Source organism: Scyliorhinus canicula, chromosome 12, assembly GCF_902713615.1.
Source record: "Scyliorhinus canicula chromosome 12, sScyCan1.1, whole genome shotgun sequence".
NCBI classification, from domain to species: domain Eukaryota; kingdom Metazoa; phylum Chordata; class Chondrichthyes; order Carcharhiniformes; family Scyliorhinidae; genus Scyliorhinus; species Scyliorhinus canicula.
Window position 1 is genome coordinate 7,706,205 of NC_052157.1, and position 144,179 is coordinate 7,850,383.

A 144,179-nucleotide genomic window follows, 5' to 3' on the forward strand; every position below is an offset into this window, starting at 1 on the left:
AGGTTGCCCCCTTGTGGTAGTGTCACCTCTGGGTGTCTTGACTGCCCATTGGTCGTGTCCTATTCTATGTGTTCATTAGCTGTATGTCTGCATGTCATGATGTCTCTGGTGCTCCCTCTAGTGTTTACTTAGTTGTAGTGTATTTGCATTAACCCCTTGTGTATTTACAGTGATGTATATCACCATACCCAGTGTCCAGGTTTTTGTATTTGTTGAAGCACTCACATTTTATTCCATAAAAGGTGAAGTACTCTTGCTTTGGATAGTAAATTAACACCACTTCAGGGGCTGGATTCTCCGACCCCCCGCCGGGTCGGAGAATCGGCGGGGGCCGGCGTCAATCCCGCCCCCGCCGTGTCCCAAATACTCCGCCAACAGAGATTCAGCGGGGGCGGGAAACGTGCCGCGCCGGTCGGCGGGCACCCCCCCTCCCCCCCCCCAGCGATTTTACGGCCCGCGATGGGCCGAAGTCCCACCGCTGTTAACCCTCTCCCGCCGGCATGGATCAAACCACCTACCGGGAAGGGGCCTTACTGGACCTGGTGTTGGGGAATGATCCCGGCCAGGTGGTTGAAGTTTCAGTCGGTGATTGCTTTGGGAATAGCGATCACAATTCCGTAAATTTTAGAATAGTCATGGACAAAGACGAGAGTGGTCCTAAAGGAAGAGTACTAAATTGGGGAAAGGCAGAGTATAACAAAATTCGGCAGGAGCTAGGGAATGTGGATCGGGAGCAGCTGTTTAAGAGTAAATCCATATTTGAAATGTGGAAGTCTTTTAGGGAAAGGTTGAATAGAGTGCCGGACAGACATGTTCCTGTGAAAATGAGAGATTGAAATGGCAAGATTAGGGAACCATGGATGACGGGTGGAATTGTGAGACTAGCTAAGATGAAAAAGGAAACATACATAAGATCAAGCCGACTCAAAACTGATGAAGCTTTGGAGGAATATCGGGAAAGTAGGACGAATCTCAAACGCGCAATAAAGAGGCTAAAAGGGGTCATGAAATATCTTTGGCTAACAGGGTTAAGGAAAATCCCAAAGCCTTTTATTCATACATAAAGTGCAAGAGGGTAACTAGAGAAAGGATTGGCCCACTCAAAGACAAAAGAGGGAATTTATGTGGAGTCACAGGAAATGAGTGAGATTTTTAATGAGTACTTTGCATCGGTATTCACCAAGGAGAGGGACATGACGGATGTTGAGGCTGGGGATGGATGTTTAAATACTCTAGATCAAGTCGGCATAAGGAAGGGGGAAGTTTTGGGGATGCTAAAAGGCATTAAGGTGGACAAGTCCCCAGGTCCGGATGGGATCTATCCCAGGTTACTGAGGGAAGCGAGGGACGAAATAGCTGGGGCCTTAACAGATATCTTTGCAGCATCCTTGAGCACGGGTGAGGTCCCGGAGGACTGGAGAATTGCTAATGTTGTCCCTTTGTTTAAGAAGGGTAGCAGGGATAATCCAGGGAATTATAGATCTGTGAGCTTGATGTCAGTGGTAGAAAAACTTTTGGAGAAGATACTGAGAGATAGGATCTATTCACATTTGGAAGAAAATAGACTTATCAGTGATAGGCAGCATGGTTTTGTGCAGGGAAGGTCATGTCTCACAAACCTAATAGAATTCTTTGAGGAAGTGACAAAGTTAATTGATGAAGGAAGGGCTGTAGATGTCATATACATGGACTTCAGTAAGGCGTTTGATAAAGTTTCCCTTGGCAAGTTGATGGGGTTCAGGGTGTACTAGCTAGATGGATAAAGAACTGGTTGGGCAACAGGAGAGAGAGAGTAGTGGTGGAAGGAAGTGTCTCAAAATGGAGAAAGGTGACTAGTGGTGTTCAACAGGGATCCGTGCTCGGACCACTGTTGTTTGTGATATACATAAATGATCTGGACGAAGGTATAGGTGGTCTGAGGAGCAAGTTTGCAGATGATACTAAGATTGGTGGAGTTGCAGATAGCGAGAAGGACTGTCAGAGAATACAGCAAAATATAGATAGATTGGAGAGTTGGGCAGAGAAATGGCAGATGGAGTTCAATCCAGGCAAATGCGAAGTGATGCATTTTGGAAGATCTAATTCAAGAGCGGACTATATGGTAAATTGAAGAGTCCTGGGGAAATTTGATGTACAGAGAGATCTGGGAGTTCAGGTCCATTGTACCCTGAAGGTGGCAACGCAGGTCGATAGAGTGGTCAAGAAGGCATACAGCGACTTCCGGTGGCTGTGATGGATCAGTAAGCCACACATTTGGGAGCTCCCGTTTTAAAGAGATTTTTCGGCTCTTTTGAGAGCCCAAAACGGAAATTTTTTCACGTCTCCCGGTGGGGGAAGGTGTGCTGAACGACTTTCCCTGCAGTCCATGACTCGAACTCGGAGTGGAAAGGGGGAAAAAACAGCAGCAGCTCCTCAGAAAAAACGGGGGAAGGGATCCAAGATGGCCGCCGACAGAGCTCCAGAGGAATGGAGACTCTGGGCCCAGGAACAACAAACTGATCTCCTGCGCTGCTTTAAAGAATTCAAGGATGAAGTACTGAGCTCTCTGCAGGAAACGAACAGAAGGCTGTCAGAGATTCAGTCCACCCAGGGTGCTGCCATCAAGAAGTTGCAGACGCAGGCCATTGAACGAGAGGAGGAGGCCGTGGTCCTCGTGAGTAAGGTGGAGGGGCACGAAGCACTCCACAAGAAGTGGCAGGAACGCTTTGAGGAGCTGGATCACCGCATGAGGCGGAAAAACCTGCGGATCTTGGGCCTTGCAGAGGGGCTGGAGGGATCGGACCTGACAGCCTATGTGGCTGTAATGCTGAATTCGCTAGTGGGGGCCGGATCTCTCCATCTGCCCTTGGAGCTGGAGGGAGCGCACAGGGTGCTGGCCAGGAGGCCCAAGGAAGATGAACCCCCGCGTGCGGTGCTGGTGAGGTTCCACCGGTTCAGTGATCGGGAGTGCGTGCTGCGCTGGGCCAAGAAGGTGAAGAGCAGCAATTGGGAGAATGGGGTAGTGCGGATCTACCAGGACTGGAGTGCGGAGGTGGCTAAGCGGCGGTCCGGATTTAATCGGACGAAAGAGGTGCTTTTTAGAAAAAAGATAAAGTTCGGAATGTTGCCGCCCGCGCGCCTGTGGGTAACTTATTTGGACCGGCACCATTATTTTGATTCCTCGGAGGAGGCGTGGGCCTTCGTGCGGACGGAGAAACTGGACTTGAACTAGGGGTTGGGGGTTGCGAGGTCGGCTGTAAGATATTAGTGCTGGATTCTGCTGTTGCTGTGTTCTCTTTTTCTTCTGTTGTTTTCTTCTTGTTTTAGTAGTTTTGCAATTTTGATATGGTTATTTTCGGAGGGGTTGTTCTGCTATGTTTTTGTTTTTGTGCTGTGGGACATTGTCTGGGCTGTGTATCTTGAGGGGAGGGTCGGGGGGGTATGTTGTATTCTATGCCGGAGTGGGGGTATGGAGTGGGGCTGACATTTGGGAGCTGCGTCAGAAGGGTGTGGTGGGGCAGTGCAAAAGCGCGGGCTTTCCTCTGGTTTCCCGTGCTGCGGGGCTGGGGGGTGGAGATGGTGACGGGGGAGGCGGGGCCTTAACTGGTTCTTCCCCGCGCTGGAGCGGTGCCAGGAGGAGGGATAGATTGGGGGATGATCCCACTTCGGGAGGGGTCGGGCTATTGGCGGGAGTTTCCGGGGTCAGCAGAAGTTAGCTGACCCACGGAAGTACAATGGAGGACGGTTCGCGGCTGGGAGGGTTCCTAGCCTGGGGGGGAAGGGAGGGGGGGAAAGGGGAATACCGGGTTGCTGCTGGTAGGGTCAAGAAGGAGCTGGTGGGGGCTGGGGGGACAGAGGTGAGGGGTTGTCGCTATGGGGACGGGGTCGAGCAGGGGGTGCTGGCCTGGGGCGGGCAGTCAACGGGCTATGGCTAGCCGACGGGGGAGGGGGGCGGGACGCCCTCTGATCCGGTTGGTCACCTGGAATGTGAGAGGGTTGAATGGGCCGGTGAAGCGGTCGAGGGTACTGGCTCACCTGAAGGGGCTAAAGGCGGATGTGGCAATGCTTCAGGAGACCCACCTGAGGGTGGCGGACCAGTTCCGCCTGAGGAAGGGATGGGTGGGGCAGGTTTTCCACTCGGGGTTGGATGTGAGGAACCGGGGAGTGGCGATTCTGGTGGGGAAAAATGTGTTGTTTGAGGCATTGGAGGTGGTGCCGGATAAGGGGGGTAGGTATGTGATGGTTAGGGGCAGGCTACAAGGAGAGAAGGTGGTACTGGCTAGTGTGTATGCCCTAAATTGGGACGATGCGGGCTTTATGAGGCGTATGTTGGGACGGATCCCGGATCTGGAGGCGGGAGGTCTGATCATAGGGGGGGACTTTAATACGGTGTTGGATCCTTCACTGGATCGGTCCAGCTCTAGGACGGTAGGAGGCCGGCGGCGGCCAAGGTAGAACATAGAACATAGAACGATACAGCGCAGTACAGGCCCTTCGGCCCTCGATGTTGCACCGACATGGAAAAAAAAAACTAAAGGCCATCTAACCTACACTATGCCCTTATCATCCATATGCTTATCCAATAAGTTTTTAAATGCCCTCAATGTTGGCGAGTTCACTACTGTTGCAGGTAGGGCATTCCACGGCCTCACCACTCTTTGCGTAAAAAACCCACCTCTGACCTCTGTCCTATATCTATTACCCCTCAATTTAAGGCTATGTCCCCTCGTGCTAGCCACCTCCATCCGCGGGAGAAGGCTCTCGCTGTCCACCCTATCTAACCCTCTGATCATTTTGTATGCCTCTATTAAGTCACCTCTTAACCTTCTTCTCTCTAACGAAAACAACCTCAAGTCCATCAGCCTTTCCTCATAAGATTTTCCCTCCATACCAGGCAACATCCTGGTAAATCTCCTCTGCACCCGTTCCAAAGCTTCCACGTCCTTCCTATAATGAGGCGACCAGAACTGTACGCAATACTCCAAATGCGGCCGTACCAGAGTTTGGTACAGCTGCATCATGACCTCATGGCTCCGGAACTCAATCCCTCTACCAATAAAGGCCAACACACCATAGGCCTTCTTCACAACCCTATCAACCTGGGTGGCAACTTTCAGGGATCTATGTACATGGACACCGAGATCCCTCTGCTCATCCACACTACCAAGAATTTTACCATTAGCCAAATATTCCGCATTCCTGTTATTCTTTCCAAAGTGAATCACCTCACACTTCTCCACATTAAACTCCATTTGCCACCTATCAGCCCAGCTCTGCAGCTTATCTATGTCCCTCTGTAACCTGCAACATCCTTCCGCACTGTCTACAACTCCACCGACTTTAGTGTCGTCTGCAAATTTACTCACCCATCCTTCTGCGCCCTCCTCTAGGTCATTTATAAAAATGACAAACAGCAACGGCCCCAGAACAGATCCTTGTGGTACGCCACTCGTAACTGAACTCCATTCTGAACATTTCCCATCAACTACCACTCTCTGTCTTCTTTCAACTAGCCAATTTCTGATCCACATCTCTAAATCACCCTCAATCCCCAGCCTCCGTATTTTCTGCAATAGCCGACCGTGGGGAACCTTATCAAACGCTTTACTGAAATCCATATACACCACATCAACTGCTCTACCCTCGTCTACCTGTTCAGTCACCTTCTCAAAGAACTCGATAAGGTTTGTGAGGCATGACCTACCCTTCACAAAACCATGCTGACTATCCCTAATCATATTATTCCTATCTAGATGATTATAAATCGTATCTTTTATAATCCTCTCCAAGACTTTACCCACCACAGACGTTAGGCTCACCGGCCTATAGTTACCGGGGTTATCTCTACTCCCCTTCTTGAACAAAGGGACCACATTTGCTATCCTCCAGTCCTCTGGCACTATTCCTGTAGCCAATGATGACCTAAAAATCAAAGCCAAAGGCTCAGCAATCTCTTCCCTGGCTTCCCAGAGAATCCTAGGATAAATCCCATCCGGCCCCGGGGACTTATCTATTTTCACCTTGTCCAGAATTGCCAACACTTCTTCCCTACACACCTCAATGCCATCTATTCTAATAGCCTGGGTCTCAGCATTCTCCTCCTCAATATTATCTTTTTCTTGAGTGAATACTGACGAAAAGTATTCATTTAGTATCTCGCTTATCTCCTCAGCCTCCACACACAACTTCCCACCACTGTCCTTGACTGGCCCTACTCTTACCCTAGTCATTCTTTTATTCCTGACATACCTATAGAAAGCTTTTGGGTTTTCCTTGATCCTACCTGCCAAAGACTTCTCATGTCCCCTCCTTGCTCGTCTCAGCTCTCTCTTTAGATCCTTCCTCGCTTCCTTGTAACTATCAAGCGCCCCAACTGAAACTTCACGCCTCATCTTCACATAGGCCTCCTTCTTCCTCTTAACAAGAGATTCCACTTCTTTGGTAAACCACGGTTCCCTCGCTCGACCCCTTCCTCCCTGCCTGACTGGTACGTACTTATCAAGAACATGCAATAGCTGTTCCTTGAACAAGCTCCACATATCCAGTGTGCCCAACCCTTGCAGCCTACTTCTCCAACCAACACATCCTAAGTCATGTCTAATGGCATCATAATTGCCCTTCCCCCAGCTATAACTCTTGCTCTGCGGGGTATACTTATCCCTTTCCATCACTAACGTAAAGGTCACCGAATTGTGGTCACTGTCTCCAAAGTGTTCACCTACCTCCAGATCTAACACCTGGCCTGGTTCATTACCCAAAACCAAATCCAAAGTGGCCTCACCTCTTGTTGGCCTGTCAACATATTGTGTCAGAAAACCCTCCTGCACACATTGTACAAAGAACGACCCATCCAATGTACTCGAACTATATCTTTTCCAGTCAATATTAGGAAAGTTAAAGTCTCCCATAACAACTACCCTGTTACTTTCGCTCTTTTCCAGAATCATCTTCGCCATCCTTTCCTCTACATCTCTAGAACTATTAGGTGGCCTATAGAAAACTCCCAACAGGGTGACCTCTCCTTTCCTGTTTCTAACCTCAGCCCATACTACCTCGGAAGAAGAGTCCCCATCTTGCATCCTTTCTACCACCGTAATACTGTCCTTGACTAGCAGCGCCACACCTCCCCCTCTTTTGCCCCCTTCTCTGACCGTACTAAAGCACCTAAACCCCGGAACCTGCAACAACCATTCCTGTCCCTGCTCTATCCATGTCTCTGAAATGGCCACAACATCGAAGTCCCAGGTACCAACCCATGCTGCCAGTTCCCCTACCTTATTTCGTATACTCCTGGCATTGAAATAGACACACTTCAAACCACAGACCTGAACACTGCCGCCCTCCTGCGAAGTCAAAACTGTGCTCCTGACCTCTCTACTCTCAATCTCTCGCACCCCAAAACTACAATCCAGGTTCCCATGCCCCTGCTGAATTAGTTTAAACCCCCCCAAAGAGTACTAACAAATCTCCCCCCCAGGATATTGGTGCCCCTCAGGTTCAGATGTAGACCATCCTGTCTATAGAGGTCCCACCTTCCCCAGAAAGAGCCCCAGTTATCCAGAAATCTGAATCCCTCCCGCCTGCACCATCCCTGTAGCCACGTGTTTAATTGCTCTCTCTCCCTATTCCTCATCTCACTATCACGTGGCACGGGCAACAACCCAGAGATAACAACTCTGTTTGTTCTCGCTCTGAGCTTCCATCCTAGCTCCCTAAAGGCCTGCCTGACATCCTTGTCCCCTTTCCTACCTATGTCGTTAGTGCCAATGTGGACTACGACTTGGGGCTGCTCCCCCTCCCCCTTAAGGACCCGGAAAACACGATCCGAGACATCACGTACCCTTGCACCTGGGAGGCAACATACCAAACGTGAGTCTCTCTCGCTCCCACAAAATCTCCTATCTGTGCCCCTGACTATTGAGTCCCCAATTACTAATGTTCTACTCCTTTCCCCCCTTCCCTTCTGAGCAACAGGGACAGACTCCGTGCCAGAGGCCCGTACCCCATGGCTTACCCCTGGTAAGTCGTACCCCCCACAAGTATCCAAAACGGTATACTTGTTACTCAGGGGAACGACCGCAGGGGGTCCCTGCACTGACTGCTTCTTCCCAGTCCCTCTTACAGTTACCCATCTATCTCCAGTCTTTGGTGTAACTACTTCCCTGAAGCTCCTATCTATGACCCCCTCTGCCTCCCGAATGATCCGAAGTTCATCCAGCTCAAGCTCCAGGTCCCTAACACGGTTTTTGAGGAGCTGGAGTTGGGTGCACTTCCCACAGATGAAATCAGCAGGGACACTGACGGCGTCCCTCACCTCAAACATTCTGCAGGAGGAGCATTGTACTGCCTTCCCTGACATCCCCTCTAGATTAAAAAAAAAACAAGAAAAAGAAAAAGAAAGGAAGAGCTTACCTGATATTACCTCAAACCCTGATCCCGCTGAAAGGTAAGCAAATTTAAAGGCACTCACGCACCTTCACGACAGGCCCCTGCTCCCGCTTCCCAACCACCGTGGGGTGGGGGGGTTGGTTAGAGGAGGAGGTAGGGTGGGAAACACTCACAAAGTGTTTCGGGTTTAACTGTCACTTGCCGACAGCCCCTCCACAAACCACCTTCAACTTAGGCTGACCGCACTGCACGTATGCAAATTTCCCCAGAACAGCTGATCAGTAGCTCTGCTCTGCTGCCCTCTGCTGGTTGCTTGCCTTTACTCAAACTCCTTGGGTCTTCTTCGCAGGTTCACCTTCAACTTAGGCTGACCGCACTGCACGTATGCAAATTTCCCCAGAACAGCTGATCAGTAGCTCTGCTCTGCTGCCCTCTGCTGGTTGCTTGCCTTTACTCAAACTCCTTGGGTCTTCTTCGCAGGTTCACCTTCAACTTAGGCTGACCGCACTGCACGTATGCAAATTTCCCCAGAACAGCTGATCAGTAGCTCTGCTCTGCTGCCCTCTGCTGGTTGCTTGCCTTTACTCAAATTCCTTGGGTCTTCTTCGCAGGTTCACCTTCAACTTAGGCTGACCGCACTGCACGTATGCAAATTTCCCCAGAACAGCTGATCAGTAGCTCTGCTCTGCTGCCCTCTGCTGGTTCTGAGAGGGTTTATGGACCAGATGGGTGGGGTGGATCCATGGAGGTTTGTAAGGCCGAGGGCACGCGAGTACTCTTTCTTCTCCCACGTACATAGGGTCTACTCTCGGATAGATTTCTTTGTGGTGAGTAGGGGACTGATTCCGAGAGTGGAGGAGGCCGAGTATTCGGCCATTGCAATCTCCGACCACGCTCCGCATTGGATAGAGTTGGAGATGGGAGAGGTGCGAGACCAACGTCCGTTGTGGCGGTTGGATGTGGGGTTGTTGGCGGAGGAGGAGGTGTGTAGGAGGGTCCGGGCAAGTATTGAGGGGGACCTCGAGGTGAATGATACGGGGGAGGTTCAGGTGGGGATGGTCTGGGAAGCCCTGAAGGCAGTAATTCGTGGGGAGCTGATATCCATCCGGGCACACAGGGAGAGGAGCGAGAGGAGTGAGAGGGATAGACTGGTGGGAAAGATGCTGGAGGTGGACAGGAGGTATGCAGAGGCACCAGAGGAGGGACTGTTGGGGGAGAGGCGCAGCCTGCAGGCTAAATTTGATTTGCTGACCACTAGAAAGGCGGAGGCACAGTGGAGGAAGGCACAAGGGGCAGTGTACGAACATGGTGAAAAGGCGAGTAGGATGCTGGCTCATCAGCTGCGTAAGCGGGATGCGGCTAAGGAGATTGTTGGAGTGAGAGATAAGAGTGGGAATGTGGTGTGGAAGGGGGTAGAGGTGAATGAGGTCTTCAAGGATTTTTACGGGGAACTGTACCAGTCGGAGCCAACGGGGGAGAGGAGGGGAATGGAGAGGTTCCTTGACGGGCTTTCTTTCCCGAAGGTGCAGGAGGAGAAGGTGGAGGGGTTGGGTGCGCCGATTGAGCTGGAGGAGCTAGTTAAGGGGATCGGGCAGATGCAGTCAGGGAAGGCACCGGGGCCGGATGGGTTCCCGGTGGAATTTTATAAAAAGTTTGTGGATCTAGTGGGCCCCTTGCTGGTGCGAACACTCAATGAAGCGTGGGAGGGGGGGACTTTGCCCCCGACGATGTCACGGGCGCTGATCTCGTTAATTTTAAAGAAGGACAAGGACCCCCAGCAGTGTGGTTCATACAGGCCCATATCTCTCCTCAACGTGGACGCTAAGGTGCTGGCAAAAATCCTGGCCACCAGGATAGAGGACTGTGTGCCAGGGGTTGTGCACGAGGACCAGACAGGTTTTGTGAAGGGAAGGCAGCTGAACACGAATGTGCGGAGATTGCTGAATGTCATTATGATGCCGGCGATTGAGGGGGAGGCAGAGATAGTGGTGGCGCTGGATGCGGAGAAGGCCTTCGATAGAGTGGAGTGGGGGTACCTATGGGAGGTGTTGGGGAGGTTTGGATTTGGTGAAGGGTTCATTAGATGGGTAAGGCTGTTATATGAGGCCCCGATGGCGTGCGTGGCTACGAATAGGAGGAGGTCGGAGTACTTCCGGCTTTACCGAGGGACCAGGCAGGGTTGCCCCTTGTCCCCCTTGTTGTTTGCACTGGCAATCGAGCCGCTGGCGATGGCATTGAGAGATTCAGAGAGGTGGAGAGGCTTGGTGCGAGGTGGAGAGGAACATAGGGTGTCGTTGTATGCCGACGACCTGTTACTGTATGTGGCGGACCCAGTGGGAGGGATGCCGGGAGTGATGGAGTTACTAGCCGAGTTTGGGACCTTCTCAGGTTATAAATTAAACTTAGGCAAGAGCGAGGTGTTTGTGGTGCACCCTGGAGACCAGGAGGAAGGAATTGGTAGGCTCCCGCTTAGGCGGGCAGGGGAGAGCTTTAGGTACCTGGGGGTGCAAGTGGCCAGGGACTGGGGGACTCTCCACAAGCATAACTTTACCAGGCTGGTAGATCAGATGGAGGAGGAGTTCAGGAGGTGGGACATGCTGCCATTGTCGTTGGCGGGGAGGGTGCAGTCCGTCAAAATGACAGTGCTTCCGAGGTTCTTGTTCCTTTTTCAGTGCCTGCCCATATTTATCCCCAGGGCCTTCTTTAGGAGAGTGACTAGCAGTATTCTGAGTTTTGTGTGGGCACATGGGACTCCGAGTGTGAGGAGGGTGTTCCTGGAGTGAGGGAGGGATAGAGGCGGGCTGGCACTGCCCAACCTTCTGGGGTACTATTGGGCAGCCAATGTGTCAATGGTGCGTAAATGGGTGATGGAGGGGGCAGGGGCGGCGTGGAAAAGAATGGAGATGGCGTCATGTAGAGGTACGAGCCTGGGTGCCATGGTAACGGCACCGTTGCCGCTCTCCCCTAAGAGGTTTACCACGAGCCCGGTGGTGGCGGCGACCCTAAGAATCTGGGAACAATGGAGACGGCATCGGGGGGAAACAGGGGGCTCGATGGAGGCTCCATTGGGTGGCAACCATCGGTTCATCCCGGGGAACACGGATGGGGGATTCAGGGGGTGGCAAAGGGCGGGCATCAGCAAATTGAGGGACCTGTTTATTGGCGGGAGGTTTGCGGGCCTGGGGGAACTGGAAGATAAATTTGGCCTTCCCCAGGGGAACATGTTCAGATACCTGCAGGTAAAGGCGTTTGCTAGGCGACAGGTAGAGGGATTCCCTTTGCTGCCCTTGAAGGGGGCGATGGACAGAGTGCTTTCGTGGGTGTGGGTAGGAGAGGGGAAGGTGTCTGACATCTATAAGGTAATGCAGGAGGTGGAGGAGTCGTCAGTGGAGGAGCTGAAGGCTAAATGGGAGGAGGAACTTGGGGAGCAGATAGAGAACGGGACTTGGGCGGATGCCTTGGAGAGAGTCAACTCTTCCTCCTCATGTGCGAGGCTTAGTCTCATCCAATTTAAGGTGCTGCACCGGGCCCATATGTCCGGGACTAGGATGAGTAGGTTCTTCGGGGGTGAGGACAGGTGCACCAGATGTTCGGGGAGTCCTGCGAACCATGCCCATATGTTCTGGGCATTCCCAGCACTGGAAGAATTCTGGAAGGGGGTGGCGGGGACGGTGTCGAGGGTGGTTGGATCCAGGGTCAAACCAGGGTGGGGACTCGCGATTTTTGGAGTTGCGGTAGAGCCGGGAGTGCAGGAGGCGAAAGAGGCCGGTGTCCTGGCCTTTGCGTCCCTAGTAGCCCGTCGAAGGATTCTGTTACAATGGAAGGATGCAAGGCCCCCAAGCGTGGAGACCTGGATCAGTGACATGGCGGGATTTATAAAATTGGAAAAGGTCAAATTTGCCCTGAGAGGATCAATACAAGGGTTCTATAAACGGTGGCAGCCTTTTCTGGACTTCCTGGCTCAGAGATAGGTAACTTGGTCAATAGCAGCAGCAACCCGGGGGGGGGGGGGGGGGGGGGGGTGCATTATTGTAGTGTTTATTCTGTAACTTTATAGTGTGTTAATATGCGTTGTTAAAATGCTGGGTTGTTCATGGGGATGGGGCGAATGTATATGATTGTTAATATTATTGTTATTTTCGGTATTTTACTAAGGTGCATTAATGTTGTATAAAATCAAAATTTCTCAATAAAAATGATTTAAAAAAAAAAAGAAGGCATACAGCATGCTTGCCTTCATCGGACGGGGTATTGAGTACAAGAGTCGGCAGGTCATGTTCCAGTTGTTTCGGACTTTGGTTAGGCCACATTTGGAATACTGCGTGCAGTTCTGGTCGCCACATTACCAGAAGGATGTGGATGCTTTAGAGAGGGTGCAGAGGAGGTTCACCAGGATGTTGCCTGGTATGGGGGGTGCTAGCTATGAAGAAAGGTTGAGTAGATTAGGATTGTTTTCGTTGGAAAGACGGAGGTTGAGGGGGGACCTGATTGAAGTCTCCAAAATTATGAGAGGTATGGACAGGGTGGATAGCAACAAGCCTTTTCCAAGAGTGGGGGTGTCAATCACAAGGGGTCACGATTTCAAGGTGAGAGGGGGAAAGTTTAAGGGAGATGTGCGTGGAAAGTTTCTTTTACGCAGAGGGTGGTGGGTGCCTGGAACGCTTTGCCAGCGGAGGTGGTAAAGGCGGGCACGATAGCATCATTTAAGATGCATCTGGACAGATATATGAACGGACGGGGAACAGAGGGAAGTAGATCCTTGGAAAATAGGAGACAGGTTTAGATAAAGGATCTGGATCGGCTCAAGCTGGGAGGGCCGAAGGGCCTGTTCCTGTGCTGTAATTTTCTTTGTTCTTTCTTTGTTCTACCTTACCGGCGGGAGCAGGCAGCACGGGTTGGCTCCGGGGTCCTGGGGGGGGCGCGCGGGGCGATCTGGCCCCGGGGGGGTGCCCCCACAGTGGCCTGGCCCGCGATCGGGGCCCACCGATCGGCGGGCGGGCCTGTGCCGTGGGGGCACTCCTTTCCTTCTGCCTTCTCCATGGTCTTCACCATGGCGGAGGCAGAAGTGACCCCCTCCCCTGCGCATGCACGGGTATGACGTCAGCAGCCGCTGCGCTCCGGCGCATACGCGGACTTCCGCCGGCCGGCGAAGTCCTTTCGGCCCCGGCTGGCGTGGCACCAAAGGCTGTCCAAGCCAGCCGGTGGGGCGCCAACCACTCCGGCGCGGGCCTAGCCCCTCAAGGTGAGAGACTTCCGCACCTTTGGGGCGGCCCGACGCCGGAGTGGTTCACGCCACTCCATCACGCCGGGACCCCTCGCCCCGCCGGGTAGGGGAGAATCCCGGCCCTGATGTTAGAACAGGGACCTCATGTGTCAGGTTTTGCAAAGCCCTGTCCCCACAAACCCCAAAGTTGTAAAGCCACAGCTGTAGTTGTGACGGTGGCTCATATGGTCCAATAAGCAGCAGTTTAGAGAATGCGTTTTTGCTGCATTGGTAGAATGCAGTGTGTCGGACTAGCTGCTCTAATGGGCGGCACGGTAGCACAGTGGTTAGCACCGTTGCTTCACAGCTCCCGGTGCCCAGGTTCAATTCCCGGCTTGGGTCACTGTCTGTGCGGAGTCTGCACGTTCTCCCCGTGTCTGCGTGGGTTTCCTCCGGGTGCTCCGGTTTCCTCCCACAGTCCAATGATGTGCAGGTTAGGTGGATTGGTGATACTAAATTGCCCTTTTGTGTCCAGAAAAGGTTAGGTGGGGTTACTGGATTATGGCGATGGGTGGCGATGTGGGCTTAATTAGGGTGCCCTTTCCAAGGACCGGTGCAGACTCGATGGGCTGAATGGCCTCTTTCTGCACTGTAAATTCTATGATAATGACTCTCCTGCTCATTTCCTCTCCTCCTCCCTCCAGTAAAGGACTTGAGTGAAGCTTCACAAGTGCTGCTGGGCATGGTGGTCACATTCACCACAGCGGGTAGCCTGCCTTGCCCATTCTTTGTGTTGACCCTCGAGCAGCAGCAGACTCATTCTGGGTCAACTTGATCCAGAGATCAATAACCAGAGATCAATAAGCATAGTGGCCTTGCCCTACTTAAAGGCATAATAACAATTGGAGCCATCTGGAGCCTCACCTGAGTGGTCTCTAATCAGTTGAAAATAGAGAGGGCCAAGGAGAACTCAGCAAAAGTGACAGATGTAATACGTAGAGAGAGAGGAGAGAAAAGGGGATCAACATTATTAAATATAATGGAGTCAGAGCGCTGATAAAGCCCTCCGGCCCATCACACCTGCGCCAGTCAAAAGCAACCACCTAAATATTCTAATCCCATTTTCCAACACTTGCCCCATAGCTATGTGGGGTTTGGCAGGGCAAGCGCACATCTAAATACTTTGTCAATATTACGAGGGTCTCAGCCTCCACCATTCTTTCAGGCAGCGAGTTCCAAACTCCCACCACCCTCCGGGTAAAACGGCTTTTCCTCACATCCCCTCTAACCCTCCTGCCCCTCACCTTAAATCTCTGCCCCCTGGTCATTGATCCCTCCACCAAGGGGAACGGTTTCTTCCTGTCCTTTCTGTCTATGCCCCTCATAATTTTATACATCTCAATCTTCCCTGCACCAAGAAAACAGCCCCAGTCTGTCTAAATAAAACTCTCCGGCCCAGGAAACATCCCGGTAAATCTCCTCTGCTCCCTTTCCAATGCTATCACATCCCTCCGATAATGTGGATTCCAGAACTCACACAATACTCTAGCAGTGGCCTAACCAATGTTTTATACAGTTCCAGCATTACATCCCGGCCCTTAAACTCTTTGCTGCAGCTACAAAAGGCAAGTATACCATATGTAGGGGCAGCACGGTAGCATAGTGGTTGGCACAATTGTTTCACAGCTCCAGGGTCCCAGGTTCGATTCCCGGCTTGGGTCACTGTCTGTGCGGAGTCTGCACATCCTCCCCGTGTGTGCGTGGGTTTCCTCCGGGTGCTCCGGTTTCCTCCCACAGTCCAAAGATGTGCAGGTTAGGTGGATTGGCCATGCTAAATTGCCCTTAGTGTCCAAAATTGCCCTTAGTGTTGGGTGGGGTTACTGGGTTATGGGGATAGGGTGGAGGTGTTGACCTTGGGTAGGGTGCTCTTTCCAAGAGCCGGTGCAGACTCGATGGGCTGAATGGCCTCCTTCTGCACTGTAAATTCTATGAAACTATGTCTTCCTAACCACTGTATCCAACTGCTGTTTCCTTAAGGGACGGGTGTACATGGACACCAAGGTCCCTCTGATCCTCGGGGCTTCCCAGGGTCCTGCCGTTTATCACACATTCCTTGCCTTGTTTGTCCTGCCCAAATGCATCACCTCACACTTATCCGGATTGAATTCCTTTTGCTACTGATCAGCCCGTCTATATCCTCCTGTAATTGAAGACTAATAATAATAGAACATTGAACATAGAACAGTACAGCACAGAACAGGTCCTTCGGCCCTCGATGTTGTGCGAAACCAAGATCAAGCTATCCCACTCCCTGTCATTCTGGTGTGCTCCATGTGCCTATCCAATAACCGCTTGAAAGTTCCTAAAGTGTCCGACTCCACTATCACCGCAGGCAGTCCATTCCACACCCTAACCACTCTGTGAGTAAAGAACCTACCTCGGATACCCCTCCAATCTTTATTAGTGTCACAAGTAGGCTTACAGTAACACTGCATGACGTTACTGTGAAAAGCCCCTAGTCGCCACACTCCGGCTCCTGTTCGGGTATACAGAGGGAGAATTCAGAATGCCCAATTCACCTAACAAGCACGTCTTTCGGGACTTGTGGGAGGAAACCGGAGCACCCGGAGGAAACGCACGCAGACACGGGGAGAATGTGCAAACTCTGCACAGTGACCTAAGCCAGGAATCAAACCTGGGTCCCTTGCACTGTGAAGCAACAGTACAAACCACTGTGCTACCGCGCCACCTACGATCCTCCTATTTACCACCCCACCCATCTTCGTATCATACGCAAACTTATTGATCAACCCTCCAACATTCATGTCTAAATCATTTATATAAACCGTAAACAGCAAGGGCCCCAACACTGCTCCCCGCGGGACCCCACTGGACACAGGCTTCCAGTCAGAGAAACACCCCTCACCCATCACCCTCTGCTTCCTGCCACTCAGCCAATTCTGGATCCAAATGACTAATTTCCTTGATTCCTATGAGCTCTTACCTTCGCTATCAATCTCCCATGTGGGACCTCATCAAAAGTCTTGCTGAAGTCCAAGTCGACTACGTCAAATGCCTCATCCACACACCTGGTCACCTCTGAAAAGTTCAATCAATTTGGTCATACATGACCTCCCCTTAACCAAACCATGCTGACTGTTGCAGATTAATCCCGGCCTCTCCAAATGCAGATTAAATCTGTCTCTCAGAATTGCTTCCAATAGTTTCCCACCACTGAGGTTAGACTGACTGGCCGGTAGTTTCCTGGTTTATCCCTTCCTCCCTGCTTGAATAATGGAACCACATTGACTATCCTCCAGGCATCCGGCACCTCTCCTGTGGCCAGAGAGGAATGGAAAATTATTGCTGGGGCCCATCTGATTTCCTCCCTCGCCCCACTCGGCAGCCTGGGATACATTTAATCTGGCCCTGGAGATATGTCCATTTTTAAACCTGCCAGAACCTCCTCTCTGTCTATGTTAATATATTTAATTTTAATTACAGTTCTATCCCTGATTTCTATATGCACACCATCCCTCTCACCAACACAAAGTATTCATTTAGAACCCAAGCTACATCCTTTGGCCCCATACATTAATTACCACTGTGGTCCTTAATGGGCCCTACTTTTTTCCTAGATTTCCCTAGTTATCCTTTTGCCCTTAATGTACTTGTAAAATAAAGGAAAATCCGAAATTGTTTTACCTCCCAGTATCCTTTCATGACCCCTTATTGCTCTCCTAATTTCAAGTTCACTCTTGCACATTCTATACGCCTCTAGGGCTTCTGTTGTTTTGTGCTTGAAGGCTCCCTTTTTCTCCTGGTCCGATGCTGTATATCCCTCGATATCCAGGATTCACTGGAGTTTTTGGTCCTGTATTTTCCCTATTTCTTTCTTGAATGCGGCCCACTGTTCAGTCACAGATTTAACTAAAAGTGTCTACTCCCAGTCCACTCTGGCCAAATATCTGATCTTATTAAAACCAGCCTTCCCCCAGTTTCGAACTTTGATCTCAGGCCCATCCTTGTCCTTTTCCATAAGTCCTTTTCCATAAGTCTTGAATCTAATGGAGTTATGATCACTATCTGCAAAATGCTCCCCCACTGATTCTTCAACCACTTGCCCAGCTTAGTTACCAAAAATTAAGTCTCGGACAGCAGCCTCTCTTGTCGAGCCTTCTATGTACTGACTTAAAAAAATCTCCTGAATGCATTTCACAAATTCCGCTCCCTGCAAACCTTTCACACTATGGCTACCCCAGTTAATATTGGTGAAATTGAAATCCCCCACTATCACTACCCTATTACTTTTACACTTCTCTGAAATTTGCCAACATACCTGCTCTTCTATTTCTCTCGGACTATTGGGGGACTACAGAACACTTCGAACAATGTGAGTGCTCCTTTTTGGTTTCTAAGTTCTACCCATATGGCTTAATTTGAAGAGCATTCTAAGATGTCATCCCTCCTTACTGTTGTAATTCATTCCCTGATCAAAATTGCGACACCCCCTCCTCTTTTACCTCCTTCTGTATCTCGCTTGAAGATCCTGTATCCTGGAATATTGAGCTGCCAATTCTGCCCCTCTCTCAACCATGTCTCAGTGACAGCATTGTCATGGGAATGTCCCTTTAAGAACTGTTTGTCTTCTCAAATGGCTGCAGTGATGTCATTGTGTAGGTGGAGCTGGGCGGTGACTCTGGTTTTTACTTCCGTTGTGAGCTGGAAGCCGTTTTTTACTTTTGGTTTAGACAGTTGGAAGCTGTATTCAGATGACAAGGATCTTGGAATCTCTCTCTCTCTCTCTGCATGTTAAAGGGGCTGGTTTAGCTCACCGAGCTAAATCGCTGGCTTTTAAAGCAGACCAAGCAGGCCAGCAGCACGGTTCGATTCCTGTACCAGCCTCCCCGGACAGGCGCCGGAATGTGGCGACTAGGGGCTTTTCACAGTAACTTCATTGAAGCCTACTCGTGACAATAAGCGATTTTCATTCATTCATAAAGAGGTGTCTCCGAAGTACTTCCGGTGGTGGCTATGAAGGAGTAAGTCGCACATTTGGTGGCTCCCACTCGGGTCCGACTTTTGGACCTTTTCCCCCGATTTTCTACCGGACTTGAACTGTAAAACTGATGACGAATTTCCACATTGGTGCATGCAGAGAAGGACTAGAAGTGCTGGTAAATGCAGAAACAGAAAGACAGAGAAGGTTTGGGGTGAAGCTGCAGCAGGAGACAGCATGGCGGAGGTCCTGACCTCTGGTTTGTCGACCCAGCGGTCAACGGAGCAGCTGATGCAAGTTATTCAGGAAGGCTTTGCTGAGCAGAAACGGGACTGCTTGGACCCGATAAAAGCCGATTGAGTGGCTGGAGGTTAGATTGGACGCCCAAGATCGGGCGAACCAGAAGGTGGAGAAGGCGCTGGCTGAGCAGGAGGAACATCAAACTACGGTGGAGTTGGAGGTGGAGATGCTGAGAGACCAGAAGAAGAAGCTCCTGGAGAAGGTGGAGGACCTAGAGAATAGGTCCCGTCGGCAGAACTTGAGAATCGTTGGGCTTCCGGAGGGATCCGAAGGAACAGACGCTGGGGCATACATCGCAGGCATGTTTGAGAAGCTGCTGGGGGATGGGGCATTCCCCTGACCCTTGGAGGTGGACAGGGCTCACAGACCACTCGCGAGGAAGCCGCGAATGGGAGAGCCCCCCACCCCGCCCCCGCCGAGGGCAATGGTGGTGAGATTCCACAGGTACTTGGATAAGGAGCGCATTCTACAGTGGGCCAAGCCGACACGGAGCTGTAAGTGGGACAAGAGTATCCTGCGGGTCTACCAAGACCTGAGTGTGGAGGGGGCCAGGAGGAGGCAGGCTTCAACCAGATTAGGTCAATCCTTTTAAGAAATAGATGAAGTTCGGACTGTTGTATCCGGCCCGTCTCTGGGTGACGTACGAGGAACAGCACGTTAGTTTGAGCCGCCTGAGGACACGCTGGACTTCGTGGAAAGAAAAGGACTGGTGGTGGACTGAGAACTTTTAAACTTTGCTGCAATGTTCCTGTTTTTTTTTTTGTTTTTCTGTTCTTTAAAAAACAGTTTCCCGTTTTTCATTTTGTGGAAGCTGTTTGTAATGCCTTCTGTATTGATTTGGGACCAGCGGTAGAGCTGAGTGAGTTAAGGTTTCCGTTTGCACTGTTGGGGGACGGAGGTGTGCTTGTTTAGAGCATGGGCTGGAGGCGGGCCCAAAAAAGGGGATGGCTGATCGGCGAGGGGGGGGGGGGGGGGGCAAATGAGCCCCCCAACTAGGCTGGAATGTTCGAGGTTAAATGGGTCAGTCAAGAGGGCACGTGTGTTCGCGCATCTTAGGGGACTGAAGGAGGACGTGGTAATGTTGCAGGAGACACACCTTAGAGTAGGTGACCAGGTTAGACTGAGGAAAGGCTGGGTCAGTCAGGTCTTTCACTCGGGACTAGATTCAAAGACTAGAGGGGTCGCGATCCTGATCAATCAGCGGCTGGTGTTTGAGGCAGGTAGAATAATCTCGGATGTGGGAGGTTGGAAACTGGAGGGGGTACTAGTAAATGTGTATGCGCCAAATTGGGATGATGTCAAGTTTATAAAGAGGATGCTGGGGAAGATACTGTACCTGGACTCGCACAGGTTGGTCATGGGAGGGGACTTCAACACAGTTATTGACCCTGGCTTGGACTGGCGATCTATGAGCATGGAGAGAAGGCCAGCAGAATGCTTGCACAGCAGCTTAGAAAGAGGGAGGCAGCCAGTGAGAGAGGGAAAGTAAACGACGGAGATGGGAACCTGGTTGAAGATTCAGCATGGGTGAATAAGGTGTTGAGGGATTTCTAGAGTAGGGTGTACAGGTCGGTATCCCTTACGGGGACAGAGGGGATGAGGCACCTTTTGGGAGGGCTGAATTTCCCAAAGGTGGACGGGGAGCTGGTAGAAGGGTTGGGGGCCCCGATCGGGTTGGAAGAGATAGTGGAGGGTCTGAAGGCTATGCTGTCGGGTAAAGCCCCGGGGCCGGACGGGTACCCAGTGGAATTTTATAATAAGTTCTCTGGGATGTTGGGGGCGCTGATGAGGATGTTCAATGAGGCAAGGGAAAGAGGGGTGCTGCCCCCGACCATGTCAGAAGCCACAATTTTGCTGATTCTGAAGCAGGACAAGAACCCGGAGCTGTGTGGGTCCTACAGGCCGATATCCCTGGACGCCAAACTGCAGGCCAAAATCTTGTCCTCCAGGATTGAGTATTGTGTTCCGGACATTATTGGGGAGGACTAGACGGGGTTTGTCAAGGGTAGGCAGTTGGTGGCCAATGTAAGAAGGTTGTTAAATGTCATCATGATGCCCCCGGAGGGTAGGGAGGTGGAGGTAGTGATCGCAATGGATGCAGAAATGCTTTTGATCGGGTAGAATGGGATTATCTGTGGGAGGTGCTGGGACGGTTCGGATTCGGGCAGGGCTTTATTGACTGGGTCAAGTTGCTGTATCAGGCTCCTGTGGCAAAGTGTACAGGCGAATAGGACAACATCGGACTATTTTAGACTGCACCGGGGGACGAGACAGGGATGCCCCCTCTCCCCACTGTTGTTCGCGCTAGCTATAGAGCCGCTGGCAATTGCTCTGAGAGCCTCAAGGGGCTGGAAGGGGCTGGTCCGGCAGGAGGTGGAAGGTGGAGCACAGAGTCTCACTCTATGCAGACGACCCGCTTCTGCACATATCGGACCCAATAGAGGGGATGGAAGAACTCATGAGGATTCTAGGGGAATTTGTTTTCGGGGTATGAGCTGAATATGGGGAAAAGTGAGACGTTTGCAATTCAGGCGAGGGGACAGGAGAGGCGATAGGGGGAGCTGCCGTTTAGATTAGTAGGGTGAAGCTTTAGAATGAATGAAATGAAATCGCTTGTCACAAGTAGGCTTCAAATGAAGTTATTGTGAAAAGCCCCTAGTCACCACATCTGGCACCTGGGAGGCTGTTACGGGAATCGAACCGTGCTGCTGGCCTGCTTTCAAAGACAGTGATTTAGCCCCGTGCTAAACCAGCCCCAGTTGGGTACCTAGGCATTCAAGTGGCGCGGGAATGGGACCGGCTGCATAAATTAAATTTGGCTTGACAAGTAGACGAAATGAAGGATGATTTTCAGAGATGGGATGCGTTCCGTTGTCATTAGCTGGGAGGGTGCAGACGGTGAAGATGACGGTCCTCCCGAGATTCCTGTTTGTTTCCATGTCTCCACATCTTTATTCCGCAGTCCTTTTTTAAACGGGTCAACAAAGTGATCACTGGCTTCGTTTGGGCAGGCAAGGTAATGCTTGAGCAGAGTCGGGGAGAGGACGGGCTGGCGCTGCCAAATTTTAATGACTATTACTGGGTGGCGAATATAGTCACGATCAGTAAGTTGGTGGTGGGGGAGGGTCGGCCTGGGAGTGTATGGAAGCGGCTTCATGCAAGGTCACCAATTTGGGACGTTGGTAACTGTGCCTCTGCCGTTCCCGCCAGCACGGTACTCCACCAGCCCCGTGGTGGTGGCGGCCCTGAGAGTCTGGGGGCAATGGAGGAGACATGTGGGAGCAGAGGGAACATCGGTCTGGTCCCCAATCTGTAATAATCACCGGTTTGCCCGGGAAGTATGGATGGAGGGTTCCGTACCAGCCTCCCCGAACAGGTGCCGGGATGTGGCGACTAGGGGCTTTTCACAGTAACTTCATTGAAGCCTACTCGTGACAATAAGCGATTTTCATTTTATATGGCGGAGAACAGGGATTGAGAGGATGGGGGATATGTTTATAGAGGGGAGCTTTTTGAGTATGAGGGCGCTGGAGGAAAAGTTTGGGTTGGCGAAGGAAAACAAATTCAGATATCTGGAGGTGCGGGGCGTCCTACGTAAACAGGTGTCAACCTTCCCGCTCCTACCACTAAGGGGGATTCAGGACAGGATAGTTTTCAGAGGGCAGGAAAGAGAAGGGAGCTTCTCTGACATTTACAAGGAACTTATAGGGTCAAAGGAGATGCAGATCGAGGAACTGAAGAGCAAGTGGGAGGAGAAATAGAGGATGGTCTATGGGCGGACGCATTGAGTAGAGTCAACACATCCGCAACATGTGCCAGGCTCAGCCTGATACAATTCAAAGTCGTTCACTGGACTCATATGACAGCAGCCCGGATAAGCAAAGAGGCAGACGTTCTGGCCTTTCCTTCCCTGGTAGCCTGGAGACAGATACTATCAGCTTGGAGGGACTCAAAGACCACAAAGTCAGAGACCTGGCTATCGGACATGGCTAGCTTTATCTGTTTGGAGAAAATCAAGTTTGCCTTGTGAGGGTCGCTGTTAGGCATCGCCCGGAGGTGGCAACCATTCGACAACTTCTATGCGGAAAATTGTCAGAAGAGGGGGGTGGGGGGGGTTAATTTAGGTTAGAGTAGGGGGTTAATAAAGGTGGGACCTGTAAGGGAGGGTGACAGCTTTTGCATCATGTTTATAGTTTCATGTACAATGTTTATTTTGTTGTTGCTATAATACCAAAAATACCTCAATAAAATGTTTATTGAACAAAAAAGGTGTCTCCAGATCACTTGATAACTTCAGAGTAATAACTGTTCTGGAAGTTCAAACCTACTATTTTGCGGTAAAAGGGATTGTCTGATTTATGGATGTTGTTACTTGAGTGAAACAGTAAAGATAAGGGTTAAATATAGAATACTGTAGCTGTGTGGGGTAATTATGTTTGAAGATAATAAAATGCTTACTGTGTGTTTATAAAATGTTAGCTGAATTTGTAAGTGCTTCAGGTCTCTGTTGGATAACAGCTGAAAAGTAGGCCCTTGTGCTCCGCATAACCAAAATCGAAAAACAGTTGTAGGTCAGGTGAACTCCATGATATACTTTGGGGTTCTCTGAACCCTGGCCCATAACAAATTGGGGGCTCGTGGAATAAAAGTCTATCTTTCGTGATTGGGTTGACGCAGTGAACTTTAAAGACAGTGAGAGGTGAGCATATTTGCGTTTGCTTTTAAGGTGTAGTATTCCAGTTGAAGTAGGGAGCGTGTTGTGGACAATGGCTCTTTCAGAGGCTCTGAAGTTCCTGGGGGTGGAGAAGGTCACATGCAGTACCTTACGAAGAGAGACTAAAAAATGCTTTTAGATTTGGCAAGAACATTGCAGTTAACATTACCGGACAACATACGAAAAGAGATAATTGTGGCGGTAGCTCAGCATATAAAATTGCTTGAGACAGTCAGACTCATTGGAAATGGCAAAAATTCAGTTACAGATCAAGCAACGTGAACGTGAAGAAGAATTAAAGCAGCTTGAATAAGTAATGAGGGAGAAAGAATAGACCCAGCTGAACAAAAAGAGAGAAAGGGAGATAAAGATCAGGGAAAAAGGGGAGAGAAATAGAGAGGAAAAAAAGACGACGTGAAAAAGAGAGATTTTGAACTTCAGAAAATGGCCATGAAACATGAGTGTGTTAAAATTGGCGAATATAAAGAGAAACGTACAGTTTGAGGATAGTGATGAGGATAATGAGAAAGAGCGGCATAGTCGAAGGCTTGGTGGGGATCTATTTGTGGAGATAAGTTGGGAAGTACTAAAATGGCTAAACATGATGTTCCACACGGGCTAGCACTGTAGCACAGTGGTTGGCACAATTGCTTCACAGCTCCAGGGTCCCAGGTTAGATTCGCAGCTTGGATCACGGTCTGTGTGGAGTCTGCATGTTCTCCCAGTGTGTGGGGGTTTCCTCCAGGTGCTCCGTTTCCTCCCACAATCCAAAGATGTGCAGGTTAGGTGGATTGGCTATGCTTAATTGCCTTTAGTGTTGCGTAGGGTTACTGGGTGTAGCCACCTAAGATGGACACTGGGCTACCAAAATGGAGAACTGCTAAGGCTGTAGGGAGAAAACAGTTTTAGCCAGGACAAGCAGTTTGCAAAAGGCTAATTAGCATTCTGCACGTATCGAAACCAGTTTATGGCCAGGTGAAAGATCTCAACCAAAGGTGTAAATAGCAAAACGCTTTGCATAGTAATGAGGCGATCCAGATCTAGGCCCATACAATAGCAACATTTGGGTTTGAATAGATACTTTGAGTGGACGCCCAGACAAAACGGCACCAGAAGTATCCATCACAAAAGACCCTAGAGACCGCCCCACCCATCGAGAAGAGACCCTCAGATTGGGGGATTTGTAAGACATCGATTGGGAAATGACCCAATCGATACATGGCAGGTAAAGGCCCGCCCCGAAAAGGCACGGACATTGGGGGACCTATAAAGGTAGACCCCGCACATGGTTCTGTCTGTTTTGCTCCGGCTCCGCTGTTTTTGTGCTCCGGCTTGGACTGCTGCTTTGACTCCGGCCCAGATCTGCTGTTGTATCCTGACTCCGACTCCAGCCGTTGATCCTGTCTCCCATCACCAGCCGTTGAGCACCAGCCATCGTTCAGTAAGTGCCAAAACGACGCTCGCTACGTGAACACAGCATTACTTATACAGTATTCGACTATTAGTGAACAGAAGGTGCAGCCCAGAAAGGAACAAAGGCCTTGTCCCCTGACCTTGCTGGTTCCTACTTAGATAAGTATTTAGTCGTTTAATTGTAGTAATAAGTATTAGTCTTTAGCGTATGCATGCGTATTTATTATATTTGTATAATAAATATTAATCGTTTGAACTTACTAATCGGTGTATAGTTTTATTACTTTGAACCTGACCTTGAAATACTTGAGGTATCTAGATACGGCACCTGGCGACTCTGAGCTGAAAATACACACACAGAGCTGTAGTAGTGTTAAGCACACGGCCTTTAAACGGAGGCGTGTTAATACACTCCAATAAACGCGTAATACACTCAAGTAAAACGTGCAACATGGGTTATGGGGATAGGGTGGAAGTGAGGGCTTAAGTGGGTCGGTGCAGACTCGATGGGCCGAATGGTCACCTTCTGCACTGTATGTTCTATGTTCACTTTGTTTTTGATTACAAGTGCTTACGGCCTCTGTTGAATAACACCCGAAGAGTAGGCCCTTGTGCTCCTCATAACCAAAATCTATAAACAATTGTAGGTCAGGTGAACTCCATGATATAATTTGGTGTTCTCTACACCCTGGCCCATAACATCATACCCCCATGTTTTAATTTGTGCCCTCAACTCATCTGCTTTGTTAGTCAGACTCCTGGCATTAAAATATACCGTCCAATCTTGCCAAACTGGACACTGAAGATGGTCTGAAAAACATTCAGTAAGCTGTTGCTATTGGACAATATGAGCCAACGGCACAACTACAGCAGTGGCTTTGCAACTTTTTGGTTTGTGGACACAGGCCGTTTAAAAATTTGACACGAGGTCCCTGTTCTAACATCTGACGCTGCATAAATTTACCATATGAAGCAACAGATGCATATCATATGTAGCATATATAAATCAACTATTTCAATATGCACTGCTGAGTTAACAGATTGCAAAATTAGGGTTCCATATAACTAGAGGTTGGATGTATTCAGTTGGCATTGGAACAACAATCTGTAAAATTTAAAAAATGCTTCTTGTAATGCAAGATTTTGGTTATTACCAACTGTAATTCCATACACCAAGAGTAGGAGGGTGTGAAGCACGTGTAACTTTTCACCCATTCACAGAGCAAACGACACATCCAAACTGCTGTAATCCCCTTTAAAAATAAATGCTTGAAACAGCAGACATCTTCTTGATATGGAAGAGATACACGCAAACACGACATATTATTTACGAACAATTTAATCAAAATGAATTGACCATTCATTTTAAATACTAGAAAATACAAATCACTCACAAATGGGTTATTTCAGATGAAAACATGTTAAACAAATATCTATTATGTCGACTGTTTAGGTTTAGTCAAAATAATTTTAATGAAATTATTATGTCATGAAAAGCATATAGTACAAGAGTACAGAAGGTGTTGCCGTGATGTATGACATGCGTATACACATACAAAAAACACATTTGTTCTAAAGTGCATTGTGTCAACTGAATAGTAGCAGCAGCTCAAAACACACGGGATGCCAGGGTTTATACAGGGCTTGGCGATCAATGTCCTTTAAAAAAAAATTACGTATGGAAGGCATTATCCGATTTTCTTTTCTTTAAAAAGACAACGAGCAAAAGGGTCACAAATAGGATGCTGCAGTTTAAAAGTGGGATTTCCTAAATGCTCTTATGAAAACCACAGCCAATCCATGAACGCAAGTTCTTTCCAGCAGTGATACTGACCATTTGTTCAACAAAAATCGCAAAACAAAAGATCATGATTAAACTCCATGGGAAAGGTATAAATTTGTATCCATGTAAAAGGAGCACCATGCCCATACTCTAAAACACATAATTTGTCAGGTGCAATGAAAAGGCACCCAAATATCAAATATATACATAATAAGCCAGCTAAGTACTATTTCATAAATTTACAGCATTGCTGAATATCATGTTCTCCCTAATTTTGCATAGCATCAGCTACCCTGGGGTTTTAACAATGGTTCAATATTGCTGGACATTATTCCTTTGAAGGACGTTTGAGCACTGTATTTGGCATTTATGGTTTTCTGCGCCTGGAAATAAGGAGAAAAATGAATTAAGATGTCATCCGAGTCCATCAATCAAGAGCAAAGCAGAGTCATTATGGCACAGGAAGAGGCCATCAAGGTCATGCTGACACACTGTAGAGCAACCCGCTCAGTCCCACTTCCACAGCCTATCCCTGCAAGTTTATTTCTCCCAAATCATATAATTCCTACAGTACAGAAGACCATTTAGCCCATCAAGTCTGCACCAACCCTCTGAAAGAGCACGCCAGCCAAGCCCACTTTCCCACCCTATTCCTATAACCCCATAACCTAACCTACACATCCCTGAACACTCGGGGGCAATTTAGAATGGCCAATCCACCTATCAGTACATCTTTGGAGTGTGGGAGGAAACCCACGCAAACATGGGGAGAATGTGCAAATGCCACACAGTCACCAGATTGCTGTGCCGCCCTAATACCATCCAATTTCCTTTCGAAATCATTAATTATCTCCACTTCCCTCACCTTCTTGGGGAAGATACGAACCAGGAGTAGGCCTCTCTGCCCCCCGAGAGTACTCCGCAATTCAATATCATAACTAATCCAATTGTAACCTTAACCCCACATTCCCGCCGACTCCCAATAATCTTTCACCCCCCTGTTAATCAAGAATTTATCGAGCTCAACCTTAAAAATGTTCAAAGATTCTCTTATTCTCTTTGCACTGCCTTTTGAGAACGAGAGTTCAGAGTTCTAGATCATCATCACTTGCGGCATTAAAAAGTCTCCCCCCCCCCCCCCCCCCCCCCCCCCCCCTTTCCTGGTACCATTGGTAGTCATAAGCTACCTCAGGGGACCATTTTGCAGAATTCATTTTTCTGCCTGTGCAAGGTGCCTGTAATGAACATTAGCAAAATAAATTGAATCCTCTGCATATTGGGAGGATTGAACTCCCGAGTTGAGCACATCGTGGGCCATTTTGCAGGCGAGTGCAGAATCAGAGCTCCAGCCACTGGGGTAATTTTCTGACCATCTCAAACTGGACTTGCAACACACAATTTGGGATTGCTGACTGTCAAGTTCTGAGAAAATCTAAATAAAAATCATGGGAACTGAAACCTAAAGCAGACCAGAAGACATACTTTGGTTGAGCATGATGCTGATATCCAGGTCCAAGGTTGCTTCCTGCTCTCATTTCTACAGCAACAGAACACTGAAAAACAAGAGTATCACAAGCTGAAAGACCAGTGTTAGGGGTTATACATATAAGCATTGATAACAAGCCATCAACAATTAACAGAGGAATGGAGAGGAAAAAGTTAGGAAATTTAATCTTTAAAACACTGAAAAATATAGGTCTTTACCCTCGTTTCCACATCTGTCCATTCAGATTCTGTAGTCTCCACTTGTTGTGGGGGTGCTGCTGAGTGCGATGATCTACGTTTTCTGGAGATTAATTTTAATGGAGATTTAAATTATTAAGGGAAACACATCAATCTTATATTCTCAAAAGCCTATGCCTCCCTGTGCAACAGAACTAGAAATGTGCTGCGCGATGGAAGTTTTTTTTAAATTATAAATTTAGAGTACATTAAATCGTTTTTTTTCCAATTTAAGGGGCAATTAAGCGTGGCCGATCCACCTAACCTGCACATCGTTGGGTTGTGGGGACAAAACCCATGCAGACATGGGGAGAATGTGCAAACTCCACACGGACAGTGGCCCAAAGCCAGGATCGAACCTGGGACCTCGGCGCCATGAGGCAGCAGTGCTAACCACTGCAGTGCCCACATCTACCAAGTTGATTAGATGCATTACCTCATGCACCCAGATAATCTAAATCCTTATATCGACTGACTGAAAGGGGAGGTTCTGAAGACTGATTGATAATGGATAATATCTCGATGTACCAAAATCCAAGTAGAAATTTGAAAAAGAAAAGACAACAGAATGGACTTTGTTTTAAAAAAGGCAGAAAAGAATTGACTGATTCAGCCAATTATTCGTGGAAATTTTACAGGCTGCAGAAGACAGTCACATGGGTTTTGAAAGTATTGTCTAGTGGTTTCAAAAGGACCATCACCGAGCTTAACAACCGTTTAAGAAGCCAATTTAATCTATAACCGTGTTAAATTATTCACCAAGTGTCTCTACTCTTCCAGTGGTTTCTCACTCAAAATCAACCACTGTTATTTTCATTTATATATATTAAAAAATCAAAAATATTGAGTAACAAATTGGCTTCAATGCTTAAAAGTACTAAAATTTAAATAATTTATAAAGAAAAATCAAGTCATCTACAATGTGTAAAGGACAAGTGTACACTGCTCATTGTATATCTCACTGTAGACAAATACACACATGCAGTTTTTAAGTTAGAAATGGGTATGAATCTGCCTGGAACTTCTCAAGCATATTGAAGTTAAAACATCGCACTCCATTAAAAGTTTTTAGCCGGATATATTTTAATAAGACGGTTATTGGACATTAAACAAATGGGCTTCTCCGATTCTTCCCACCATTAAACCGGTGATTGCAAATGCAAGCTAACCTCACAAAATTAATTTTAAACAGGAAGTTAAATACTGCTCCATAATAAGTACCTTGTACCAGTGGGTGCCTCTTGTTTTAGTTTCTCAATATCCGTGAACTGGACAGCTTGCCCACCACCCCGGGTCTTGTATACTTCGCCCTTGAAATGGAAAAAAAAATTCATAGCACGAATCACCATATTAGAATTTCAAATATTTAAAAAGTAAATATCACACACCTTACCATTAACAAGACAATGAATTTTTTTAAATTGCCAATCTCAACACCAAAATCATTTTTACCTTCAAACATATGTGAAGATGTTATTTGAAGCAAAAACTAGAAACATGGCATTTTAGTAAAGTAAGCATTCTTAAACCAAGAATTTTTGGTATATTAAAGCTTTATTGGTTTACTTGGATTTTACTGCAACACTGTTTATTACCTTGATGAGCTTGGTCTCAATCTCCCCATCCGATGCAAGCTCCTGGTGTGTCAAAATGTACTTGTCACACTTAGCCAGAGCTTTTTCATTTGGCACTGCCACTGTGATGGCATTGGGAATGTGTGGCTGTAGGACAGTGTCTGTTTCCACGCTACCAACTGGCTTATGGTCTACCCATCGTTCCCCACCCGCTGAGCGTGACCGTCTGTGGCGTAGGCGAACAGGTGGTGCATTCTAAGCAGATTGAAAGAGTAATCAACAGAAATTGTAATCAGAGATTCCTAATTAGAGGATCCCTTAAAAAACAGATTTGACTGAGCAAAAAAAAAGAAATTTAAAAAAAAATCAAAAGGAAAACAGCTTATCAGCAGTATTCTTTTCTGCCAAGTTATATTGTTCTTGTTAATCACAAGAACAAATTCAACATTTATATTTAAAACCTATGCTTTGCTAGGATAACCTGGCAAGAACCAGAACTGCAAAGCTCCATTATAATAGATTTGGAGAGACAGAATGATTTTTTTAAAAAAGCAAATACCACAGTAAAAAAGTTCAACATATTTTTAAAAAAAAATATACCTTTATCCCAAATTGATTTAGCTAGCCAGCTTGAAAAGACTTCAGCTGACTATGTTAATAGCGAACTATAAATTAGGAAAACAATCCTTGGCGGTTATGCAAGCAGGCCACCATGCACCAAAAGCAGAACAAGGCTCTCAAGCACAGTAATGCTACCACATTCAAGAGCATTTCACAGAATACAGGCAAAGGAACCATGCTACAAGACCTTAAGGCATTTAGTAGCTTTATATACAGACAGTATCCATTACCCAACTTTACATCTCCAATTGTTATTTGTGCCAGAGTACATATTTAGGAAAAAACAAAACCAATGCACATCTCCAATGGTTAGAAGAGCACAATTTATAGTTAAACTGTGAGCAAGATGGAAGCAGGTTAGGTTGTCAGTGCATGCCAAGAATCACACTCAATGCACTATGAAACTTCCAAATCCCCATTTGTGTTTTGTCTGGGCTTCAAGCGTTTACTTGTGTGTGAAGCAATATATAAAAGGAACAGCAGGCACAGAAACTGATTTTACTCCTTTTGGATTCAGCCATCACATAACCAAGTGCATAGACATGCACTGGAGAGCTGAGAAATAAGATCTTTAGCTCAAATGGATTAAGTCACAAAAGAGTGTCATCCAAGGAGGAAAAAAAGTGTTCCATTGGCTTTTGTTTTCATTTATACATGCTCTTGATTGTAACATGCACACAAATTAGTTAAGCTTTGTTGACGATCAAAAGTCTAGTCCTGAAAAGCGACTGGTTATCAGCATGGAAGCTTATCCAAGGTACTACATATAAATTCACTAGTTTATTTGTTTAGCCCATTGGCCAAAAATTAGTAAAATTGAAAAGTCAAACAGCAAATTAAACAGGACAATGATGCCAAAATATCACTTGCAGGCAGGTTACGGTTTTTGAAAGCAAACATTTAACAGATTCCTCTATATTGGCCGATCAATAATTCTACCATGGGTGAAATCACAAGAGTTCAGAATCTTGCACTTACTTTTCCAACTGGGATCACTAGATTTTCCCCACCCCCCCCACCGATGATTTTCCTCATCATCGTGCTCAAGGGAAATTAAGGACATTGCTGACTTCAGCTATTGGCACAGATCCATCCCAACACCATCTACTCTGTACGGTTGAAAACTGCACCTCTCATTTACAACCATGGCCAATACAGCTTCAGAGAAGGAAGCATGCCACCATTCAGTTGGAGACTACATCACCAAACAACTATTGAAATCATCATAAAACAGATGGCATAAAAACTAAGTTAGAATTTGATTGTTATCCAATGCAGTGCGTTTTCGCAAAAGGGAAAAGATTCCAGGTATAATTTATGTGTGGAACACTGCGTTATTAAACAGTAGCTTTGACACGAGCCTGAATACCCAACAGCATTGGGGATTTTTTTTGCATCTTGTGCCCAGTCTTCCTCAGAGGTTTCATCTTATTCAGTCACCGTCCCCCCTCCCAGAAGAGAAGAATTCACGAGGGCCATTTATAACAATGAACTGTTGCACCAGAGGTATAGATGAATCTCCAGAGTTTGGGGAGAATGGTGGCAGCTTTGTTCCTTATCTTTACACGCTCCCCTTGGGAAGAATAATGGGAAGGCTTTGCAGGCTGATTAACAACTTATTAGGCCACATCATGAGCACTCCTTCCATGCCCTAGAGGGGAACTTTGAGCCTTACAATTCAGAAGCAGGAGTGCTGCCATGGAACCATAGAATTTACAGTGCAGGAGGCCACTCGGCCCATCGAGTCTGCACCTGCCCTTGGAAAGAGCACCCTATTTAAGCCCTCGCCTCCAGCCTACTCCCGTAACCCCACCGAATGTTTTTGGACACCAAGGACAATTTAGCATGGCCAATCCGCCTAACCGAAACATCTTTGGACCATGAGGGGAAACCGGGAGCACCCGGGAGAAACTCACCGACAGGGGGAGGACGTGCAGACTCCACAGACAGTGACCCAAGCCGGGAATCGAACCTGGGACTCTGGAGCTGTGAAGCCACAGTGCTAACCACTGTACTACCATGCTACCACATGAGAGCCACAAGAACTCCCATAGAATTGGCTGACTTGGAGCTTTGATCATGCCTTTGCTGTAGTTCAGCTGATCAATAAAATAGCCGCTAGTTTGCAGAGGGTATTTCTCAACTACCAAATGTCAAATTCACCAATTGTTTATAAAACTGAAATGTTAAAATGCGTGGCTATACAAGAATTGTAAATGAGAAAAATGTTTTCTACTCAACAGCTAAAGTAGTTGGAATCCACTCAGCACTGATGTGAACAAGCTTCATAGGTACATCTATATACACATAGATGTTTAGGAGAATGCCAATGCAACCTCTACTCCTTCAGTAATTTTACTGTCCATGTCACAAGCTAAAACTGTAATAGGCATTTTTCAATCTAAACACAGCAAACAACTTAGATTGAAATTAGAGATTGCTGAGGCTGCTTTGAGTTATTTGTGCCTTGGAGCTTTTATCCAATTAGACAGCCGAGATTGTGAATTGCAAATTTAATAATTTTAGCGATTAAAGCTGCAAGCACAAAACATAAGTAGACTTACAATAAGGAGCACTACAGGTTGCTTGTCATCTACACCAATAGATATTCTCCGTAAAAAATTTAGCACTTGCCTCACATCCAGTAGCTAAATTTCTAACTTGCCCTTCCAGGCTGTACTTTAAGTTTATAATAATCTGTTCATTCTTCCCTCAACAGTTTTCATATTTTTTTTTTGAAAGACCATTAAAGTGTGACTTGGACAGAGCTGATAGGTATCCACGCCACAAGGAGAAACAAAAGTTGATTTTTAAAGAGAACAGGACAAAGTACAGACTTCTTCCAAGTGCAAAATTGGGATTTTCCTAATAACTGATTATCCACTCTTAGCTAAAGGATCATTTCAAACTTTTGAAACCCAGTCAGCTCAAAGGTTTACTAAAAAACAGGAAGTGCTGGAAAATCTCAGCAGGTCTGGTCACAACGGTGGAGAGAAAAGCAGAGTTAACATTTCACGTCCAATATAACTCTTGAGGTGGAGCGGGGAGGCGGTTTAGCCGAGTTGGCTTGACAGCTGGTTCATAATATAGAGCAAGGTCAATTTCAGTACCGGCTAAGGCTATTCATGAAGGTCCACCTTGTCAACCTTGCCCCTCGCCTGAGGTATGGTGATCCCGCAGGTTAGATCACCACCAGTCAGCTCTCCCCCTCAAAGGGGAAAGCAGCCAATGGTCATCGAGGACTATGACGACTTTACTCTAAGAGGAACCACATTAAACACAACATTTCTCGCTCCGCAAATGCAGCTGGAAATACTGAGTTTTTCCAGCACTTTGTTATTTCCGGTATCCTCATTATTTTATTTAGGGTATGCTTCAAACAGTCTTTCAACGTCAAGGATATCCCGAACCATAAATCACTTGCACCGAAGCACACCTTAGCACAAGTTGCACACCTTATTTACCTCGATTACAAAAATACTCCCAATACTGTCCTTTGTTTCAATATTTTGAGCTGGGCTTAGCCACTCAAAATTATATAATTCACCAGGGAGAAAAGTGGACAAATGGTCTGAAGTCACAAGTCAACTGTACAAAAGGCTAGGAAATCAAGTACACTGAAAAATTGTGATTTTCCAGAAAGCGTTCCATAAATATAGTCACTCCCTATAAACTATTTTCAGTAACAGACTCTGATAATTGGCGATGATAACAAGCAACCAGTTGGACGCAGCACTTTCCAGCAAGTAGCAATACAGCAGCATTGTATAACATGCAAAATAGATACATTTTGTGGATTATACTGGTCAGTAATGAAGTTGACTTGCTTCTGGTGACATATTCCTTTCCATTCCCATAAAGCATTTTAGATGGCAAATGGAAAGTTAACCCATGACTCTCATTATGTACCTGGGTAAACAATCAGCAAATAACTGATTTAAAAGTCTTATACATAATACTCATTTGCTGTAAGTATCACGTTAAATTCAAAACTGTAGCAATGGTACAGTTGCCAAAAAACAATTGCATTTCTGCGGAGTTAAGAAAGAAAATGCAATATTCACAGCAATTAAACAAATCATGAGTTGCTTTTGCCAGGTTCTGCACACTTCTGATACATGTTACTATAGTAATGTTTAACTACAGTAATTCTCACTCCCTATAACATGGCAAATATGCACACATCTGTATCTATTTACTATAAATCTCACATACCTTGTCTATTTTTCCCCAATTACAAATTCCTAATGCCCATATTTACAATGGTGTTACCTATGTAAACTTGTCACGTTGCAAAGACATCCTCAAGGCATCGAAAGTGGATGATTAGCTATGATCATATTGAACGCATATTTGATGGACTGAATGCTGTACTCCTGCTCCTATGTTCCCACCAGTGGGGCACTACAACATCCCCATTACAGAATAGTGCAATTATTTAGGTAGTTTCCATTCATGTTGATATTTATAATAGAGAATTTGACAAGATTTGCATTTAAATGCAAGATTTTTAATACAAAATAGATAAAGACAATGTAGTAGGGCCTCCCATGGCATTTTTATAAACAATAGGAGAATTACCAAGAGGATGTGTGTGCTATGTGCAAGTATTCTTTTTGTCTTAAACTGCACAATCTTTCTTGCCCATTGCAAAGTGCTTCACTAACCCGCTGGGGTCCATCCAGGCATACTCCAACTTCTCTTCTACAGCCGTCGATTTTGCAGCCGCCCAACTTGTTCACTCCCTGCCTTCTCTCTCGGAAATTGGTGTCCCTAACTTTTGGAGTCTCCAGCAGTCTATGCTTATTCTGAAGCAATGTACTACCATTTTTGTTCCATTCTGGAGTTTTCTGCTCCCATTCGGAGACGCAAGAGGCCACAGAGATGGTGCTGCAGGAGTTAGAGCGCCTCTGCAGCTGTGGCCCAGATACTGGACAGTGCTGGCTAATGGATATGGATGCTACGTTATTACCAGGAAACTACAGAAACAGGATGAAAAATTAGAAAAAAAGCATGCAATATCTAAAGTATTTTTAAAAAAAACATTCTCCCGCCCCCAACATAATAGTTACTAACGGTGATTCCTGATATATATTTTTTCTTCCAGTTCTAATCATCTGCTAAAATGCTGGGGTGCAGCTTGAATAGTATCAGCCACCCTTTGGTACCTCAAAGTACCATTCTTCATTTAATGACGGTGGAAAGCATCATTGCCAAATCTTGGCCTTAACCTCTACAGCCACATGTGGATTTTTCAGCAGCCACTGGAGTTAGTTCCTCATCACCACTTGAAAATCAGATATTGTTTGCTAAACACACTGATTTTGTATCTAATACAACTCCACGTTAGAAAGTCTGCAAATGAATATCAAAATAATCCACTTACATATTTCCTCTTGTGGGCAGATATCTAAAGGCATGATGGATGATTTTTCTAAACTAAAATTTTCCTTAAGAGTTGTGCCTACTAGTGTAAAAAGACTACTAGTGTACAAGTGTCCTCGGAATTTGTGTGTCCCTGGATACCTCAGGCAAAATCTTACTTTGATTGTAAAGTACAAGTTGAGTGTTGCAGACATATGTAGAAACGTAGCTAACCAGGATTACTAACACTGAGCTGTGGTAGACACAGGGTGGTTAGTACTGCAGTATTAAGGCAATTTTAAACTTAGGTTTGGATTCCTTCAAAATCTCGACTCAAGTCTGCAAGATAACTAATAACTGTTAAGGCAACAATACAGGGCAGTAAATGTCCTTAATACAGAAAACATGATAGTAAACTATCCTACAGAATCACAAGGTTCCTTGCCAGTAAGAAACACATAACCCACTATAAATTACATGCTGTAAATGTAAACAAATGCAATCATTTAAAACAAATCCAAGAAATAAATCATCTTTTCGTAAAAGAATTAAAAAGTAATTGTAGATTCACAGAATAGATCAGAAAGGGAGAAGCTATATGGCACAGCTCCATTTTATCCCTCTGCAAAGAATCTAGAGAAACCCCCGATGCAAGTGCTAAATGCAACTACTTACATGCAATATCTCACACAGGTAGTTGTAAATATTTCTAACGCTGTGTACATTTCTCTCGGGTATACGATTAATGCATATATTAATGTATACAGCGAAAACAAGTGAAGGATTTATTTGGTTACTTGTATTTCTACTTTGATAATTGAGGGGCAAAAAAATACTTGGAGCCATTTAGTCTTTTTGAAAGCATGAAAGCATTAAAAAAATTCTTGTGGAAGGGTGAGTGAGGGGGAAAAAGTTTAACAGTCTAGGGGAAATAAATGAACCGTGGGGTAACACGAAACCACTGCTCAAAACCAAAATAATATTAGTTTTAGAAATAGAGACTTTCAGAAATTGCCTTGTGTACAGAATACTTACTGTCCCACATACACTCAAGTTGAACAGGCCAATTACTAGAATATAGTACCAACCCTCAACTACCCCATGGAACAAAAAACGTACATGACTCTAAAACAACATAATACAAAGTAGGAATTTAAATAAATTCTACAGCAGCTCAAACTGTCAGAATTGCAGAAAAGAACCCAAAAGGCAAGACGTTCACAATTTGACAGAACTGAATACTATCCTAAAAATGAGAAACATCCATCCTGTACAAACTCTTTTTTCCAAAAGCACATAGATTTAGTGTTGTGTAAAACAAATTAAGTAGTGTTACTGTACATACAGGAACTGAAGGTGGAGATGCTGATCGTACGTGTACTTTGTCTTTCCCCCTTGGTGTCCGCACTGGTTTCTCAGGCTTTTCTGTTTTTGCCTCAGCAACAATTGCTTTGAGTTGTTTAAGTTTTTCATCTTTCACCCAAAGTTTATTTTGCATCTCAAGCTGCTTCGCTTGAACACGACGTTCCTGTGGAGAGTGAGAAAAATGATGAATCCATCTTGTAATTACTTTAGGGAATTTAATATGCTTGTTTTTTTTTGTTATTCTGGAGCGCCCTGTAATAAGGTAGGCCAGCCCATGAGCTCGAGTCCATAAAACTCGGTTCTGTTCTCATTTATACTTCACTATTGCTTGATTTCAATTTTGTTGGCCTGCAGGTTTGAAGCAGGCTCATTGGAGGCCAAATCAGAATACCAAGACATTTGAGCCAAAACAGTATTATATGCTAGCTGGAATAGTAGCCTTGGAAACTCCATAACAAAACAAACAAGTAGACAAAACCGTAGATAGATAAGAAAGTTCATGAAAATCCCAAAAAATTATCCCTTCTAGCATCTTAATGAATATATGGATATTCAGAAGCTTAAAAAAGCTTAGCTAGTAAATAATCTGCAAGTAGGAACTGCTGTGTTTGAAAAACATGGTGAGACTCCCAAAGCGGTACATATTTTACTTGTTGCTGGAGTTGGGGAATATTTTATATGTACAAAGATATTCTGTTAATCATCGCTATTTGTAAGATGAATGTTTAGACAATTAAAAATAAAAGATAAGACTCAGGAAAATTAGGTTATAACCTGGTCCAGTTCACAGCAATCAACACCTAGAATTACTCACACATTCTTTCTCCCATTTCATCTTTGTATCAGACATCACTCCTTGCATTCTCTGCTCCAAGCGTCGTTTGTCCGACAGTTCTCGGTGCAACTTGTGGTCTCTCTCATCCAACTCGTGTTGCAAGGTCCGCTTATCCTCTTCATAGATATTTGCTGTCTTTTGCAATATCTCGATCTAGGAACAGAAACAAAAAAAATCAGCTCTACAGTTTTGACATTCAAAACATTTGCTGTTTGTGCTAGGGTTAGCCCAGTAGTTGGCTTTGCTGTAGATCCATTAGATCACCAATGCTTGAAATACAACCCAGAGGTTGTTGCTTTCCACCCATCACAATCCGTACCATTTGGCTGAGCTGATGGCCCAAAACACCTGCTTTCCTGACTGTAGAACAGTATTGAGATTTAGAACTGTTCACTCCTGACCCAGAGAGGCAAAGCAAAGCTATCTTAGCCCATAAAAGGTGGTACTAGATAGAATAGGCACTATGACCCCTTCCTTTCCCATTACATGCTCAGACCTACCATTTCAGAGATCCAACAAGGTACGGGTAAAATCAGCTTACTCCGAGTGAGCATGGTACAATTGGTGCAATCAATTGCAACAATTGATTCAGACCAAGTGTTGAAAACTTGATCAACTAAAAACAATGTGTACAGATGTTTACAGTTACAAGTCAATCACACTTGTTCACCCCATTGCTCAGAAATAAAAGCACAAAAAAAAATCACCTTGTATTCCAAGGTTTTGATTTTCTTCTCCAGTCGTTCAGTCTCTGTTTTCTGTCCATTTATAAACCGGTCCTTTTCCAGTAGTTTTTCTTGCTGATCCTGCATGTAGTTCTCCTTTGCTGAGCACTGACTGTCCCAATCATGGAGCATCCCTCTGATAGAGTTTACTGATCAATATTGGAAAAAAATTAAATTATATATAATGTTCTCCCAAACTCAAACTGAGGTAGTGTTAAGAGAATGCCACATTGTTGGAACCAAAAGAAATATGTTGCACTTTGCCCACTACGTACCAGTTTTCTTCATCTCATCAGTTGCCAGGTGGCGTATTCTATTCCGTTGTTCCAAACACTCTATAAGATGTGGCAATGTTTGTTCATCATTGGCATCCAATACCTCAACTGAAGGCAATGGTGTAAAACTTTGGAGAAGAGCTTCTGCTATGGATGCGTCTTCTGAAATGGCAGGCAAGTTAAAAAAAGAGAGCTCGATTGATTATTGTAAATTAAACACTATTCTGTCTTCAAAAAGTCCTTCTGCTCCCCCTCGTTCGCCCGTCTCTGTTGAAGCCTCATTTTTGTGTTTGAAAAGTGTTCTTCCTGCCCCAATGCAAAGATCATTTAGAACTACAAGAGGAAGCGAATTACACAATTTCTATTAAAAAAGGCTTAACTGATTCTTCTTCAGCTTGCTGGATAAATATATGGTCTGGGGTTTAATAAACAAATAAGAGTTTGCTTGGTTGACATGCAACAAGGATTAATCTTGACCAAGCCATGTTTTCTCTTAAATCTCAAAAAGAGACACCATGCCAAAGAAAAAGTTCTAGTCAAACAAAAAAAAATTGTTCGTTGTTCATTTAGGAAAGAAATTAACTTCTATTAATTCTAAATTTAAATATATTGTAAAAACTGATCAAGCAATGTGCAAAATGGGTGTAAGCCATGGCTCAGCTCGTAGCACTGTCAAGTCAGAAGAGCATGGGTAAAATTACCACTCCAGACGTAAAACTCCAGTACAATATAGAGGGTGTGCTGCACTGTTGGAGGCACCAGAGACATGAAACTTGAGGCCCACTCGGGTGGACAAAGTCTTATGGCTACTGTAAATAGCAGGAAATTTATCCTGTGCCCTGGGCCAATAATTATCCCTCAATCAACATCACAACTTGAGATTATCTGGTCATTATTACAATGCTGTTTGTGGGAGCTTGCTTGTGAATGTGTTGGTTGCTGTATTTCCTACATTCTAGATTTGATATGTCATGAGGGTGTGAAAGGTGCTGTGTGCTTCCCATCTGAAATTTGCCACTTCCAAGAAATGGAGGACACTAAAAAAATAGATCAACTGAAGCATCAACTGAAGGCATTGCCTTCTTCCAGACCCTTCCATCAAGCAGAAGGTACAGAAGCCTGAAGACTCGCACATCCCGACATAGGAACAGCTTCTTCCCCACAACTACAAGACTCCTCAACGACTCCCCCTCGGACTGATCTGTTCCCTGTAAGAACACTATTCATGACGCCCTATGCTGCTCTTGCTGGATTTTCCTTGTTTGGCCCCTTGTTCTGCACTGTAACCAATCACTGTTTTGACGATGTACCATTTGTCAATGTTCCCTGTTGATTATTCTTTTTGTCTCCCATGTACGTACTGTGGACGTTCCTCGGCCGCAGAAAAACACTTTTCACTGTACTTCGGTACATGTGAAAATAAATCAAATCAAATTTACATACATGAGAAACTACTTGAAATTAGTATGAGGAGCAGCAGTGTGGGGTTTAGTCATCCTTGAGTTTATCATACTACATAATTAACACAATTATAATTTTGGGGAATTAATTTCAAACAGGGTGGTGTCCACTTTAGATAGAAATCATTATCACAGCCTTTTTAAAAAAATTACAAGTTTGATGTGCTCTGGAGGTTGTTTAAAGGGTCGAATGGTCTACACAAAAGTGTAAATTGCAGAGCAGCAATTGTATTTCTCTACACAGTACAATACCTCCATAAATGGGGCCTCCTCGTAGTTCTAGTTTCCTTGTTAATTCTTCTTTGAAAGCCTGATTCCTGTGTCTACGGCCTGGAGTGAGGCCACAGATTGGTTTATCTACAGGTCTGGCTACTTCCACTTCTTGAGTCATTTCAGCAAATCTCATAACCAGCTGCAGTGTACAAAACAGTTCAAATTAGAATGTTCACATGCATGAATTCAAAATGTCATTTGAGACCTTGATCTCCTGAAATCATCTGGAAAATAAAATACCAACATAGTCTTAAAGAAACCCCTAATCTTCCTGTCACTGAATTGGAGAAGGGACGTATCGTCCTGATATATATATATATGCATGTGGCAATTGCCAGGGAAGTTTACATTTTTGATGGGTTGCTGCAAATGTGTCCGAGGCAGAGCTTGGAATGGAAACTCGGAATGGAGCGTGGGACTTGCCTATATACCTATGCCAGACAACTCAGACCAGCTTTAAACTGTAACAACTGGGTAACCAACCCCACCCCGGATCAACTAATCCCCATCAACACCTCCTCCCAATTCTGCCACCGTGCCTCACCAACCCATCTAATCCTCACATTCATCAACAGATTGGACTTTAAAAAACTTTAAACCGAATATTGCAGCCAGGTGATGTAAAAAGGTGAGCGTCATCTTCTCAACACCCCGCCGGACTTACGCAGGAGATGCTGCGCTGCCCATTTCTGGGTCAGACATATAAGAAGGTCCCAAAAGATTGGCAACATATTTGGGTCAGTAAAACCATCGCAAGCAGCAGCAATGCACTCAACATTGTCCCTCACCGGATGTTCTGGGCCCATGAGTGAAAGCACCTCATAGCTTCTCAAAAATTCAAAACAAAATAATGCTTTTCACATTACGGCCTGCTTGCTAGAGGAAAGCTTAGATATGCTGGATATAGCACAGGAGCATTATATCCATAATCGGGAGACAGATCTTCACTGAAGCATTAACACTTCACTTTTGTATTGCCAAAAAGCTGAGGATGTTCAGATTTGAATGTGAGGACAATCTACTCTATTCTTTCTACAACACTCACCAGAGTTTCCTCATAGTCATCTGCTTTGGGATTGACGCACACAATCATCCGAACCTTCCCCTCACCATCAAAATAGTTCTTAAAAAGGTGAGTAAGCTTTGAATCTCTATATGGAACCATCTGAAAAATAAATCCATCATGTCATCTGGCCACAATACATTGAAATTGTTTATTACGACTCTTTATAAAATCAATCTGTGCAAAAGCATCAAAAGAGGGACATGAATACCGATTTGAAATTTCAAATCTCAAAGCATTGTGGATTTCAATATGAAATACAAAAATTATTTTTACTTGCTTGAAACCCAGTGGGCAAAATTCTCCCATCGTGAGACTAAGTACCGATGCCGGAGTGAAAATTCGAGTGTTTCACTGCGGTGTCGGAGGCCGCTCCTCGCCCCTATTCTCCCACCCCCAGGGGGCTAGGAGCGGCGCCTCATCAATTACGCGCGCCGGGCCTTGGCACTGCGTGAAATCGGTGCCGCATAAATTACGCACCAGCGCTGCGTAAATGACGTCACCCAGCATGCGCGGTTGCCGTCCTCCCGTGGGCGCCCTGCAAGACATGGAGGATTAATCTTGCGGGTCGGCGGAGGAAAAGAGTGCGTCCTTTAGAGACGCCGGCAAGCCGATCGGTGGGCATCGATCGCGGACCAGACCCCTACTGAGCGACCCCCTGGTGCTCGATCCTCCTCTCTTCTCCCCCCCCCCCCCCCCCCAACACAGGCCGCACACGCAGCGTTCGCGTGCTGTTCACGCCAGCAGCGACCCGGTGTGGCCGACGTGAACCCGTCGGATTGGGCAGGCCGCTCGGCCCATTCGGGCCGGAGAATCGCCGCTTGCCTGCTACAAACGGCGATTCTCTGAGCGGCCTGTCATGAAACGCGGCACGCCATTTTGGGGGTGAGGGGGGTGGGAGAATCGCGTGCGGGTGCCAGGGCGGGAATCGCCCGGCACTCCCGCGATTCTCCCACACGGTGTGGGGTTGGAGAATTGCACCCAGTTACTTTTGAAATTCATACAGATAAATATTACCTTATTTGTTCCATACATTTGGTTTTCTCTCAGTACTTCGATACATGTTCTTAATGTCATCAGCGACTGATTAATGTTACCTGCATGAGAAAGTTATTTTAATTATATTGATCCTATTACCCATAAACAATATTTGCGCTCATGAACTGTTTTTTGGGGGGCATGGTGGCACAGTGGTTACCACTGCTGCATCACACCTCTGGGGACCCGAGAACTGTGTGGAGTTTGCACACACTCCCCGTGTCTGCGTGGGGCTCACCCCCACAACCCAAAGATGTGTAGGGTAGATGGATTGGCCACCCTAAATTGCCCCTGAATTGGGAAAGAAAAAGAATTGGGTACTCAAATGAACTGCTTTTGAAACATGGCCATTTTTGGTGAAAATCTAACCACTTCAAGTAAGAAGGATGTGCGAGATGCAAGAAGTCAAACAGATCTGTAAATCTGTGGCACAGATGGACGAACTTTCACAATATACAAATAAATAGCAAGTTAAAAATGACAATAATCCTTCTCATCTCAGGAAAATGACCGAATGTATTTATTTTTGTTTTAAAAATGAAAACCATGAGTAATAAGAATTCTCACCCACAGCCAAATTCTACTTGGAAATTATTCAGCACTGAAAAGTGGTGTACAGAAAGATGTTTAAAGATAGACTTAAAAGCATACTTGCTTTATGACCTACTATATAATGAAAATTTTGGGTCTGCCTTTGTAATTCTTGCAAATAAAAGCTTCCCAAGAGAAGCTCTGCTGACAATAATTCTACAGTAAGAGCTCAGACCTTTTGAGGCAAGAGGAATTCAGAAGACCAGCAGAAGAATCCTAGGGGGGGCTTCAAAAGCAAAGCTTTGCCTCAATACATCTTAATACCACGCAATGCTGCTACACTAATATCTGGGCTCACAGCGTGGACAGTTAAGCCACTTGGGGAAAGACAATTTTCCCCATTCAGAAACAAGTCCAGAGTTCCATACAAAGCATCAGCTTCAAGCAATGACAATTTTGTAGAAAAGTTCTACCACTAATCGCAGCGCAGTGTTAAAAACAGGTACACAACATGGAATTCACAAGATTCAGCCTTGTTAAAATCCTTACCTGCCTCTCGCAGTCTGCTGCCTTCAGCTTTTGTCCGGTTAGTTCTCTCACTTCCTGCCAGGTCCACCAGGGACAGTTGACTCACTATTGTCTGATCCTTGGCCTGAGATAATAAGGAATATCTGAGTGACCTCAACTTATATGTACACACAAAATTGTAAAAATACAGAAATATTCACTTAAACTATATGCACAGCTGACAGCATGTTAACTCTCTCCTTGGATTTCCAGAAGGTTCTCTAGTTTCCTATTTTAAAAATAGGCGATGGATTCTAGGATGAAAAAAATCACCAAACACTTGTAAAACTAACCCTGCATTACAATGCAATTTATTGCAACAGCAGCACAAAGATATCCATACTTGGTGGACTTGCACTGTGTGCATGATGTGAGATGCCGGCGTTTGACTCGGGGTGGGGGGGGGGGCGCACAGTAAGAAGTCTTACAAAACCAGATTAAAGTCCAACAGGTTTATTTGGAATCACTAGCTTTCGGAGCGCAGCTCCTTCATCACCTGATGACTCCGAAAGCTAGTGATCCCAAATAAACCTGTTGAACTTTACCCTGGTGTTGTAAGACTTCTTACTGTGCCCACCGCTTGTGCAGTCAGCAGTTCTTAGCTCGTCAGGAAGATTTGCTCACAAAAAATAATTTTAACACTTGTTGAATACAGCAGTATTGGTATCCCAGACTTGAATCAATAGACAAGGATGGCGCTGGCTCACTAATGATTGGTGCATTCAAACAGTTACTTTTGCAGGTTTCAACAAAGAAAATAAGATATTTATGCAACAGAGAAAGCATCTTCATAGACACTTCAGGGCAAGGCAAGAAGGAAATGGATGCACAGAATAGAAGTGGTAGAGCAACAAGACAAAACCCAAAGCACTATCCAAATAGACGGGCGATGGGCTCCAAGCTTACCCAAACTGGCAAGTGGGGATTAATGGGTGTTTCTCTGGTTGGCAATCAGTAGCTAGTGGTGTCTTCAAGGATCAATGTTGGGCCCACAATTGTTCACAATTTACATAGATGATTTGGAGTTGGGGACCAAGGGCAATGTGCCCAAGTTTGCAGATGACACACAAATGAGTGGTAAAGCAAAAAGTGCAGAGGATACTGGAAGTCTGCAGAGGGATTTAGATAGGTTAAGTGAATGGGCTAGGGTCTGGCAGATGGAATACAATGTTGACAAATGTGAGGTTATCCATTTTAATAGGAACAACAGCAAAAGGGATTATTATTTAAATGGCAAAATATTGAAACATGGTGCTGTGCAGAGAGACTTGGGTGTGCTAGTGCATGAGTCGCAAAAAGTTGGTTTACAGGTGATTAAGAAGGCAAATGAAATTTTGTCCTTCATTGCTAGAGGGATGGAGTTTAAGACTAGGGAGGTTATGCAGCAATTGTACAAGGTGAGGCCACACCTGGAGTATTGTGTTCAGTTTTGATCCCGTTATCTGAGAAAGGACGTACTGGCACTGGAGGGTGTGCAGAGGAGATTCACGAGGTTAATCCCAGAGCTGAAGGGGTTGGATTACGAGGAGAGGTTGAGTAAACTGTACTCGTTGGAATTTAAAAGGTTGGGGGGGGGGAGAGAATCTTATAGAAACATATAAAATTATGAAGGGAAGAGATAGTTTGTTTCCACTGGTGGGTGAAAGCAGAACTAGGGGGCATAGCCTCAAAATAAGGGTAAGTAGATTTAGGACTGAGTTTAGGAGGAACTTCTTAACCCAAAGGGCTGTGAATCTATGGAATTCTTTGCTCAGTGAAGCTGTTGAGGCTCCTTCATTAAATTTTTTAAAGATAAAAGATAGATAGTTTTTTGAAGAGTAAAGGGATTAAGGGTTATGGTGTTCGGGCCGGAAAGTGGAGCTGAGTCCGCAAAAGATCAGCCATGATCTCATTGAATGGCGGAGCAGACGCGAGGGGCCAGATGGCCTACTCCTGCTCCTAGTTCTTATGTTCAGAATGTGGCGACTAGGGGCTTTTCACAGTAACTTCACAATGCTAACAATAAAAGATTATTAAAGATTATTATTAATATGTCTTTAAAATTAGGGGGAGAAGGGAAGATTTTAGATGAAAAATTCCATCCAAAGGTAAAACACTCAGCAACCAACGTAGTGAGCAAAGGGTGAAAAAATTCCCACATTATCAGAGGACCAAAGAAAATAAAAACACATTCTTAAATTATATTAAAAAAAACATGTGCAATTTGCAGGAGCTGGTCTCCACCTATATGCAATGTTCAGGTTATTTGTAATGCTAATATCACCAACTTAATTTACAAATAAAAGGAAATGAAACATCTCCCATGGCCTCATTTACCTGAAGGACATTGTCCCCATCTGCATCTAATGGAGCCTGTGCCAACTTGATAATGAAAACACTATGTGAACGGCTGGATTCTCGATTTAGTGTAGTGTTAGCAATACGTCGCTTCTTCTGGCCTGCAAAGCAACAGAATTCCAGAAAGTGGTTTATAGTTAGAAAGGAGCGTCAGAAATTTGACAGAGAACTGGATTACCATACACCCCATTGCTCGGGACATATACGGAGTTATCTATAGCCCTGGTCCCTTATATAATTGAAGACCATATGCTTATGTTCGATAGAGCGTCTGAGGATATCCACAAAAATTTCAAATATTTGGAAATTTAATTTAAGGTATAAACCTTTAAGATGAACTATCGTTACCCACTCTCTTAAACAGTTCACATATTAAGCAGTAGTTTTATGTTGCTCTTAAATACCATTTGCTAGAATAGCAACCATCCTACACATATTGGATTATATTTGGATATGGGGCCCAAGATCAACTGAAGTGCGAAGAACTAACTAATCTTATAGATGGAAAATGAAGTAGGAAAATAACTGCAATCATGTGAAACTCACCTTTCCAAAATACTTCAAAAGCTTCTTCTGTTGACTTCACCTCCACCTCAGTGCAACCAGCCACATACATGTTATGATTAGAATCTTCTCGAAGAATTTTGGATTGTGGAGGTCTATAAGTAAACAGTCGGTTTAATTCTCAAATTGATATTATAGAAATAAATTACACCACATTTCCCAGATATATATTTTTTAGCTAGAACTAAATAGAAACATCCAAGATCAGAAATAAGGACATGGATATAATTCTGAACAAAATTTGTCCAAATATATTCACATGCACATGTTTGGGGAGCAGTGAAGAGACTAACTGAACGTCCCAAAAACTTTCCAAGAGGCTATTAGCTTCATTGACAGAGAGAACCATAAGGGTTACAGAGCAGAAACGGGCCATTCATCCCTTATGTCTGCGCCAGCCTAAAAGGGAAGGAGCTGCTCATTTTAATCCATTTCTCAGCACCTAGTAGCCTTGCAGGTTACAGCATTTTAGAAGCAGATCCAGGTACCGTTTAAATGAGTTGGACATTTCAGGCTCAACCACCAACTTAGGCAGTGAAAGGGCAGCACGGTGGCCTAGTGGTTAGCACAACCGCCTCACGGCACTGAGGTCCCAGGTTCGATCCCGGCTCTGGGTCACTGTCCGTGTGGAGTTTGCACATTCTCCCCGTGTCTGCGTGGGTTTCGCCCCCACAACCCAAAAATGTGCAGAGTAGGTGGATTGGCCACGCTAAATTGCCCCTTAATAGAAAAAATAATTGGGTAATCTAAATTTTTAAAAAAACTTAGGCAGTGAATTCCAGATAGCCACCATTTGCTGGGTGGAAGGTTTTTCCTCATGTCCCCTCTAATCCAGACACATAGCAAATTGTGAAAATCTATCTAAATGTATACACCATTTCAAGTTTACCCATGGGATAGATTCCACTTGTCAGGAAAGTACAGCCTTCCTTAAGAATTGAACAATGTTTGTTCTTCTACCCATTTGATTGACTCGGCTCAAAACTTTTAAATACAATTTAATTTTGTTGAATCTCGAAATGCAAATTGTCCAGCAAATAAGTAACTGTCATGGATTAACTATAAATTGTGACATTTCTTTCGAAGCATGGTTGTTCCAAGGAAGTCAGCATTAAATGGGATGGCCAAGTTTTGCATCATTGTGAATACATGCAGGCATAGAATTTAAACAGCGCCATTCTGCTCATGAAATCAAGACAAGTGATACTCGTTCATGAGAAACAAGACCAGGAGTTATCTGAAGCAGCAAAGCAGAAACATTTGTAAAGTTTATGCATGCAACTTACCCAGGAAATGTTGTATTTCAAATACCCCATTTTCTAATGAAGAGCAGCCCTGCCCAATCCAGGGACTAGTTTACAAGCAGAGATTGCCTGTCCTTTATTACAATTCCAAAATATAGAATGTGTTATATAAATGATCGAAAACTGGGATTTTAAACCAAAGCCATAGTTTACAAGCAAAGAGAACTGTCCGTCCAGCAAGCAACTCTCCTCTCACGGCTGATTGTAAATGGGGCTCATTGTGAGCAAGTTTAAAGAGCAGAAAAAAAAATTTCAGAGAGTCTACATGCAGTAGGTTCTTCTGAAAAAAACCAAGTTCAGGCATACTGCAAATGTATCTGAGGATTATAAAAATGTGAAGCAACAAAAATGTCAAAAACAAGATGTAAACCAGTCTGCTGGATTTTTCGAAAATCAAAACACATGATCCTAAACTTTGACTAAAATGTTTCTTTCCCACTAAAAGATATTTCTTGGGGCCGGTTTTGCAGGATTGAAGGAGCTGGGAGCGAAGTATGGGCTGGAGCAGGGGGAAATGTTTAGATACATGCAGGTTCGAAATTTTGCCAGGAAGGAGATACAGAGCTTCCCGGTGGAACCGGCCTCCACATTGCTGGAGGAGCTGCTGGCGACAGGGGGACTGGTAGCGCCGGCGGTTTACGGGGCTATTTTGGAAGAGGAGAAGACACCAATGGAAGGGATCAAAGCAAGTGGGAGGAAGAGTTGGGAGAGAGTATGGAGGAGGTGTGAGGTGCTCCGGCGAGTGAACGCCTCCACCTTGTGTGCGAGGTTGGGGCTGATACAGCTGAAGGTGGTATATAGAGCACACCTCAAGGGTGAGGATGAGTCAGCTCTTTGAGGATGGGGGGGTGGTTAGAAGGTGTGTGTGAACGTTGCATGGGGGGCCCTGCAAATCACGTTCATATGTTTTGATCCTGTCCAAAGCTGGAGGATTACTGGAAGGAGGTTTTTAGGGTAATCTCAAGTGGTGACGTGAAACTGGAGCCGGGCCCTCGGGAGGCCATATTCAGGGTGTCGGACCAGCCGGGGTTGGAAACAGGTGCGGAGTCAGATGTTGTAGCCTTCGCCTCGTTGATTGTCCGAAGGTGGATCCTGTTGGGATGGAGATCAACCTCTCCACCCTGTGCCCTGGCGGGGGGACCTGCTGGAATTTGTGACTCTTGAGAAGTTCAAATTTTAACTGAGGGAGAGGATGGAAGGGTTCTACAATTCATGGGCGTTATTCATAATGCACTTTCAAGAATTGGATAACATCGAACATTAGGGGGATTGGGGACTGTATGTGTTAATGGTGACTATGGGTGATTCCGGATTCCTTTTTGTTATTTGTTCACATTAACATGCGGGCAACTGTTTGGGGGGAGGATGGGATTGTTGTTGTTGATATGGGGATTGACATTATATTTGTTACTGCTTATTATTTATTGTTGGTGGGTATAAATTTGGCAGAAAATGTAAAAAAGGAGAATAAAAATATTTTTAAATGTTCCTTTCCTTGTGATCTGGCCAATATTTATCCCATAACCAGCATCACAAACAGATTATCTGGTCATGTATCTTATTGCTATTTGAGACCTTTCCGTATGCAAATTTGTTGTCACCGTCCTCCTCCCACCTACTTTACAAGTGATTCCACTTATTGCATTGGCCCTTTGCACTTTTGGAACACCCTTAGGTTATAAACGACAGACTATAAATGCAAGTTTTCTGATTCTGCAAATAGCGAGCTAAACTACCCAAGAAATGATCAGTTTTTTTGGTGGCAAACCTCAACTCAGTTGTCCTAATCGTCTTGGCCAATACAGGTTAAGCATCGCTTATCCGAAATGCTTGGAGCAGAGTATTATCGGATTTTGGAATTTTTCGGAATTCGGAACACAATAGCACAATCGCTTCACAGCTCCAGGGTCCCTGGTTCGATTCTGGCTTGGGTCACTGTCTGTGCGGAGTCTGCACATCCTCCCAGTGTGTGCGTGGGTTTCCTCCGGGTGCACCGGTTTCCTCCCACAGTCCAAAGATGCGCAGGTTAGGTGGATTGGCCATGATAAATTGCCCTTAGTGTCCAAAATTGCCTTTAGTGTTGGGTGGGGTTACTGGGTTATGGGGATAGGGTGGAGGTGTTGACCTTGGGTAGGGTGCTCTTTCCAGGAGCTGGTGCAGACTCGATGGGCCAAATGGCCTCCTTCTGCACTGTAAATTCTATGAAAATAATGTGCATCTGCAACGCTTTGGGAACCGCGCATCGCCCAGGACCACATGACGTCACATCGACACTTGAAATTAAGTGTGGATTTTTTCGGATAAAAGATGCTCAACCTGTATTTTATCTCAAATCATCATAGGACAAAATCTGATCATTATCACATTGCTCTTTGTAGGAGCTTGTTGAGCACATATTGGATGCTATATTTCCTCCATTACCACAGCAACTACACCGCAAAAGTACTCCACTGACTGTAAAGCACTTCCGAAAAGCACTATATAAATGTAAGTGCCCACCCCCAAAAAGAACAGTAATAGATTTCACAGGGATGACACTGACATACAGATGACGAAGATTAGTCTACCACTAGAAGGATGAAACAGCGTACTTGGCAACTACAAAGTTCCATCTAAATTGCACAAAAATATCTACATAGTATAAACTGAATATATTATTGGGGAGGAAGGGCACGAGCTCACAAATGTACATTCAGGCTCAGATTTAAATCAAAACAAGTGTTTATCACTGAAATGTATACTTTTACAAAAAGCAAGTTAAAATTCAAGCATTGTTGATATCATCATGTTGTTTTGTGTTAGAGGCTAAGCACAAGTGCAAGGAGTGAAAGCCTCCGTACATGCTTGGGACCACTATTGGTTTTAATAACTAAGAAGCCACGGGGATAGGTTGACAGGGTGGGTCAGTTAGCTGAAAAGGGATGTTATTAGCTATAACAAAACATCAATCAGCTAAATTTTACCCACTACTCTACCAGTTACAGTGATTGCCCCTGATAGCTTGTATATTACAGAGACGTACATGAACTCAATGTTCCGCACAGGAGTGCTGTTACAGTTCCACCTAATAAAGAAACATGGTAACAGTTATAAAAAATCCAATATAAAGCTGATTAGGTTATGTTAAAAAAATTTACATGGTGTATGAAGGAGGAAATAAATGAACAATGAACAAATTACAGTATGCATTAAAGTCTTAAAAATCAGAGGAAAAGGCCTTGGGAGGTTGCGATATTCACCTGGAAACACTGAATATTGTATTCATAAGAACACAAGTAGGAGCAGGAGTAGGCCACTCAGCCCCTCTAGCCTGCTCCGCCATTCGATATGATCATGGTTGATCTCATAGCAGCCTCATCGCCACCTTCCTGTCTGCTTCCCATAATCTTTCATCCTTCTACCAATTAAAAACCTACCCACCTCCTCCTTAAATTTGTATCCATCACACTCTGGGTAGAGAATTCCAGATTCACAATGCATTGAGTGAACTATTTCCTCATTTCGATTTTAAATCTGCCAATCCTTAGCCTAATACTATGGTCTCACACGCTCTAGAATGTCCAACAAGGGGAAATATCTGCTCAACGTCTAACCTGTCAATCCCCTTTAGCATCTTATACACCTCAATTAGATCTCCTCTCATTCTTCTTCTAAATTCCAGGGAGTAGAGGCCTAAACTGCTCAATATCTCTTCATAAAACAAGTTCTTCATCCCTGGAATCAATCTAGTTAAACTAAATGGCCTATAGTTCCCTAATTTCTGCCTTTCTTTCTTTTTGATCCAATGATATTCAAAAGCTAGTTGAAATATTTGTATGTGGAATATTCAAACTATTTTCTAGTTTTCTGAAATCGGCACTGCCTAACCAATAAAATACAATTTAAGGCATGCCCCAATATAAATTTAGATGATGCCAGTTTGGTGGTGATGAAGAAAGAAAATGCACCCCGACAATGGCCCCATCAATTCCCTTTCTTCCCAGTCATTTAAACATAATTATGATTTGTTTTGTAGGGGTGGGGGATTTAAGAGTGAGAAATATTCAGCCATTTCCAAAAGGATCCTGGAAAATCAGTGAATCACTTAGTGTACATATAAAGGAATTTAATGCTTTCAAACATAATTAGCTCCAATGGGGGAGGTATACGTTATTACTTCAAGGTCTTCAGTAGGGCTAGCAATACTTTTCTTGAAGCAGGCATGTCAGAATAATGATCTTTATTAGTGTCATGAGTAGGCTTCCATTAACACTGCAATTAAGTTACTTGTGAAAATCTCCTAGTTGCCACACTCCGGTGCCTCCATACACAGAATTTACAATGTCCAATTCACCCAACAGCGTGTCTTTTGGGACTTGTGGCAGGAAACCCATGCAGACACGGGAAGAACATGCAGACACCACACTGACAGTGAACCAAGCCGGGAATCAAACCCAGGACCCTTGTGCTGTGAAGCAACAGTGCTAACCACTGTGCTACCATGCCACCCATATGGCTTTGTGCCTGTAGAGGGGTGGCACGGCAGCGTAGTGATTAGCACTGCTGTCTCATGGCGCTGAGGATCCAGGTTCGATCCTGGGCTTGGGTCACTGTCCGTATGGAGTTTGCACATTCTCCCTATATCTGCGTGGGTCTCATCGCCACAGCCCAAAGATGTGCAGGGTAGGTGGATTGGCCACGTTAAATTGTCCCTTAATTGGAAAAAAAAAATTGGGTACTAAAATATTGAACCTGGTCAATACCTACTATCCACATACACACCTTGGGCATCATCAGTGGACAGTGACCAGGAACTATGCATGAATGTTCCCAATGCATATTGTTGCAACTAATTTATTAGCCTAAATATTACCCCTCATCAGCTAATAGTGTGTACAAGATAATGTAAGGCTCGAGTCACTTGGGGAGTGATGATGTCTTTAAGTTTGGCATTCTTGGATTTGTGAAGAGGTAGAATAAGCATAGTTCCTAACGTTGCATTTTCTAACAGATTATACCACATATTTCCCAACTTCTGTCCCCCATGAAAACAAAATTTTGAGGTCGACGAGCTTGAGCTTGTACCCATTGGAGTTTAGAAGAATGAGAGACAGCTTTATGGAGATGTACAGGATTCTCAGAGGGCTTGATAGGGTAGATGCGGAAAGGTTGATTCCCCTTGTGGGAGCATCTAGGACCAGAGGACATAACCTCACGGTAAGGGGTCGCCCATTTAAGACAGAGATGAGGAGGAATTTTTTCTCTCGGAGGGAAGTGAATCTGTGGAACTCTTCACCGTAGAGAGCTGTAGAGGCTGGGTCGATAAGTATGTTCAAAATTGAGGCGGAGATTTTTAATCAGTAAGGGAATCAAGGTTTTATGGGGATAACTCTAGAGAGTGGAGTTGAGGATTAGCATGTCAGAACAGTCATGATCTCATTGAATAGTGGAGCAGACTTGATTCGCTGAATGGCCTACTTCTACCCCTCCAACTTCTGGTCAATGCTCATCCCAGCTCCCTCAGTGAAAAATTTAAATACAAATGTCAATCCCATTTGAAGACATGCCAAAGTATGCGTAAAAGCACACAGGCAAAATTTGAAAGAACATATCGATGCAATTGTACTCTTACACAATTAAGCTGGTAATGTTTAAACTCTAGCTGCAAGTTTTGTATTTGATCACACTACAGGTACCAAATCACACAGGAATCTGGATTTTCTTTGTTCCAGCCAAACTAATAGTTTGTATAAATACTGTACATTCTATCAACAATTCAATTATTTTGAAAGGTCCAATGTAGTAGTCCCATTTTAACAAACCAAAATCACATTACTATCTTCAAATCAGAAGAAGGCAACACTCCGATCTAAATTTTTAATTGGCTGCACGGGTGGGACTAGAGAATTAGTCCACACTTTCCAGGTACAGTCTGGCACAGCAGCACATTTCTACTTCTGGGCCATTTTAGAAAATAGATGGCTGGGGGTGTGTCGTACGACAGCTACCTGCCTGCAAGTGGTGGGTAGCCAATTAAAACCTCTAAAAGGACTTGTATTAAAACAAAGTGGCTACGGTGCAGACACAGACCGTAATTTTCTAGACAGCTGTCAAGATCCCTGCTGAAACTGAATCGCGGCCAAGAGGCGGCAGCCCCCTAGTGTCAGGCTTGGGGCTGGGGAACCATGCCGAACTCCACGGTTCCCAACACAGACAGATCAGGCCGTACTGTAGGGCTTTGGCTCTACAATAACAGTCTGGCAGCTGTGGCTAGTTTTATCTTTCTTGCTTTGTGTCTCCTATCTACGTTTGCAGCTCCCACCACTCACAGATGGGCTGTGATGGCCCTCCAGCCTGCCCACTGTCCTTAACGGACTCTGGCCAGCTGGTCAAAAATCACACCAAAGCTCAGGCATCGCACATTTTGAAATTAAATTTGGATATTAATTTGTGGGCCACTCTGAATTTATGACAGCAAATTGGGTTACAGATTTCACTTACAATTCAATGCTAGATTGTAAAAGAATTACGCATCTTTAATTTCTTGGATCCCTCTGTAAAGTTTGCACTCTAAGGCAAGCAGATTGCTTCTCACTCCTGTTGGCAGCACTTAGACAATCTGATGCTCGGACACATTTATCAACATTGGATGAAACACTCCCATTCCTTTCTTTGGAGAAATAGCTAGTTTCCAGTCAGCCCCTACACCACAATACTAATCTGGTAACCTATCACACAAATTTTATTAAACACACCAGATTCAGGGAGCATGCAGCCAGAAGCAGAAGTGACACACCAACACAACAGCATTTATAAATATTTTAAGGCAACTTACTTTGGTTTAATTGGGTCTGGTGCTATTTCTTCAAGAAGATCGTAAAGGTAATTGTTGTAGATTTCAACATAAGAAACAAATAAACTGTAAACACTGTCCTCATCGATTCCTTCAGCTTTGCAGTGCTCAGGCACAGTGATCATATCAGCAAATTCTGGATCTATTCTGTGCCTGTGAAAATGAATTGGTTTAACAAATTTACTACATATGTGATACAGCTACTGGGATCATTAAAAAGGGACACCCCAGCATTTAAAAATGACCCTTGGTTTTACTAAACATTTATGCAAAATTTACATGCTCCTTCCTCCCAAAAGTAGAATGCTTCCTCCCAAAAGTAGAATGTGTAAATAAATCTGCATATAGTATACAGAATTCAGTAGCATTGCCGGTGTTGTGGATTCCCTCCTAATGCACCATCCAAAGTAGACATCGGGCGCGATTCTCCGACCCCACACCGGGTGGGAGAATTGCGGGAGTGCCAGGCGAATCACGCCACGCCGCCCTGGCACCCCCACGCGATTCTCCCACCCAACCCAAAACGGCGTGTCGTTTCTAACGGCGACTCTCCGGCCCAGATGAGCCGAGCGGCCTGCCGAATCCGACCGGTTCACGCTGGCGCCAACCACACCTGGTCGCTGCCGGCGTGAACATCGCGCAGCTGCTCCGTGAGGGGCCGGTTGGGGGGGGGAGATCGAGCACCAAGGGCATGCTCAGGAGGGGTCTGGCCCGCGATCGGTGCCCACCGATCGTCGGGCTGGCGTCGCTGAAAGACGCACTCTTTTCCCTCCGCCGCCCCGCAAGATCAAGCCACCATGTCTTGCGGGGCAGCGGAGGGGAAGACTGCAACCACGCAAGCGCGGGTTGGCGCCGGCCAACCTGCGTATGCGCAGGCGACGTCATTTAGGCGCCGCCGGCTGCGTCATTCAGGCCGCGCCGCTTTGACGCAAGCGTCAAGGCCCGGCGCCCGGGATTGAGTCGCCGCCACTCCTACCCCCCCCCGGGGGGGGTGAGGAGCGGCCTCCGATGCCGGAGTAAAACACTCCGGCGTCGGCACTTTGTCTCACTTTGGGAGAATCGTGCCCATCATTTCCATGACCAAGATGTGCAATTTGCTCAGACAGTTACACTGAAACCTGATCTGGCCGTTGCTAGATGTCTACATTGCAGAAAGCATTCAACTGGCGGTGACATTACGAAAACCCTAATGCTGTCTCAACCGAGATGGGCTAACTCAGCAGAAAATATATCAGGTCTCGGCTACTTTTGTCGCATCAGGGAGCTGGGGTATTTCGATTTTCAATTTAAAAAGCACCAACATTTTTTTGAGCCAAAGCAACAAACTTTCATGATTAAATACTGGAATGCAAAAAGAGAATTTTATACAAAGCATGTGAATTACATTGCCACAATGCTGTCACAATGCTAGAAAGGTTAAGTTATTCTGACTGATTCCTTCCCACCACATCCTCAATGGCAGTAAAATTAACTGTCCATTTGCTAAAAGGGAAAATCTGAACATTGAAGCCTGGATATTAATTAAAGGCAGAGGTGTGGCATACATGGAACGAGAGAAGCAGAAAACATCCAGCCCTAATGTGCAACGCAAGAGATTTTAACTGCCAGGTCTCATGTCGACATTCGAGCCTAGCGGGATCCATGCTCAATCACTGCAGGAATCCAAGTGCCTTTGGATAGGAGTGGGATTCTGGCCTCTGGGTATCTGTAGAAATGTTCTTTGGCATAAGACAAATGGAGAGCAAGGATTTTGTTTCAGAAGGGACTTGGAAGTCAGGGAAGAATAAGCAAAAGGTTTCTTTCTGGACTTGGGAGAAGCACTTGAAGTAATCAAAATCATTCCTGGTTTAATACATTAACTTTTCATTCAAGTCATGTACATTACACAATCCTGTACATTGGAATAATGACCATTTCAAATCTTATACATACCGTGCTGAGCAGAATTTACATTTTTCAAAGTTGCTCTCAGAGCTATGAATAAAAATCGCATTTGCCAGATAGAAAAGTCACATCCAGAAACTCATCATATTTCATCCATCAGTTTTTCCTTGTTAGGTACCTACCTGGAGGACTGGTTTTTTGCAACTGTAGAAACCTGGGCATCTCTTTTCTGACGTTCCAACAGAGCATCAACATCACCCTGCACCTCCATTGTATTCTTGTCATCTGGCTTGAAAACCTGCAGATGGCAAGCACAATTCAAAAATCATTTAAGCTAGATAGCTTTTCTTCTTTCACGCATGGGCATAATTTTTGGTGGGATCATATCTGAAGTACGAGCATCCAACAGGTGAAAAGCCGCTAGTCGCCACACTCCAGCGCCTGTTCAGGTACACAGAGGGGAAATTCAGAATGTCAAATTCACCTAACAAGCATGTCTTTCGGGACTTGTGGGAGGAAACCAGAGCGCTCGAAGGAAACTCACGCTGACACAGGGAGAACGTGCAGACTCTACACAGACAGTGACCGAAGCTGTGAAGCAACAGTGCTACTGCGCAAGTGGAACAAAAACCAATAGACGTTGATCCTCCCGTCACAGAAGCCCAGAGGTAATACATACAATTTGTGAACAGATAATCAGGAACAATCTTCCCCACAGATAGGTCACACGCCGGATAGGCGCCGGAATGTGGCGGCTAGGGGCTTTTCACAGTAACTTCATTGAAGCCTACTCTGACAACAAGCGATTTTCATTTCATTTCACAGAAGGGGGAACTTAGAGGGTTAATACAGAGCTTTGGCCCCTTCAGGTGGGTTCAGATTTAGCTAGTTTGTCAACGTTGAATTTCGAAAGAGGCCCATCAGTTTATCATTTATACCTAGTTTTGATTCAGATATTTTTATTCAAATCCCATCTTCATGAGCCTGGGCCCGACACACAGATGTTCACCTAATCTCTTCTTAAATGCAATGCTTAACTCAGCTACAAATCAATGACCATTTATGCACTTCACATTCAATTCACTTTGCATCTTTCTTTAGGCACTTTCTAGTGAAAGGCTGAATGGAATGAGCTATTTTACAAACTCTTTCCAATTCCTAGTGGGTGTAAGCCAAATGACTAGATGCCTCATGGAAGCAAGACTAGAATGGCAAAGGTTTACACTGATGTAGTAGCTGATTGGTAAACAGCTACTGAAACAGACCAGTGGAAACTTCATACAACTGGTTGTGCTCTACGTGACCAAAGAATAATTAATACTGATACCAAGTGACCAGAATTTCAGTCCCAAGAGTAAGAACATTTCAATTGTTCAACCATTTGACATTTCAACCATGTCAAAAAACAAACAGTTGAGCAAAATAGATTAAAATAAGCTGACTTGTTTAAAAAGGAAATACGGTCTTGCATTTACCTAGTACTTAATTTTTCTGAGCATAATGTTGTGAATCATCTCAACACTATTTCACTATTTGCAGGGGGGGGGGGGCGACTTGGTGGTGCAGTGGTTAGCACTGTTGCCTCAACGCAGAGAACCCGGATTTGACCCCGGCCATATGTCACCATCAACGGGGAGAACAAAGAAAAATTACAGCACAGGAACAGGCCCTTCGGCCCTCCAAGCCTGCGCCGATCCAGATCCTCTATCTAAAACTGTCGCCTATTTTCTAAGGATCTGTATCGCTCTGCTCCCTGCCCATTCATGTATCTGTCTAGATACATCTTAAATGATGCTATCATGCCCGACTCTACCACCTCGCTTGCAATGCGTTCCATGCACCCACCACCCTCTGCATAAAGAACTTTCCACACATATCTCCCATAAACCTTTCCCCTCTCACCTTGAACTTGTGATCCCTAGTAATTGAGTCCCCCACTCTGGGGAAAAAGCTTCTTGCTATCGACCCTGTCTATACCTCTCATGATTTTGTAGACCTCAATGAGGTCCCCCCTCAAACTCTGTCTTTCTAATGAAAATAATCCTAATCTACTCAAGCTCTCTTCATAGCTAGCGCCCTCCATACCAGGCAACATCCTGGTGAACCTCCTCTGCACCTTCTCCAAAGCATCCACATCCTTTTGGTAATGTGGCGACCAGAACTGTATGCAGTATTCCAAATCTGGAGTTTGCACATTCTCCCAATGTCTGAGTGGGTCTCACCCCCACAGCCCAAAGTTGTGCAGGTTAGGTGGTTTGGCCACGCTAAATTGCCCCTTAATTGGAAAAAAATAATTGGGTACTCAATTTTTTTTTAAAAACACTATTGAATACTTACATATCGCTTTGCTTGAAACGGTCCAATGCTACAAAAAATCATGTCCAAGCACCGAGGGAGCAGGCCTCCATCTCCAGGAGATCCTGTCATTGTGTGTGTTTTGCCACTTCCAGTAACACCGTAAGTAAACAGCAAGCCTGACAGACAGCAGAGATCTACATCAGGTACAGCAACACTCATGTCTCCTACTCAAAGTACAAGCACACTGGACAGATAATTTCCCCACATTCTGGTGTCAGTTATAAAACTCACAGCTCTATTTGTTGATGTGGCACAGTGAAGTTGTAACTGGTTATGAACCAGATAAAGTCAATCAGTCATCCTCGCCAAATACCCATTCCACTAGATCTTAAAGGTTTGAAATCTGGTTCATAGTATCAGACAGTTCATTTCAGGTGCCGAGTTAAATCACGTACGCACGTATCAGAACTTCCAAGATGTTCCGAAGTTCGAATCAGACATGGCAACGCTGGAATGATTTTTCATACAATTACAAAGGTAAATTGCGATAACTGTTTTCTACGCCATCAAAATCTCGCTTTGTTCCTGGAGCCAACACACCCCGTTGTTTTACATTGCACTTTTAACATACCATTTTTGCCATGAATCAGATCTTCCACAAGAGGTCGTGCAACGACATTGAATAATTCCTTCTGGGTTGTAAAGGCACCAAACACTTCTTTAAAAGAACACTGCATCTAAAAAAATCCAAGTTAGTGAGTTTAGCATCATACACAAATATTACAAATAACAAAGGTTGTTAAGTAGCTTCACATTTCAGATTACCTCTTTGAATTCGCCATTCCTGTTGACTCTAATCCCATCCGGAGGATGAAGCTGTATTGTAGTATTACTGATAAGTTCAACACAGCATTCTGTATCTTCTATGGTCAGTGGCCTGACTCGACAGTAAACCTGGCAACCAACATGAATGCTGAGAATCAGTGTTTGCCCCTCAGAAGAAAGTTTAAAATACAGGACAATGTAAAACTGAAGTCACGCCCAACAGAGTCAAGAGGAAGAAAAACTTGAAATTGTGAAATGCGATCCCCAAAACAGTTGTAGCAATTCAGTATTCCATGTAATAATAACAATTGCCATTCAATCACCGTCAACCAGTGAGCCTTCAAATGTCACAATATGAAAAATGCATAGATATAAATGGAAATGTGTGAAATTGGAAAATGTATTGCGACATATTAACTGAAAAGCCTTTCCTTAAAAAAAACCGTAAGTAACATCCATTTCAAAACAATCACATTACATAAAATATTCGCTAGCTAGACCCATCAAATCTTGAAACAAAAGCTTTACTGATACTTACACCAACTGGGTCTTTGAGATTATTTGATGGTTTCTTTAATGGTCTTCTGGGTGTCTGAATCCGCCTGTGTGTATTAGAACAATCTCAAAATTAAAGTTAGGACTTTGTTAATAAACGCAAAATGCTACAGATGCTACAAATCTGGAACAAAAGCAGAAAATTATGGAAAAAAATCAGCAGGTCTCAGAATTAACATGACTCCGAGCTGAAGAGAGATAGAAGCGTGATGATATTTTATACAGTTGGAGTTGGGGTGGAGCAAAATAGAATGTATGGGATAGGTGGGAGCCCAGGAGAAATTTGTCAAAGATGCATGGACACAAGACAAAGGGAATGTTAAAGACAAAAGGAAGGTGCTAATAGTGGCATCAACGATACCAGACAGTATTAATAGCAGAACAAGGGTCAGTGCACAAGAAAGCCCTGTAGGATGAGGGGGTTGGGAAAAAAATAAGATTAAAAAGTGATCAAAACACAGGAGGGGGTTCATGGGCTGAACATAAGAACTAGGAGCAGGAGTAGGCCACCTGGCCCTTCGAGCCTGCTCTGCCATTCGATGAGATCATGGCTGATCTTTTGTGGACTCAGCTCCACTTTCCCACCTGAACACCATAACCCTTAATCCCTTTATTCTTCAAAAAACTATCTATCTTTACCTTGAAAACATTTAATGAAGGAGCCTCAACTGCTTAACTGGGCAGGAATTCCATAGATTCACAACCCTTTGGGTGAAGAGGTTCCTCCTAAACTCAGTCCTAAACCTACTTCCTCTTATTTTGAGGCTATGCCCCCTAGTTCTGCTTTCACCCGCCAGTGGAAACAACCTGCCCGCATCTATCCTATCTATTCTCTTCATAATTTTATATGTTTCTATAAGACCCCCCCTCATCTTTCTAAATTCCAACGAGTACAGTCCCAGTCTACTCAACCTCTCCTCGTAATCCAACTCCCTCAACTCTGGGAACAACCTATTGAATCTCCTCTGCACTGTCCAGCGCCAGTATGTCCTTTCTCAGGTAAGATGATCAAAACTGAACACAATACTCCAGGTGTGGTCTCACTAACACCTTATGCAGTGGCAGCATAACCTACCTAATCTTAAACGCCATCCCTCTAGCAATGAAGAACAAAACTCCATTCGCCTTCTTAATCACCTGTTGCATCTGTAAACCAACTTTTTGCGACTCATGCACTGGCACACCCAGGTCCCTCTGCACAGCAGCATGTTTTAATATTTCATCAGTTAGATAATAATCGTTTTTGCTGTTATTCCCACCAAAATAGATAACCTCACATTTGTCAACATTGTGTTCCATTTGCCAGACTCTAGCCCAGGGGTGGGCAAACTTTTCCGTGCAAGGGCCGCATTCAGAAATTCACAATTCACAAAGGGCCGCATAGTATATTAAGTAAAATAATTACTTCACCCGGTTATGATTGTGGGCGCCTCATATAGAACATAGAACAGTACAGCACAGAACAGGCCCTTCGGCCCTCGACGTTGTGCCAAGCAATGATCACCCTACTCAAGTCAACGTATCCACCCTATACCAGTAAGTAACCCAACAGCCCCCCCACCCATTAACCTTTAAAAAAAAATAAAAAATAAAAATTTTTTTAAAAAAAAATTTTTTTTTTTTTTTTTTAATGACTTGGTGGGCCGCAGAAATACCTTTGGCGGGCCGCATGCGGCCCGCGGGCCGTAGTTTGCCCACCCCTGCTCTAGCCCATTCACTTAAACTATCCAAATCCCTCTGCAGACCTCCAGTATCCTCTGCACTTTTTGCTTTACCACTCATCTTCGTGTCGTCTGCAAACTTGGACACATTGCAACTCATGCACTAGGACACCCTGGTCCCTCTGTACAGCAGTATGTTTTAACATTTTATCATTTAAATAGTAATCCCTTTTGCTGTTATTCCCACCAAACTGGATAACCTCACATTTCTCAACACTGTATTCCATCTGCCAGACCCTATCCCATTCAAACTATCTAAATCCCTCTGCAGACTTCCAGTATCCTCTACACTTTTTGCTTTACCACTCGTCTTAGCATCGTCTGCAAACTTGGACACATTGCACTTGGTCCCCAGTCCAAATCATCTATGTAAATTGTGAACAATTGTGGGCCTAACACTGATCCCCGAGGGACACCATTAGCTACTGATTGCCAACCAGAGAAACACCCATTAATCCCCACTCTTTGCTTCCTATTAATTAACCAATCCTCTATCCATGCTACTACTTTACCCTAAATGCCATGCCTCATTATCTTATGCAGCAACCTTTTGCGTGGCACCTTGTCAAACGTTTTCTGGAAATCCAGATATACCATATCCATTGGCTCCCCGTCGTCTACAGCACTGGTAATGTCCTCAAAAAATTCCACTAAATTAGTTAGGCACGATCTGCCCTTTATGAACTCATGCTGCGTCTGTCCAATGGGACAATTTCATCCATCCAGATGTCTTGCTATTTCTTCCTTGATGATAGATTCCAGCAGCTTCCCTACGACCCAAGTTAGGCTCACTGGCCTATAATTACCCGCTTTTCAACGACCTCCTTTTTTAAAACAGTGGTGTCACGTTTGCTAATTTCCAATCCGCCGGGACCACCCCAAGAGTCTAGTGAATTTTGGTAAATCATCATGAGTGCATTTGCAATTTCCCCAGCCATCTGTTTTAGTATTCTGGGATGCATTCCATCAGGGCCAGGAGACTTGTCTACCTTTAGCCCCATTAGCTTGCCCATCACTACATTTTGAGTGATAACAATCGTCTCAAGGTCCTCACCTGTCATAGCCTCATTTCCATCAGTCACTGGCATGTTATTTGTGTCTTCCACTGTGAAGACCGACCCAAAAACTCTGTTCAGTTACTCAGCCATTTCCTCATCTCCCATTATTAAATCTCCCTTCCCATCCTCTAAATTACCAATTTTTACCTCAGCCACTTTTTTTTTGTTTTATATATTTGTAGAAACTTTTACTATCCGTTTTTATATTTTATTACTCTCAATCTATCTTACTCTTCTTTATAACTTTTTTAGTAGATTTCTGTTGCCCCCTAAAGGTTTCCCAATCCTCTAGTCTCCCACTAATCTTTGCCATTTTGTATGCTTAAGTTATTAAAACAACATTGATGCAATAAAGCCATGGTATTACTTCAAATTGAACACTGAAAAGCAGGACCAAAGGAGAGGGGAATTTTTTTTTGAAATTTCATATAATTTGTATAGAAATTTGTAACTCCATTTTAATAATTTACCAGAGTAAAATAAAACACTAATCAAGTTAAAGGTGAATACTTATTACCATCCCGGACAAGACCCCAAAATTTGCTACGGTATCAGACAAGAACCCCAATCATTTTTTAAATTTGTAAAGCAGTGAGGAAAGGATACTACCTTCCAGAAGGGATTCCACGCACAATAGGGATATGGTATATTAAAACAAAACTTTATTAACACAGTATTAAGCTACCTTACCATCACTGAAATATAGTTTACAATTACCAGTTAAACAATGCTCAGCAATAATACAAAAAGGAAACACTAACTTCTAACTGATATCTGCTGTATCTCCAATCAAGCAAAACCTACAAACCACTTTTAAATGAAGTTAGCAAACACAGGCTTACTTGCCACTCTCGGGATAAAAAGAGTTATTTTAAAAGACTGCTTGGAAAGAGATAGAGAGATCCTGCCAGGAAACAGCATGCAGAATCTGGTCTGTGTCAGACTACTGCTTAACCTGGCAGCCTTTTGCAGACGTTACCGTTCAGATCACAGTCAAAACTTAATTAACTCACAACAACACTGGCTCCTCCCATTAGAACATAGAACAGTACAGCACAGAACAGGCCCTTCGGCCCTCGATGTTGTGCCGAGCAATGATCACCCTACTCAAACCCACACATCCACCCCATACCCGTAACCCAACAAACGAGACTCCAGGATGGTATGTTGTCTCGCTGATGCAAGGGACAAGAACGTCTCGGAGCGGTTACAGGACATTATGGGGGGGGTGGAAATAGCCAGTGGTCATAGTGTACACTGGCACCAACGACATAGGTTTAACAAAAGGGATAAGGTCCTGAAAGCAGAATATAGGGAGTTAGGAAGAAAGTTGCGAAGTCAGACAGCAAAGGTAGCGATCTCAGGATTACTACCAGTGCCACCTGCTAGTAAGAGTAGAAATAGTAGGACATATCGGATGAATGCGTGCCTGAAGAGATGGTGAGAGAGGGAGGGTTTCAGATTCCTGGGGCATTGGGACCGGTTCTGGGGGAGGTGGGACCTGTACAAACTGGACGGGTTACACGTGGGCAGGACCAGGACTAATGTCCTGGGGGAGGGGGGGGGGGGGGGTTGTTTGCTAGAGCAGTTGGGGAGGGTTTAAACTAATATGACAGGGGAATGGGTACCTATGTAAGGATTCAGAGCATGGGGAATTAAGAACAAGAGAAAAAGATAGGAAGAAGAATAAGAAAAGTGATAGGCAGAGAAATCAAAGGCCTGTATTAGATAATGACATTGTAAAAAATAGTAGGGCTGGGACAAGGAACGTTAAAAGAACTAGCCTTAGCAAAAAAAACAGGTTGAATAAATGATATTTGTTCTCACTGGAACGACGGAGGTTGAGGGGTGACCTGATAAGAGGTCTACAAAATTATGAGGGGCATAGACAGGGTGGATAGTCAGAGACTTTTTCCCAGGGTAGAGGGGTCAAATACTAGGGGGCATAGGTTTAAGGTGCGAGGGGCAAGGTTTAGAGGAGATCTACGAAACAAGTTTTTTTTTTTTTACACAGAGCCCGGAGGAGGTGGTGGTGGAAGCAGGGACGATAGCGACGTTTAAGGGGCATCTTGACAAATACATGAATAGGATGGGAACAGAGAGATACAGGCCCCAGAAGTGTAGAAGATTTTAGTTTAGATGGGCAGCATGGTCTGCGCAGGCTTGGAGGGTCGATAGGCCTGTTCCTGTGCTGTACTTTTCTTTGTTCTTCTTTGTACAAGGGAAATTAGAGATAGTATTAGATTCAAAGAAGAGGCATACAATTTAGCAAGAAAAAGCAACAGACCTGAGGATTCGGAACAGTTTCAATTCAGCAAAGGCAGACCAAGGGATTGCTTATGGAGAAAATAGAATTTGAAAGTAAACTAGCAGGGAACATTAAAACTGGCCGTAAAAGTTTCTACAGATATGTAAAGAGAAAAAGATTAATAAAAACTAATGTGGGCCCTTTAAAGTAGAAATGGGGGAATTCATAACAAGGAACAAAGAAATGGTTGAGGAACTAAATTCGTACTTTGCTTCCGTCTTCACAAAGGAAAACATGAATAATGTATCAGAAGTTCCGAAAAGCACAAGTTTTAGTGAGGAGCTGAAGGAAATTAGTATTAGTAAAGAAATGGTATTGGGGAAATAAATGAGATTTAAGGCAGAGATTGCTCCAGAGCCTGATAATCTTCATCCAAGAGTACTTAAGGAAGAGGCCCAAGAAATAGTAGATCCATTGGTGGTCATTTTCCAAAATTCTTTGGACTCTGGAATGGTTCCTACAGATTGGAGGGTAGTGAATGTAACCCCGCTATTCAAAAAGGGAGGTAGAGAGAAAACAGGTAGACCAGTGAGCCTAACGTTTGTAGTAGGGAAGTTGTTGGAGTCCAGTATTAAGGATTTCATAGCACAGAATTTGGAAAGAAGTGGTGTAATCAAAGTCAGCATGGACTTACAAAAGGAAAATCATGCTTGACAAATCTACTAGAATTGTTTGAAGATGTAACTAGTAGAGTTGACCAGGGAGAACCAGTGGATGTGGTTTATTAAGACTTTCAAAAGGTTTTCGACACCACCTCACAAAGCAGATTAATATGTAAAGTTCAAGCACATGGGATTACGGGTAGTGTCTGGAAATGAATAAAAAGCTGGTTAGCAGGAAGTAAAAAGTTGGAATACGTGGGTCTATTTCTGATTGGCAGGCAGTGACTAGTGGGGTACCACAGGGATCTGGGCTAGGACCCCAACTGTTCACATTATATATTAATGATATGGGCGAGGGAACTAAATGTATTATTTCCAAATTTGTAGATGATACAATGTTGGCTGGGAGGGCGAGCTGTGAGGACGATGCAGAGATGCTTCAGTGAGATTTGGGCAGGCTGAGTGACACATGCATGGCAGATGCAGTATAATGTGGATAAATGTGAGGTTATCTCGGCTTCTGTAGCAAAAATAGGAAGGCAGATTATTTCAATGGGTGTAAATTGACGGAGGTGGATACTCAGCGAGATCTTGGCCTCGTGCATCAGTTGCTGAAAGTAAACATGCAGATACAGCAGGCAGCAAAGAAGGCAAATGTATGTTGGCCTTCATAGCGAGAGGATTTGAGTACAGAAATGGAGATGTTTACTGCAATTGTATAGGGAATTAGTGAGGCCACACCTGGAATATTGTGTACAGTTTTAGTGTCTTTATCTGAGAAAGTATGTTCTTGTTATGGAGTGCAGCGAAGATTTACCAGGTTGATTCCTGGGATGGCAGGACTGTCATATGAGGAGATTAAAATCGGTTAGGATTATATTCATTGGTTTTTAGAAGAGTGAGAGGGGACCTCATAGAAAATTCTAACAGGATTAGACAGGGTAGATTCAGAAAGAATGTTCCCAATGGTGGGGGAGTCCAGAGCTAGGGGTCATAGTTTGAGAATAAGGGTTAATCCTTTCAGGACTGAGGTGAGGAGAAATTTCTACACCATAGACTGGTGAATTTGTGTAATTCACTACACAGAAATTAATTGAGGTGAAAACATTGTGTGATTTAAAGAAGGAATTAGATATAATTCTTCGGGTTTAAGGGATCAAGGGATATGGAGTGGTGGGGGGATCAGGGTATTGAACTTGATGATCAACCACGATCACAATGAATGACGGAGCAAGCTCAAAAGGGCTAAATGGCCTACTCCTGCTTCTATGTTTCTATTCCCTCGGGAATCCCTCCTAATCCTGGCCTTGCATAAATTTGCATGGCAATGGATACGGAATTGCATCGCGATTTGTGCTCCCAGGGTGCAATTCTCGTTGGTGGGAGAACATAGTCTCCCAAACAGAGAATCCACCCCAACGTCTCAAATTATCTACTCCCCAGAAATCATAACAAAAACCCATTCGGCTTCTCCTTGTAAACACATACAGGTTGGTAAGAGGATGATTTCACTTTTACGACATCTTAATTGCACATTCTGGAGCCATTGTGTCTGCCTGTCTTTTAAACCAGGATTGTAAAAAATACCACAGCAGCAGATATATACACACCCTAACTCAGGCTGTTAAATAATAATAATCTTTATTGTCACAAGTAGGCTTACATTAACACTGCAATGAAGTTAATGCAAAAAGCCCCTAGTCGCCACATTCGGGTACACAGAGGGAGAATTCAGAATGTCCATAACAACACGTCTTTCGGGACTTACGAGAGGACATTGGAGCACCTGGAGTAAACCCAGACATAGAGAGAACGTGCAGACTTCTCAGACAATGGCCCAAGCCGGGAATCAAACCTGGGACCCTGGCACGGTGAAGCAACAGTGCTAACCACTGTGCTAACTTGTCGCCCACTACTACACCAGATACATGTAATACACTACCTACATTAATCACATACTAAAATGAGAAAGTTGTGAACAGTTTAACCTCAATGAGTAAATTGACATCCCTCATATTTTACTGTGTTCTAAATCACATCAAATGTTTCAGCTGATCTGAAACAAAGATTCCATTGTGACAGGAAGCTACCCAAGTTAAATATTTATTTAGCTTGAAGACAAACAAAAATCTCAGCCACCCAAAGGAATAGGGAGTTTCAATTATTTGACCATAATCAAACGGTTTACAGATTTCTAAAAGCTGGAGACTGTTGCAAGGCAGTATCATAGATTCAGATTATTGAATTACCTGTCCGGACTTTGGCTCCACAATCATTGAAAATCCCACAACATATTACATGCTAAAATACAACCCATTTTATGGAGGTAATGGCATGCTGTTTGTTTGTCATATAGTTATAGTATTAACTTTCATGTCCCTCATCATCATAGATATCATAGAATTTGCAGTGCAGAAGGAGGTCATTCGGCCCATCGAGTCTGCACCGGCTCTTGGAAAGAGCACCCTACCCAAGGTCAACACCTCCACCTTGTTACCATAATCCAGTAACCCCACCCAACACTAAGGGCTATTTTGGACACTATGGACAATTTATCATGGCCAATCCACCTAACCTGCACATCTTTGGACTGTGGGAGGAAACCGGAGCACCCGGAGGAAACCCACGCACACACGGGGAGACTCCACACAGACAGTGACCCAAGCTGGAATCGAACCTGGGACCCTGGAGCTGTGAAGCAATTGTGCTATCCACAAGGCTACCGTGCTGCCCTAGGATACCATTAAAAGTCTGCAACTGAATTTGACAACAAATCCATGCTCGTCTACTCCATTTCAGACAAATATTTGTGTATTGCGCCTCCATTACCAGACTGTTAATAAAGCATTATCACATCTACTCTATATTCTACCAGTGGCAGTGCCTCAGCACTCACCTTTGTCATGTAGAAAATATTTGAGGGCGGGTGGTAGTGGAGAGGTGTCAAAGCATTAACTCTGACAATTCCATAAGGATAGAGTAATTTTCATCAGTGTTGAGTATGCTTTTAAAAAACTAAAAATATCCTTCTGTACATTCATAATTTATCTAATGAAACTAAATACATTAAGGGGAGGGGGACAGAATGGGTAACACAACCCTGTTGTGACACAAAAGGAAATATCCTAACAGAGATCAAACCCTGGGAAAGACACGCCTCCCGATCTTGAGCAATGGTCATTTATGTTATAGAATAGCAACACCCAAGGTTGTTGGTACTGGGGCGGCACGGTAGCACAGTGGTTAGCATTGTCCCAGATTTGGTTCCTGGCTTGGGTCACTGTGCAGAGTCTGCACGTTCTCCCTATTTCAGCAGGGATTCTGCCAGGTGCTCGGATTTCCTCTCACAATCCCAAAAGACATGCTGTTAGGTGAATTGGACATTCTGAACGCTCCCTGTGTACAAAAAAGGCGCCAGGGTATGGCGACTGGGAGATTTTCACAGTGACTTCATTGCAGTGTTGATGTAAGCCTACTTGAGACAACAATAAAGGCTACTGCTAAATAGACCATTTTCATCAGGGAGAGCAAAAAACCATATTCATATGCAACTGTTCACAAGGCACATTCACATCTTAACTTCTGGCTCTGCCTGGGGTCCCAGCAATCCAGAAACATCACTCCAAGCCTATGTGAAGGCATGGGAATCATCTCAGTACCCCAGTGGCTACTTCTCCATTCAGTCATGATCGAACGGCCACACTGCACCCGATAGAAGCCGGGAGACCTCGCTCCGGGATCTACCCGGCACGCAACGCCTTGCAAGATCTAACGCAATCTCGTGAGATGTCGCGATGTAAATCCCACCCGTTGTCGACAGGATCACATTTTTGGGAAATCTGCATATTAGGGCAAGGAAGCTAGTCTTAACTTAATATGCAGTTTCCTGAGGAACAGAGCCCCTCAGTGCAGAAACTGGGGATATGTGCATCCTCGGCCTTGCATTCCCCGCTGAGGCCCCTAATCTTTTTCTCCATTTTTTCCAATGAAGGGGCAATTTAGCGTGGCCAATCCACCTAGCCTGCACATCTTTGGGTTGTGGGGGTGAGATCCACGCAGACATGGTGAGAATGCGCAAACGCCACACGGACAATGACCCAGAGCCGGGATCGAACCTGGGACTTGGGCGCGTGAGGCAGCAGTGCTGACCACTGCGCCACCGTGCTGCCTCGAGGCCCCTACTCTAACCCTAGTGCCATTCAATAGCTTTGTGTTTCCCGGTGCTATGAGAGCCGGGAACACGGCTGAATTTGCTCGCCATGGGACTTCATTCCCATTTAGTTACATCGGGTCCTGCATTTAGTGGCAAGAATCCATTTAGTACCAGTTTCTGTTGCATTGCAGAGTACAGAGGGCATATAGAATACAGCATAAAACTACCAGTAATATACTGCTGTGGCTCAGCTGGAAGCATGCCCCATTCAGTCAAACGGTTCCAGGTTCCTTTCCCCACTCAAAAATCACACAAATAGGAATAGAGCATACACCCCATTGAGCCTTTTTCACCATTCAGCACGATCATGGTTGATCTTGGGTTCAACTCCATTTTCCCGCCTGCACCCCATATCCCTCAATTCCACAAGAGAACAAAACTATTCAATGAAACAGCATCCACAACCCTCTGGGATACAGAATTCCAAATGCTGCCTTCTTCGAAGATCATTCGCTAACGAGTATGATTGTCCACCTAAGAAACTGTCACTGGACATGTGTTTTGTGGGTCCTCGCATAGCCAATGAGCCCGATCCTAGGGCCGCATCCCCAACTGTATACTTGGCAGGTGTTTCCAGGAGATGGGATTGGTCCTTGGACTCAAGATCACAGGTATGCCTTTCTCAACTGAAGTTATCTTTCCTCATCTCAGCCCTAAAATGATCAACCCCTTACCCGAGCCCCATGTTTTAAATTCCCTGACTGGCAGAAACTATCTTTGAAACCTACAAAATTGGCAAGTGGCTGAAGTGAGATTGCCTGACTCCTCCAAACTCAGAATACAATCCCAGTTTACTCAACCCCTCATCATAGGACAACCTCTTCCTCCCAGGGACCAATCCAGTGAACCATTCACTGTATCGCTTCTTGAAAACTGCACATAATTTTCCAGATATGGAAACCCCGTACAATTGCAGTAGGATTTCTTTTTTCGTGTACTCCAATCCCCTTGCGAAAAACGCCAGCATGTCATTTGCCTTCCTAATTACCTACAGCACCTGCATACTAATTTTCTGCATTCCACGTACAAGCACACCCGTCTCTTTCAACTCAATACTTACAAAATATTCTCCTTTTCTATTCTTACAAGTGAATAACCTTGCACTTTCCTATATTATGCTCCACCTGCCATCTTGTTGCCCACCAACTTAACCAGCTGATACCTCTTTGCAGCCTCCTACAGTTTTGGACATATCTATCATAGGAACATATGAATGAGGAGCAGAAGTAGGCAATTCAGCCGTTTGAGCCTTTGATCAATCAGATCAAAGCTGATCATAGAATTTACAGTGCCCAAAATGGAAAGAGCACCCTACCCAAGTCCACACCTCCACCCATCCCCATAACCCAGCAGCCCCACCCAACATTAAGAGCAATTTTGGACACCAGGGGCAATTTACCGCGGCCAATCCATAACCGGCACATCTTTGGACTGTGGGAGGAAACTGGAGCACCCAGAGGAAAGCCACGCAGACATGGGGAGAACGTGCAGACTCCGCACAGACAGTGACTCAAGCTGGGAATCGAACCTTTGTGCTAACCACTATGCTACCGTGCTGCCCCTGATCTCTTCATGGTCTCAAATCCACCTCACTGTTCCCCTTGTACAAGAAGGAGAGTAGAGATAACCCCGGTAACTATAGGCCAGTGAGCCTTACTTCTGTTGTGGGAAAAGTCTTGGAAAGGTTTACAAGAGATAGGATGTATAATCATCTGGAAAGGAATAATTTGATTAGAGATAGTCAACATGGTTTTGTGAAGGGTAGGTCGTGCCTCACAAACCTCATTGAGTTCTTTGGGAAGGTGACCAAACAGGTGGATGAGCGTAAAGCAGTTGATGTGGTGTATATGGATTTCAGTAAAGCGTTTGATAAAGTTCCCCACAGTAGGCTATTGCAGAAAATACAGAGGCATGGGATTCAGGGTGATTTAGCAGTTTGGATCAGAAATTGGCTAGCTGAAAGAAGACAGAGGATGGTGGTTGATGGGAAATGCTCTGACTGGTGTCCAGTTACTAGTGGTGTGCCACAAGGATCTGTTTTGGGGCCGTTGCTGTTTGTCATTTTTATAAATGACCTGGAGGAGGGTGTAGAAGGATGGTTGAGTAAATTTGCAGATGACACTAAAGTCGGTGGAGTTGTGGACAGTGCAGAAGGATGTTACAAGTTACAGAGGGACATAGATAAGCTGCAGAGCTGGGCTGACAGGTGGCAAATGGAGTTTAATGCAGAAAAGTGTGAGGTGATTCATTTTGGAAGGAATAACAGAAAGGCAGAGTACTGGGCTAATGGTAAGATTCTTGGTAGTGTGGACGAGCAGAGAGATCTCAGTGTCCATGTCCATAGATCCATAGAATATCTAGTGCCATTCGGCCCATCAAGTCTGCAGCAACCCTCCAAAAGAGCACCCTACCCTACTGGGTCACTCCTCCCCCCCCCCCACCACCATCCCCAGGACCCCACCCAACTTTTGGACACCAAGGAGCAATTTGAGAATGGCCAATTCACCTAACCTGCACATCTTTGGATTGTGGGAGGAATTTGGAGCGCCCGGAGGAAACCCACGCAGACACGGTAGAATGTACAAACTCCATAGTCACACGAAGCTGGTATTGAACCCGGGTCCCTGGCGCTGTGAGGCAGCAGTGCCATTGTGTCACCCTTGTTTAAAATTTCATAATTCCCGCAGACTCAAGACAATCATGACTGGACCTCGTAGAACATTGCAGGTCATTTGGCCTATCGAGTCTGCAGTGTCCCTCTAAAAGAGCATCCTACCTCGGCCCACGCAAACTCAGGGAGAACATGCAAGCTCCACAAAGACTCTAAACTCAAATCAAATCACCTCTCAACCTTCTCTGTGTTCCACATAATTGGTGTCATTCAAAAATCTCCTTTGCATGGTCTCCAGAGGCCTTGTCATCTTCCCTGAAGCATGGTGCCCAGAATTCAACAATACACCAGCCTTTTTTATACCATTCAATGAATTCACTCTTTTCAGGGGCTGGTTTAGCTCAGTGGGCTAGACAACTGGTTTGTGATACAGACCAAGGCCAGCAGCGCGGATTCAATTCACCTACCAGCTGAGAATTCTGAATTCACCCTCGGTTTACCAGAACTGGCACCGGACTGTGACGATTGGGGGCTTTTCACAGTAACTTCATTGCAGTGTTAATGTAAGTCTACTTGTGACAATAAAAAGATTATTATTGTTATGATCCCATGAATTCCCTCCCTAAGCCTCCCCACCGCTCCTGTCACTTGTCTCAGTCCCTTGGTGTCAGATTTTGTTTGGTAACGCCCCTGTGCAGCACTTTGAGATGCAGCTGCATGAAAAGCGCTATATAAATGAATGTTGTTAAATTAGAAACTGCTCTGTATTTGCAGATTTTAAAAAGGGAACTTGCAAGAAGGTTTTCAATAGGGAGCAGCCCAATACTCAGCATAATTCAAACCGCGACAGACAGTAATGACACAGTCCCCCAAAGTACTGCAGGACATTTCAGTGCATTAAAAGCTGCTAAAGATACAAAGAGGTTTCATGGAGATTTAGACAGGCTAAACAAGTGAGCAAGAACCAGACAGATGGAATATAATGTCGAAAAATGTGAAGTTATCCACAGAGTAGCAGGAAAAATAGAAATGCAGAATATTTCTTGAATCAAGATGGAGACATGATGTCCAAAGGGACCCGGGTGGTCTTGTTCACAAGCCACCGAAAGCTAACATGCAGGTGCAGTAAGCAATCCGGAATGCAAATGCTATGTTGGGTTTGATTGCAAGAGGATTAGAGTACAGCAGTAACGGTGCCTTGATTCAATTGCATAGAGCATTGGCGAAACTGTACCTGGAGTATTGCGCATAGTTTAGGACCCCTTACCCAATACCATAATAAGAAGTCTTACAACACCAGGTTAAAGTCCAACAGGTTTGTTTCAAACACGAGCTTTCGGAGCACGGCTCCTTCTTCACCAATACCATAAGAAATTGGAGCAAAATTAAGCCACTCAGCCCATCGGGTCTGCTCCGCCATTCAATCATGGCTGACATTTTTCTCATCCCTATTCTCCTGCCTTCTCCCCAAAACCCCTGATCCCCTTATTAATCAGGAATCTATCTATCTCGGTCTTAAAAACACTCAGTGAATTGGTCCCCACAACGTTCTGCGGCAAAGAGTTCCACAGATTCACCACCCTCTGGCTGAAGAAATTTCACCTTATCTCTTTTTTAAAGGATCGTCCCTTTAGTCGGAGATTTTGTCCTCTGGTTCTAGTTTTTCATACTCGTGGAAACATCCTCTCCACGTCCACTCTATCCAGGCCAAGCCGTATCCTGGAAGTTTCAATAAGATTCCCCCCCTCATCCTTCTAAACTCCAACCTCAACCGTTCCTCATTGCAGGGATCCTCCAGTCCTCAACCGTTCCTCATTGCAGGGATCATTCTCGTGACCCTCCTCCAGACCCTTTCCAAGGCCAGCACATCCTTCCTTAGAATCAGGGCGGCGGCGACTCAATCATCGGGCGGGGGGCAGGCAGAGTGCCAGGTAGCAAAGGTGAGGGAAGGGATAGGGGGAACAAAACGACACCAGGGGTGGGGGAAATCAGGCAGTGGACAAGAACGGGCTCGAGTGCCCGAATGGCCCACTCCGGCTCCTACTGCCAACAGGTGTCAATTGTTGTTGGAGTGGTCACTTCCCAAGTTGGCGATCGGGGGGGGGGGGGGGGGGGGCACAAAACAAGCCAGTGAGGAGAGGCAACAAACCCTGACAGATACTGAGGGGGGGGGGGGGGGGGGGGGAGGAAGGCAACAAACCTTGACAGATATTGGGGGGGGGGAGAAGAGAGAGAACAAACCCTGACACTTTTGGGGGGCGGGGTGGAGGCAACAAACCCTGACACAGATATTGGGGGGGGGGGGGGAGGGAACAAACCCTGACACAGATATTGGGGGTGGGGGAGGCAACAAACCCTGACACAGATATTGGGGGGGGCAACAAACCCTGACACACAAATTGAGGGGGAGGGAACAAACCCTGACACAGATATTTGGGGGGGGGGGGGGGGGGGGAGAGAACAAACCCTGACAGAGATATTGGGGGGGGGGGGGAGGGAGAACAAACCCTGACAGAGATATGGGGGGGGGGGAGGCAACAAACCCTGACACAGATATTTGGGGGGGGGGGGGGGGGGAGAGAGAACAAACCCTGACACAGATATTGGGGGTGGGGGAGGCAACAAACCCTGACACAGATATTTGGGGGGGGGGGGGGGAGAGAGAACAAACCCTGACACAGATATTGGGGGTGGGGGAGGCAACAAACCCTGACACAGATATTTGGGGGGGGGGGGGGGGAGAGAGAACAAACCCTGACACAGATATTGGGGGTGGGGAAAGAGTGGTTTAAAACAAGATAGGCCGTCCTGGGCAAAATAAAACATTTAAAATAAAGACCAATACACAAAACAAACAACCCCCCCCCCGCCGCCGGGGACAATAGAAGCTGCTTGGCCAAAGTTTAACTTTCTTTGTGTGTTGGGGGAGGTTTGGGCTCCAACCTCCGAATGTTTTCTTTCGGAAAGTTTGGATTTTAGAGAAAATAAAATTAAGTTTTTGCAGAGACAATGACTTGCCCCGCGGAGTGGGGGGGGGGGGGTAACAGCGCATCAATAAGCGAGGCGGCTGGCCGTACTCACGCTCCTTTCATCATGGTTAATGACACAGGGACAGCTCAATGCTGCTCCCGACGCTCCTGCTGCCCGACTGCCGGCCGCTCGGCCCGCACACCCGCGCCCCGCCCCCTCTTACCAACCGCCCGCCCGTTCAAATCCCGCGCCACGCGGCGCCGCCTCCCCATTGGCCACGACTGGCCCCGCCCTCCTACCCAAACAGCGATCGGAGCCGCCCCCTGTCGTCTGATTGGGCAACCGCTTCCGTCAATCAGCACTTTCCGCCCCCGCACCTGTCCGGCTCATTCGCCTGATTGGGTCCACTCGGTGTCCATCACGCCAACCTATCCTTCGATTGGTTGATCTTCTACGTCAATCATAACCTTTGCCCCCCTTCTCCACAGTACCGGCTGATTGGATGACAGCGTCGCCATCTTCACGCCCCCTCGCGGGATTGGAGCGCCTCCGACCAATCGAAACAGCGCTCGGTTATTCCCGTCGCTGATTGGACGATTAGCTCCTTCAATCAGAACCGGGGTAGGCTCCGAACGGAACGCCCCTTTTTCACTTCATTGGATAGCTGTCCTTTCTCACCGTATGATTGGATCATTTTTTACCAATCAACAAGAGGGAGCAGGTCGCCCCCGCCCCCACTTGCGTGTGATTGGGCGATGTACTGTCAATTAAAGCAGTCGCACTCTGATTGGTCAGTCTGCTGAGCCGCAGTCGCAGGAGTTTCTCTCACAAAAACTGAGCCATTTGAAGATCTGATAACGTAGGCGCTGACAAAGTCAGTCACAGCGCCAGGGTCCCAGGTTCGATTCCCGGCTTGGGTCACTGTCTGTTCGGAGTCTGCACATCCTCCCCGTGTGTGCGTAGGTTTCCTCCGGGTGCTCCGGTTTCCTCCCACAGTCCAAAGATGTGCAGGTTAGATGGATTGGCCATGATAAATTGCCCTTAGTGACCAAAAAAGGTTAGGAGGGGTTATTGGATTACAGGGCTAGGTTGGAAGTGAGGGCTTAAGTGGGTCGGTGCAGAATCGATGGGCTGAATGGCCTCCTTCTGCACTGTATAGAACATAGAACAGTACAGCACAGAACAGGCCCTTCGGCCCTCAATGTTGTGCCGAGCCATGATCACCCTACTCAAACCCACGTATCCACCCTATACCCGTAACCCAACAACCCCCCCTTAACCTTACTTTTTGTAGGACACTGCAGGCAATTTAGCATGGCCAATCCACCTAACCCGCACATCTTTGGACTGTGGGAGGAAACCGGAGCACCCGGAGGAAACCCACGCACACAGGGGGAGGACGTGCAGACTCCACACAGACAGTGACCCAGCCGGGAATCGAACCTGGGACCCTGGAGCTGTGAAGCATTTATGCTAACCACCATGCTACCCTGCTGCCCCTATGTTTCTATGTTCTATGTTTAACACTGTAATGATGTTACTATGAAAAGCCCCTAGTCGCCACACTCCAGCGCCTGTTCGGGTACACAGAGAGAGAATTCAAAACGTCCAATTCACCTAACAGCATATCTTTCGGGACTTGTAGGAGGAAACCGGAGCGGTTTCAATGAGTACGGCCTCAACTGGGACCTTGGATTCATGTCGCATTACATTCACCCCCCACCATCTGGCCTGGGCTTGCGAAATCCGACCAACTGTCCTGGCTTGAGGCAGTTCACACCTCTTTAACTTGGGGTTACCCCGATCTCTGGATCTGGAAAGACTTAATTACCTGCAAATGCTCGCATTCAAAGCATTGTCTGGCATCCTGGACTTTGTCTATATATATGTTTCTGGAACATACCTCTTCATTCACCTGAGGAAGGAGCAGTGCTCCAAAAGCTAGTGTTTGAAACAAACCTGTTGGACTTTATAAAATGAAAATCGCTTATTGTCACAAGTAGACTTCAATGAAGTTACTGTGAAAAGCCCCTAGTCGCCACATTCCGGCACCTGTTAGGGGAGGCTGTTACGGGAATCGAACCGTGCTGCTGGCCTGCTTGGTTTGCTATCAAAGCCAGTAATTTAGCCCAGTGTGCTAAACAGCCCACTGGTGTTTAACCTGGTGTTGTAAGACTTTTTACGTTGCTCACCCCAGTCCAACGCCGGCATCGCCCCATCATGGCTACCATCTGTATTTACCTACAACCCTCCACGTTATCTTCTCCCTGCTCACATGCACTTCCTTCAATCTGGTCTATTGCATTTCCTGCTCCCAATGCGGTCTAATCTACCTTGGAGAGACTAAACGCAGACTGGGTGACCGCTTTGCAGAAATCTCCGATCCATCCGCAAGCAGGACCCTGTGGCTGCCGTTTCAACTCACCATCCTGCTCTCACGTCCTCATGTCCGTCCTCGGCCTGCTGCAATGTTCCAGTGAAGCCCAGCGCAAACTGGAGGAACAGCACCTCGTCTTCCAATTAGGCACATTACAACCTTCCGGACTTAACATTGAGTTCAACAACTTCAGACTGTGAACTCTCAACTCCACCTTCACCCCATTTTTATTTCCATCAATTTACTTTCATTTCTTCCATCGATCCGGTTTTCCCTCACCATTGTTCCTCCCACTCCCCACCCCACTTGTGTCATCTGTTCCCTATCCCAGATTGTCCTTTGACACACTGCTCACCTTTGTTCTGCCATTAACACATTCTGATCTCTTAATCTGCCACCACCTTCGCCTTGATCACAACCATTTACATCCCCCCCATGCCTTTTTGTTCACACCATCTTTCTCCACCTACCGTTGGCCCTCTATCCATTTTTTAAAAAAAATTAGAGTACCCCATTCTTTTTTACCAATTAAGGGGCAATTTAGCGTGGCCAATCCTGCTCATCCTTTTTGGTTTTGTTTCTCCACAGAGACACAGGGAGAATGTGCAAATTCAACACGGACAGTAACCCGATGCAGGGATTGAACCCAGGTCCTCAGCGGCGGGAGGCAGCAGTGCTAACCACTGCACCACCATGCCACCCTCACTGGCCCTCTATCCAGCCCCACTGCTCCACACACCCGCCCCGACCTCCCAACAATCTCTCATTCCAGTTGTCTCTAGCTCTGATGAACAGTCATCCAGACTTAAAAGATTAGCTCCGCTCTCTCTCTCTCCACAGATGCTGTCAGACCTGCTGAGGTTGTCCAGTAATTTCTGTTTTTGTTTCAGATTCCAGCAGTAAAAAAACAAAACATCTGTTACACTCCCGATTCTGTCCTTTTTGGCTGATGCATGAGACTAGGTCGTTGATAGACCTTAAATTTACATAGATGATTTGGAGTTGGGGACCAAGTGCAATGTGTCCAAGATTGCCGACGACACTAAGATGAGTGGTAAAGCAAAAAGTGCAGAGGATACTGGAGGTCTGCAGAGGGATTTGGATAGGTTAGGTGGGCTAGGGTCTGGCAGGTGGAATGCAATGTTGACAAATGTGAGGTTACCCGTTTTGGTAGGAAAAACAGACTAAGTGTACGAGCGAAGATGGGGCTCGAGGATCGGGCTCATCAGCCACGCAAGGACCCACAGAACCCGTGACCAGTCACGCAAAGTTTCTTAGGTGGACAATCACACTCGTTAGCGAGTGATCGCCGAAGAAGGAGATGATTATATGAATAGAAACAATGGGCATGTTTGGAGAGCTGGTGTGGACATGATGGGACGAATGGCCTCCTTCCACGCTGAAACAATTCTGTGATCAGAAAGACAGACTTGCATTACATATTGGCTTTCATGACCCCGGCATGCCCCAAAGTGTGTTACAGTGAATGAAGTGCTTTTTAAGTGAAGTTGCTGTTGTAAGGTATGAAACAAACCATCAGATTTGTGCACAGCAAGATACGACAAACAGCAATGCTGACCAGGTAATCTGTTCTGCAATGATTTGGCTCAGGATTGGCCAGGAACTGAATGCTTTCCTTCTGCACTGTCGGGATTCTCGGGATTCCATGGAATGGTTTATGCCCCTAATCGTCCTTACTTACTAACTTAAAGAGCTGAGCCACATGTATCTGTCGTTGTTTCTATACTTGGATTGGATTGGATTTGTTTATTGTCACGTGTACCGAGGTACTGTGAAAAGTATTTTTCTGCGAGCAGCTCAACAGATCATTAAGTACATGAAAAGAAAAGGAAATAAAAGAAAATACATAATAGGGCAACACAATACACAATGTAACTACATAAACACCGGCATCAGGTGAAGCATACAGGGGTGTAGTGTTAATGAGGTCAGTCCATAAGAGGGTTGTTTAGGAGTCTGGTAACAGCGGGGAAGAAGCTGTTTTTGAGTCTGTTTGTGTGTGTTCTCGGACTTCTGTATCTCCTCGGTGTGGTAAACCACTGTACTGTATTATACCTGCTGTATGTAACATGCTTGGGCTTGTCCCTGCCGGCTCCGCCTGTGGCTCCTCCCCTCGGGCTAAAGGTGGCCAACCACTGGCCCTGCCTTCAGTCTGGGGCCGGCTGCCAGCAGGTATCTTTAAGCTCATTAAAGCCACAGTTTCACTCTCAACTCATCTTCTGTCGTTATTGATGGTACATCAATTTAATTAGCTTAAAGTTTTAAGATGGACCAATCATTCAAACCTGATCGGCTGGAGCTGGACCCCCAAGCAGCCGACGCCGCTACCATGTTCGAACACTGGCTACGCTGCTTCGAATCCTACATCGAATCCTCCGCCATTGCCGAGACCCCACAAGCTGCGAATTCTCAACTCCCAGGTGAGCCCGCAAGTATATCTTATTATCAGGGACGCTGCCTCGCACGTGGATGCGAAAACGTTGTTGAAAGGACAGTATGTCAGGAAAGTCAACGAGGTGTACGCTAGGCATCGCCTTGCCATGAGGCGACAGCGCCCCGGAGAATCGCAAGTTGAGTTTCTGCGCGCATTGCGGGTACTCGGCCTAAACTGCAATTGTAAGGCGGTATCGGTTGTCGAGCACACAGAGTTGTTGATCCGGGACGCCTATGTCGCAGGCATAAAGTGAAATTACACCCGCCAGCGCCTACTAGAAAGGGGTACACTCGACCTCCAAGAGACAGTACAGCTTTCAGACTTTTTAGAAGTAGCCTTCCACAACATGGATGACTATACCTCCGATCACGCGGCAACCTCATGGACGTCGGGGCGCCCCCATCATCCTACCTGGGGGCTCCGCAAGCATGTGCCGTGTAGCAGCCTGCCAATTCTGGAGCCCCAAAGTGCTACTTCTGTGGCCAGGGTAAACACCCCAGACAACGCTGCCCAGCGAGGAGTGCGACCTGCAACAGGTGCAGAAAGAAGGGCCATTTCGCTAAAGTCTGCCAGGCCTGTCCTGTTTTTAAACCCAGCAGCGCTGCGTGGAGGCCGCCATCTTCACCGCCACTCCCCACGTGCGACCCCTGGGGGCCGCCATCTTTGAATCACCCCGCCGCCTCCCGGAACCCCTGCTCATCCGATCGTACATTTGGCCTCCGCTACCCTCGATCAGCCCGCCCACCTTCCGAAGATCGCCTCCATCACCCTCGACGAGTCTCGACTGCATCACATCGCCAACTCCATGATGGCCGTCCGGATCAACGGCCACGAGTCGACCTGCCTTTTTGACTCCGGGAGCACAAAGAGTTTCGTTCATCCAGATACGGTACGCTGCTCTCTCCCCATCTGATTCGCGACCCAGAAAATCTCCCCGGCTTCCGAATCGCATACCGTGGAAGTCCGTGGGTACTGTGTTGCAGCCCTTACAGTACAGGGCGTTGAGTACAAAAATGTCAAACTCTACGTCCTCCCACAACTCTGCGCTGCCGTGCGACTGGGGCTCGATTTCCAGTGCCACCTCAAAAGTGTTACCTTGGAGTTCAATGGACCCCTGCCCCCCGTCGCCACTAGGAGCAGACGATACAGTGCTCGGCACAAGGCCTTTATCAGGTTGGAGGTCCAGCGACTCCTGCGGGAAGGGATCATAGAGGCAAGTTCTAGCCCCTGGAGAGCCCAAGTGGTGGTCGTCAAGACTGGGGAGAAGCACTGGTTGGCCATCAACTACAGTCAGACTACCATCTTCAGGCAAAGCGAAGGGTGGAGGGGTTTGCTTCCTCATCAACTCTTCCTGGTGCTTGGATGTGGTGACCCTGGCGACCTACTGCTCCCCAGACCTGGAATACTTGACCATAAAGTGCCGCCCATATTATCTTCCACGTGAGTTCACTTCAGCCATTATCACAGTGGTCTACATCCCACCCCAGGCAGAAGTGAGGAAGGCGCTGGATGAACTGTACACAGTTATAAACAACTATGAAACAGAACACCCGGAGGCCTTGTTCATTGTGGCCGGAGACTTCAACAAGGCCAACCTCAAGAGTGTACCGCCAAAATTCCACCATCACATCTCCTGTCCCACCAGAGGCGACAACACTCTTGACCACTGCTACTCAAAAATCAAGGGCGCCTACCATTCCATCCCCCGACCGCACTTTGGGAAATCAGACCATAAGACGGTGCTCCTTCTCCCGACTTACAAGCAGAAACTCAAGCGGGAGAATCCAGCTAAGAAGGTTGTGCAGTGCTGGTCCGAGGAAACAGCCACACCTCCTCCACAATAGTCCTCAATACCGGTGCCCTGCAAGGCTGCGTACTTAGCCCCCTACTCTACTCCCTGTACACACACGACTGCGTGGCAAAACGTGGTTCCAACTCCATCTACAAGTTTGCTGACGATACGACCATAGTGGGCCGGATCTCGAATAACGAAGAGTCCGAATACAGGAGGGAGATAGAGAACCTAGTGGAGTGGTGTAACGACAACAATCTCTCCCTCAATGCCAGCAAAACTAAAGAGCTGGTCATTGACCTCAGGAAGCAAAGTACTGTACACCCCCCTGTCAGCATCAACGGAGCCGAGGTGGAGATGGTTAGCAATTTCAAATTCCTAGGGGTGCACATCACCAAAAATCTATCCTGGTCCACTCACGTCAACGCTATCACCAAGAAAGCACAACAGCGCCTATACTTCCTCAGGAAACTAAGGAAATTCAGCATGTCCACATTAACCCTTACCAACTTTTACAGATGCACTATAGAAAGCATCCTATCGGGCTGCATCACAGCCTGGAATGGCAACTGCTCGGCCCAGGACCGCAAGGACTTCAGAGAGTCGTGAATACCGCCCAGTCCATCACACGAACCTGCCTCCCATCCATTGATTCCATCTACACCTCCCGCTGCCGGGGGAAAGCGGGCAGCATAATCAAGGATCCCTCCCACCCGGCTTACTCACTTTTCCAACTTCTTCCATCGGGCAGGAGATTCAGAAGTCTGAGAACACGCACGAACAGACTCAAAAACAGCTTCTTCCCCACTGTCACCAGACTCCTAAATGACCCTCTTATTGACTGACCTCATTAACACTACACCCTGTATGCTTCAACCGATGCCAATGCTTATGTAGTTACATTGCATATCTTGTGTTGCCCTATTATGTATTCTCATGTATTTTCTTGAATTCTGTTCAATTCCCTTTTCTTCCCATGTACTGAATGATCTGTTGAGCTGCTCGCAGAAAAATACTTTTCACTGTACCTCGGTACACGTGACAATAAACAAATCCAATCCAATCCAATCCAACCGGTACACACAGCTTGATGCTTACCCCCTCCCCCACATATCTGATATGGTCAATCAGATTGCGCAGTACCGAGTCTTCTCCACCATTGATCTGAAGTCCGCGTACCACCAGCTCCCTATCCGCCCGGAGGACCGCCAATACACTGCCTTCGAGGCAGATGGTCACCTCTATCACTTCCTGAGGGTCCCCTTCGGCGTCACCAATGGGGTCTTGGTCTTCCAACGGGAGATGGACTGAATGGTTGACCAGTACGAGCTGCGGGCCACGTTCCCGTATTTGGATAATGTCACCATCTGCGGCCATGACCAGAAGGACCATGACGCCAACCTCCAAAAATTCCTCCACACCGCCAAGCTCCTTAACCTCACGCACAATAAGGAGAAATGCGTTTTCCGCACAACCCGCCCAGCCATCATTGGTTACGTTGGGGAAAACGGAGTCCTAGGGCCCGACCCCGACCACATGCGCCCCCTTCTGGAACTTTCCCTTCCCCACTGCCTCAAGGCCCTTAATAGATGCCTGGGGTTCTTTTCCTACTATGCCCAGTGGGTCCCCAATTATGCGGACAAGGCCCGCCCACTCATTAAATCCACCCTTTTTCTCCTGACGGCTGAGGCCCGCCTGGCTTTCAACCGCATCAAAGCAGATATTGCCAAGGCCGCAATGCATGCAGTAGACGAGTCCATCCCATTCCAGGTGGAGAGCGATGCGTCCGACTTTGCCCTGGCCGCTACCCTCAACCAGGCGGGCAGGCCAGTGGCTTTCTTCTCCCGTACCCTCCAGAACTCCAAAATGCGACACTCTTCCGTTGAAAAGGAGGCCCAAGCCATTGTGGAAGCTGTGCGACATTGGAGGCATTACCTGGCCGGCAGGCGATTCACTCTCCTCACTGACCAATGGTCAGTTGCCTTCATGTTCAATAATACACAGCGGGGCAAGATCAAGAATGACAAGAGCCTAAGGTTCTACTTATAATTATGATATCTTGTATCGACCTGGGAAGCTCAATGAGCCCCCCGATGCCCTATCCCCCGATACCCTATCCCATTGAGAGTAGGATTCAAGGTCACAGGAGTGTACCGGTAGGCAGGAAGGTGGTTTGAAGTGTGTCTACTTCAACACCAGGAGCATCCAGAATAAGGTGGGTGAACTTACAGCATGGATTGGTACCTGGGACTTTGATGTTGTGGCCATTTCGGAGACATGGATAGAGCAGGTACAGGAATGGTTGTTGCAGGTTCCAGGATTTAGATATTTCAGTAAGCTCAGGGAAGGTGGTAAAAGAGGGGGAGGTGTGGCATTGTTAGTCAAGGACAGTGGGCGAGATTCTCCCAAAACGGGAGAAATCGTAAAGCTGGCGTAAAACCCGGGCGGGTTTTACGGCAGCGCGCCCCTTCCCGACCGGGGACCGATTCTGGTCCCCGGTCGGGGCTAGCAGCCCGACACCGTAGGCTCCGGCAAGACGGGCTTAACGAAAATCGTTAAGCCCGCTTGCCGGAGTTAGCGCCGGCTGACGCGTCATATGACGTCAGCCGCGCATGCGCAGTTTGGAAGACTCCAACCCGCGCATGCGCGGGTGACGTCATCGCGTTTTTGCGCGAAACCCGCGCATGCGCGGGCCGGGTTGCCCCTCAGCCGCCCCGCGAATGGATACTGCGGGGCGGCGGAAGGACAAGTAGTGCGCGGGCATCGGGCCCGCTGCCCGCGATCGGTGCCCACCGATCGCGGGCCCATGGCACCCTTGGCACGGCCGTGGTACTGCCGTGCCAATCGGTGCCATGGTTATGAAAAGCGAGTTTGTGACGCCGTTTTCACGAACGGCAAGACCAGGTGTGTTTGCCGTTCGTAAAAACGGCGTAAAGGGCTGGGACTTCGGCCCATCTAACAGCTGAGAATCGCTGCCGGCCGTAAAAAAACGGCAGCAGCGATTCGGGTCGGGACTTCGGCGGGGGGGGGGGGGGGGGGAGAATAGCCGGAGGGCGGCAAAAATGTCGGGAAGGCCCTCCCGCTATTCTCCCACCCGTCGTGGGGGTCGGAGAATTTCGCCCAGTATTACGGTGGCAGAAAGGGCGTTTGATAAGGACGCGTTTACTGAGGTAGTATGGGCTGAGGTTAGACACAGGAAAGGAGAGGTCACCCTGTTGGGAATTTTCCATAGGCCTCCGAAAAGTTCCAGAGATGTAGAGGAAAGGATTACAACGATTATTCTGGATAGGAGCGAAAGTAACAGGGTAGTTGTTATGGGGGACTTTAACTTTCCAAATATTGACTGGAGACACTATAGTTCGAGTACTTTAGATGGGTCAGTTTTTGTCCAATGTGTGCAGGATTTGGAGGTAGGTGAGCACTTTGGTGATAGTGACCACAATTCAGTTATGTTTACTTTAGCGATGGAAAGGGATAGGTATATACCGCAGGGCAAGAGTTATAGCTGGGGGAAAGGCAATTATGATGCCATTATGATGCAGACCAGCTGGCAGAGGTATTCACAGACATCTTTAACCTATCCCTACTCCACTCCGAGGTCCCCACCTGCTTCAAGAAGACCACCATCATACCGGTACCAAAGAAGAACCAGGCAACGTGCCTCAATGACTATCGCCCGGTGGCCCTGACGTCAGTTGTAATGAAGTGCTTCGAGAGGCTGATCATGAAGCGCATCACCTCCATACTCCCGGAACGCCTTGACCCACTTCAATTCGCATACCGTCGCAACCGGTCCACATCAGACGCCATTTCCCTGGTCCTACACTCATCCCTAGAGCATCTCGAAAACAAGGACTCCTACATCAGACTCCTATTTATTGACTACAACTCTGCCTTCAACACCATAATCCCAGCCAAGCTCATATCAAAGCTCCAAAACCTAGGACTTGGCTCCTCCCTCTGCAATTGGATCCTTGATTTTCTGACCAACAGACCACAATCAGTAAGAATGAACACCAAGGGCCCGGATAGCTCAGTCGGTAGAGCATCAGACTTTTAATCTGAGGGTCCAGGGTTCAAGTCCCTGTTCGGGCGATCATTTTTCTTGCAGGGGCTGATTTAGCTCACTGGGCTAAATCGCTGGCTTTTAAAGCAGACCAAGCAGGCCAGCAGCACGGTTCGATTCCCGTATCAGCCTCCCCGGACAGGCGCCGGAATGTGGCGACTAGGGGCTTTTCACAGTAACTTCATTGAAGCCTACTCGTGACAATAGGCGATTTTCATTTTTTTTCATTTCAACACCTCCTCCACAATAGTCCTCAAAACCGATGCCCCGCAAGGCTGCGTACTTAGCCCCCTACTCTACTCCCTGTACACACACGACTGCGTGGCAAAACTTGGTTCCAACTCCATCTACAAGTTTGCTAACGATACGACCATAGTGGGCCGGATCTCGAATAACGACGAGTCAGAATACAGGAGGGAGATAGAGAACCTGGTGGAGTGGTGTAACGACAACAATCTCTCCCTCAATGCTAGCAAAACTAAAGAGCTGGTCATCGACTTCAGGAAGAAAAGTACTGTACGCACCCCTGTCAGCATCAACAGGGCCGAGGTTGAGATGGTTAGTGTGATGATCGGAATACCTTGCCCCTTTAAGAGGCTTGTGATGATCGGAATACCTTGCCCCTTTAAGAGGCTTGTGATGATCGGAATACATTGCCCCTTTAAGAGGCTTGGAACCCTGGGGGACTCCGCCTCTGGCTACGCCCCCTGGGAAACAGTACTTAAGATGAGACTCCATTTTGCGAGCACACTTCTCATGGAGGCTGCCATTGTTCACTGCTTATTAAAGCCTTTGATTACTGACCTAACTTTCGTGTCGTAATTGAGAGTGCCTCAGTTAGCAGTTTTAAATTCCTAGGGGTGCATATCACCAAAAATCAGTCCTGGTCCACTCACGTTGACGCTACCACCGAGAAAGCACAACAGCGCCTATACTTCCTCAGGAAACTAAGGAAATTCGGCATGTCCACATTAACCCTTACCAACTTTTACAGATACACCATAGAAAGCATCCTATCTGGCTGCATCACAGCCTGGTATGGCAACTGCTCGGCCCAGGACCGCAAGGAACTTCAGAGAGTCGTGAATACCACCCAGTCCATCACACAAACCTGCCTCCCATCCATGGACTCCATCTACACCTCCCGCTGCCGGGGGAAAGCGGGCAGCATAATCAAGGATCCCTCCCACCTGGCTTACTCACTTTTCCAACTTCTTCCATCGGGCAGGAGATACAGAAGTCTGAGAACACGCACGAACAGACTCAAAAACGGGCTTCTTCCCCATTGTCACCAGACTCCTAAATTACCCTCTTATTGACTCACCTCATTAACACTACACCCTGAATGCTTCATCCGATGCCAATGCTTATGTAGTTACATTGTATATCTTGTGTTGCCCTATTATGCATTTTCTTGAATTTTGTTTAATTCCCTTTTCTTCCCATGTACTGAATGATCTGTTGAGTTGCTTGCAGAAAAATACTTTTCACTGTACCTCGGTACACATGACAATAAACAAATCCAACCCAATCCAATCCAATAGGCAAGACTTAGGCTGCATAGGATGGGGAAGGAAACTGCAGGGGATGGGCACAATTGAAATGTGGAGTTTGTTCAAGGAACAGCTACTGCGTGTCCTTGATAAGTATGTACCAGTCAGGCTGGGAGGAAGTGGTCGAGCGAGAGAACCGTGGTTTACTAAAGTAGTTGAATCACTTGTCAAGAGGAAGAAGGAGGCTTGTGTAAAGATGAGACTTGAAGGTTCAGTTAGGACGCTTGAGAGTTACAAGTTAGCTAGGAAGGACCTAAAGAGAGAGCTAAGAAGAGCCAGGAGGGGACATGAAAAGTCTTTGGCCAGCAGGATCAAGGATAACCCTAAAGCCTTCTATAGGTATGTCAGGAATAAAAGAATGACTAGGGTAAGAGTAGGGCCAGTCAAGGACAGTAGTGGGAAGTTGTGCGTGGAGTCCGAGGAGATAGGAGAGGCGCTAAATGAATATTTTTCGTCATTATTCACGCAGGAAAAAGACAATGTTGTCGAGGAGAATACTGAGATACAGGCTCCTAGACTAGACGGGCTTGAGGTTCATAAGGAGGAGGTGTTAGCGATTCTGGAAAGTGTGAAAATAGATAAGTCCCCTGGGCCGGATGAGATTTATCCTAGGATTCACTGGAAAGCTAGAGAGGAGATTGCAGAGCCTTTGGTTTTGATCTTTATGTCGTCATTGTTTACAGGAATAGTGCCAGAAGACTGGAGGATGACAAATGTTGTCCCCTTGTTCAAGAAGGGGAGTAGAGACAACCCCAGTAACTATGGACCAGTGAGCCTTACTTCTGTTATGGGCAAAGTCTTGGAAAGGTTTATAAGAGATAGGATTTATAATCATCTAGAAAGGAATAGTTTGATCAGGGATAGCCAACACGGTTTTGTGAAGGGTAGGTCGTGCCCCACAAACCTTATTGAGTTCTTTGAGAAGGTGACCAAACAGGTGGACGAGGGTAAAGCAGTTGATGATGTGTATATGGATTTCAGTAAAGCGTTTGATAAGGTTCCCCAAGGTAGGCTATTGCAGAAAATACGGAGGCATGGGATTGAGGGTGATTTAGCGGTTTGGATCAGAAATTGGCTAGCTGTAAGAAGACAGAGGATGGTGGTTGATGGGAAATGTTCAGCCTGGAGTTCAGTTACTAGTGGTGTACCACAAGGATCTGTTTTGGGGCCACTGCTGTTTGTCATTTTTATAAATGACCTGGAGGAGGTCGTAGAAGGATAGGTGAGTAAATTTGCGGATGACACTAAAGTCGGTGGAGTTGTGGACAGTGCGGAAGGATGTTGCAGGTTACAGAGGGCCATAGATAAGCTGCAGAGCTGGGTTAAGAGGTGGAAAATGGAGTTTAATGCAGAAAAGTGTGAGGCGATTCATTTTGGAAGGAGTAACAGGAAGACAGAGTACTGGGCTAATGGTAAGATTCTTGGTAGTGTGGATGAGCAGAGAGATCTCGGTGTCCATGTACATAGATCCCTGAAAGTTGCCACCCAGGTTGATAGGGTTGTTAAGAAGGCGTACGGTGTGTTAGCTTTTATTGGTAGAGGGATTGAGTTTCGGAGCCATGAGGTCATGTTGCAGCTGTACAAATCTCTGATGTGGCCGCAATTGGAACGTGCAGTTCTGGTCGCCGCATTATAGGAAGGATGTGGAAGCATTGGAAAGAGTGCAGAGGATATTTACCAGGATGTTGCCTGGTTTGGAGGGAAGATCTTATGAGGAAAGGCTGAGGGACTTGAGGCTGTTTTCGTTAGAGAGAACAAGGTTAAGAGATGACTTAATTGAGGCATACAAGATAATCAGAGGATTAAGTAGGATGGACAGTGAGAGCCTTTTTCCTCGGATGGTGATGGCTAGCACGAGGGGACATAGCTTTAAATTGAGGGGAGATAGATATAGGACAGATGTCAGAGGTAGGTTCTTTACTCAGAGAGTAGTAAGGGCGTGGAATGCCCTGCCTGCAACAGTAATAGACTCGCCGACATTGAGGGCATTTAAATGGTCATTAGATAAACATATGGATGATAAGGGAATAGCGTAGATGGGCTTGAGAGTGGTTTCACAGGTCGGCGCAACATCGAGGGCCGAGGGGCCTGTACTGCGCTGTAATGTTCTATGTTCTATAGGACCACTCCATTCATCTCCACCTTTTATCAGCTGTTAGTGGTCTGTGCTCACACCTCCCCTCAAGTGGACAATGATGGTACAGCAGTTTCGTTCACACAATTTTGAATAAGAAAGATTTATAATAATAATAATCTTTATTATTGTCACACGTAGGCTTACATTAACACTGCAATGAAGTTACTGTGACAATCCCCTAGCCGCCACACTCCGGCGCTGTTCGGGTACACAGAGGGAGAATTCAGAATGTCCAATTCACCTGACAGTAAGTCTTTCGGGACTTGTGGGAGGAAACCGGAGCACCCGGAGGAAACCCACGCAGACACGGGGAGAACGTGCAGACTCTGCACAGACAGTGACCCAAGCCGGGAATCGAACCTGGGACCCTGGCACTGTGCTACTGTGCCGCCCATTTGTATTTATTATTACGACTCATCCCAGGTGAGGTACCCCGAAGTTGTTGATCCAGACGAGGGATGGACTGGCTCCCTTCTTTATTTAACTCTTCTTATTTATTCTTGTTTGCAACAAGATTTAATCAAAAATGTATCCTTTCTCATGGATACCTTTTCCCCGATCCAGTAGTTATTATTTAAAAGGCTCTCCTGAGTTAAAGACGGAGCGAGTTTATTAGTTACTGAAGGCAAAAAAAAAGGAACTCACTCACCTAATGAAGGAGCTGCGCTCTGAAAGCTAGTTGACTCCAAACAAACCTGTTGGACTTTAACCTGGTGTTGTAAGACTTCTTACTGTGCCCACCCCAGTCCAACGCCGGCATCTCCACGTCAAAAAAAAGTAAAACACATGCATAAACATTCAAACAGATTAGAAGTGAGAATTGAGTTCAAAGTAAATACATATAAAAAAGGTGTATGTAACAGTCCTTGACTCGTGAGGAGCAGATGATTGAGCATTGTGGCATTTATAATTCGTGATTCTAGTGTAGTTGACTTCAGCAGGCGAATAGTCAGTTTCAAGGTTCCAGCAGACTTGATTTCAGGAGGTGAATAGCTGGGTTTGCGATTCCAGTTTACTGCTTTTAACCCATTCGAATAGAATTATCATAGAATCATAGAATTTACAGTGAAGAAGGAGGCCATTTGGCCCATCACGTCTTCACCGGTCCTTGGAAAGAGCACCCCACCTAAACCCACACCCCCACGGGCCAGTGCCGTGGGGGCACTCCTTTTCTTCCGCCGCCACCACGGCCTCCACCATGGCGGAGGCGGAAGAGACCCCCCCCTACCGTGCATGCGCTGGTGGTGATGTCAGCGGCCGCTGACGCTCCGGCGCATGCACGGACTCACGCCAGCCAGCGAAGGCCTTTCAGCCAGCCCCAACGTCCGTCGGTGTAGCGCCAAAGGCCATTGGCGCCAGCCGGCGGAGCAGGAGCCACTCCGGCGCGGGCCTAGCCCCTAAAGGTGCGGAGAATTCCGCACCTTTTGGGGAGGCCCGACGCTGGAGTGGTTGGCGCCACTCCGCTACGCCGGGACCCCCCGCCCCGCCGGGTCAGGGAGAATTTTGCCCCTTGTCTGCTAACAGGGCAGGGTTCCATTGTCTCTTTGAGAAGCAACCTGCTGCAATTCAGCCAGTGGCTTGAGTATCCGTGAAAAAACGCAGGTCTTGTTTAAAGTCCAATATTTCCAGATGTGATTCACAGTTTTTTCCTTCATCATTAAGACATTTCCCTTCCCCCGGAATGAAATTAAATTCATTCTCATTTCATTACAAAAGTCACACACTTTATACACACATGCATACACACATTGCACACATTACATATACATTACACGCACATTGCACACATTACACACATTACATATACATTACACACACATTCATTGCACAAACACATGACGAGGGCAGCACGGTGGCGCTGCTGCCTAGGGCACTGAGGACCCGGGTTCGATCCCAGCCCCGAGTCACTGTCCGTGTGGAGTTTGCACATTCTCCCCCTGTGTCACCCCACAACCCAAAGATGTGCAGGATAGGGGGATTGGCCACACTAAATTGTCCCTTAATTGGAAAAAAATAATTGGGTACTCTAAATTTATCTTAAAAAAAACACACACATTACACACACACATTACACACACACTCATTACACACATTGCACACACACTCATTACACACACACGTGCATCACACACACATTCATTCTCTGAGCGATGGTCAATTTGATCTGTTTCAGCCCTAACTGAGCTTCTTTAAGTTCAGGGCAGGGTGTCCGCAATCACATTTGATTTCCCAGGAATGTGGGTAATTTTAAGTGGTACCGGTTGTGGAACAAACTACAATGGAAATACCTGGCATTCTGGGTCTAAAACCTTCCCACACAGATGAATAGATTGTGGGTCTGTCTAGACTGTGGTCTCTATGTACCCATTTGGGATCTATATCTCAAAGTGTTTGGGAGCCAGTAACAACCCAGGGGTTTCCTACTCTATTGTGGAGCACTGTTTCTGATGCTTGTTGAGATTTTTAGAGAGGTACCCGATTGGTCTCTCTATTCCGGATTCATCCTCCTATAGGAGAACAGCCCCTACCCTAATGCCACAGTTCGCCATGAGGTGGAAAAGGCCATCCAACAGCTGAAGAACAACGAGGCCCCTGGCGCAGATGGAATGCCGACAGAAGTATTAAAATGTGGCGGGGATGCACTTTTAACAAGAATCCACAACCTCATCACCCTTTTCTGTCAGGATGAGAGCATGCTGGATGATCTCAGAGATGCCTTAATTGTGATCATCTTTAAGAATGGAGACAGGTCCGGCTGCGGAAATTACAGATAGATTTCCTTATTCTCCATTACTGTAAAGGGCATCGCGAGAATATTCTTCAACCTCCTCCCAGTGGCTGAAGAGCTCCTCCCTGAGTCTCTGTGCAGCTTCTGCCCAGCAAGAGGCACAATGGACATGATCTTCAGAGCATGACAAATCCAGGAAAATGACAGGGATTAGCATCAATCTCTGTACTTGACCTTCTTCGATCTCAAAAAGACCTTCGACTCTGTCAACCGTGAGGGATTGTGGAGCATCCTCCTCCAATTCAGCTGCCCGCAGAAATTTGGTGCCATTCTCCACCTGCTCCACGGTGACACACAAGCCGCGATCCTCACCATCGGAACCACCACAGACCCAATACGTGTGCAAACTGGGGTCAAACAGGCTGCGTCATCACACCAACGCTCTTCTTCATCTTCCCCGCAGCAACACTCCACCCCGTCACCCTGAAGCTCCTCGCTGGAGTAGAACAAACCTACCGGACAAGCGGGAACTGTTCAAATATCAACGCCTCCAGGCCAGAATCAAGACCACCCCAACCTCTGTCATCGAGCTGCAGTATGCAGACGACGTCTGTGTGTGTACACACTCAGAGGCTGAGCTACAAACCATCGTCAACGCATTCACTGAGAGATATGAGAGAATAATAATAATAATCGCTTATTGTCACAAGTAGGCTTCAATGAAGTTACTGTGAAAAGCCCCTAGTCGCCACATTCTGGCACCTGTTCAGGGAGGCCGGTATGGGAATTGAACCCGCGCTGCTGGCCTTGTTCTGCATTACAAGCCAGCTGTTGAGCCCACTGTGCTAAACCAGCCCACAGAATGGGCCTCAGACTAAATAGCCAGCCCACTCCTGCCATACAACACTGCCCCCCCCCCCCCCCGACCATCAATATCCACAGCGAGCCCCTGGACAATGTGGATCATTCCCTATACCTCAGGAGCCTCCTCACAGTGCGAGCTGACGATATAATCCAACATCGACTCCAATGCGCCAGTGCAGCCTTTGGGTGTTTGATGAACAGAGTGTTCGAAGACCGAGACCTCAAGCCCAGCACCAAGTTGATTGTCTACAGAGCAGCCGTGGTCCCCACTCTCCTGTATCCATCAGAAACATTGACAATGTACAGAGGACACCTCAAATCCCTGGAGAGATATCACCAACGTTACCTCTGCAAATTCCTGCAAATCCACTGCCAGGAAAGGCATACCAACGGTGAGCGTCCTCTCCCAGGCCAATATCCCCACTATCGGGGCAGCGGGCCTGCTCAACCTGCTCCAATGGGCGGACCACATTACCCGTATGCCTGACACAAGACTCCCAAAACAATTGCTCTACTCCGAGCTCCTGCTGTTCTGCACCTAGGTGGGAGAACAGGAGTCTAAATTAGCTTATATTTCTATATTGGTTATCCAGGTAGAAGGGGATTAAATATGGGCCTCATCCATGTCTCTCTCCAATTCATCCCCACAGCTACCCTCATTCTCCAGGTAGGAGACAACCTTATCTCAGATCAAACCTTGCCTCCAGCTCATGGTTTGACCTCTGCCGTCTCAGGAGAACGGTACCTAGACTTGCTGGAGAGAGGGTTAACCCTCACAGTGGCCTTCTGAAGAGAGCTTAGCTGGATCTTTTTTTTTGAGTATAAATTTAGAGTACCCAATTCTTTTTTTTTCCAGTTAAGGGGGAATTTAGCGTGGCCAATCCACCTACCCTGCACATCTTTGGGTTGTGGGGGTGAGACCCACTCAAACACGGGGGGAATGTGCAAACTCCACACGGACAATGACCCAGGGCTGGGATCGAACCCGGGTCCTCAGTGCTGTGAGGCAACAGGGCTAACCCACTGCGCCACCGCCCTGCCCCGCTGGATCTTTTTGGGCGGGAATTCATTTCCAGGTTTCCAGAAGCAAAACTGAAGCCAAACTGGAAGTCTTGTGATTCTGAAATCATTCCAGTGGGATTAGAGCCAGTCGCCACCTGTTACAGGGAAGGGCACAGCCTTTCGGGCCAATTCATTGACCTCCAGCCCAATCAATCAAAGTGAGTCCCAGCCAATCTCTGTCAATGGTGGCGGACAGTCCACAGCTCCGGTTTGAACCAACTCAGACTGACACAGCGGTGTCTCCTGCTGCTGAAATCCTCTGCTTGAATTAAAGGCACAGGCCACTGTTTGAATGAAAGATACAGGCTGCCTTAAAGACACATGTCCATAAATCATCCATGGATCAAAAATGTAACGGCAAAATAAAAGAAAGGGATAAATAAGGGAAGAGATGGGGATAAACAGGAAGGAACCTTACATCACTAATAAATGGTGTTCCAAGCTACCCTTCTCTGTTTGGGATACCCTCACATTTAACATCAGTGGGGTTCTTAACAGAGGCATTAATACATTTGTTTTATTCTTTTCTTTGAACATGTGGTTAGCACCGCTGCCTCACGGTGCTGAGGACCGAGTTCGATCTCTGCCCCGGGTCACTGTCCGTGTGGAGTTGGCACATTCTCCCCGTGTCTGCGTGGGTCTCACCCCCCCCCCCCCACCCCAACAACCCAAAGATGTGCAGGGTAGGGTAAGTGAATTAGCCACGCTAACTTGCCTCGTAATTGGAAAAAAAAGAATTGGGAACTCTAAATCTATGTGGAAAAAAATATTTTCTTTAAATATTTTAGTTGCTCAAATATTGGATATGGGGAGAACAGAATGTTGAACTGACAGCGCACAGTCATTCACTTGGTGTGAATACCAATTGGCTGTAGGGTAGAGGGGTCAATTACTAGGGGGCATAGGTTTAAGGTGCGAGGGGCAAGGTTTAGAGGAGATGTACGAGGCAAGTATTTTTACACAGAGGGTAGTGGGTGCCTGGAACTCGCTGCCGGAGGAGGTGGTGGAAGCAGGGACGATAGTGACGTTTAAGGGGCATCTTGACAAATACATGAATAGGATGGGAATAGAGGGATACGGACTCAGGAAGTGTAAATGATTTTAGTTTAGACGGGCAGCATGGTCGGTGCAGGCTTGGAGGGCCGACGTGCCTGTTCCTGTGCTGTACTTTGTTCTTTGTTCTTTGAAAGCAGGATTCCCCAAGAATGGACATGTCGGGCAACCGATTGACCAATGGTGAGAGCTCAGTGGTGGGCAGTTGATGGAGGGACCTGAGGGATGAGACTTCCAGAATAAAGGCTAGCCCAGAGCCCAGTAACTATTGTAACTCGGACCACCATGGCAATCACATCAGCTGGCTCAGGAACGGCCCGACGTGGATTTAGTGTTACACCAGAGGATGCAGTTAGCCCACCGGGTCATGAGGGGTGAGCTATTCTCCAAGTGCTCCACCCTTTGATGCAACAGCGAAGCCTGAGTCATCTCCAAGCACGCTGTCTCCCACTCTCCTCACCAGTAGGATGATAATCCCTCTGTCAACAGTTGAATGTTGGACAAAACGACCGCCAAGACATTCTGAAATTTGTGGATCATCTCAACATCCTATAGCGGTCCACGAAACAGCTGTGGAAGGTCAGGAAAAGAAAACAAAACATTTTCTGCCTGTTCCTGCACACAGCCAGTACAATCCGTGGAGACACCACTGTGTGGGCAGGGAGCGGTTTGAATTGTCCTGTCTGTTCTATATAATTAATCACTTGGGTGGAGGCTGCTTTTCCAGCTGTCAGACCTATGATGGTTACCCACTGATTAGAGAACACTTGGTAGGTTTTAATTTTAACAAATTTAAAAAAGGGATTGCACAAGGAAGAGACCTTGAGTATTGTTTTAAACCAGATGCCAGGTAATAGACTTGAATGGGGTGGAGGTGGCATGGTAATGTCCATAAGACCAGAAGATGTAGGAACAGAAATAGGCCATTCGGTCCATTGAGTCTGCTCCTCTATTCAATGAGATCATGACTGATTCGATGTGATTATGCTCAATTCCACTTTCCCGCCTAATCCCCATTATCCTCGATTCCCTCACTGATTAAAAATCTGTCTATCGCAACCTTGAACGTACTTAACGACCCAGCCTCTACAGCTCTCTGCGGTAAAGAATTCCACAGATTCACTCCCCTCTGAGAGAAGAAATTCCTTCTCATCTCTGATTTCAATGGGTGACCCCCTCACTCTGACATTATGCCCTTTATTCCTAGACTCTCCCACAAGGGGAAACAACCTCTCAGCATCTACCCTATCAGTCCCACCTGATAATCCGGTTTGTCTCTTATTCTTAGGGGACATAGCCTCAAATTAAGGGGAAGTAGATTTAGGACTGAGTTTAGGAGGAACTTCTTCACCCAAAGGGTTGTGAATCTATGGAATTCCTTGCCCAGTGAAGCAGTTGAGGCTCCTTCATTACATGTCTTTAAGGTAAAGATAGATAGTTTTTTGAAGAATAAAGGGATTAAGGGTTATGGTGTTCGGGCCGGAAAGTGGAGCTGAGTCCACAAAAGATCAGCCATGATCTCATTGAATGGCGGAGCAGGCTCGAGGGGCCAGATGGCCTACTCCTGCTCCTAGTTCTTATGTTCTTATTCTTCTAAACCCCACTGTCACTGAACTAGTAATCCGGGCTAATGCTGCGGGTACAGGGGTTCAAACCCCACAATGGCGGCTGGTGAGATTTAAATCCAATTAATCAATAGAATCCGGAATATAAAGTTAGTCTCAGTAATGATGACCATGAAACTACCATTGATTGTCGTAAAAAAAACATCTGATGCACCAATTTCCTTTAGAGAAGGAAATCTGCCATCCTTGCCTGTTCTGACCTACATGCATCCACAACAAGTCACTCAGTTAGAACATAGAACATACAGTGCAGAAGGAGGCCATTCGGCCCATCGAGTCTGCACCGACCCACTTCAGCCCACACTTCCACCCTATCCCTGTAACCCGATAACCCCTCCTCACCTTTTTTGGTCACTAAGGGCAATTTATCCTGGCCAATCCATCTAGGCTGCATGGGCGCAATTCTCCGAAATGGAGACAAAGTCCCGACGCCGGAGTGAAAACCGGAGTGTGGCCGGCGCCGGCGGGAACCTGTCCTGTTGGGGCGGCCGCTCGGCCCATCCGGGCCGGAGAATCGCCGCTCGCCTTTTGCAAACGGCGAGTGGCGATTCTCCGAGCGGCCAGCCGTGATTCTCGCCGCGCTGGTTTGGGGGGTGGGAGAATCGCGTGCGGGTGTCAGGGCGGCGTGGCGGGACACGCGCGGCGCCCCGGCGATTCTCCCACCCGGCGTGGGGGGGGGGGGAGAATTCCGCCCCATGTCTTTGGACTGTGGGAGGAAACCGGTGCAGCCGGAGGAAACCCACGCAGATACGGGGAGAACGTGCAGACTCCACACAGACAGTGACCCAGCGAGGAATCGAACCTGGGACCCTGGCGCTGTGAAGCCACTGTGCTAGCCACTTGTACTACCGTGCTGCCCACAAAGGCAATTAAGGATGGACAACAAATTCTGGCCCACAACCCATTGTAATGTGATGTTAACTCTTGCACTGTCACTGGGAAGTTCAATCTTCCTGGGCTGGCCACCTCAAACAATTATAATGTTACAGCAATAAAAGTACTTGATCAGGAGTAGCTCTGGATGGTTGCAGAGAGAGGTCTTCGTTCAAGGCCAGTAATTGTTGCCTTTGCTTAATTACCCTTGAGAAGTTAGAGCAAATGTCACTTGCACTTGAGCCTAGGTCTTGCTTCGTGCGGGCATGGACCTCTTTGTTACCTCAGGAGGTGTGTATGGAACTGATCATTGTGCATTCATTAGTGACCATTCCCACTACTGACTGATGGGGAGAAGGGCGTTGCTGATGCAGCTGCAGATGGTTCGGCCTAGGATATTCCTCTGAGGCCTGAGATGATTGACCCCCAACGGCCACAAGCACCTTCCTATGTGCTGGATATGTGTCAAACGGGTGGAGAGTTTTCCCCCTGACACCCAGTGACTTCAATTTTAAAAGGGCTCCTTGATGCCTCAATTTGCTCCTTTATGGTCCATATGTGGACCAAGGCTGTACTGCACCCTGGAGCTGAGTGAGATTGGGAGGACCAAGCAGGCTCCCCTTTCAGAATTAAAGGTAAATGAACATGGCATGTGTTGCAAAAGGCGGCTGGCGTGGACCGCGTAGGTCGGCCGGCGGGAGTCACGAAGGTAGGCCAGTTGCAAAAGTGGGTCTCGGGTACAAAGGTTTGAAAAACACTACTCTAGATGTAGGAGTGTCTTAGGCACGGTCAATAATCTCAAGTTGGCAGCTCCTAGACAGTAAGCCTTAAGTATATTAAACTGCTCTTCACCCGACAATCAATCACTATGGAAATCAAGGAACATGGGGATCGGGTGGAAGGTGGGATAGAGATTGGGTTGGATTGGATTGGATTTGTTTATTGTCACGTGTACCGAGATACAGTGAAAAGTATTTTTCTGCAAGCAGCTCAACAGATCATTCAGTACATGGGAAGAAAAGGGAATTGAACAGAATTCAAGAAAATACATGAGAATACATAATAGGGCAACACAAGATATACAATGTAACTACATAAGCATTGGCATCGGATGAAGCAGACAGGGTGTAGTGTTAATCAGGACAGTCCATAAAAGGGGTCATTTAGGAGTCTGGTGACAGTGGGGAAGAAGCTGTTTTTGAGTCTGTTCGTCCGTGTTCTCAGACTTCTGAATCTCCTGCCCGATGGAAGAAGTTGGAAAAGTGAGTAAGCCGGGTGGGAGGGATCCTTGATTATGCTGCCTGCTTTCCCCCGGCAGCGGGAGGTGTAGATGGAATCAATGGATGGGAGTCCATCGTGTGATGGACTGGGCGGTATTCACGACTCTCTGAAGTTCCTTGCGGTCCTGGGCCGAGCAGTTGCCATACCAGGCTGTGATGCAGCCCGAGAGGATGCTCTCTATAGTGCATACTGTAAAAGTTGGTAAGGGTTAATGTGGACATGCCAAATTTCCTTAGTTTCCTGAGGAAGTAAAGGCGCTGTTGTGCTTTCTTGGTGATAGCGTCGACATGAGTGGACCAGGATAGATTTTTGGTGATGTGCACCCCTAGGAATTTGAAACTGCTCACCATCTCTACCTCGGCTCCGTTGATGCTGACAGGGGTGTGTACAGTACTTTGCTTCCTGAAGTCGATGACCAGCTCTTTAGTTTTGCTGGCATTAAGGGAGAGATTGTTGTCGTTGCACCACTCCACTAAGTTCTCTATCTCCCTCCTGTCGTTGTTGTTCGAGATCCGGCCCACTATGGTCGTATCGTCAGCAAACTTGTAGATGGAGTTGGAACCAAGTTTTGCCATGCAGTCGTGTGTGTACAGGGAGTAGAGGAGGGGGCTAAGTACGCAGCCTTGCGGGGCACCGGTATTGAGGACTATTGTGGAGGAGGTGTTGGTGTTCATTCTTACTGACTGTGGTCTGTTGGTCAGAAAGTCAAGGATCCAGTTGCAGAGTGGAGAGCCAAGTCCTAGGTTTTGGAGCTTTGATATGAGCTTGGCTGGGATTATGGTGTTGAAGGCGGAGCTGTAGTCAATAAATAAGAGTCTGATGTAGGAGTCCTTGTTTTCGAGATGCTCTAGGGATGAGTGTAGGGCCAGGGAAATGGCATCTGCTGTGGACCGGTTGCGACGGTATGCGAATTGAAGTGGGTCAAGGCGTTCCGGGAGTATGGATTAAGGGTTCATGATCAGCCTCTCAAAGCACTTCATTACAACTGACGTCAGGGCCACCGGGCGGTAGTCATTGAGGCACGTTGCCTTGATTGATGATTAGCCATGAGTTTATAGGTGGAGCGACTTTGAGCGACCAACTAGCCTATTCCTGCTCCTATTTGTAATTTTCTAATCTTAAGAGAAGCCGACAATACCAGGATGGCTGAAGATAGGAGTTTGTTTCGAATAGTTTCAAGTTTTAGTTAATAAACAAGATAACTGGTGTCATCCTTAGAAACTATGGAATTGTGTGGAATATGACGATAGCTAATAGAACGAAAATATCAGATCAGTTAGATTGGCCAACAGAAAGCATGCATTGAATTGAACTGTCATCAAAATTGTTCTAGAATGATTTAGGGATGGCCCCTATAGGAAATCTGGAGGAATTAGGAAGATGTTTCTGGTAATTTGGGTGGTGTTTTCACTGGCAATGCCACATTTAGGCCTTTCAGAGGCTCCTGCTGGTACTCACAAGGTCATCTACCTGTTCCATTCATTGGATTTTTCAGTACTCTTGCTGCCTTATCTGGAGGTATTTCTCAGGCACAATGTGAGATCTTGACATCTAATAGACAATCTCTACTATACCTCTCTGTCATATTCCTTCTTGCTTCTATATTTTTGTGCTAGAAACCAGCCTACCTCTAATTTTTACACTCACGTTTCCTATGTTCCAGTTATGACATATTTTTCTCTCTTTCACACCCTTGTCATTTCATTGTCTTGAAAGGAAGTCTCATTGTATCTTCTACACTAAGTCTTCCTGGTCAGCAGCTCATCCATCACCTTAAACATTTACTCCCTCCGATGCTGGTGCACCATGACAGTAGTGTGTACCATCTACAAGACGCACTGCAGCAACTTGCCAAAGTTCCTTCAGCAACACCTTCCAAACCCGTAAACTGAATCACCTGGAAGAACAGGGGCAGCAGACACATGGGAACACGCATCACCAACAAATTCCCCTCCAAGCCAGACTCCATCCTGATTTGGAAATATATCGGCGTTCTTTCACTGTTGCTGGGTCAAGATCTTGGAACTCCATCCCGAACAGCACAGTGGGTGTACCTACACCACATGGACTTCAGCGGTTCCAGAAGGCAGGTCGCCACCACCTTCTCAAGGGCAATTAGGGATGGGCAATAAAAGCCTCCCTAGCCAGCGTCACCCACATCCCATGAATAAACAAATGGAATAAAAATTTATTTGATGTTCTAGAACCTTCAAACTTTGGATCTCCTAATCTAATTTTTTTAAAAACTCAACCAAGATACCATTCAACACTATTTATTGATTTTTCCTAATTTACCCCCTGGGCGTTTTGCAATTTTGGGAATGCCCTGCCTTTGACCATTTGACTGCAATGAGATGCCAAATGCTCTCTTGGAACATTAGGTGATGAGTGGAGGGAGTAGAATTGTGCCCTCGCTGCAGAAGGTTCACTATCCCCTGCGATCAATTATCTTTCATCTTTCCCTCAAAGATTTCTTTGAAAGGTTAAACTGTAAACCGACCCAAAATAAAATCTGCGCTCAACGATGCTCCACAGATGAAAGACATTTGTATGCGATCAACATGAGGTATTTTTTTTTCCTCCTGGGATTTAGGAAAAACAATTTAACAGAAATACAGATCAGAAAAGTAAACAGCCAAACAATTTACCGGAACATTCTAGGCGCTCTGAGAGATGAAAGAGGAAGGGTGGTCTCACCCTTTCACAGATCCCAACATGGACAGTATATCCTGTTCTTCAAGGAGCATAGAAAAAATATTGGCCACTGGAAACTGGACGATGCCAATTCTTTTCCTTGCATCAGATCTGAGTGGAGTGTTAAGTGCTCTGCTGAGCTGGAAGGTTTAATGGAGGCACGGTTTTTGGTTTCCACTCTAAACTCCATTCCCTAACTACTGACTCCATTCCCCTCCCGGGCAACAGCCTGAGGTTATACCAGGTTCACAATCTTGGTGTCACATCTGATCCTGAGATAAGCTTCTCTCTTTGCATTCTTGCCAATTGTAAAAGGGCCTGTTTTCACCCAAGTAGCACTGTTCGACTTCGCTCCTGTCTCAACTAATCTGCTCTTGAAATCCTCATCCACGCCTTTGTTGCATCCAGACTCTATTATACCGATGCACTCCTAGCTGGGCTCCCACATTCTACCCGCCATAAACTCAGTCATCCAAAGCTCTTTGTCCATGCTCTAACCTGCAGCAAGTCCCATTCTTCCATTGCCCCTGCATTCACTGATTTACATTGGCTCCCAATCAAGCAACATCTTGATTAAAAAATTCTCATCCTTGTATTCAGATCCTTCCACATCGCCCCTCCCTATCTCTGTAATCTCAGCCAGCATGATAACCCTCTGAGATATCTGCGCTCCTCTAATTCTGGGATATATGGAAATAAAGGCAGCCAGTTCAGTGCTGTACGACTGATGTCAATCAACTGGTTCTGCCAAATGTCCAGTGTCACTTTTGGTGATTTCCTTGGCTGCCACATCTTTGGGTTACTTACTAATTGCAATGAAAAGATCTCCATTTAAAAGATCCAGATCTCCTGATGATCCTCTTTCTAGCTCCTTTTCTCAATACAAAGAGATGTCCATTCAAGCTGAATTGGAACAGCAGTTGGTAAGTTGTGTGGAATTCACAGGAGCACAAAAGCAGCCATAGGCCAGTGTTTACGCTCCACACAATTCTCCTCTCACCTGCCCACCTCACCCAGTCACACTCTCCTTCTATTCCCCTCACCCTGATGTGTTCAGCTAGTTTCTCCTTAAATACATCTTTGCTCTTTACCTCAACGGCTCCATGAGGTAGCAAGTTTAGCCACTCTTGGGAAAATAATTCTCTTGAATTCCCTCAAGAACTTATTAGTCACTATCATAGATTTATGGCCCCAGGGTTTTGTGTTTCTCCCATAAGTGTCTTTTATGCCCTTCTATATCAAACATCTTCAAAATTTTAAAACCCTCCATCAGGGCTTCTCTCAGTCTTCTCTGTTCCAGAGAGATGTGCCGCAGCCTACTCAGACTTTCCTGAAAACCTCTAATTTCCGGTATCCTCCTTGTGAATCTTCTTTGCACCCTCGCTCCTGTAGCTCAATCATTTTTATTATGTGGAGACCGGAATCCTGCACATGTCCCAATTCCATTGGCTTTAGAGATCTGCAGAGCCACGTGGCTCTCATGTATTCAGCTCCTTCCAATGCCTCAACAGGCACAAGTACCATTTGGTGTTGCACTGCGGTGTAGAGTAGGAATCCCACGGATTGAATCCCCAATCAGCCTTGGGTTAACTGATGTCAGTTGAGCAGTTTCAATTGCTGTCCTGCGTTGAACCTCTGCCAACTCTCCTAATCATTACTTACCTGCGAGAGAGTATGTGAGGGTAAAGCTGGATTGTTCTCTGACAGGGTACCCTTCACAGTAGAGTAGCTTGCTGACTTAATTTCCCAGATACTGCGAGCTGTCCCCGGTTGCAGAAGGCCACTGAAGAACCACACAGCACTTGTACATCCACCAGTTTGATCCATTGTATTCGCTACACCCAATGCGGTTCCCTCTACCCTGGGGAGACTAAACGCAGACTAGACGGCCGCTTTGGGGAACACCTTCCCTTAGCCCGCAAGCATAACCACAACCTTCCTGTCGCTTGCCCGTTTCACTCAGCACCTTGCTCTCATTCCCACATGTGATTGAATAGACTGTTTTGAAATTAAACTTGAAGTACAAATGGTCCCAAAGCCCTGGGGTAATATCAACCCATCTGTATCTCTCATGTAGAAGGTTATATCATAGAATCATAGAATTTACAGTGCAGAAGGAGGCCATTCAGCCCATCGAGTCTGCACCGGCTCTTGGAAAGAGCACCCTACCCAAGCCCACACCTCCACCCTATCCCCATAACCCCATAACCCAATAACCCCACCCAACACTAAGGGCAATTTTGGACACTAAGGGCAATTTAGCGTGGCCAATCCACCTAACCTGCACATCTTTGGACTGTGGGAGGAAACTGGAGCACCCGGAGGAAACCCACGCAGACACGGGGAGGATGTGCAGACTCCGCACAGACAGTGACCCAAGCCGGAATCGAACCTGGGACCCTGGAGCTGTGAAGTGATTGTGCTATCAACAATGCTACCATGCTGCCCGATATCTACCGTCATCTGGCTTGTAGTCCACCTTAGACCCTTTAGAAAAAAGTATTTCATACATCTATTCATCTATCATTTCAATGCAAAATCCCTCACCCCCCCCCCCCCCCCAACACCAGGTCACCTGTCTTTTCTTCTTAAGGTTGCTACATCTTGTTTCAATCTCCCCCAGTTGCAGTTTTCTCCCTCTCTTTACTTCTGATGAAGAACCAAACGGACCTGAAACGCCGGGCTGCATTCTCCCATCCCCCAGCCGCGAGTTTCTCGGCCGTTCGCCGCCGCCGAGATTCCATCTTCCCGCCGCTCGTCCATGGGATTTCCCAGTGACATCACCCCGCCCCGCCGGGAAACCCCCGCGAGCCGGGGTGCGCTGCCGGCAGGAAAAGTGATCGCAAAGGCCAGAGAACTCCGTCCATTAACTCTGTTCTCTCTCCCTCCCGGTGCTGCCCGACCTGCTGAGATTTTCCAACACGCTCTGTTGTTGTGCCGCACAGCAATACTTGTGGGGCAAAACACCTCACTAAAGAAAGGGAGACAATCACAGTTTGAAGGGAACAGGTAATTTGATGAGGAACATAAGAAATAGGAACAGTAGAACAACGCAGGAAAGGCCACTGCCCTGAAGTCAAGGCCGGAGGGGATACATTGTTGAGGCAGAAGATAAATGGACTCCACTCCAGATGTAACTGAGCTGACCCCGATCGTCATGTTTGAAGCACGCCGGGTTCCATTCCGAGTGCTGACACCTCCCAACTCGTGCAGACCATTCACACTTAGAGTGAAAAGGTTCATTCGTACAACCATTGCCAGTCGAGAATGAGAGATTGAGATGGTGAGAGAGAGAGTGATTGACACTTAGAGATGGAGACGGAGAGGGAGACTGTCAAACAGAAATAGTTTTAAAATCATAGAGGCAGAGGCATTCAAGAGACAGGAACAGACAGACAGTAAAGTAGGGCAAATATTTTGTTTATTCATGTGTGAGAAAGAGAGTGAGAGAATAGACAGGCCAGCACTAATGCCTGTTAATGATCTCCAGTCATTCCCAATGATCATTTTGACTGTGAGCTTATTAGGAAAACTATTCTTTCGCTCTTTAGTTGCAAACCAGTCCATTCTGTTATTCTTAGATTGTTTATTCGTCAATAGAAGGAGCCTTTCACACCGACCTTAAGGCCACAAAGGGAAACATTTTGAGCTGTAGGGGGATAATTATTGCAAAATGTGTGTCAGTCATTTCATGGGGTCAGTTTCGGAGATTCGACCCTTAGCACTGTAAACTTGGCCGAGTTGATCACACTCTGGAACCTGACTTGGAGACTTTTTATAGTTGACTATTGATGGACATCTTTGCATATCTGGACTGCCAGCCAATCACATGGCACGCTGGCCGAACACAAATCGCACGCACTCAATCCTTGATGTCCATCCATTTAAATCTAAGTGAATGGGTGGAAATTAATTTTTATAGAATCCCCTCTGCATTTCCTGACTGCCAGCAATTGGACTTTGTGAACTCAGGCATTATGTTCACATGGTTTGTTTTATAACCCGCTGTTGCTTCGCTGTCCATTTGATTGGTGCTCATCAGAAGGTTTTTTTCCCCGATGGCAGACTCCAGTTCTGAGAAGGTTTCACATCCAGGGATATTGACATCTCTCCCCTTTTCCCCATGAAGCCCTGCTGCCTTCTTCCAGCGCTTCTTGTTTGTATAAATGATGAATGTGTTTTTGAAAGCCAAGCCTGGTTAAATAAACCACAGCCAGTTGCCATGCCAGTCCAACATTCAGGATGTGCAACGGGGAAAAACTCTGTGGTCCTTTTTCCGAGCCGTGGCAATGTGGTATGGGGGAAGGCTCTTGCCACTTGATATCTCCAAGCAAACCAATAATCACTCACTTCCAAAATGCTGGCTACTCTTTCCCAGGGTGGAGAGGTCAGTCACCAGGGGCATAGGTTTAAGGTCCGTGGGGCAAAGTTTCGAGGAGATGGGCGAGGCAGGGTTTTTACACAGAGGGTGGTGAGTGCCTGGAACGTGTTGCCAGGGGAGGTTTGGAAGTAGATACATTAACGGCGTTCATAAGGCATCTTGACAAATACATGGATAGGATGGGTAGAGAGGGATACGGCATTAGGAAGTGCGGAGGGTTTTGGCCAAGGTTGGTATCATGCCCGGTACAGGCTTGGAGGGCCGAAGGGCCTGTTCCTGTGCTGTATTGGTCTTTGGACTACACAAGGGGCTTTCAGGAAGTGTGTGGGATCACTGCTTTAACCTGAAAAAACAAATGATCTTGTGCTAAGAGGCACTGAGGATCGCTGCATTTTCTGGATGAGGCAATGATTGCACAAACGTTTATAATCCTATAAGAATCAAACTGCTCCTTACGTTATTCACCAGAGGAAGAAATGAATAGAATAAATGGCTGTTTTCTAAGCTGCTCTTAACGTCTTCCAGCTGGTTAAGTGTTGGCGCCTCACCTTGTTACGATAGGTCTACCATTGTCCCAAAATGCAGCTTTGCGATTGTTACAGGGCCACCTGACTTTGTCCGGCCAGGTGGAGTCAGTTTACGTATGAAGCAGGTTAGTGAAGCAGCGGCCGAAGCTTAAATCTATTCACCAAGCAGAAACATGACCAGTGCCAAGACTGTCGTGATTCAGCCAACTTAGTCTTTGATGTTATTTGTAACACCCAAACGAGGCCATTCAACCCAACACAAGCCAACAGGTGAAGCAGCATTTCACTTGCACCGCCTTCAATTTGGTCTGCTGTATTTGTCGCTCCCAATGCGGTCTCCCCCATGATGGGGAGATTAAACGCAGACAGGGCATCTGAAAAATGAAATGAAAATGAAAATCGCTTATTGTCACGAGTAGGCTTCAATGAAGTTACTGTGAAAAGCCCCTAGTCGCCACATTCCGGCGCCTGTCCGGGGAGGCTGGTACGGGAATCAAACCATGCTGCTGGCCTGCTTGGTCTGCTTTCAAAGCCAACGATTTAGCCTGGTGAGCTAAACCAGCCCCTCTGCTTCGCGGAACACCTTCATCCGGTAGGCGTGACCCTGACCGCCCGGTTGTGAACTTTCCCCACCATTTTGACTCTCCTCTTTTGTTTTCTGTTATTCGGGTCCTCTGGCTGGTCCCAACGCATCACCACCCCCCCCCCCCCCCCTCAGCACCCCTCCCCCCCCCCCCAACTACGCCACTCCCCGAATATGGTCATTGACCCTTGTTGTTTAGTTTTTCTCCCATCGAGCACTGAAATTTGTTCCCCTGGGATCCTACCTTTTGCCACTATGAACGCTCTTCTGTCCCTCATGGTACCATTAACACTCCCCTTTGTATTGTGGCCGTGAAACCTCTACTTTGCCCCACCCTATCCCGGTCCTTCTATTCTGCCCCACCTCCTCCACCCGCCTCTCCAGCTAAATAATTCATCACATTTCTAACCCGCTTCAGTTTTACAGAAAGGTCATATGGATATGGCTTCAAAAGGTTAACTCTGTTTCTCTCTCCACAGATGCTGCCAATCTGCTGAGTTTATCCAGCATTTTATGTTTTTATTTTAGGTTCATAACAGAGTTTATGTTCCATGCAAGACTCCTCCCACTTTCTTTTATCTAGCCCTATTAGCATAATCTTTGATTCGGCAGCATGGTAGCACAGTGGTTAGCACTGTGGTTTCACAGCGCCAGGGTGCCAGGTTCGATTCCCCGCTGGGTCACTGTCTGTGCGGAGTCTGCACGTTCTCCCTGTGTCTGCGTGGGTTTCCTCCGGGTGCTCCGGTTTCTTCCCACAGTCCAAAGACATGCAGGTTAGGTGGATTGGCCAGGATAAACTGCCCTTAGTGACCAAAAAGGCTAGGAGGGGTTATTGGGTTACCGGGATAGGGTGGAAGTGAGGGCTTAAGTGGGTCGGTGCAGACTCAATGGGCCGAATGGCCTCCTTCTATACTGTACATTCTATGATTCCTTCCTCCGTCATGCGTTTCACCACTGTCTGGGTCAAGCAGTTTCTCCTGATTTCCCGAATGGGGTTATTAGTGACTCTCTTAGAATCATGGCCTCCACCTCTGGTCTTGCCCACACGTGGAAGCATCTTCTCTACATCCACCCCATCAAACCCTTTCATAATCTAACATCAGTGTCAGCTGGCTTTCAGGCTCTTTGCAACTGGGAATAAAGCTCAGCTCCCAATCCCAATCCCTCAAACACTGAACATGGTGAGGCCCACGTTGTGAGCGTGAACCAGCTGTCATATGACTGTAGTATGACAGTGCAGCACTGAGGGAGCTGCTATGACTGTAGTATGACAGTGCAGCACTGAGGGAGCTGCTATGACTGTAGTATGACAGTGCAGCACTGAGGGAGCTGCTATGACTGTAGTATGACAGTGCAGCACTGAGGGAGCTGCTATGACTGTAGTATGACAGTGCAGCACTGAGGGAGCTGCTATGACTGTAGTATGACAGTGCAGCACTGAGGGAGCTGCTATGACTGTAGTATGACAGTGCAGCACTGTGGGAATGCTATGACTGTAGTATGACAGTGCAGCACTGAGGGAGCTGCTATGACTGTAGTATGACAGTGCAGCACTGAGGGAGCTGCTATGGCTGTAGTATGACAGTGCAGCACTGAGGGAGCTGCTATGGCTGTAGTATGACAGTGCAGCACTGAGGGAGCTGCTATGGCTGTAGTATGACAGTGCAGCACTGAGGGAGCTGCTATGGCTGTAGTATGACAGTGCAGCACTGAGGGAGCTGCTATGGCTGTAGTATGACAGTGCAGCACTGAGGGAGCTGCTATGGCTGTAGTATGACAGTGCAGCACTGAGGGAGCTGCTATGGCTGTAGTATGACAGTGCAGCACTGAGGGAGCTGCTGCACTGTCAGATCTGTCAGAGGCGCGAATGCACGGCCCAGAATGTAATTTGATGCGACCATCAATTCATGCGAGACAGAGAGTTGAAGTGAACTGTGGCTTTAATCGACTAGAACAGTGCCAGCCTGCGACTGCTCTGCTACTGAGAACCGCCTACAGGGCTACTGCTCTTTATATCTCCCCTCAAGGGGAGGAGCCAGGGGCGGAGCCCACAAAGGTACCAATATGATATATCACAGGTAATACCTTACAATGGTCCATAGGTGGAGCCCTCATGGGCAATAGCGTGATACGGTTACATACATGGTGAATGGTTAATGCAATACATTCACCACATTCATCCCCTGTTAAAAAATGAAGTCTGGCGGGGGTGAAGGGTTCACAAGTTCAGCCTGTCTGGCACCCGGATCGTGCGCTGTGATCGCCGCAGCTCTAGAATGGCAGCTGGCGTGGGTGTCGAACTCATCATGCGGGCGTGGGTAATGACGTTGCCAGTGCGGGTACAGACGTGGACTCCGGAAGCGTGTCTTCCGGAGCTTCGTTCCTGTGGGTCGGTGAAGAGGGAATGGGGGGCGGGAGGGGGTGCGGGTGCCATATAGGGGTGGGGGCTCTGGTCAGTGTAGGTTGGGTGGGGTAAGTTGGGGTGGCGGTGGTAGTGGAGCTTGCGGGCGCTAGGTCCCAGAGGGAAACCATATCCTGTCGGCCGTCGGGGTGTTCTATGTATGCGTACTGGGGGTTGGTGTGTAAGAGCTGGACCCTCTCAACCAGGGGGTCGGACCTATGGCTCCTGATGTGTTTGTGGAGTAGGATGGGCCCTGGTGTCTTCAGCCAGGACGGACGCGAGGCCACGGAGGTGGATTTCCTGGGGAAAACAAACAGGAGGTCATGAGAAGTCTCATTTGTGGCCGTGCAAAGGAGGGACCTAATAGAGTGGAGTGCGTAGGGGAGGACCTCCTGCCAGTGGGAGACTGGGAGATTCCTAGACCGTAGGGCCAGGAGGACGGCCTTCCAGACCGTTGCGTTCTCCCTCTCCACCTGCCCGCTTCCCCGGTGGTTATAACTGGTCGTTCTGCTCGAGGCGACGCCCTTACCGAGCAGGTACTGACGCAGTTCGTCGCTCATGAATGACGAGCCCCGATCACTGTGAACATACGTGGGGAAACCAAACAGAGTGAAGACACTATGTAGGGCTTTAATGACGGTGGCGGCAGTCATGTCGGGGCAGGGGATTGCAAAGGGGAAGCGGGAGAATTCGTCAATGACGTTGAGGAAATATGTGGTGCGATTGGTGGAGGGGCCCTTTGAAATCGATACTGAGGCGCTCAAAGGGCTGGGATGCCTTTACCAGGTGGGCCTTGGCTTGCACTCTGCACAGATTGGGCAGTCCCTGGTCATGGCTCTGACCTCCTCAGTGGAGTCGGGCAGGTTGTGGGCCTTGATGTAGTGGAGAAGCCGGGTGACCCCTGGGTGGCAGAGGTCAGCGTGGATAGCCCGGAGTCGGTCCTCTTACGCGCTGGTGCATGTGCCGCGGGTCAGGGCATCTGGGGGCTTGTTGAGCTCCCCACGGTGATATACTATATCTTAATTATAGGTAGAGAGTTCGATCCTCCACCTCAAGATCTTATCGTTCTTGATTTTGCCCTGCTGCGTATTGTCGAACATGAAGGCTACCGATCGTTGGTCGGTGATGAGGGTAAACCTCCTACCAGCGAGGTAGTGCCTCCAATGCCGCACGGCTTCCACGATGGCTTGGGCTTCTTTTTCGACTGAGGAGTGTCGAATTTCAGAGGCAGTGAGGGTGCATGAAAAAAATGCTACTGGCCTACCTGCCTGATTGAGGGTAGCGGTGACCTCTGACCCATCGCTCTCCACCTGGAAGGGGACGGACTCGTCCACCACGTGCATTGCGGATTTGGCGATGTCCGCCTTGATGCAGCTGAAGGCCTGGCGGGCCTCGGCCGCCAGTGGGAAGGTGGTGGCATTGATTAGTGGGCGGGCTTTGTCCGCATAGATGGAGATCCACTGGGCGTAATAGGAAAAGAACACGAGGCACCTTTTCAGGGCCATGGGGCAGTGGGGAAGGGGGAGTTGCAGGAGTGGGCGCATACGGTCGGGGTCGGGTCCTGGAACCCCCGTTTTCCACAACGTAGCCGAGGATGGCTAGATTGGTTGTGTGGAAATTGCATTTCTCCTTGCAGTAAGTGAGGTTAAGGGTTTGGGCGGTCTGGAGAAATCTCTGGAGGTTGGCATCGTGGCCCTGCTGACCATGGCTGCAGATGGTGACGTTGTCCAAGTACAGAAATGTGGCCCACAGCCCATACCGGTCCACCATTCGATCCATGGTTCTTTGAAAGACCGAGACCCCATTTGTGACGCCGAAGGGGACCCGGAGGAAGTGGAAGAGGCTGCCGTCGGCCTCAAAAGCCATGTAGTGGCGGTCCTCCGGGCGGATTGGGAGCTGGTGGCACGCAGACTTCAGATCCACCGTGCAGAACACCCGGTAGTTAACCATGGTAGTTAACCATGTCTGCGATCCGGGAAAGATGGGTATGCATCAAGGTACGTGTACCGGTTTATGGTTTGGCTGTAAACTACAACCATCCAGTTCTTTTCCCCGGTCCTGACGACCACCACCTGAGCTCTCCAGGGGCTATTGCTGGCCTCGATGATCCCCTCCCGCAAGAGTCGTTGGACCTCGGACCTGATAAAAGTCCTGTCCTGGATGCTGTACCGCCTGCTTCTGGTGGCGACTGGCTTACAGTCGGCGGTGAGGTTTGCGAAGAGCGGGGGAGGGTTGACTTTTAGTGTCGCGAGGCTACATATGGTGAATGGGGGTAGGGGCCCGCCGAATTTCAGAGTTAGGCTCTTGAGGTTACACTGGAAATCCAGTCCCAACAGGAGAGGAGCGCAGAGGTCGGGGAGTACGTATAGCTTAAAGTCGGCGTACTCGGCGCCCTGTATTGCTAGGGTTGCGGTAGTGCACCCCCGGATCTGCACCGAGTGCGACCCAGAAGCGAGGGAGATGGTTTGGTGCACCGGAAAGATTGGGAGCGAGCTGCGTCTTACCATGTCTGGATAAATAAAGCTCTCCGTGCTACCGGAGTCGAACAGGCTAGGCGTCTCGTGCCCGTTTACCCGGACGGTCATCATGGAGCTCTGGAGGTGTTTGGGTCACGACTGGTCCAGGGTGACTGCGCTGAGTTGCGGGTAGCCGGCGTGGTCGGAGGTGCTGGGGTGGTCCCAAGATGGCTGCCTCTGTTGGTCGCACGTGACAGGCGGCGTTGCAGATGGCGGCCAAGATGGCGGTCCGCGTCGGTCGCACGTGTCGGGCGGCGAGGAAGATGGTGTCCAAGATGGCGGCTCCCCGAGTCGTATGTGGCAGGCCGCGTGGGCGAGGATGGCCAAGGTGACGGCCCCCGTGAGGCTCACACGTTGTGCGGGCTTGGAGCTGGCTGCCCCCACGGACAGCACGAGGCCGATGACACGTCCGGGGCGGAGTCGGCAGACACGCTGCTACACTGCGGGATCTGCGGGCCGGTGAGTCTGAGGGTCGGGCCTGCGATTCTGAGGGTTTGGACCTGGCCAAGCAAATCTTAGCAAAATTTCCTTTTTTTCCCGCAGTCGCTGCAGTTCGTGTTCCGGGCCGGGCAGCGCTGCCTGGGGTGCTGATGCTGGCCGCAGAAATAGCAGGGTACCCCCCCCTCCCCCCCCGTGTTGGGCGGGCAGCCAAGTGGCACAGGCCTGGCGTACTCTTTGGGCGGGGGTCCACGAGGTGGTCGCATGACCAGACGGGAACGCGTTGAGGTTTTGGAACGCTACTTCTAGGGAGGAGGCAACCTTTACTGTTTCTTCCAGGTTGAGGGCACCCTTCTCGAGTAGGCGCTGTCTCACGTAGTTGGACCTGATTCCAGCCACGTAGGTGAGGTCCATATGTTGAGTGGCTGTAATGGCCTGGTAGTTGCATCTTCGCGCAAGGATTTTGAGGTCGCGTAGGTACTCCTCCAGCGATTCCCCGGGGCATTGGCAGCTAGTAGTGAAGAGATGCCACGCGTACACCTCATTCACTGGCCTTACATATTGATGCTTCAGTATCGCGAGGGCGTCCACGTAGGTGGAAGCTTCCTTGAGTTGAACAGAGATTCGATGGCTCACCTGGGCGTGGAGGAAGCTCAGCTTCTGATCGTCGGAGACGGAAGGCGAGGTGGAGGTGGCGAGGTAGGCCTCGAAACAGCGGAGCCACTGCAAAAAAAAACCCTTCACCTCCGAGGCTTGCAGGTCGAGTTCCAGTCAGGTTTGGGGACCAATTCCGTTGTGGTGTTGTAGTCGATTAAATTGATGCGACCATCAATTCACGCGAAACAAGGAGTAGAAGTAAACTGTGGCCCACAAAGGCACCAATATGATATATCACAGGTAATACCTTACAATGGTCCATAGGTGGAGCCCTCATGGGCAACAGCGTGATACGGTTACATACATGGTGAATGGTTAATGCAATACGTTCACCACATCCTTCCAGCCAGATCCCATGGCATCATTTTAAAGAAGAGCTGGGGTCCTGGCCAGTATTCATCCCTCGACCAGACTGTCTGATTATTGCCACATTGCTGTCTGTGGGAGCTTCCATTGCCAAAACTGGCTGCTACATTTCAAAAGTATTTCAGTAGCCGTCAAGCACTTTGCAATATCTTGAGATTGTGTGAGGCGCTACACAAGTGCAAGTTAATTCCCTCTTTATATTAATAAAGAAGAGGTTGGAATATGAAGCATATGTTTCAGAATGCGATTAAGGTCTGATCAAGCAGTGCACAGAGCTCAAACCGACAATGTGTTTGGAGTCTCCAGCAGAAACCTGTGAGGTTTTTCTGTAAGTACCTCAATCAAGTATATGTTTAACGATCAGCATTTTGTTTCATTACAACAGTGACTACATTTCAATAATGCTTCATTGGTTGTAAAGTGCTTTTGAATGTCCTGACCTCGTTGGGGTGCTGCATAAATGCAAGTCTTTCTTCTTAATCATCCACTTACTCAAGCTGTGATATCTGACATTTAGTGTTGAGAACTCTATTCACCAGAGGAGTTAATTGCAAGTAAGAACGCACACATTCATTGCCACATGGTCTGCGGTGGTTGATGAAGAAGGCAGCCCACCACTACATCCTCCACACCCTACAGGGGATAGTCAGTAAATGCTGGCTTTTGCCAGCAACGCCCACATCTTGAGAATTAACATTAAAAAAAACAGGCCCCACGGGTCCAACAAAATGCTCCTCTCAAACCCATCTCACGGAACAGCAGCTAGCAAAAATAATAACAAAAAATGTTAACTAGGAAAGGTTTTGCTTCATGCTTTGGTCGTATCTGACCCCAACTGATGCTTAAATCTGTCTTAAGTAAGAAACAGTAAGAAGTCTGACAACACCGGGTTAAAGTCCAACAGGTTTGTTTCAAATCACTAGCTAGTGCTCCGAAAGCTAGTGATTTGAAACAAACCTGTTGGACTTTAACCTGGTGTTGTCAGACTTCTTACTGTGCTCACCCCAGACCAACGCCGGCATCTCCACATTAAGGAAGAAAGACTTGCGCTGACATTGTACCTTTCATGATCTCAGGATGTCTCGAAGCGTTGGCGGGCTGAAATGAAATGAAAATCGCTTATTGTCACCAGTAGGCTTCAAATATTGTGAAAAGCCCCTAGTCGCCACGTTCCGGCACCTGTTCGGGGAGGCTGGTATGGGAATTGAACCGTGCTGCTGGCCCGCCTTGGTCTGCTTTCAAAGCCAGCGATTTAGCCCTGTGCTAAACCAGCTGGATGACTAGTTTGTGATGCAAAGCGAGGCCAACAGTGTGGGTTCAATTCCTGTATGTTCATGAAGGCTCCGCCTTCTCAACCTTACCCCTTGCCTGAGGTGTGGTGACCCTCGGGTTAAATCACCACCGGTCAGCTCTCCCCCTCAAAGGGGAAAGCATCTCATGGTCATCTGAGAGTGTGACGACTTTTACAACCCATAAAATATTTGGTGAAGAGCAATCACTGCTGTGTAGGTGCCTTGTGATGCAATGGGAAATGTCCCTACCCCTGAATCAGAAGCTTCAAGTCCCACTGACCATGGAAGGTGTGTTCACAATATGGCCAAACGGATTGATTAGTAAATCCTTCTAATATGCCAAGGGCAGGCGGCAAACGCAGGAGAGTTTCATGGTCAGCCAGAACCTGCATGAGGCATCGGCAAATTACTGCAGAACCAGCACCAAGTTCATGGTCGCCAGCACCTCAGTGCATGATACCTGCAGAGAAAGAGAGTCACTGCCGCAATGTAGGAGGTACCTTAGTTAATATTGGCCAGGGCACTGGGGAGAACCTCCCTGCTCGCCCTACTCAACAGTCCTGGGATCTTTTACAGCAACTTGAGAGGGCAGACTGGGCTTCGGTTTAACATCGTACCCAAAGGCTGGCACCTCTGGCAGTGCTGCACTCGCTCCCTGCGGTGGGAAGCTCAGCCTCCATGTTTGTGCTCAGGTCTCTGGAGTAGACTTGAATCCCATGGGGTCCGATTTTGCTCCCGCGCCAACGAGGAGACGACACGGACGCAATATCTCGTGTGAACGGGGAAAGGTTTCCCTTATGTGTGAGGGCGGGGGAGGGGTGGGGGGAGTGAGTGCCCCTGAGACTGAGGTGATGGGAGGTGGGGGGGGGCTTGACCTTATGCCTGAAGGGTGGGGAGAGGAGAGGGCTGCAATGCTGTTGAAGGTTTGGGGGGGGGGGGAGAGTGGGGGGGTGTGGGGGGGGGGGGGGGTGGGGGGGAGAGTGGGGGGGGGTGTGGGGGGGGGGAGCCCCGATGGCACTCGGGAGGGGGTGGGGGAGCCCTGTTACTTGTGCTGAGGGCGGGGAGGGGAGCCCCCGATGCTAGTGAGGGGGTCCTCCATGTCCATTGGGGGGTGGGGGGGGGGAGGGGTGGGTTGGTCAGAGGGGCATTTACTTTCAGTGCTGAGGGGGGGGGGGGGGGGGGCGCTCTTTAAAGATGGTGCCCCAATCTGTGTGGAGCCGGCCTTGCTGGCTCTACCATGTGACACCCCATCAGACTGTAGGCAAAAACCCCGCCCACTCATTCATTTCTCAAAGTGCCAGAAAACATGGACTAAAAACTCAGCTGTACAGCTGGAGAGAAACACACCGGGGGGGGATAGCACCTTTCAGAAAAAATATGGGACAGTTTCGCCCGTGGTCTTCTCACTGAATCATGGCCGATGCTGTGCTGATGTTGATGGACCAATGATACATCTCCAGCATTTTAATTTTGAGTCCCAGGTTCCCCTTTCACTAAAAGCATGCATTACCTGGTTTGTTGTTGTTGTTACCAAAGGAAAAGTGAGAGGTGGAGTGCCTCTGAAGATAGCTAAATCCATCCAAACCAGTCATTTTAATTGTTCCCCCTGTAGGAATGGTGACCCACTGCAGTCCGGGTGGTGTAGGTAAAGCAAAGTCATCCAGGTCCCAGATGGCACTTTCCCCTTTGAGAAGGGGGGGGGGGGGGGAGAGCTGATTGGTGGTAATTTAACCTGAGGATCACCACACCTCAGGCGAGGGGTAAGGTTGAGAAGGCGGGGCCTTCATGAAGACCCTCAGCCGGTACGGGAATTGAACCCACGCTGTTGAACTTGTTCATGTTTTGTATCTTGTTTCTGGATTGCAAACCAGCTGTCCAGCCAACCGCGCTAAACCAGCCCCCTACTGGTGTAGGTACTCTTTTATACTCCTGTCGTGATACCTGACATTGCCCCAATTGGGGACAGCCACTCTTAATTATCAACTTAAAGCATAAACTCTCTTGCAACACAATTTCAACATTAGAATAAAGAAAACAAACAATAGGCCCTTCGGACCTCCAACCATGCTGCCTGTCTAACCTAAAACCTTCTCCACTTGCCGCAATCATATCCCTCTATTCTCATCCTATTCATGTATTTGTCCCCGAAACGTCACTACCGTACCTTCTTCCACCATCTCCTCCGGCAGCAAGTTCTAAACACCCACTACCCTCTGTGTAAAAAAACTTCCCTTGCACATTTCCTCTAAACCTTGACCTTTGCACCTTAAACCTTTGCCCCTTAGTAATTGACTCTTCCGCCCTGGGGAAAAGCCTCTGACTATCCACTCTGTCTATGCCCCTCATAATTTTGTAGACCTCTATCAGGTCGCCCCTCAACCTCCATCGTTCCTGTGAGAACAAACCGAGTTTATTCAACCGCTCCTCATAGCTAATGCCCTCCGTACCAGGCAACACCCTGGTAAACCTCCTCTGTACCCTCTTCAAAGCCTCCACATCCTTCTGGTAGTGTGGCGACCAGAATTGAACACTATACTCCAAGTGTGGCCGAACTAAGGTTCTATACAGCTGCAGCACGACTTGCCAATTCTTATACTCAGTGTCCCAGCCAATGAAGGCAAGCATGACGTATGCCTTCTTGACTACCTTCTTTACCTGACCTGAGTACCTGTACACCTAGATCCCTCTGCCTGTCAATACACTTAAGGGTTCTGCCATTTACTGTATATTTCCCATCTGTCTTAGACCTTCCAAAATGCATTACCTCACATTTGTCCAGATTAAACTTCATCTGCCACCTCTCCGCCCAAGTCTCCAACCGATCTTTATCCTGCTGTATCCTCCGACAGTCCTCATCGTTATTCGCAATACCACCAACCTTTGTGTCGTCCGCAAACTTACTAATCAGACCAGTTACATTTCCTCCAAATCATTTATGTATACTACAAACAGCACTGATCCCTGCAGAGCACCTCGAGTCACAGCCCTCCATTCAGAAAAGCATCCTTCCACTGCTACCTTCTGTCTTCTGTGACCGAGCCAGTTTTGTGTCCATCTTGCCAGCTCACCTCTGATCCCATGTGACTTCACTTTCTGTACCAGTCTGCCATGTGGGATCTTGTCAAAGGCTTCACTGAATCCATATAGACAACATCCACTGCCGTAGCTTCATCAATCATCTTTGTCATTTCCTCTAAAAAAACTCAGTCAAGTTAGTGAGACACGATCTCGCCTTCCCAAAACCACGCTACCTCCTGCTAACACGTTTAGTTGCTTCCAAATGGGAGAAATCCTATCTCGAAGAATCCTCTCCAATAATTTCCCTCCACTGACTTCCTATAATTTGCTGGATTATCCTTGCAACCCTTCTTTTTTTAAAAAATATTTGTATTGGTATTTTCAATTTATACACAGTAACATTTTACGTTTATAATTTATAGTACGTGTGGTTCTTATATACATATTGATATTGTCTGTCTTGGTGTGCCTTCCTCCCCCCCCCCCCCCCCCCTCCCCCCGGCCCCTCCTTGGTATCCCCCTTTTTCATTCAGGGTGTACTGTCCCCTGGCTCCTATTCCCCCCCCCCCCCCCCCCCCCCCCCCCCCGTCCCTTTAGGCTTTCTGTTGCCTGCCTTGCGCGTTAGCCTTGTCTCCCTCCGTGCTTCTCCATTTAGTTCCCCCGAGTTCACTCCTCTCTCCCTCCCCCCTCCCCCCAGAGTTGTGTATTCCTGTCTGTCTTCTCCCCTCTCTCACTTTTTCCTCCAGTCACTGTTGGCTTTGAACAGTCCTTGGAACAGGCTGACGAATTGTCCCCATGCTTTGAGGAAGCCTCCCTCCGTCCCTCCGATGGTGTATTTGGTCGTCTCCAAATGGAGAGATTCCGCCAGGTCTGCCAGCCAGTCTGCAACTGTGGGCGGTGCTGCCGATCGCCAGCCGAGCAGGATTCTCCGGCGTGCGATTAGGGAAGCGATAGCTTGGGTGTCGGCCCCCTTCCCCGTGTGTAGCCTCATTGCAGCCCTTCTGAAACAAAGGAACAACATTGGCTATTCTCAAGCCCTCTGGGACTTAGCTGTAACCAGTGAGGAAACAAAGACCCAACATGCCTGTGCCGACCTGTCAAGGGTTGGAAATAATTCCTGTCCCCTTTCTAACTCATCAATCAAATGAAATATTAATTCCCAACACCACCAAAAGTGTGTGAAAACCTTTCAGTGGTTTGCTTCCAACGTTCCGCCTGTAAGTCATTTTCACAATCTGCTCACTCTTTATGTGAAGGAATAATTTCTAACAGTCACAAATTTGCCTTTTATTAGTTGGGCCTGTCTCCTTGTATTGTCCTCACAACAATGCATTTATATAGCACCTATCCTGACCACAGGATGGGGAAGATATTCCGGTCCTGTCCGCAGTGGGTGTTATTGGTGGTTCAACTGGGGAATATCACGGGAAGGGCCTAGCCGTGATCCCCGGCAAAGCAAATGCAAGACACAATCATCCCCTCCCCCGTCAATAGCGGGCTGCATTTCCCGGCATCCATCATCAGGAACCATCATTATAATATATATAATATATATAATGGGCGCGATTCTCCCAGACAGGGAGAAATCGTAAGGCTGGCGTCAAATCCGGGCGGGTTTGACGCCAGCCCCCCCCTCCCCGACCGGGAACCGATTCTGGTCCCCGGTCGGGGCTAGTATGCCGCGGCCGTGAACTCCGGCATCGCGAGCTTAACGAATTTCGTTAAGCCCGCTTGCCAGAGTTTGCGCCGGCTGACGCGTCACATGACGTCAGCCGCGCATGCGCGGATTGGAAGACTCCAACCCGCGCATGCGCGGATGACGTCATCGCGCATTTGCGCGAAACCCGCGCATGCGCGGGCCGGGATGCCCCTCAGCCGCCCCGCGAAGTGATACAGCGGGGCGGCGGAAGGACAAAGAGTGCGCGGGAATCGGACCCGCTGCCCGCGATTGGTGCCCACCGATCGCGGGCCCATGGCACCCTTGGCACGGCCATGGTACTGCCGTGCCAATCGGTGCCATGGTTGCCAAGATCGGGACTTTACGGCCGTTTTTACGAACGGCCTGACCAGGTGTGTTTGCCGTTCGTAAAAACGGCCGTAAAGGACTTGGAATTCGGCCCATCGGCCAGCTGAGAATCGCTGCTGGCCGTAAAAAAACGGCGGCAGCGATTCGTGTCGGGAGTTGGGCGTGGGGGGGGGGGGGGGGAGAATAGCGGGAGGGCGTCGGACTAGCGTGGCCGTAAAAATTTACGACCCCCGCTATTCTCCGCACCGTCGTGAGTGCGGAGAATTGCGCCCAATATATTTGCAGTTCATCATCGTGCCCACATGAATAATGCCCCCATGTCACATTTAAATCCCGCGGTGTCCTGATGTAAGAATGTCGCAATGTATAACTGGTTTCAAAAGGCCTGCACCTGGTGAGATGTCTGAGGCAGCAGGTGTTAGGGAAGGGTAAGTGAAAATGCAGTGATTTTTCACTCTACTGCCTGGGCCGCCCTTCAGCTTTCAGGCAGGGTGACTGATGGGGGTAGGTCTCTGATGGGGGTCTAATGGGGCTTTCTGAGTCTCTGATGGGGGTTCTGATGGGGAGCTCTGATGGGGGGGTATGATGGGGGGGGTGGGTTTGGTGTCTGATGGGGGGTATGTTGGGAAGGTTTGATCGGAGGGGTTGGGGGGTCTGTGGGGGGAGTGAGTCATCCTCATGTGCATGCCTGTGGAGGGGGTGACATGTTATTCATGTGGTGTTGAAGAGGATGTCCCTACTTGTGAGCGGAGTGGTTCTGGTTCAGGCACTATAGTTGCCGACACTATAGTTAAGAAAGCCCACCAATGACTACTTTCTCAGAAGATTGAGGATATTTGGCATGTCAGCTACGACCCTCACCAACTTCTATAGATGCAGCATAGAAAGTATTCTTTCTGATTGTATCACAGCTTGGTATGGAGCCTGCTCTGCCCAAAACCACGGGAAACTACAAAAGGTTGTGAATGTAGCCCAGTCCATCACGCAAACCAGCCTCCCATCCATTGACTCTGTCTATAATTCCCACTGCCTCAGAAAGGCAGCCAGCATAATTAAGGACTCCACGCACCCCGGACAGACTCTCTTCCACCTTCTTCCATCAGGAAAAAGATACCAAAGTTTGAGGTCACGTACCAACCGACTCAAGAACAGCTTCTTCCCTACTCTACTGTCATCAGACTTTTGAATGGACCTACCTCGTATTAAGTTGCTCTTTTCTCTACACCTTGCTATAACTGTAACATTATATTCTGCAGTCTCACCTTCCTTCCCGATGTACGGTATGCATTGTTTGTACAGCATGCAGGAAACAACACTTTTCACTGTATACTAATACATGTGACAATAATAAATCAAATCAAAAGGATTGACCCGGGGGTGAGGATGTTGGTTACGAGGCCATCACAATGTCCAGACAAGGCCAATGTACTCAGGACATGCTCATAGCCGCTCGATTTGTGGATGGAGATGATGCCGTCCAGTGAGGACAACCCTTCGATCCTTACAGAGCTTATATGAATATTTGACTTCTGTCTGGCTGATAGCCGCTCGCTTTCTCTCTGTGGTGATATAACCACTGTAGTTATGCGTACTGCAGTAGGGGGATGTATGCCTGTACCTGTAATACAGGTTCCTCCGGTCAGCCCCTGCCGGCTAGCTCCGCCCACAGGGAGCTTGTGTATAAATATGCGTGTGAGTCACTCAGACCCTTAGTCTACAGTTGCAGATGGAGGGACAGCATCGCACAACGATAAATTGTAGCACTAACAATTATACTCGCAGCGTCTATTGTACTAGTCTCTCGGCTTTGAGCATAATTGTTAGCGCTACACTCTCAATGACCAGGGTCATACCGTGGTGATGCAGCGGGGAACAGTTAACCTCTTCTGATCCTACGGGGTCCTTTGTGAGCCAAGGAACAGAGTCACAGGAGGCAGAGGCTGCTGGGGTGTGGGGGGGGGGGGGGGGGGGGGGGGGGGGGAAGAGGGGTCTGAGTGGCGGGGGAGGGGGGGGGAGGGGGGGGAGGGAGGAGCTGCTGGGATGTGGGAGGGTGGGGGAGGGAGGGACAGAATCTGCTGGGATGGGGTAGGTGGGTGCAGAGATCTCAAAGATGCAGAGAGGACACAGGGAGAATGACTGGAATCTGTGATGCCAGCCCAGTACGTTCTGGGAAACATCCTAACTCCCATTGAGACACAGGCAGGGCTGATGTGTTCAGTCACTGTGCTGGGGAAAGTTGTACACAGCACAGGGAGAAAGGCCTGGACTGAGAATCCTGCCTCTATCTTGTACAGGGATCTATAACTAGGTCCCGCTGAGGTGTGTGTCTCTACGTTGGTGGAGGGTGTGGGTGAACGCTGTGACGGGTCTTCAATGTCCGTGCCCGTAGATTGCGTGTTAGGTGCTGTTCCCAGGCTGGATTCCAGGACCTGGCACATGGGCCATGTCGGCTGCTTCCCAGATGGCCTGCGAAAAAAGGGAGAGGTGATTGATGCATGGCAAGGGCCCGAGAAACAGGAGACATCACTCACAGCTCTGATGGATGTTTCAGTGCTGGGTCTTCACTTGATTGAGCGCCATCTTCCTCACCTCCCGTACCAGCCTCCCCGGACAGGCACCGGAATTGTGGCGACTAGGGGCTTTTCACAGTAACTTCATTGAAGCCTACTCGTGACAATAAGCGATTTTCATTACCAGCAGCTCAGGAATGGTCCACATCCTTGCTGGCCAACTGAATGGCTCTTTCCTCAAAACTGGAGGGTCTTGAGTTCAGGCATCCTTCCGCCTGTCTGCGATCTCTCCCTTTTGTTGTGTGTCAGGTTGTCCTGCATGAAGACAGATGGAGAGAGTGTAAGCAGGACACCTGCCAGGTCAGGCGATGACGATGCCTGGCATGTGTGAATGGTGAGTGGGGGCCATGGACGTAATGAGGACACAACGCACGGGGGAGATGAAGATGTTGTGTGGGAGAGCGAGTGGTGGTGTCCTTTGGGCTGTCAGTGAGCGTGATCCCTGTGGCTGTGAGTGTGTGAGTTGTGAGTGATGAGAAGAGGGATTCCCTTGGCCGAACGGAAGAGATTATTCATCCTCCTGCGATACTGGATGCCTGACCTCTGCTAGAGGGTGTTGGCACTGACCAACGCTGCCATCCCCTCCCATGCTGGATTGGTCACCTTGGATGAGGTTGTCCACCCAGGGCGTGAGTGGAGTACGTTGCGGAGGGTCTACACTGCATCCAGCAGGTGCTGGAGGGAGGTGTTGGCCATTTTTGGGGGGGGGTGGGTATGCTTTTTAGCTTTGGCAGCCATGAGCTCCCAGTGACATCCTCTTGTGTGCTAGCTGTGTACAGGGGCAGACTTTATATACGGTGCCCAGATTATTGAAGTGCTGAGCTGATGGCGGGGCAGGTGCATCAGAGACCGCCCACCAGTGATCCAATGTGAAGCCCGTGCCTCTGCATTTTGCAAACCAATTGCCGCATAATATGAGACTAAAAAGCCCGCCATTTCCATTGGCGGGTCAAACAGCACTTCAGTTACCTGACATCGGACTATGCCGATTTCTGGGACAATGCCACCTCATGTCTCAAAGTGCTTTACAGTCAATTAAGTACTTTTTTGAAGTATAGTCGCTGTGTAATGTCGGAAATGTGACAGTCAGTTTGTGCACAGCAGGATCCCACATACAGCCACGCGGTAATAATCAGATAATCAATTTTTGTGATGTTGGTTGAGAGATTAATGCTGGCCAGGACAATTAATTTCCAATATTCCTTCAAATCTACCCTCTCCAAACCCTTAGCTCCGTGTTTTTCAACCAGAGTTCCCAGCAGTTCCCCGGGTATCCCTAAAGTGTTCAAAGCAATTTTTATGGAGAATTGCTCCTACATTTAATGAAAGATAATCATTCATTCATTCAGTAGTGTTTTTCTTTGTTTTCATTAAAAAAAATAATGCGCTGGATTCTGCATTTCTGCGACTAAGTGTCGATGCCAACGGAGAATCCTTGGACTTTTACGACCGGAAGATCGGAGGTGCATCTGCACCGATTCTGCTACTTGTGAGGGGCTGGCGCCGGTGCCGCGTGGAACACCATCGAATCCCAGGAAAATGGTGCGGGGATTCGCCAGGTCCGTGATGGACACTCGCTGGGCTGACAAGCTGCAGCCGCGCTTAAACAATACACCCCCCCCCCCCTCCACCCCACCCCACACACACACACTGATCAGGGCCGAAAGATGGGACAGATTGTGCTGGAGCGCCCATACAGCTAATGGGTTGTCTGGGGCCAGGGGTCACCCATACGACCCAGGGCACCAGGTTTAAAGCGGGCTGTCAGTGGCATGCGCAGCCGCATGGTTGCCTTTCTGGCTGCGGTAACGGTGTTGCACATTCGTCCACCCTGACCCCACAGCACACCTCCTGACCACCCCCTAGTACTCCCCCCGGCCCTGGCAGAAGCCCCCCCCCCCCCCCTCCCCACCCCGGTCAGCGGCACGGTGACGTGTAGCGGTGCTTGACACTGTCCGTACGCCTTCTCTCTCTCTCAGCAGCCACCACGCTAGATTCACGACTGTTGAGACCACACGTGGACCGCGCCATCAGGAACTCGGCCCATCAGAGGCAGAGAATCGTGGGTGGGCCCACTAATGAGATGCAAACGGTGTTTAAAGTACGCGCGCCATGCATCGCATTGACGCTGTTTTTGAGGTTACGGAGCATCGCAATTTGGAGTCAAACCGGCGATGCCGCGATTTTGCCGTCGGCTAACGAAGAATCCCGCCCCATGTATATACGGTGGGAGGGGAGGAGTGAGAGAGGGTTGGGGGTCCCCCAGATTTTCGCAATATGTTACAGTGTTCCTTAAACAAAAAAGGTTTAAGAACCACTGTCTTAACTATTTGCTGTACCTCTATAACAGGGGTGGGCAAACTACGGCCCGCTGGCCGCATGCGGCCCGCCAAAGGTCTTTATGCGGCCCACCAAGATCAAGTCATAAAAAATGGGGGGGGGGGGGGGGGGGGGGCTGTTGGGTTACTGGTATAGGGTGGATACGTTGACTTGAGTAGGGTGATCATTGCTCGGCACAACATCGAGGCCGAAGGGCCTGTTCTGTGCTGTACTGTTCTATGTTCTATATGAGGCGCCCAGAATCATAACCGGGTGAAGCGCCAATTTTGAAAAGTAGAGAAAAAGAGGGCTAAAGGCAGGATGCCGCCGGGGGAAGCGCTGAGGTATATGCCGCACGCTAATTGGTTACAACCGGGACTATTAATTAATATACTATGCGGCCCTTTAAAATTGTGAATTTCTGAATGTGGCCCTTGCACGGAAAAGTTTGCCCACCCCTGCTCTATAAGATCATCTCTCAGCCTCTTCTGGCTAAGGCTGATCTACCCATGATTCTCCTGCCTTTCGTCTGAAATCAGATCGCCCACACTCGGGGTCAACGTCCTGGCATCTCTCAGCAAAGCCTCCAGTAATTACATGTCGCCTTTGTGTCTTGGCAACCGGAACTGGTTACCGTACTCATGTGGTTCTGGTCATAGAATCATAGAATTTACAGTGCAGAAGGAGGCCATTCGGCCCATCGGGTCTGCACCAGCTCCTGAAAGAGCACTCTACTTAAGCCCATACTTCCACCCTATCCCAAAACCCAGAAACCCCACCTAACTTTTAGACACTACGGGGCAATTTAGCATGACCAATCCACCTAACCTGCACTTCTTTGGACTGTGGGAGGAAACCGGAGCACCCGGAGGAAACCCACGCAGACACGGGGAGAACATGCAGACTCCGAACAGGCAGTGACCTAAGCCGGGATTTGAACCCGGATCCCTGGCGCTGTGAAGAAACAGTGCTAACCACTGTGCTACCGTACCACCGTGTGTCCTGAGACCCAGTGGAGGTAGTACAGCACCAGGACAAAACAAAGAACAGCCACAGGAGCTTTTTAGCAGAGATCAGTTCACTCAGCATGAACCAGGGTATAACGTCTGACTTGAAAATTTTAAAAACTGCAGGCCTGTGGGGAAAGAGCAGGGGAGTGAGGACTAATTTGTAAATTCTTTCAAAGAGCTAGTATAGATACAATGGACTGAATAGCCTCATTGTGTTCTGTATGATTTTCTCATGTGGCTGAGGGGTACTTAAAACTTTAAACAGTAAAAATGGATTTCTTCAAACCTGCCAATTATTGAAGCTCCAGACAGGCAAACACCTAATTGGTGTCAGTATAAAGAGTGTGTGTGCTTTCTCTGTTACGCTGCGTTGGTTAATTTTCCTCTACCTCCCACATTAGCTTGTTCTGAACTCGCTCAGGACTTTACTCTGTCGGCCTGGCATGTTGATGGAATGTTAGTCATTGTTAGCCAGTAACAGGAAGTGCTCTTCACTTAATGCCTTTGGACGGGGGCAAACTAGGCTAGAAAAATGACTTAAGACTTTGATGTGTGTGTGCAGTAGAGGTCCCTTTGTTTTATTTTATTGCAAGGCCTGTGTGGTCTGGCCGTAGCAAGGATGAAAAAATAAATATTTCCACAGAGGAATCATCAGCCACAGCTACCTGACATCATTTGACTATGGAGCAGCCACGAAGTAACTTCGAAATAGAAGGTTGTTTTTAGATCAGGAGGAGGCCATTCAGCCCTTCATGTCTGTTCAACCATTCAATTAGATCATTGGTGAACAGAACCTCAACTCTGTTTACCACTTTTGCTCCATATCCATCCATACCTTTAACTAGCAAAAATTGATCATAAAAATGTCAGTTGACACCCAAGATCCCTAGTCTTATGCGGTAGACAGTTTCAGTTTTCCATGATCATTTATGTAACAAAGTGACGTAGTGGCGTGGCTGAGCGGTCTAAGGTGCTGGATTTAGGCTCCAGTCTCTATGGAAGCGAGGGTTCAAATCCCACCGTTGCCGACATTTCAGCTGACTGTCTCAGCAAATGTAAAAAAGTACTTCAAAACCGCTTATTGACACAAGTAGGCTTCAAATGAAGCTACTGTGGAAAGCCCCTCGTCGCCACATTCTGGTGCCTGTTCGGGGAGGCTGGTATGGGAATTGAACTGTGCTGCTGGCCTGCCTTGGTCTGGTTTAAAAGCCAGCTATTTAGCCCAGTGTGCTTGACCAACCCCTTTCTGATTTCCATAAGACATAGAAGCAGAATTGGGCCATTCGGCCCATCGAGTCTGCTCCGCCATTCAATCATGGCTGATATTTTTCTCATTCCCATTCTCCTGCCTTCTCCCCATAGCCCCTGATTCCCTTATTAATCAAGAGCCTATCTATCTCTGTCTTAAAGACACTCAGTGATTTGGCCTCCACAGCCTTCTGCGGCAAAGAGTTCCACAGATTCACCACCCTCTGGCTGAAGAAATCCCTCCGCATCTCGGTTTTAAAGGATCGTCCCTTTAGTCTGAGATTGTGTCATCTGGTTGTAGTTTGTCTTACAAGTGGAAACATGAAAATGAAAATGAAAATCGCTTATTGTCACGAGTAGGCTTCAGATGAAGTTACTGTGAAAAGCCCCTAGTCGCCACATTCCGGCGCCTGTTCGGGGAGGCTGTTACATCCTCTCCATGTCCACTCTATCCAGGCCTCGCAGTATCCTGTAAGTTTCAATAAGATCCCCCTCATTCTTCTAAAGTCCAATGAGTACAGACCCAGAATTCTCAACCACTCCTGATATGGCAAGCTCTTCCACTCCTATGAAGACCCAGAAGGTCCTTGTAAGTGAATAAATGCGAGTTCATTATAGATATAGAAAATGGCTGCTTCGGCAGCCTACATGTAATAAGTGTCAATGCTGACTACCAGAATGCCTGTCCTTGTCTGAGCTGGTTTTTGCACAGTCCAGTAACAAGTCCCAGCTGGACCGGCCACCTCTCATTAGCGGAGAAGCGGAGAATCAGCGGCATTGGCGCCGCGAAGTCAACTCGGCTCCCCCGGCGATTCTCCGCCCGGGACGGGCTGAGCGGCAACGAAAAAAAAACCCGAGTCCCGCCGGCGCCGTTCACACCTGCTCTTACCCGGCGGGACCTCGGCGTGCATGCATCCAGGGACGACCTGTGGGGGGGGGGGGGGCTGACCCTGAAGGGGGGGGGGGGCCTGACCCCGAGGGGGGCCTCCGCTGTGCCCGTGATCGGGGCCCACCAATCAGCGGGCCGGCCTCTTGGGCTGGGGGCCTTTTGTGTTCTGCGCCGGCCGCTGTAGCCCTACGCCATGTTGCGCCGGGGTCGGTGCAGAAAAGGAAGCCACTGCGCATGCGCGCATTGCCACCGGTCCCACTGCGCATGCGCGGACCCCGCGGCGTCCATCTGACACCAGGGATTGGCAGCTGGAGTGGCGTTGGGTCACCCCAGTGCCGTGCTGGCCCCCTGTAGGGGTCAGAATCGCTGATCCTGAGGCCATGGTTGATGCCGTTGAGAAACACGACGGCGTTTACAACAGCGTCAACACTTAGCCTCAGGGTCAGAGAATCCCACACAAATGTGTTTGACTCCCTAATATTTTCAGGGTAACGAAATTTGGGCAATTAATACCGGATTGAATGTGTTACTCAGATCCCCCGAATTAGGAAACAAAAGATCAATTGGGCGGACTGAGCAATGTTTTAAGTTGCTTGGGAAATTCTCAGTTTATTTGTGGGTGTCCATTTTTGCTGAACTGATTTAAATGCTTTAAATTCCCTGCCAGCTTTTGGTTCTGTATATTTTTTACAGAGTACCCTATCCCTCACTGATCAGCTCCCCCTCCCTGGTAGTATGGCTGATAAAGTACTTCCATTTCAAACACACTGCTAATGATTTAGGCAAGAACAGAACGGATAGAAATCTCCTGATTTTCTCGCCTTCTCTCATGAACCTTGCAGTAACTCCGCACCCATTAGGATCTTTTAATATAATGGAAATAGTTGATTGAAAGATACTAGATCCTGAGGGGTACTGACAGAGTCTTGAGGGAGAATCTAGAACGAATGGTTGCTTGTTTAAAGATAAGGGGGTCACCCTTTTCGGACACTGATGAAGAGAACTCTTTCCTCTCCGAGGGTTGTGAGCCTTTGGAACTCTCTTCCTCAAAAGGTGGTGGAAGCAGAGTCCTTGGGCGGGATTTTCCAGCCATTCCCGCCGGCCAGAGCATCCGGTCCCACCGGAGGTGGGCCCCTCCTTGCGGGCTCCCCAGCGGAAAGGGTGCGAATAATGGGAAACCCCATTGACAGCGTTGGCACCGGAAGCATCCGCTGCCAGCCAATAGCAGGCCACTTCCACCACCGCAATACACGCCGTGGGAGAAGACGGAAAAATCTCTCATCGAATATTTTCATGGCTGAGGCAGATAGATTGATTAACAAGGGGGTGAAAGGTTAATGGGGACAGGCAGCAATGCAGGGTTGAAGTTGCAATCTGATCAGCGATGACCTGGTTGAATGGTGGAGCAGGTTAGAGGGGCCGAGTGGCCGGTCCCTGCTCCTGCTTCGTATCTTGATGCGTAGAAATGTAATTTCGATTTAAATTTAAACTTCCTCATCATCTGCCCACGATCCTGTTTGCTGCCAACTTTGACTGGTGGGTCCTGGGCCTCATGGACCTTATGAAGGACCATATTGACCCAGTGGGGTTGGGGGAGTGGGGCAGAGTAGATTTACCAGAATGATATCTGGAATCAAGATGGAATTATGAGGAGAGATTACACAATGTGGCTTCGATCTCTTGAACTCTCTGTCTTCCGCCAGTTAGTCAATCCTCTACCCACGCTATTATACAGCTCCAACACCACGGGCTCTTATCTTATTAAGTAGCCTTGTGTGGAGCACCTTATCGCCCTCAGGACCCCCCTCCCCCCCCCCCCCCCCCCCCCCCCCCCCCCCCCCCGCTCCGAGTGCATGATACCCAATGAGATAAGTGTAGTCACTCTTGCAAAAAAAGGAAATTCTTGGTACTTGGAATTGGAAAAACAGTACGTTGTCAACCAGGATTTCTCCTGTCTTTTTCCCCCCCTTGCTGTACAAACGATTCAACGAGAGAAAGCTGTGCCTCCAGTTTAAGTTGCAGTTAAGAGGGTTTCGTGTTAGCAGGGATTCCAAGCTACCCTCGCGTTGCTATGTGTCCCTGGGAGCTTTAAGAAGTGTAGGAAATGGCTGGAAGCTCGAAAATAAAAGGGCTAATCGATGGTTTCAATCATTTCGAACAGCAGGTGGCACTCAGTGCTTTGGAAACCACTGTCTGCAGCGTGACCTCACCATCTCAGGGAATGGAAAGATCGTGAACCCCATCCTACTTGGAGTGAGATTCTCTCCTCCCCCCCCCCCCCCCCCCCCCCACCCCCCGGCAGGGGTTACTGAGGAACATGCCCGGGCATTGTCCTGGCCTTCCCTCAGGCGCAAGTTGGCACTTTCTGAGTTGGCACTGCCGGGTTGGCACTGTGCCAAACTGTCCAGGGAGCAGTGTGAGAGGGGGGGCCCTCGTGGCAGTCTCATTGAGGGGGGGGGGGGGAGGTTTCATTGATGTGTGGTGTGGGCAGTAAGGGGGTACATCCAGGCATGGGGTGGGGGTGGGCACGGTCACTATGAAGGGAGGGGAATGCCAGCGGTACTTCTGTGGTGGTGGGGGGGGGGGGGGGGGGGGGGAGGGGTAGCCCCCAATGATTGTGGACTGGAAGCACCCGATTTTGGGGGGGGGGGGGAATGGGCGGGTGGGGGCATACCTCCATGTTCTGATCAGGGTGCCCTTTGTGGTGATATGCATCACTGTAAATACACAAGGGGTTAATGTAAATACAAGTAGACTAGATAGACACTAGAGGGAGCACCAGAGACATGACACACAGACATTCAACCAATAGGCCAGCAAGATAGGACACGACCAATGGGCATTCACGATACACACAGAGGTGACATGACCACAGGAGGGCATTACACCAACCCATATAAAAGGACACAGCACACATGATCTTCCTCTTTTCCAGTGGAGATACTTAGTGAGTACAGAAATGCTGATGCACTATCAATTACGACGAGACGAGAGTAGAGTGTAATCGAGGCTTTATTACGCAGAGATGTGTAGCCTCCCGCAGCTGCTGCCGAAATGGCTGCAGCTCGGAGAACCCAGACATTTATACTCCGCCTACTGGGCGGAGGCAGGGATCTACCCCCATACCTGTAGTACAGGAGCCTTACCGTAATACACTTCATATGCGATATATATACAACAGTGGTGACTACTACATATGCTGTGTTCATCTAAATACTTCTTAAAAGTTGTGATTGTCCCCGTCTTTACCGCCCTGTCAGGCAGCGAGTTCCAGATTCCAACCACCCTCTGGGTGAAAATGTTTTCCCTCACATCTCCTCAAAACCTCTTGCCCATTACCGTAAATCTATGTCCCCTGGTTATTAACCCCTCTACAAAGGGAAAACGTACCTCCCATCCACCCTATCTGTGTCCCTCATCATTTCATACACATCGGCTGGGGCCTTCTGGATTCAGGCAGTCCGAAGGACAACCGCAAAGAGCATCAAAGGCCACCAAGCACAAAAGGCAGCAGGCTGCCTCCACCTGCGATGTACATCCTGAGGATACAGCTGGACGTAGCACAAGGCCATGGGGGAATCAAGACGTTTGATGAGCACTGAGTGAGGTTCCTATTCGATACTAGAATCATAGAATTTCCAGTGCAGAAAGAGGCCATTCGGCCCATCGAGACTACACTAGCCCTTGGAAAGAGCACCCCACTCAAGCCCACGCCTCCTCCACCCCATCTCCTTAAACCCAATAATCCTTTTTGGACACTAAGGGCAATTTATCATGACCAATCCACTTAACCCGCACATCTTTGGTCTGGGGAGGAAACCGGAGCACCCGGAGAAAACCCACGCAAACTCGGGGAGAACGTGCAGACTCCGCACAGGCAGTGGCCCAAGCCGGGAATTGAACCTGGGGCCCTGGAGCTGTGAAGCAACTGTTCTAACCACTGTGCTACCATGCTGTTAGGGGGAATGTATAATTGTCACATTAAAACGTTCACCCGTTAAACATTTCACACATGAAACATGTAGGGCGCGATTCTCCACAAATGCGGCGAGTCGTAAAGGCTGCCGTGAAACTGGCCGTGTTTCACGGCAGCCTCCGCGCCCCCTCCCGGGACCCGATTCTCCCCCCTGGGCGGGGCTAGCAGCGGGGCCCCGTGAAGCACGGCATCGCGGCCTTAGCGACCGTTGCTAAGTCCGCGCGCCAAGCATCGCGACGGCTGACGCGCACGATGACATCAGCCGCGCATGCGTGGATGACGTCATCACGCAGACGCATCAAACCCGTGCATGCGCGGGCCGTCATGCTCCTCAGCCGCTCCGCGGACTGATCCTGCGGAGCGGTGGAAGAACAAATAGTGCGCGGGTATCGGACCCGCTGCCCGCGATCAGTGCCCACCGATTGCAGGCCCATGCCATCCTTGGCACGGCCGTGGTGCGGCCGTGCCAATCGGTGCCATGGTTGTCCGGGACGGGTACTTTGCGGCCGTTTTCACGAACGCTAAAAGCAGGTGTGATCACGGCCGTGAAAACGGCCGTAAACTCCGCGGTATTCGGCCCATCGGCCCGTGGAGAATTGCTGTTTGCTGTAAAAAACGGCGAGCAGGGATTCGTGTCGGGGGGCGGCCGGAGGGGGTGGGGGGGAGAATAGCGGGAGGCCTTGAAAATTGTCGGGAAGGCCCTCCCGCTATTCTCCGACCCGTCGTGGGCAGTGAAGAATCGCGTCCGTAGTTTCTCTGTCATTTTAATCTTTACAACAGGGTCGGTCTATCTCCCCATCTGGAGTTGCTTCCTGCGACAGGCCCCCCAAGAAACGGCACCGGTGAGAGCATAGGGAACCCAAAGGGATGGACATCCTGGACTGTAAGCCCCATCACTCACTGGGCACAGATAATCCCCCCCCCCCACCCCGCCACAATGGTCCAAAATCAGAAGCCCCCGATACAGACTGCGTCACGCTGTGCAGAAAGAGAGGAGTCAGACTTCATCAGAAACTGAGGAGCATCTGTGCTGGTCACCACTAGCTGTATTATATGGAGTATGGTAAGACTCATATATTAGAGGTACATGGGTAAATCCCTGCCTGCTGGCCCCGCCCAGTAGGCGGGGTATAAATGTGTGTGCTTGCCGGTGCTGCAGCCATTCTGGTTCCAGCTACAGGAGGCACAACATCTTTGCTCAATAAAGCCTCGATTATTCACTACTCTCGTCTTTGTAGTAATTGATAGTGCATCAGCATCACAGCTTTCCTCACAGCGACTGGTCTTCACTCTCCTGCCTTGAATAGTGACCCAATGGCAGTGCCAACACAGGCCCATCACTCTAGTGTCATGTACCAAAGACCCGAGGTGTGGGACAAGGGCTATGGGAAGGGGGAACAGGGAGATCGGGGAATGGACGGTGTGATGGGGGATGGGGGTGGGTGTAGAGCTAATGGACACACATCTCTTGCGAATCTGGAGACTATGAGGATCTCCCTGGTCCTCCTGGCCAGTCAGATCTTTGTTGCCTGCTGTCCTCCATCCTCCGGGTCCTCCTCGGGCCCGTCCTTCAGCCCCTCCTGGTCCTCCTCCTCCTCAGACAAGGCTGAGTGTTTCTCCTCCCCCTTCTAGTCCAACATGTTGCCCCGCTGCTGGGTCAGATTGCGGAGGGCACAGCAGACCACCCCAAAGCGGGCGACCCTCTGGGGGCTGCATTCCAATGCACTGCCGGAGTGGTTCAGGCAGTGGAACTGCATTTTCAGTAGCTCGATGCACCGCTCAATGACAGGGTGGGTGGCAGCGTGGGCCTCATTGTAACAAGTCTCTACCTCAGTTTCTGGCCTCTGCACGGGTGTCCCTTGTCCCCCATGAGCCAACCTGTCATCCTGGGATGGTCCTTGAAGACACCGGGGATGCCCTCTGATGTAGCTGTCATGCATGCTCCCAGAATAGAGTGCACACACGTGCATAATACTGAGGTAGGGGTCACACAGGAGCCACACATTCAGCGAGTGGAACTCCTTTCTGTTAATATCGGGCAACCCCTGATGCCTTGGTACTTGTAGGTCGACATGCGTGCCATTGATGGCCCCCTGGACCTGGGGAATCCCGGCGAATCCTGCAGCCCGGGCATCTTGGTGGGCCTGGTCCAGCTCGAATATGATGCCTGGGCATACAGAGCATCCGTCACCTCCCTGAAGCACCTGTGGGCTGACGGCTGCGAGATGCCACACAGGACCCCACTTGAGCCCCTAGAATGACCTGGTGACATAGACATTATGGGCTGCCGTGCCTTTCACAACCATCAGGTCGGGGTGCCCTCCTCCTCCACGGGGTGGCATGTCCGCACTGTCTGCCTGCTGAGACGCAATCTTCTGTGGCACAACTTGTCCATCAGCTCATTGTAGGACCATCGAATGCTGTCCATCCTCTCTTGTCGTTGGTCTCCCCTTCTGGCCCCCTCCTCAGCTTGATAGGCGGCCGGGCCCCGAGCGTGTGCAGTGGCCCCCTGTGGATGTGGTGTAGGCGCCATCCTGTGTTGGCCTTGATACCTTTGGCGATGTCTGCCAGCTTTGGCTGAGACAATCAGTACAATGGCAACCTCAGTAAGATCAACTCCAACATTCATCGGTGCATCTGGAAGGATTTGGAGAAGGAGCGAGACTGACAATCCGTCAGTTTTCCATCCTGGGACCCTCAAAACCCCCAACTTTCTCCCACCCTTGCTGCCTTTTCTGAGTGCCATCCAGCGAATCAGTTGTACAGGCAAACCTCGCTCTGCACACTCACTCCCAGCCAGATCAGGAGCCCCGAGAACCCGGACTGTGCCAGCAACATTAGGAAGGCCTTACTCAGCTGTCATCCACACATCTCGATAGGTACCATTTGACCACGAGAGGGTCCTCAGTGGTGAACCCCTACTCTTTACTGTCTGATTTTTGGCAGCTGTGACTCTGATGCTGATGCACCGAGAGTACAGGCAAACTGTTCAGGCATCAAAGGTTGCAAGACATTGGGCGCAATTCTCGGCACTCACGACGGTGCGGAGAATAGCGGGGGTCCTAAAATTTTACGGCCACGCTAGTCCGACGCCCTCCCGCTATTCTCCCCCCCCCCCCCCCCCCCCCCCACGCCCGACTCCCGATACGAATCGCTGCCGCCGTTTTTTTACGGCCAGCAACGATTCTCAGCTGTCCGATGGGCCGAGTTCCAAGCCCTTTACGGCTGTTTTTACGAACAGCAAACACACCTGGTCTGGCCGTTCGTAAAAACGGCCGTAAAGTGCCGATTTTAAAACCATAGCACCGATTGGCACGGCAGTACCACGGCCGTGCCAAGGGTGCCATGGCCCGCGATCGGTGCCCACCGATCGCGGGCAGCGGGTCTGATACCGGCGCACTCTTTGTCCTTCCGCCGCCCCGCTGTATCACTTCGCGGGGCGGCTGAGGGGCATCCCGGCCCGCGCATGCGCGGGTTTCGCGCAAATGCGCGATGACGTCATCCGCGCATGCGCGGCTGACGTCATATGACGCGTCAGCCGGCGCAAACTCTGGCAAGCGGGCTTAACGAAATTCGTTAAGCCCGCGATGCCAGAGTTTACGGCGTCGGGATGCTAGCCCCGTCCGGGGACCAGAATCGGTTCCCGGTCGGGGAGGGGGGGGGGCTGGCGTCAAACCCGCCCGGATTTGACGCCAGCCTTACGATTTCTCCCCATATGGGAGAATCGCGCCCATTCAGTTCACAAATCATCCTCTCAGACAGACCACTTGATCTTTTGAGGAGCATTTAAGAGTTCAAGGACCATGAAGTGCTATCACAACTAACAAGGCTAATCCCACCATTGAGATAGGCTTCAGCTGTCAAGCTAGAGGCTGCTCACAATCAAAGGGGTGTGAAATGGAATGCGAACATCCAAGTACAAAGGTAGGAAAGCAGGCGGACTGCAACATTGAAACCACAGAGCCTGTTGGAACCTTAAGGTGAGATGGGCTTTCATAAGACAAGGTGCAACAGGACTGTGTCCTGTGAGAGTTTGGGAGGACGGCCAGGCTGAAGCTGTGATTGGTGGCCCTGTTATGGGTCTGCACAATGCCTCACATTCGCAACCCTCCCACTCCCCCACCGGCCCGGGGGGAGGGGGGGGGGGGGGACACCCCCCGACCTGACCCCTCCAGCCCCCCCCCCACCCCGACAAACAACCTCAGCCTCCATGAAGAGCCCCCACAGCACTGGGCCATCAGCCACTGTGCCCTTGAGCTGCATACAGGTAAATGAATGGAAATGAGGTTTGATCAGGTTCTCGCCCTTCACTTGACATAGCGGGGTCGACGTTGGCAGCCAGAAAACCAGGCCCTGGGTTCCAACTGCACTCTCTGGTCTGTGCTGAGTTTCTCCAGCACAGCAACGGCAGGGTTCCTGGTTTAGAATGGCAAAGTCTGTCAGGGGCCTCCTCTGGGTTGCAACGAGCTGACCCGTGTTGCAAATTTCTGCTTCTGCTTTCTGTCTAAGCAGTGGGTTTGGGTGGTTCTCCTTCGAGCAGGAGGAGACTGCTTGATTTGACTGAGGTGCACAAAATTAGGAAGGACACAGACGGGGCGGACGGGAAGAATGTTTTCCTCAAGTAGAGGAGTCAATCATCAGGAGGCATGGATTAATGGTAAGGATCAGGACATTTAGCGGGGCTTTGAGGAAAATTGTTTTCACCTAGAGGGTGGTGGATATTGGGAACTCGCTGCCCGAAAGGGTGGCAGAGGCGGAAACCGTCAGAACACTTAAGAACCATTTGGATGAGCGCTTGAGAGGCCGCAGCAAAGAAGGCTACTGACCAAGTGCTGGAAAATGGGATTAGAATAGATAGGTGCTTGATGGCCAGCATAGAAACGATGGGCCGAAAGGCCTCTTGCTGTGCTGTAAAACTCAATGACCCAAAAATGACTGAGCTTGAAGAGTTCCCAACCAACAGCTCCAATTGTACAAATCCCAACGTGCTTTCTCTGCTAAATCCTTTTTCCCAAGAACAATTAAGGATTGGAACAACCTCCCACGAACCTTAATCTCCATCCCCTCCCAGGACTTATTTAAAGAAAATCTGTTGAACTTTTAAAAATGAATGTGACTGACCATCTACTGCACACGTTGCACATCCCCTGTGGAAATTCCCTGGTGGAAGTCTACGGAAGGAAACATTACCAAGTACCAAGAAACAAGCATACTGCTTACAGCCAGTTGGCACAGGAGGAGACCAGGAAAAAGTTAATCTTTATTCAGTTCTTGATTTATTCACAGTGGGACATTGCAAACGTACACCCAACTCCACAACGCACTACCAGTGTCAATAGTGTCTCTTTATGTGTGTGCAAGTAATCATCCAGTGAGTGGCTCCCACCTGTGAAAGTATAACTTTAGTTTATACAACTGAAAACAGTTTTTACATTGTGTGTGTGTGTGCACCTGTCAAGCAAAACAGGATCAGATAGAGTGTGTCACCGGCAATCCAGGGGGGCTGCAGAAGGACTTGGATAGGCTAGGAGAGTGGGCAAAGAAGGGGCAGAAGGGATATAATGTGGAAATGTATGTTATGCACTTTGGAAGGAGGAATGTAGGCATGGACTATTTTCTAAATGGGGAAATGCTTCGGAGATCAGAAGCACAAAGGGACTTGGGAGTCCTTGGGCAGGATTGACCCCTACCCGGCGGAGTGGTTGTCACCCTGCCGTCCGGCAGGAAAGGGGCTTGGCGCCACGCCAACCGGCACTGAAGGGCCTCCGCCGGCGCGAGTCGGCACATGCACGGGAGTGCCAGCGTGTGCTGGCGTCATCCCAGCGCATGCACAGAGGGGTTCACATCCGCACCGGGACTGGAGGTGGACCACAGGCTCCGGTGCAGAACAATAGAGTGCCCCCACGGCACGGGCCAGTCTGCGGATCGGAGGGCCCCGATCGTGGGCCAGGCTACTGTGGGGGCACCTCCAGGGGCCAGATCCCCATGCGCCCCCCCAGGAACCCCGGAGCCCGCCCGCACTGCCAGGTCCCGCCGGTAAGGGACCTACTCTAATTTACGCCGGCGGGACTGGCAACAGACTGGCAGGACTTCGGCCATCGCGAGCCGGAGAATTCGGGCAGCCCCGGGGCCCATTGAGTCGTGACGAACCCCACCGTTCTCCGAGACGGGCGGCGCGACTCACGCCGGGCTGGTTTTAGGGGGACAGAAGAATTGTGAGGCCAGCGGGCGCGGGTTTCACGCCGACCCCCCGGCAATTCTCCAACCGGCGGGGGGTCGGAGAATCCCGCCCCTTGTTCAAGGTTCTCTGAAAGTTAATGGGCGTGATTCTCCCCTACCCGGCGGGACGGGCTGAGGAGTGGCGTCAACCACTCCGGTGCCGGGCCGCCCCAAAGGTGCGGAGGAGGGGCTAGGCCGGCGCCGGAGTGGTTTGCGCCACGCCGGCCGGCGTGGAAGGCCTTTGGCGCTGCGCCAACTGGGGCCGAATGGACTCCGCTGGCCGGCGCGGGTCCGTGCATGCGCGGGAGCAGCAGCGGCAGCTGATATCATCCCCGCGCATGCGCAGGGCGGGGGTCACCTATGCGTCGGCCATCGCGGATGCTGACACGGCTGGCACCTTGGAAAAGAGTGCCCCCACGGCACAGGCCCGCCCGCGGATTGGTGGGCCCTGATCGCGGGCCAGGCCACTGTGGGGGCACCCCCCGGGGCCAGATCGCCCCCCCCCCCCCGAACCCCAGAGCCCACCCGCGCCGCCAGGTCCCGCCGGTAAGGGACCTAGTCCAATTTACGGCGGCGGGACCTGCACAGAGCGTGCGGGACTTCGGCCCATCGCAGGTCGGAGAATCGCCGGGGGCTTGCCGCCGACTGGCGTGGCGCGATTCCCATCCCTGCCGATTCTCCGGCGGCAGAGAATTCAGCAGCCGGCAGGAGCGGGATTCACGCCGCCCCCCCCCCGGCGATTCTCCAACCCGGCGGGGGGGGGTCAGAGAATTCCGCCCCAGTTTTGAGCCATTCTTGGCATCTTATTGAAACTTACAGGATGCTGTGAGGCCTGGATAGAGTGGACATGGAAAGAATGTTTCACTTATCGGAAAAACTAGAACCAGAGGGCACAATCTCAGACTGAAGGGATGATCCTTTAAAACAGAGATGATAAGGAATTATTTCAGCCAGAGGGGGGGGGTGAATCTGTGGAACTCTTTGCCGCAGAAGGCTGTGGAGGCCAAATCACTGAGTGTCTTTAAGACAGAGATAGATAGATTCCTGATTAATAAGGGGATCAGGGGTTATGGGGAGAAGGCAGGAGAATGGGGATGAGAAATATCAGCCATGATTGAATGGCGGAGCAGACTCGATGGGCCGAGTGACTTAATTCTGCTCCAATGTCTTATGTCTTATGGTCTCAATCAGACTCAGAAACAAAACTGGCCGGAGGGTGTGGCAAGAAATGATATTCAAAAATCAAATTCTGGAACTCTCATTCACCAAAAGGCTGTGGATACTGGGAGACAATTGATGCTTCCAAGACGGGTATTGGCTGTTGGATAAGCTCATCAATGGATTCCGGGGTTAAGGGGTGGAGATGAGGTTCAGGTCAGCCATGATCTAAAGGAGTGACGGCAAAGTCTCAAAGGGCCGGATGACCTATTGCCTCTCCTGGTGAGTCAAGCCCACAGCAGAAGGGACGCAGACAAAAATCTCCCTTGTCCTTTTGCCCGCTGTTTGCAGGATCCTGCAATTGTATTGATGCAGTGTAAGTAGCTTTGTTGGCATCACTTTATACATTCTGACTACATCGAAGAAACAGTTGGGTTCCGTTGGACATGAAAGCGAAATGCATGGCATCCATCCCTCAGAATAACCTGTCGGAGATCAGTCATTTGAAACCGGAGCTCTTCCTGCCTTTGCCATTACTGGGTTGGCTGTTTAGCAGGCGTTGGAAAAATAAAGTTATGGATTTTTGTTCTGAAGGGTCATTTTTGAAGAAGCACTCAGACATTTCCACCACCATTGCCATAGGCGCCAATCCATCCCTTTGATGCTGCAATGTTCCAGTAACCAGCGTGTGTGTGTGTGTGTGTGTGTGTTGTGCCTTCAGGGTTTCTCTTTGGTATTTGCCGTTTTCCTAGCTCGGGTACACAAACGCACGATGCCAAGAACTTCATTTCCTGAATGAAACATTAGATTCTCTCCTCTGGACATTTTTCTCAGCGTCTCCCAGACGCTTGTCAAAATCAGGATAGCTCAGCAAGTCTGAAAGTCAAGATTTAACAAACATAACTCACATTTCCCAGCGAGCGGTACAAATGCAATTATCTTCATTCTCGACCACACTTGCAGTTCCACAGTTGCCAACTGTTCATTCTCGACTCAGCCAATGGCTCTTCAGCGATTAGGCCGTGAGTGGCGGGTGGACATTTTACCCAGAGACGTTTGAGAATCAATGAGCTTGACTCTGGTGTCATCTAAACCTGTGCAGGAGGACTTTTCAATATCCAGCAACAGACACAAAGGATTTCAAAAAGGCTGTAGTATAGAAATGGATCATTCAATCCAACTGGTCCACACTGGTGCTTATGCTCCACACAAGCCTCCACCCACCCCTCTCCATCTCATCGTATTGACATATCTCTCCCTCAGACATTTATCTCGATTTCTCTTACATGTGTCTATACTATTTGCTTCAACCAGTTCTTGTGGAAGGATTTATTCACTGCAGAACACAAGACGATGGATGTGAAGTGATTGAAGTTTGCATTTCATAAAACAACCTAAAGGGGTCTCGGTCAGTGGGTCTCAAACTTTGATCGAAGATTCCTTTTCGAATGGATCAGTAATATCAGGCCGTCCGAATTATCATACTGCATAATACTCGTAATGCCTGAGTGGTAAATGTATTCACCATAATGCATGCATGATACCATAACCTGTGACCTGGAAGTGGTGATATGAACTGCTTCCAGGTACTGTACTGTAACCCCGGTATGGCTCCGCCTCTGGCTTTGCCCACACCGGGGCCATATATAAGCCGGCCTCTTGTGGGCGGCATTCATCTGTACTACTGACTCTGGCTAGGCAAGTTCATGACTAATAAAGCCTACTGTCCACTCGCTCTCTCTGCCTCACTGTGAATTGAAGGTATATCAGCCTGGGGGATGCCAGCATTTTGGTGCCCAATTCATGAATTTATTTATTAAAAAAAAAAACTCCTCTGTTGAACAAGGTCAAACTCACTTGACGTTGACCAACGGTAATGGGTCTACTAGCCAATATCTTGCCACTCTCCGTGCTTGTCCATGCCCACTGCCCTTTGAGGAGAGACCTGTGGGGTGGGGGCAGCCCGCACTCCTCGCCTACCCCACGGCTCGTACCAAGGCCACCTCCAGAGACAGTTATATTTGTGTAGTGTTTGACTATTTTACAGATCTGAAAAATCTGGGCCAGGTTCTGGCAGTGGGATAGACACTAGCCTTTCAACCTTTGGAAAATGGGTTCAAAATCCAGCCTAAGTTGCACTGTCAAATTGTCTTACAACAGTGGTTCGGGTAAACACCACGGAGGACACAATGAGTAAAAGATTATTTGCCGTTTCAAACTCATCCCTTTCCTCGTCCACAGGCAATTGGCCTCCTCACTGACTCTTTCCCTCTCCTCTAATCTCCTGGGGAAATGTTCTGCGCAAACGACCCCCAGAAATAATACACCAGAATTCCAAAATATCAGTCCGTCACCACATCTCAATTACTCATCCCCACCATGCATTCCTCCACCATTGATACTGCCCCCCCCCCCCCCCCCCCCCCCCCCCCCCCCTCACACACCTATCAAAGGCATGGAAAAAAGATCATATCTCAGCTCTACACATTGCCCCTGTCTTCAGTTCCATTCCGAACACTTACCCAGTGCCTTACCAAAGGAATTAAACAGCACAGTGTTACCTCTGTGCCGGGATTCTATTCTACTCATCTACAACCACTTGTGGGGGGTGGACAGCATTCTTCTAATCCCCAGTCTCAGTTGTGGCTTTTTATATATCGGTGTGTGTCTTATGGTTCTGCGCTCAAGTCGCCTTCTTCTATCTACGTACCAGTCAAACCTCACAGTAATTTCCAAAGGTTTTGAAATTACGCCCTGGAGTAAATGGGGTAAATGGTCCCTGCGTTCTTCGCACATCTCCATGCGGCGGTTGCCCAATTTAGAAGGGGTTTTGTGCAACCAAAATCCTCAGCAGGAGGCACAGGTGAGCGATCCCTCATTCGAGGCGACCACAAAATGTGCGACGATTACAATCCTGGCATGCTGCTACCCATTTAAATGGCATTGTTGCGGAAGGGTGGGGTGTGCCTAGTTCTTGGGGTACATGGCCTGATTGTCCCCCTTGAGTCAGAGGTCAAGGTGACGTTTGACAGGGTGCTCAGACTCCTGAAGGCTCTTGGTAGAGTAAATAAGGAGGAGGTGTTTTCAGTGGCAGAGCCGTCGGCCACCAGAGGACACAGATTGAATGCAAAGAGGCGACACGGGCAGTACGGCATCACAGTGGTTAGCACTGTTGCTTCACAGCACCAGAGTCCCAGGTTCGATTCCCGGCTTGAGTCACTGTCTGTGCGGAGTCTGCACGTTCTCCCTGTGTTGCCCCGGTTTCCTCCGGGTGCTCCGGTTTCCTCCCACACAAGCCCCGAAAGATGTGCTGTGAGGTGAACTGGACATTCAGAATTCTCCCTCCGTGTACCCGAACAGGCGCCGGAATGTGACGCCGAGGATCTTTTCTCAGTAACTTCTTTGCAGTGTTAATGTAAGCCTGCTTGTGACAATAAAGATTATCATCTTTATTTCTGCGGCGAGTTGTTGGAACACGTTGCCTGAAAAGATAGTGGAAGCAGATCCATTCGTAACTTTCAAAAAGGCAATCGGGTTAAATATTGAAAAGAAAACCGTGTAGGGCCATGAGGAAAAGCAGGGGAGTGGGACTAATTGTCCTTTCAAAGGGCCAGCACAGGTTCGATGGGCCAAAGGGTTTTCTTCTGCGCTGTATCGTTCATATAATAACTAGGCCGGGAGTGCTTGGAATTCACATCCATCCCCCAGCGCTGACTTCCCGCAGCGCACAACATTGAGAGAAAACAATCCA

General features: G+C 47.9%; 1 protein-coding gene and 1 non-coding gene across 7 annotated transcripts; one reads left to right on the forward strand and one right to left on the reverse strand.

Annotated features, from left to right (window-relative positions):
• Window positions 1-26,319: 26,319 nt before the first annotated feature.
• kif23 (kinesin family member 23) lies at window positions 26,320-76,484 on the reverse strand. 6 transcript variants are annotated; one of them, XM_038813321.1, is made up of 24 exons: window positions 76,386-76,484; window positions 60,775-60,838; window positions 60,237-60,365; window positions 60,043-60,148; window positions 59,451-59,587; window positions 57,296-57,411; window positions 55,212-55,382; window positions 51,420-51,461; window positions 47,076-47,188; window positions 46,509-46,630; window positions 44,175-44,277; window positions 43,074-43,153; window positions 42,039-42,158; window positions 40,973-41,132; window positions 39,261-39,422; window positions 38,968-39,134; window positions 38,240-38,413; window positions 37,406-37,588; window positions 35,364-35,675; window positions 30,097-30,330; window positions 29,723-29,811; window positions 28,484-28,565; window positions 28,262-28,332; window positions 26,320-27,162 (listed from the first exon to the last, which is right to left on the reverse strand). In XM_038813321.1, the coding sequence occupies exons 1-24, from the start codon at window positions 76,397-76,399 to the stop codon at window positions 27,147-27,149; spliced, it is 2,967 nt and encodes a 988-aa protein (XP_038669249.1). In that variant the 5' UTR covers window positions 76,400-76,484; the 3' UTR covers window positions 26,320-27,146. The 6 variants fall into 6 exon arrangements, with proteins under 6 accessions (XP_038669249.1, XP_038669251.1, XP_038669250.1 ...); XM_038813323.1 differs by having other exon boundaries at window positions 76,382-76,447; XM_038813322.1 differs by lacking the exon at window positions 51,420-51,461.
• A 10,436-nt stretch (window positions 76,485-86,920) lies between these two features.
• Window positions 86,921-86,993, forward strand: trnak-uuu. Its single transcript has one exon. It is a non-coding gene; the product is annotated as a tRNA-Lys (tRNA).
• Window positions 86,994-144,179: the final 57,186 nt, after the last annotated feature.

Bases quoted from the DNA above. Each gene is read 5' to 3' on its own strand.
- kif23 (XM_038813321.1), bottom strand. The intron at 44,278-46,508 runs GTAAATGAGGCC...TTATTATCTCAG, and splicing joins ATGGGGACAATGTCCTTCAG to GCCAAGGATCAGACAATAGT. The intron at 37,589-38,239 runs GTGAGTAATTCT...CACTCTCCACAG, and splicing joins TGAAATGGGAGAAAGAATGT to GAACGTCGTGTTCAAGCGAA.